Source organism: Malaclemys terrapin, chromosome 11, assembly GCF_027887155.1.
Source record: "Malaclemys terrapin pileata isolate rMalTer1 chromosome 11, rMalTer1.hap1, whole genome shotgun sequence".
Lineage (NCBI taxonomy): Eukaryota > Metazoa > Chordata > Testudines > Emydidae > Malaclemys > Malaclemys terrapin.
Genome location: NC_071515.1, coordinates 48,000,824 through 48,145,002, shown reverse-complemented (window position 1 = coordinate 48,145,002; position 144,179 = coordinate 48,000,824). Strand labels below are relative to the sequence as shown.

Sequence of the window (144,179 nt, the reverse complement as noted above, 5' to 3'; positions counted from 1 at the left end):
AAAAATCAGGGGCGGGGAAGGTGGGGGGTTTGAGCCAACGTGCCCTCCCCATATCGCCTCTGGGCGGAAAAATTATGATAAAAATGGTAGAAGACGCAAATACGTTTGCTGTCCCTGGCTGCTAAAATGGCTAGTTATGGTTCTATATGAATCAATTCCATGGATCAAGTTTAGAGGTCAGTTACCCAATTGTATCTTTTGGCAGCCTAATAAGCTCCTATGTAACTGATAATTTTTATTGCTCCTGTAGTAACAGAAAAGAATTGGATACAGGGTTAGAACATGTAAAAGGGTTTCTCCTCAGGCCATTTGTCCTCAGACACTCTAAATGTTTCCTTGGAGCAAAGGTGCTCACAAGCCTTGTTAACATTGCCAGTTTTTTTCCAACTTTTCCACACAACTAATTCTGGATGGAATCAAAAATAATGTGTTTGTAGTAAAATAAATCTTGACAAGCTAGGATCTCCTCTTACAACATTTACATCTATGTATCATTGACCATTAGTGTATCTACACTAATATACTTTATAATTGATTGAAGAGTATCAACTTTTTCCCCCCCTAGCTCTCCCCACTGGCTATATAGAAAGTGGAGCTGATAGAAAATTTTCACAGAAATCAGATTTTGTTTTTGAAAAAAAAAAAAGTTTAAATGAAAATGCAATTTTCCATCCATAAACTGCTTCAATGGAAATTTTTCTCTTTTATTTGTTGTCAAAAAAAAAAAAAAAATGAATTCTAAAACCCAAAATGCTTTCAGTTTAAAATGCTGCCCTGGTGCCTCATAAGAGTCTGATCAAGTTGTCCAGCCTATAGAGGAGTATGGGAACTTGAGGTACCTGAAGTATTAACCCCCCCGTAGCGTAAAGCACCCTGGTGGCATTTCAGAATGGAAGTATTTTGGATTTTGATTTTTTTTTTCAACAAAAAATTTTCTGTAGAACTCCCCCCCCACCACCACCACATACACACACACAGTCCATCAGGTCAGTAATTGCACTCTACCAAATTTAATCCCACCTCAGGAAGAAAGCAATGACAAAATGAACATTTGATTTTTGTCAGTCATTAATCTATGTAGTATTATTTATAAATAGTAACATTTTCTCTATGCTTTTTTTATAGTTAGAATAACATGTTACAAATATCTTTGCACTGTCTAATAGTATTAACTACCTGTTTGTTACTGTTACAAGTGAAGGAGGACAGTAATAGCCACTGGAAGCATGTTCAAAACTTCGAGGGGTATTGTCGATTTTGTAACAAAATCCACCATGTCTCTCCCATCCCTTAAAAAAAAAAAAAAAAAAAAAAAAAGGGTTATTTATATATAATATATATATGCACAATTGGTTTGGTTGTTAAGCAAGTGATCCCTCTTTGTACTTTCTATGTAATCATCACTAATTATGTTATCATATATGCCCCTTTCCTTTTTGCTCTGGTGGGGTCCTTGTGACCATACCTGATTGACAGCCTGATGAGCCAGGCTTTCAGTAGCCCTGTTTCCTGCTATCATGTGATGAACTATTCCATTCATAAACCGGAGCTGGTTTTGATTTACTTTAAAATGAATACAAATACAATACAAGAAAGAAAAGGATTACTGGATACATATTGAAATATGACTTTGCTTTGTAAAAACAAGAAGCTAATATTAAGTTAAATACCAGTAATCATTTTTTTTTAAAAGAATATTGTATCTCAGAGAGGTAGGTAAGTAGATGTATCCCAATTTTACAGAATCAAAAACTGAGAGTTTAAATCCATTAAACATGAAAAATATGACTTGAAAAGTTTATTTCATGATCTCTGATTTGTAGCCTGTAGGTATAAGTATTTGCTAGGTAAGGCATAGGTATAAATTAAGGCAGTAACACAATGAACCTACAAGCCTCAAGGACTGTAAAATAATATCTTAGCTAAACTAATCAAGGTCTAAGTCCCAAAAATCCTAACCAGGAGTAACCCTAGACCATAAGATATCCCAATACAGAATGGTGTAATAAATAAGTAACACTGAACTGCAGACAGCCAACCACAAGATGCCAGATTATGCCAGCTTTAGATAATTTAAGTTAGGAACATCAGCAGATATCCAGCAACAAGAATGCCATGGTAACTAACTGATGTACAAATGAGCTTGAGGTAAAAGGCCCAGTAACCTAAAAGGGAGAAGGGCACCCCTACATTCCTCACCCTAGGGTGAGGAAATACAGATAAGGAAAAGGGGCTGAAATCCCTACTGAATATGCATTAGGAAAAGCGGACATCAGCGTAACACATTATAAAAGCTGTATCTTGGCCAGTGGCGGATTAGCCACTGGGCCAACAGGGCCTGTGCCCAGGGACCCTGGCCAACTGGTGGGCCCTGGAAAAATGGGTACCCCTGCACCCCGACCCACTCTGCCTGCCTGGCGCTCCTGCTGGGGAGTGGGGTCAGAGTGCTGGGGTTTGCTCCTGCCGGGGAGTGGGGTTGGGGCATGGGTGGCTTATAGGGTGACCAGATGAGAGGAAGAAAATAATCGGGAAACCAGGGAGGAAAAAAAAAAAAAAAAAAAAGATTTTAATCGAGACATCTGGTCACCCTAGCGGCTTGACACACTCCACCTGCCCAACCAGCACTCCTACCAGGGAGCAGGGAAAGCCCCCACACCCCAACTCTGCTCCCTCACCCAGCAGAAGCGCTGGGCAGGTGGGGAAAGCCCCTGTGCCCAACCCTGCTCCCCGGCAGGAGCACCGGGGGAGGAGGGGACTGCAGATGGAAGGGGTGGGGGTTGGGGGCCACTTGCTCTGGCCCAGGGCCCCACAAAACCATAATCCACCTCTGATCCTGGCCTGCATACCTTGGGAGATGCCATGATGATGACCAATGGTGGGGATGGTGAGGATAATGACTAACGCTTAGGGATTTTCTGCAGGGAGTGGTGAGAGTATATAGATGCTCATATGTGGGATGTTTTGACCATTTTATATTATTTGTCTGCTGAGTTGGAGTGCTTGTGATTTTGCTAACTGTATTAATAAAAATATTAAAAAGACAGAACACCTTTCCGAAATGTAACTAACTGTCTCCTTCGGGCACACGGGATTCCTTGTAATAGCCTTAATATTTCTGGATCTGATCAGGAGGCAGAACCTTGCCAAACCACAGAATGCTAACTGGGAATTAATACATAATGAATAGATCAGGCAACATATTGAATACAGGGTAATGAGTTTACTTACTGAATCTTGGGGGTACACGCCAGGACATTTAGATATGTCATTTTGGGATGAAGTGTTTAATTGTGCTTGTTAGTTTTTAATTGTGATAACTCACTACTGATGTAGAATATCAAAAGTGTAAGAAACATTACATGTTGATTCAACTTAGCTAGTATTTGTGACCGTCTGTATCCCTATGTTTACCCATTTTATAAAAGTTTATGGTATTTTTGGTATAAAGTATCCTTGTGAGGAATCATTTGAAAACTCAGAATTTGCTGATCATTACTGTCATGTTAAGATGTGTGTGGCAACATTGTATGTAAAGTTATAATATTCTATTGTATGATATTACTAAGACATGTTCCAAGTCTGGAGAGCAGTCACAGTTTCCCAGAGACAAAAGGCTAGCCAGTGCCTCAGACAGGTGTCAACAAAATCAAATGGACCATCACCTGGTTAAGTGGCCATTCTTTGGCAGGAAAGAGGATGTGGGCAAAAAATTACATCTAGACAAAGAAACAACTGGGGGTTCCTGTCCACACATCCTTTCTGTCTCCTGAACCTTAGCTGGAGATGATTCTCAATGAAAGGAAAGAACTATAAGAAGGGAGAGCAGACACCCTAAATGATCTCTCCCCTTCTCTCTACCCCTAGCATCGACAACACTTAAAGAACAAAGGAAGCAGCACTGGACTGGGGGAGGGATCCTGACTGAAAGAAATTCAGCCAGTAAGATTGCTGAAACATTGGGTCAGAGAGATCTTTGCTTTGAATTGACTTAGTTTATTAAATTGGGCATTAGCTGTGTTTTACTTTTATTTTCTTGTAATCAATTTAGACTTTTATTCATTATGTGTAGTCTCTTAAAATCTTTCTGTAGTTAATAAAATTGTTTTATTGTTCTAAACCACTGTGTTTGGACTGAAGTGTTTGGGAAACTACACTTGGGATAACGGGATTTGTGCATCTCATTTTCTATTAATGATGAGCTTTGTATGAGCTTGTATTGTCCAGAAGGGGATGGGCAGTACAAGACATATTTCTGGGAGAAAGTCTGGGACTGGGACTGCAGGTGTTGCGCTGCAGTGTAATTCAAGGGTGGCTGGCTATAGCACTCATACAATATAACGGGGGTAACTTACATGCTGGAAGCTGTGTGAGAGCAGACCAAGAGTGGTAGCTGTCACAGAGAAACAGTGTAAAAGGCACCTCAGGTTGGGGAATTGAGGGAACTCCGCTATTCATCAATCCAGATTGTACCCTGTCACAGTATTATATGTTACAGCTGTATGATTTTTGTTTTGAACTGAAAATTAAATGTTTACTTAATACTAAAAGTGGTCTCACTGCTGACCTTTGATAAGGCAAATCATCCTTCTTGTTATTTACTTCGTATTATTTTCCTGCTCTGTTTTCAAACCCAGTAATACTTTTAATTTTCTTCAATCATTTTTAAAATGCCAATAGCACAGGATAAAATAAATGAAGCACATTATAGCTTACACAGGTCTAATTTTTTTCACCCAAGAGGTTCACATTGGGGAAGAGTTGACAGAGCTTTTGTAAAGGGAAGTCATGCCCCACCAATCTATTAAAATGCTTTGAGGGTCTCAACAAGCACATGGACAAGGATGATCCAGTCGATATAGTGTAGTTGGACTTTCAGAAAGCTTTTGACACGGTCTCACACCAAAGGCTTTTAATCAAAGTAAGCAGTCATGGGATAAGAAGGAAGGTCCTGTCAGGGATTAGTAACTGGGTAAAAGATATAGAACAAGGGTAAGAATAAAGGGTCAGCTTTCACAAATGGAGAGAGGTAAATAGCAGGGTCCCCTAAGGATCTGGACTGGGACCTGTGCAGTTCAACATATTCATAAAAGATCTGGAAAAGGGGATAAACAGTGAAGTGGCAAAGTGTGCAGACAGTAAAATATTACTCAAGATTGCTAAGTCCAAACCTGACTGTAAAGAGTTACAAAGGGATCTCACAAAACTGGGTGATTAAGCAACCAAATTTCATAAATAACCAACCCTCCACACAAATGGACTTTACTAAAATAAGACAGGAGATCTACATTACACACTTCACCTCTCTACATAGGAAAAAGGACCGTAAGCTGTCTAAAATCCTACCTGCCACATGGGGCCACAACAGGCCCCTAACTCACCCAGCAATATCGTCAATTTATCCAGCTACACACTCAACCCAGCAGAAGAGTCTGTCCTATCTCGGGGACTCTCTTTTTGCCCCAGCACCCCCACGAACATGATACAGTTCTGCGGTGATCTGGAAGCCTACTTTCGCTGCCTCCGACTCAAAGAATACTTTCAAGAGAACACTGAACAGCGCACTGATACACAGATACCCTCCCACCAACAACACAGGCAGAAGAACTCCACATGGACTCCTCCTGAGGGTCGAAATGACAGTCTGGACCTATACATAGAAGGCTTCCGCCGACGTGCACAGGCAGAAATAGTGGAAAAACAACATCGCTTGCCTCATAACCTAAGTCGTGCAGAACGCAATGCCATCCACAGCCTCAGAAACCACCCTGACATTATCATTAATGAGGCTGATAAAGGAGGTGCTGTTGTCATCATGAACAGGTCTGACTACCAGAAGGAGGCTGCCAGACAACTCTCCAATACCAAATTCTACAGGCCATTCTCCTCAGATCCCACTGAGGAATACACTAAGAAACTGCACCATCTACTCAGGACACTCCCTACACTAACACAGGAACAAATCAACATACCCTTAGAGCCCCGACCGGGGTTATTCTATCTACTACCTAAGATCCACAAACCTGGAAATCCTGGACGCCCCATCATCTCGGGCATTGGCACTCTCACTGAAGGACTGTCTGGATATGGGGACTCCCTACTCAGACCCTACGCCACCAGCACTCCCAACTATCTCCATGACACCACAGATTTCCTGAGAAAACTACAATGCATTGGTGACCTCCCAGAAAACACCATCCTAGCCACCATGGATGTAGAGGCTCTCTACACAAACATCCCACACACAGATGGAATACAAGCTGTCAGGAACAGTATCTGATGATGACACAGCACAACTTATTGCTGAGCTCTGTGACTTTATCCTCACGCACAATTATTTCAAATTTGGTGACAATATATACCTCCAGACCAGTGGCACCGCTATGGGCACCCGCATGGCTCCACAATATGCCAACATTTTTATGGCTGACCTGGAACAACACTTCCTCAGCTCTCGTCCACTCATGCCCCTTCTCTACCTACGCTATATTGATGACATCTTCATCATCTGGACCCATGGGAAGGAGACCCTGGAAGAATTCCACCATGATTTCAACAGCTTCCACCCCACCATCAACCTCAGCTTGGACCAATCTACACGGGAGGTCCACTTCCTAGACACCACGGTACAAATAAGCGATGGCCACATTAACACCACCCTATACCGAAAACCCACCGACCGCTACGCCTATCTTCATGCCTCCAGCTTCCACCCCGGTCACACCACACGATCCATCGTCTACAGCCAAGCACTGAGGTACAATCGCATCTGCGTCAACCCCTCAGACAGAGACCAATACCTACAAGATCTTCACCAAGCATTCTCAAAACTACGATACCCACACAAGGAAATAAAGAAACAAATCAACAGAGCCAGACATGTACCCAGAAGCCTCCTGCTACAAGACAGGCCCAAAAAAAGAAACAAACAGAACTCTACTGGCCATCACCTACAGTCCTCAGCTTAAACCTCTCCAGCGCATCATCAGTGATCTACAACCCATCCTGGACAATGATCCCTCACTTTCACAGACCTTGGGAGGCAGGCCAGTCCTCGCCCACAGACAACCTGCCAACCTTAAGCATATTCTCACCAGCAACCACGCACCGCACCATAACAACTCTAACTCAGGAACCAACCCATGCAACAAACCTGCCCACATATCTACACCAGCAACACCATCACAGGACCTAACCAGATCAGCTACAACATCACCGGCTCATTCACCTGCACGTCCACCAATGTTATATATGCCATCGTGTGCCAGCAATGCCCCTCTGCTATGTACGTTGGCCAAACTGGACAGTCACTACGCAAGAGGATAAATGGACACAAGTCAGATATCAGGAATGGCAATATACAAAAACCTGTAGGAGAACACTTCAACCTCCCTGGCCACACAATAGCAGATGTAAAGGTAGCCATTTTACAGAAAAAAAACTTCAGGACCAGACTCCAAAGAGAAACTGCTGAGCTCCAGTTCATTTGCAAATTTGACACCATCAGATCAGGATTAAACAAAGACTGTGAATGGCTATCCAACTACAGAAGTAGTTTCTCCTCCCTTGGTGTTCACACCTCAACTGCTAGCAGAGCACCTCACCCTCCCTGATTGAGCTAACCTCATTATCTCCATACTGATTTATACCTGCCTTTGAAGATTTCCATTACTTGCATCTGAAGAAGTGAGGTTCTTACCCATGAAAGCTTATGCTCCCAATACTTCTGTTAGTCTTAAAGGTGCCACAGGACCCTCTGTTGCTTTTTACAAATGGCAGTAGAAATTCAATGTTGACAAGTGCAAAGTAGTGAACATTGGGAAACAATCCCAGTTATACATACAAAATGATTGGGTCTAAATTAGCGGTTACCATTCAAGAAAGATCTTGGAGTCATTGTGGACAGTTTTCTGAAAACATCCACTGAGTGTTCAATGGCAGTCAAAAAAGCTAACAAATTGTTAGGAACCATTAGGAAAGGGATAGATAAAAAGACAGAAAATATCACAATGACACTGCATATATCCTTTGTACACCAGAACTTGAATACTGCATGCAGTTCTGGTTTCTCCATCTCAAAAAAAGATTTATTAGAACCGGAAAAAGTACAGAGAAGGGAAACAAAAATGATTAGAGGTATGGAATTGCTTCCATATGAGGCACATTTTTGTAGTGTTTTGCAGATTTCCTTACAGAATGAGGACTGAAGTTCAGATATAGAGTGAACGTTTTGTGAGAAGTATTCACCCACAGATGAACACTCCTTGGAGCTTAAGTTCATAACTTTGTTGTAATAAGCCATGAATTTTAGTGTCTAGCAATCTATAACCCACTAACAATCCCCTGCACCGGCTTCCAGGTTAACAGGCCACTTCACCTTGAACAGTCCCCTGAAATATGTGTTAATTACTTTTGCTCAATAATGTGTTCCATCTTGTATTTAGCTGTGACACTCTGAGTACATTTCCCCAGACCTGAAGAGCTCTGTGTAAGCTGGAAAGCTTGTCTAGCTCACCAACAGAAATTGGTCCAATAAAAGATATTATCTCACCCACCTTGTCTCTCTATTTCATTTTTGTTCATCAATTGTACTTGGCATTCCATCCCTTAAATGCACCTCCTTCTTTCCTATCTTATTTTCTGCAGGCATGGTAACATAATAGTATCAGTATTGGGAGATGGGCCTTTTTTACCACAAGTGACAAGCAGTAAATAAGAGAAATGCCTGTTTTAGTGCTATGCTATGGTAGCTTTGAACATGTCAATTAAATTATTGAGGAGCATAACTGCCCACGGATATAGGTGTATGCAGTGTTGTTGTAGCTGTGGTAGTCCCAGGATATTAGAGAGATAAGGTGGGTGAAATAATATCTTTTATTGGACCAACTTCTCAAATGCTTGTCTCTCTCACCAACAGAAGTTGGTCCAATAAAATATATTACCTCACTCACCTTGTCTCTCACTTCTCTCTCTATCATCAAGTAACTGACAGCTCCAGAACTCCTACCAGAAACTGGTTTAAGGAAAGTTCTTAAAATCATTGTTTTTGGACAAATTGCCATAGAGAAGCTGACCTTTGTTACAAGACATTTTCTCCCTGTTAACAGATAATAGGTTAAACAAATAGTTGAATTAGTAAATAAATAAAAGTTTAAAAAGAGCCAAATAGTTCATGGTGAGTTGAGAGAAGAGGAAAAATAGTGATTTCTGCAATTATTGGCTAAAGATACAGTGCAAAAATCAGAATCATCAGCTGATCAGATGCACAAGAGATTTTTAAATGCTAATCAGTCTGAGGATCAAGTAATAAAATCAACAGAAGATAAAAACCTCAGTAAAATAGATAAGACTAGAAAGCTTCATAAAGACAAACAAACATGCCGGGGGTAAGAATCCTTGAGAGAAAAATAAGAGGCATAATGAATTAAAAATCAGATGTTAGACGAGCCACCAGAATTCACCTATAGTTAGTTAATGTACATCAACAATGACAAAGAAAAGGAAGAATAAGTAAACCTGGAAGAGCCCATAGAATGAAACAAAGAATAAAGTTAATTTTCTTACTAGTAACAGGCAGAATTTTCTATGACTTGATGGCAGCTATGCTAATACAGAAAACTACAGTTTGGGGATGCAACATCTATTTAACCAACACACATAGAATAGATGGAAAAAGAAAATTAATTAACAAGATAAAGAGTCCAAAATAAAAATTTAAACGTACTGACTACTTTTGATCAAATGCACACAACTGCTTCTATCAAGTTAAAAATTAACAGACCCATAGAAATCAAGGAACTATACCAGGCTTGAGCATGTTTTACAGGATGAAAAACAACAGAGAGCGAATAAGAGGCAACTCCCACAGTACATTCCACTATTTATGACCTATGAGTCAGACATGAGTTCTGATCCTGGGAGGTGCTTCGTTGCCTTTTGCAATGGTTGAATGCCTTAAAATCACACTAAGTTGAGAGTGCTCAGCATCTCTCATTCACTGCTTGGTCTAATGAAACTGGCTCTGTTCAACCCAATGAGGGGCAAAGGAGAGAGGGAACAAAATTAAGAATATCTTTCTGAAGAAAAATGTGAGCGTGATGGGGTATATAAACTCAACACTGGGCTAGAAGGAGCAGTTCTAGGCCTACGTAGCCCCACCCTATTGCACCTGCAGAACCTGCTCCAGCTGGAGGAGGAGTTTAAAATAGAGCTGGACAGCTCAGAAGGGTAAGGAGAAGAGATAGGATAGAATAGGAGATAGACTGGTAGGGGAGCCCAGGCTCTCAAGTCTGCTGTGAGGTGGTATAAACCCCTCCCTCCTTGAGATAAGGGGATTAAAGACATTGTAAGCCCTGAAGTAACGATGTGAGGCCTTTGGGGGCCCTCAGTTGGGCTGGAAACTCCTTTTTGGGGGGTGGGGGTGGGGTCTTTGGACTTCTATACCTTGTTGCACTCTATCCCAGAAAGGGATGATTTCATGTGTGACCTGGCTAGAGGGTTGAGTTACAGTCTGTAATCCTGGACAACCAGGTCAGATCAGGACCCCAGGCCAATTCACTTGTGTATTAGTACAGCTCAAAGTAATGTGTAAGCGTGTATTGAGATGTTTAAATGTCATGAAATCTAGTGGAATGTTATGTATTATTTTCACTTATTTGTTCCTATTATAATATAATAGCAAACATTTACTTTGTGTATACCCCTGTAACTAAATAATCCAAAGAAATCTTGTGAAATACTAATGAAGGACTTTAACAGAAAATGCTAATTTCAAAGCAAGTGGCCATTAAGTGATAGTTGGCGGTTAGAGGCTATGTGCATTCCTCACTCAAAGGAAAAGTCCATTTGGGTAGCGATATTGTCAGCTTGTTTTCTTTGTGAAGATACTATAAATATGGATTAAAAGAAAGACCTATCTCTGGACTGTTTGGATTCTAACAGGGCAGAATAACTAAATGAGAAGATGGAGATACCAGAGTTATTCCTGATAGCCCTCAGAGACCTTTAGGAAACTGGCAGATGACAATATCTTGCTACCATTTGGAATTATAGACTATGATTCTCTGGTACATATATTTTACCTGCTTTAACCTCCCAACAACTCTCATTGTTTTTCTTAGCTAATAAACCTTTAGTTAATTTACTACAGAATTGGCTGCCAGCATTGTCTTTGGTGTAAGATCTGGAGTACCAATTATTGTGGGTAAGTGACTGGTCTCTTGGGAGAAACCTGATGTGGTGTGATTTTAGGTTTAAGTGAACTTTTAATCACAAAGTCCAGTTTGTCTCAGTGGCACGACAGGCTGGAGAGTCTAAGGGGATGGTCTGTGACTCCACGGTAAGACTGGTATAGTGATCTAGGAGTTCACATTTGTTACTGGCTTGGTGAAATCTAATTATAGAACACACTACCAGTTTGGGGTGTCTGCCATGTTGTCTGACAGTCTGCCCTGAGGTAGGCACTCACAGTCGTGAGCCACTCCAGACAGTGTGACAGTATCTACTCAAAGAGAGATTGCCAACATGCTGGAGCGACCACTGGAAGGCAATACTAGAGATAGGGGAGAGTTGCAACCCAGGGACCTAACCACCTGCCAGTACCACTCGTAATCAACAGCCCCGTCACAGCGAGGAATTTTTTTTTTTAATAGAATCTCTGTTTGTGTGAAATATTCAAATAGAAAGAAAAAGAGTGTAGTGATGGGGGGGTGGGAGGGGTCAAAGAAATTATAAATGTGTACAACCTGCAGGTAGATGGAAAGACCTAAATACAACAAAACTCTTGATATTTGAATGTTACTCCAAGGTCTTAATTCACAAGTACACTATTGAATGATAATCAAAGGTCATACTACTTCTAATTACTAATAAGAACCACCCTTACCTAAAGATGATGGATGCAGTCACAAGGTCAAATTCCGCATTCTTTTCCCAAGCAAACTCCCATTCACTTCTGTCTACTTTAATCTAACCTAAATATTTATATCGGCCCCATGACCAGGTATTTGAATGCTTTACTAATTTGTTAAAGCATACACATGAAATTTGCTGTCTCTCTTCTTCCCCCACTAGCATGGAGAGAAAAGTTGCCCACTCTTGATTTTGACGAGGTCTTTCTTGTGCTTGCAGCTTTATAAATTATACAAAAATGACATGTTCTTACTAAAGTGCAAGAATCTTAACAGCCTGTGCCCAAGAGCTGAGATGAAGGAGTAGGGTCTTTGAAAGAAAAAAGACATCTATAACAATTCTGTCAGTTCAATGACTTTAAATAATTAACTGCTGGTAACTGTATCATCATAATACCATTTTCTACTTTTAAAACACAAGAAGGAAACAAGATTCAATGAACTCAGAACCTGTACCGTGATCAGATTTTTAAACTTCATCTTTAATAGTACTCATAACACAACACACCTTAGAATGACAAAACACCTGAGAATAATATAGTAGATCTATTTACTTGATATACCTCAAAATAGAGATTGGCTCAAGTGAAATGCCCTTATGCAAGCACCCTAACTTTGGCGAATTTTCTATTTGGCTCCAGATGTGGATACAAATATCACAGGAAGTCTCTATCTCCATAATGATAGGAACAGAAATCTAAATTCTTAGAAGACCTGAATTTGGGGGAAAATTGGATCTAGGTCCTAACTTTTTAGCTTGGTCCCTTCTCCAATTTAAATTGAATCTGTCATGTTTCTTGACCTCTGCACATAGCTTTGTTATTCAAATATCAAAAGGGAATGCAAAAAATAAAAAAAAATGGGGGGGGGGGAGGAAGCCATTACATTGTGCAGCAATACTGCTTCACAACCAAAGAAAGGACAAATATTTCTATTGAAAAAGCTTTTATAAAACTTCTCTATAAAGTTTTGAGCAATTTTCAAGGACACCAAAACCCATCAATCCCAGAATGTTTCTTTATAGTGTGTCTGTTGAACAAACTGGTAGCAAAAACAAAGACGTTTTACTACTGGACCACATAGTTTAAAAAGCTTGAATTCCTATTATTTTCTCCCTTTTAGATAGCTTCATGCCTTTCCATTTGTTTTACAAAAGTGAAAGGAAAGTCAGATTGAGTGTAAAAGTTCATTCTCCATATAAAAAAAAATGATTGTTTTTCACCCTTGACATTCCACTTGAAACTATGAAAACCATGTGGGAGGTGGGGCATCATGTAACAGTCATTATTTGCACAGATGGTCTGCAAGAGTATTTTGACTTTTGATCTAGAAAGAAACAGGAACTTGGGTCATAACTTCAGACAAGGCAGTGATCCATAAAAGGAGCACTTCAAATCTTACATTAATCTTTGGTTTATACATTTTTCAAGCCAACAATAGGAATGAGATTTTTCCTAGGAAAACTCAAGTATATTTTTAATGTGAAAAAGCAAACATATTAGTTATATATAAATGCATAAAGGTTTCCGATCACATTTTATGAAGTAAAAAAAGCACTATGCAAACTCACCCCTGGACAGTCTGATTCCTCCTTGGACGTGTCATTTTCAAGCTGTCCTGCTATTTTACAAATGTAAAAATATTTATCCTCACAATTTTTAACTTGCCAGTGTCCTGCCTAATAAAAAAAAACAAATAAAAAACCAAATCAAACGCGCACACGATTAAGTAGTTTCTTTTCCTATTTAACAGACCCTTTTGGACAAGAGGATAAACAGACAAATTCTCCTCGCTTGATTCCTGTGTTTAGTCTTCCCATTGACTTCTGCAAAAACCTTCAATACTATTTGTGTGAGTAAGGCAAGAAGAATTTGTCTCTTTGAATATTAAAATGAAACGCCCTTTAACTGACTGAAGCCAATGAAAACTGCTGTTGCTAGCCCTCTCAGAATCATGTCTTAGATGTTTCTTAGCTACCACTGGGCCTGACACTATTAATCCTTTTTCGCGTTCATAGTCTTTACTCAAGCAAGTAAAGGTTTGTCGGACTGGGCCCCTAGGCATTTTTAAACTATTTTAGGGTTACCATACGTCCGGATTTTCCCGGACATGTCCGGCTTTTTGGTGCTCAAATCCCCGTCGGGGGGAAATTGCCAAAAAAACGAACATGTCCGGGAAAACACCAGCATCCCTGCCCCAGTCCCCTGCTTACCTGAGTGGCTCCGGCAGGCTGCGAGCTGCAGGCAGATTGCTCGCTGCGGTGGTGGCTGCTGCTGCTTCCCCCAGACACCTCAGCTCTGTGTAGCTGAAGAGTGGAGCTGCCCAAGCGCTACCGGCTTCATGGTTTGCCAGGCAGCCCCCAGACCTCCAGACCCTGCACCCCGGGCCGGGCGCTTCCCCAGCGCAGCCGGAGCCCAGGAAGGGAAGTGCCTGGCTGGGGGCGAAGGGTCTGGGGGCTGCCCAGCAAACCGTGAAGCCGGTAGCGCTCGGGAAGCCCTTTTTGCATGGCTGGGAGGGAGGAGGAGGGGAAATGTGGGGCGCTCAGGGGAAGGGCAGAGTTGGGGCGGGGACTTTGGGGAAGGGGCAGGGCCAGGGCCCCGTGGAGTGTCCTCTTTTTAAAAACCTTTAATATGGTAATCCTAAACTATTTGACATGCAGAAAATGAATGCTTTAAAAATTAAATTTTGTGCCTTGGTCTCTGCTACGCTGCACTTTCTATAGTCATTTACACCTGTGCAGAATGCTCATGTGTATCTAAATTATAATTTAATTAATTATCTTCAGCTCCAAGACATTCGGCCTGATCTTCCAGTTCTCAGTTACTAAGAGTAATCCTTGGTTTCTGTGGGACTACTCCTATGAGTAAGGATTAATCACATGAGGAAGGGTTTTGCAGGACTGGGCCAATTATTAGGGACTAGATAGAATTTCTGATAATTGTGCAGAATAGTGTATTCTTTGGCAAAAAACATACTTTACTATAAAACCTGAAAATGGTATCACATGGCATTAAGGAAAGAGTTTATTAGTGGGTTTGAGCATTACTGAATTATCCTTTGGCCAGATAAAACATTGGTGAATGTTTTTAGACATCCTTGTTTGGCTAGTAGGAACTGTAATTTACTTTTTTTTTTTTTTTAAATGTATGCATATTGCTCCCAGTCTCAAAACCTCTGGCAGATTTGGAGCTCAATCCTGCTGCCACTAAAAACAATGGCAAAACTTCCAATGATTTAGAATGGACAGTATATGCTGCTCCTTGTATATTTTTACAAGATGTTCCATAAACTGCTATAAATGCTGAGAACTGAGAGCAACATGAAACCGGCATACTTTATCAAAAAAATTCATTTGGAGCTTTCAAGTTAATAACCTAAATACAATAAATTAAGATGCACTTTATATGGATTTTAAATTATTTTCTCTTCACTGAAATAAAACTACCCGCCCACTGATTTTTGTCTTCTTTCATTTGGCAAGCATTGCATTATTCCATTTCTTATTGAGGATGAGGCCCAATGGTTATGATTCATTCTCTGTTTTGTTTGTGCATCAGCACAGTCCTAAGACTGATTTTTAAGGCTATATCATACTTTTCAAGACTCAGAGTCATTAAGCATCAACAGGCAATGTTGTAATGTGGTTAGGGATGGAAAAATACATGCATATTAAAAAGCCCGACACTGATCATGACCAAAATTGATTAACCTAACTTTATTTTTAAAGGAAAGGAGGAAAGAAAACTTACAGATCCTTGTGCTGAAACACAAAGTTGACTTGTTCTCTGAAAGATATTAGGCTCTTGTTTGTGCCAGTTAGTGAAGGTTACTGAGGAGCCATCAGACCATTGAAAAATAACTGGGGTTTTATTACTGTTCAAGCCAATCCATGTTTCGGTTACATTTTCTGTAAAAGAGATTTTAAATTTTGATGAAGCAGAAATAAATGCCAATTATTTCCATAGGATTAACAGCACCTTTTTAAAAAAATGCAGAATTTCAGTCAATTTCACTTTTTTTTTTTTTTTTTTTTTTTTTTTTTTTTTTTTACACAGAGATATGTTTCTACTTTACTTTATAAAAAACGGCATCAAAAGTAAACCAATGTATGTGATCTGTAAATGCCCCGGGGGAAAAAAAATTGGGAGCATATGCATGCAAAGGGGAGAAAAAATGGTATAGAAGAGGACGTTGACTATGGAGTAGTATCCTTTTTAGGGCTATCAAGAAATTAAAAAAATTAATTGTGTGATTAAAAAAATTAATCACGATTAATTGCACAATAATAGAATAGCATTTATTTAAATATTTTTGGATATATTCTACATTTTCAAATATATTGATTTCAATTACAATGCTCACTTGTACAATGCTCACTTTATATTTATTTTTTATTACAAATATTTGCGCTATAAAAAAAGAAATAGTATTTTTCAATTCACCTAATACAAGTACTGTAGTGCAATCTCTTTATCATGAAAGTTGAACTTACAAATGTAAATGTAAACAAACTTGTTTCTCTTAGCGATTGGCTGAACAAGAAGTAGGACTGAGTAGACTTGTAGGCTCTAAAGTTTTACATTGTTTTGTTTTTGAGTGCAGTTATGTAACAAAAAAACCCTACATTTGTAAGTTGCACTTTCATGATAAAGAGATTGCACTATAGTACTTGTATTAGGTGAATTGAAAAATACTATTTCTCTTGTTTTTTACAGTGCAACTATTTGTAATAAAAATATAAAGTGAGCACTGTACACTTTGTATTCTGTATTGTAATTGAAATCAATATATTTGAAAATTTAGAAAAACATCCAAAAATATTGAAGAAATTTCAATTGGTATTCTATTGTTTAACAGTGCGACTAATTGCAATTAATGTTTTTAATCGTGATTAATTTTTTTGAGTTAATTGCGATTAATCGACAGCCTGAATCCTTTTCCACCCAGCCTCTGTGGCTGGGAACTAATGGGAGCTCTACTCTACATGGGTGGGGAGACATGACTTCTTGGAAGAGCCACTGTAGATTCCCTACTCAGGGCAACTTAAGTTGCAAAGAAAAAGGTATCATAAACATTGCTGCTTTGAGCAGTAGTAGTTCTTGCTCCATAGCTTTTGCACAGGGATTATTATTGAATTAAATAAAAGCCCATGCTGTCATACAGGTGTAATTTGTAAAGTGTAAAAAAAAATATGAAAAAATTCCTGAGAACTTAACAATTGGGCAGCAACAGACCATGAATTCCAGTTATGATTGAACCTGGTGATACTGTAAACCCAATGAGCACTCAGCCAGTCTGAAACGATGGAAACAGCTACAAGCATGACTCAGACATTCTAGGCTTCAGAGTGACAATCCTGGAATTTTACTATATAGATGCTTGGGAGCAGTTTGCAGGGGCCCAGCCAATAATAAAATGAAAAGGATAAGAATCAGACTGCAAAGGGCTTATTCAGGGCTTGCTCAGAAGCTAGAATATGCCAAGATCCATGGTAAGAGACACTTGACCATTAGACTCTGATGCTAGTCCCACCTCCTAGAGGGAACAGTGTTTTCTGGAGCCTTACAAAAGGGTGTTGAATTGCATGGGCTACTGCTCTTCTTCTTCCTAGAGCAGGGGTGGGCAAACTATGGCCCAGGGGCCACATCTGGCCCTCCAGACATTTTAATCTGGTCCTCAAGCTCCCATCAGGAATCAGGGTCCAGGACTTGCCCTGCTCTGGTGCTCCAGCCAGGGAGCGGGGTCAGAGGCTTGCCCCACTCTGTGCAGCTCCCAGAAGCAGTGGCATGTCCCTTCTCCCTCTGCAGCTCCCATTGGCCAGGAACCGTGGCCAATGGGAGCTGCAGGGGCAGCACTGGCAGACAGGGCAGCACGCAGAGCCACCTGGCTGTTCCTCCATGTAGGAGCCGGAGTGTGGACATGCTGCTGCTTCTGGAAGCTACTTGAGGTAAACGCCGCCTGGAGCCTGCACCCCTGACCCCCTTCTGTGACCCAACCCTCTGCCCCAGTCCTGATCCCACTCCCACCCTCTGAATCCTTCGGTCCCAGCCTGGAACACCCTCCCTCCTGCACCCTGAACTTCTCATTTCTGGCCCCACCCCAGAGCCTTCACCCCCTCCCACACCCCAATCCCAAATTTTGTGAGCATTCATGGCCCGCCATATAATTTCCATTCCCAAATGTGGCCCTTGGGCCAAAAACTTTGCCCACCCCTGTCCTAGAAGGAGCAGGCATCATAAATTCGGATTCTATCGTATATCTGTACAAGACAAATAATATGCCTGAGTCATGTGGAAACCCATCATTAAAAGAACTTAATGAATCAAAAAGAATTCAGTGATTAAAAGTAACACAGTTTAAACTAACTCTCCAGCACTCACCATCTTCAAGAAGGTTAATAAATAACTCCACATCTGCCAAGGAAGTTATACTAATGAGATTGCTATTATCAGTCTTGCAAGAGAGTAAAGCCTCATTCCAGCTCTTTTCCTCTTTATGAAGTTTGTAGCAGTTGCAGTTGTAGGGATACCAGCCAGTGTTACAGCGGGTAGGATGATACTTCCATATATCTTAGTTAAACAATAAAAGATAAAAATATATTACACAAAATTAATTTCAGGCTATGCTCTATTGTTTTCTTAATACAGTCATAGCATTTTTTTTTAAATTTACAAAAGTAGAAATATAAAACCATCCAAAACTACTAGGTAAAGAACGAACATTTCCATATACGAACATGCAGTATCAAGTATCAAAATACAAATGCTAAATATAGATGATACTTTATTGTAAAAAAAAAAAAAAAAAACACCAAATGAAATATTACCATTGAGAGACTTACCAAATGTTTCATATTCTGTACTATTTCCATATTTTTTGCATACATAAGGCAATCCAGATTCACATTTATAACTTTGCCAGTCATACTGCTCCTTTGAATTAAACACCACACAGTGATTTTCTCCAAGTGCGCTATTGGTGAGACCTACAACCAATTAAAAAAAAAAAAAAAACACATAAAATTAACCATAATTTACTTTTGAATTGCAAAACAGGCTTATAATCTTCTACAGGTGTTATCATATTGATACACAAACCAAAAGCTCTCAGTAAAGTAAAACAAGTTTTATTGCTCAGCACTGGGTAATGCAAAGGAACTGATTGAATTCACAGGAATTGGATGGTTGAACATCACAATCTATACTTGTTGGTACGTGTTTGCTCACTGAGTGCTATGCCATGAAATACCTTAAAAGTTCCAGTGTCCATTTTCTGTGGAAATGAATAGCCTTGAAATATGGGACAAGGGATGTCATAGGGCTTATCATAGTAAGGTGAGACTAATCAGTTAAAATTCCCAATAGAATACATCTTTAAAATACCTTTAAAAAGTCTGATCAATGAAACCCTGATCTATGTCCCTGGAATTTTGAATAGCCCTCCAAACGAAAACACAAAAAAAGGCCAATACTCTTATAAATTTCAGTTATAGAGAACATACAATTACAATGCAATAATATAGTGCAAGAGGAACATCAAGTACTTGATCTCCAGTTCACAAATGCCAATGGTGCTCCATCAGACCACTGCCAGCCAGAAGATTCATCCAGTCTATTTAGCCCTGTCCATAGCAGAATTTCTTTAGTGCTTAACTTCTCTGAAATATAAAAAATAACCAAAACATGTTGAACATTTCAGATGCAGATATACTGTTCTGATCTCTCATGATGATAACAAAGCAAAGCTTAAAACAAGTCTCCAGAAGGCTTAGGAATGCTATTGGCATTTAATCTTTGCTCTTGAAAACGTTCTATTCCATTACTAATAAGTATTATACTGAAAGACAACTAACTCAGCCAGTCACAGTGCAGGGATAACATATGTCTGCAACAACATGATCTTTTCACCTTCCATCCTGTTTCAGGTTTTCTTGCTCATTATGAATGAAATATGATTTTAAGGTCAATTATAGTAAACAAAATTGTCAGACACTTAAATGAACATAATTTGTTGGAGAAGAGTCAACATGTTTTTTGTAAAGGGAAATCATGCCTCACCAATCTACTAGAATTCTTTGAGGGGGTCAACAAGCATGTGGACAAGGGGGATCCAGTGGATATAGTGTACTTAGATTTTCAGAAAGCCTTTGACAAGGTCCCTCACCAACGGCTGTTAAGCAAAGTAAGCGATCATGGGATAAAAGGGAAGGGTCTCTCACGGATTGGTAACTGGTTAAAAATTAGGAAACAGAGGGTAGGAATAAATGGTCAATTTTCAAAATGGAGAGAGGTAAAGAGTGGTGTCCCCCACGAGTCTGTACTGGGACGAGTCCTATTCAACATATTCATATATGATCTGGAAAAAGGTTAAACAGCAGACTACTCAAGATAGTTAAGTCCCAGGCAGACTGCGAAGAGCTACAAAAGGATCTCTCAAAACTAGGTGACTGGGAAACAAAATGGCAGATGAAATTCAATGTTGATAAATGCAAAGTAATGCACATTGGAAAACATAATCCCAACTATATATATATAAAATGATGGGGTCTAAATTAGCTGTTACTACTCAAGAAAGAGATATTGGAGTCATTGTGGATAGTTCTCTGAAATTATCCACTCAATGTGCAGCAGTAATCAAAAAAGCGAACAGAATGTTGGGCATCATTAGGAAAGGGATAGATAATAAGACAGAAAATATCATATTGCCTCTATATAAATCCATAATGCCCACATCTTGAATACTGTGCGCAGATGGGGTCATCCCATCTCAAAAAAGATATATTGGAATTGGAAAAGGTTCAGAAAGGGGCAACAAAAATGACTAGGTGTATGGAACGGCCTCAGTATGAGGAGAGATTAATAAAACTGGGATTTTTCAGCTTGGAAGAGAGAGGACTTGGGGCGATATGACTGAAGTCTATAAAATCATGACTGGTGTGGAGAAAGTAAATAAGGAAGTGTTATTTACTCTTCATAACACAAGAACTAGGGGTCACCAAATGAAATTAAGAAGCAGCAGGTTTAAAACAAAAGGAAGTATTTCTTCACACAACACACAGTCAACCTGTGGAACTCTTTGCCAGAAGATGTTGTGAAGGCAAAGGCTATAACAGGGTTCAAAAAATAACTAGATAAATTAATGGAGGATAGGTCCATCAATGGCTATTAGCCAGGATGGGCAGGGATGGTGTCCCTAGCCTCTGTTTGCCAGAAGCTGGGAAATGAGCGACAGGGAATGGAAAACTTGATGATTATCTGTTCTGTTCATTCCCTCTGGGGCACCTGGCATTGGCCACTGTCTGAAGACAGTATACTGGGCTAGATGGACCTTTGGTCTGACACAGTATGGCCATTCTTATGTATAAAAATATTTAGTGCCTTCACCTGCAAACTGTAGACATTTCAAATCCTAGTGTAATAGGAATTTCAGAGTTTCCTGTTAGCCACATCCTATAATTGAAAGTGAGAATTGTTGGGATTCCCTCCAAGACCTCTTTCCACATGGCTTCCCAAGAACTCAGTTTGACTCCAGACTTTGTCACTCAGGTATCTTCATTTGGCATACAGCAATGCTACACTGAGTTGATCAGGCTCAAACGCAGTGGGAATAGATGAAGGGTTCAGAATAGCTCTAAAATTGTACAGAAACTCTCCCTTTATATACATATCTCATTGCATTTACTATACATTGCATCACATGTTTTTGGATTGGATTGGTTACTTTGAGCTGTCCATGCATTGTCCATCCTGACCTCCTCTTTACCACCTCTTTACATTCCTTCCTTATCTTGTTTGCAGTAGATGGTTCCCTGGTTGTCCTCCCTCTGATCCTGGCTGGCCCAGACATTCTATCTTTTTAGCCTAATGATCGGTTTACCTCCAAAGTCTATCTTCAAGAAATGGGGACTCCTTCAATGTGTTAATCACTCATGTCAGGCCAGGCCTCAGCTACATTCTCTGCTTCTGTTTTATATTAGCATTAATTTCATCTGCATCATATTCCTGTCGTTCTGTGCTCTCTGTTTTAAGTTTATTATCCAGCAACACATGCCTAAGACCGCAGTAGTTGTAATTATTTGAACCACCATCAATATTAGACTTAAAGTAGGAAGCAGGGGATGCAAGTTCATCTCTTCTGGTACAGCCCACCATGGTGGTTCCACTGACTGAACAATAGCATCCCAATGATAACAATATAATTACTCAGCTATTAGTTGGGCAATGGACACAAACTACTCCATTTTCCTTTGTATCAAATCAGTGATGTTAACGGACAAGGAATGTACGGGTGCAAAGAGATTGGTCACCAGTGATTCCCATTTGGTGTTGTCTGTCATGACCTCTGTCACATTCTCCTTCATCTTCACACTTGGCCATAGGGCATGGGTCCCAATCTGAGTCAGAGAGGTGAGGTTCAGACAAAATCCATCCAGCGTCCTGTCATGGTTTTGTCGCCACTGAAAAGTTGTGGTATCCCAGAGCACATACTGTGTCCCCAAGCCGTACCACCTCCTTCATTCTCTCTCTTTAATGACTAGTTGGGCCCAACCTCCCTTGCTTGTGGGAGGTTCATTCAGGCTGAGCACTCACAGAACCAGCTGTGCTTGATTTGTTTACAGCAGGCTGTGTTTATTTCATCTACTCATGTTGCCATCTTCACATTGGGATAATGTTGTTTATAGGTCCCATTCTCTATTGTACTGTTAATATATACCATACATACTGTTAACATATACCAATCTTTTAGGATTCCTGGCCTGTCCATCTAGGAATAGCAATCACAATTGTCACAGCTGAATTATTAATTTCATGTGGTGCCCAAGATCCAGGACCTTTTAGCCTCGCAAATTGCAAATTTTCCTTCCCGATATTCTTAAATCCCGTACCCATTAGTGTGGTTCAGATAAGTGGGCTGTTTAACATTCACCCCATTTTATTTCTTCTATTCCCTCCATTAGATGCATACCAAATTTGGTACCATATGCGGCACGCAATATTTAATGAATCAATCACAGTATTCACAGATATATTAATCCATTTTAAAGTTTGTGCAACGGAGTGCATATTACGAATAGTTAATACCTCCCGCTGCAAGGTTAAAGTACTAATCCCTCCTCCCTTTTTAATGCTCAACCTAAACTATCAGTTAGCAAGTTAATCTTAAGGTTCAATTCCTTGATATCAGCATAATTCCATAGAGAGACCCACAACTCCAGTGCTACACATATGGTGCCACTGTGTCTCTTTTGGCTGTATGATTTTTGTGTCCTTCTTGGAATATGCCTCCCACTGGATCCTCCCATAATCAAATGTGTGCCCTGATATTATTGGTAAACTATTTTTTTTTACATGGGGATGGGCAGGTTCCAGTCAACCTGTGTTTTGTACAGTCTAAAATATACCTACTACCACTGTTTTATGAGCGAGGTATATAAAAATACCATTTTCTAGCTATGGAGCGGTGATTGGATAAAATAGAGGGGGGGAGTTGAGCCCTGTGGAGGGAGAACAGTGTTGATATGCACAGGAGTCTGTGGGACCATGGGCTCACTGTTTCAAACCACCCTCCACCAAACCAGTGAAAAAGAATTGATGATAATGTCAACTATCCATCTGGGTCCAATGTCAGTACAATTAGCGTATATAAGCACACCCATAGTTCTGAAATTCTAGTGCATGCCATAGTTCCCTAAGTCCATATCAACCACCTGGACTTCATTAGCCATCTTGACGTTCCGGACCCACAAGACCTGGAGTCAGAGTCCCGACAGCTGCAGGTTTTTGTCAGTCAGAATTCGTATGCTCCGTAGGTAGCCAGATAGCAGGCCCCCTGACACCCACACATGGCAAGGTAAATCACCTCTCGTCACTATGATCTTAAGCACGGTGCCAGAGGGGTTTACCACAAGCCCAGATGAACATTCATCTTCTGAGGCACGTCAACATCTTTGGCTTTCTGCTTGGATAGGAGTGATCTGAACAGCTGTAAAAATTCACCACAGATCTAATGCCACACCAAGCCACAAGAGTGTGCCCAATGTTGGAAGCCACTACCACTGCATGGATGCAGATCTGCAAGACAAAACGGGAAGAAACCATTTCTAGATTCTCTCTTTTACTAAACTTTGTGAATTTTGAGCTGGCTTGCATGAACTCAACTCTGCCCTTTACTTCCCAGGTCTACCAACTATACAGAGGGTCCAAGCTGATCCAATATCACACATGGACCATACCTCTTTGCCTTTGGGAAAGTGTAGTAGGAAGCTAGATTGTGGATCATGAATTTAGATCCTACTTGATGTTCAGTTAGATCTCCTTTTGCATCGAACCATGCCTTTGCCTTCTGTACTTCTGCCTCATCGGTTACCACCATGCTTTTTTAGACCTGTAAAATTTGCATCTGCCAGTCCTGTACCCAGGCTTCTGATAGTGCTACTGTAGCCAGATGGGCTGGAACTGGGTTAATCCCATCCTCCCACAGTGTCATTTGTCTTCCCATCAAGACCTTGTAGGGGCAAAAGCCTGTGGATCTGCACTCCCTATCTCTGATATGCATTAGTACCAGTGGTAACATTTCAGCCCAATTGCTGCCTGTAGCATTAACCCTTTCCTGAGTTCAGATTTTATGGTTCTGTTCATTCACTCAACCTGTCCTGGCGCTGCTGCATGACATGGGAATGTGGAACTTCCGACTGATGTCTAGCACAGTGCACACTTCTTTGACAACAGACCCCACAAAGCTGCTCCCATTGACTAAGACAATCACCTTAGACACCCTTGTCTGCAGGACAAATTTTCACCAGTTGTTTTGCTGTAGTTAGGGCAGTCATATTCTTGGTGGGGAAGGCCTCAATCTAATCAGAAACAGCACCAACAACCACTAGCACATATTTATTACCTCTTGGGCTTAAGGGTAATTCCCCAGTATAGTCCATTTGAATTCTTTCCCATGGACCTCTGGGTGCCTGTCTCATAAGAGCTCACCTATGATTTCTGTTAGCTGGTTGTGTCTGGCACAGATTAGGCAGGCATCAAGATGCTCCTTAGGTCCCTTTCCCATTTGGGCCACAACCCCCATCTTTGCCAACCTACTTCTGGCCTCTGCCAGTTTGGGGTGGCCACCCACACTGGACCCACGCACCCATAATAGCAGATCTTTTCACATATCCTGTGGTACCACCTATACCAAACCATTTTCTGATTTTACATCTAAGAGTCCCTGCTCTACTACTAAATCCTGACCTGCAACCTTCACTTCCTTGCAGCATGCTTGCTCCCAAAGTGATCCTAGCTCCAAATCCTGTTTCTGAATGTTTTGTAGCCACACCGCTATAGCTTGTGTTTGTTGCTGGCCTCGAGTGAGCACTGCTACCGGGGTTGCTTCCAAAGCGGTCTCCTATGGCCAAGGTGACCCAGTAACTGCTGCATCCTTGGATGCTAGGTTGGCTGCCTGATTCCCTTTCACCAATGACCTTTTTTTCCTGTGCACCTCAATTTTAACCAAAATCAGCCAGCATTTGCCACATACTACTGAATTTGATCTCTCATCCATCAGTAGCCCAGTACTTCTTCTGAGCCCACCAGGCTAACATTCATACAGCTCCCATGAACACCCAATCTGAGTCCAGAACTATGGTAAGTTTAGAGAGATCCCTTTTCTTCCATCGACACACTGATAACTGCTGCCACTTCTGCATACTGAGCCGATTTACTGCCATTTATATTGTAAAGTGTTTATAATTATTCCATCCCTCAGTTTTACTGCTGCCAGACCTCCTTTCCTCTGTCCTTATGCAGATAGATGGCAGTATGTACATCAAACCTCCTCTTCCTCTTGAACTCTGCCAGCATAAAGTTATTTAAAAAGATTGGATACCCAGTGCTAGAGGGGCTGACCTCACACTCATGTAGCATCCCTCCTATGCAAATTCCTGCAATCCATTCCTTTGGTTCCATAAGCTGGACAGCCTCCACATTTTCTCCTTGCAAAGCCAGAGTCCGTTTCTGAATTCTTTCATTGCTCACTTGCCCAGCTGATACATTTCCTCCTAGAACTACCTTAAAGGGAGTATGCTGGGTGACTATAAACATGTTTTGGCTTCCCACCAAGCTTTTGTGCTTGATAATAGCCCAGTATGCTGCCAACATGATTTTCTCACACCAGTTATACTTTAGTTCCACACACCGCAGCAGTCGGGAGGCAAATGCCACCGGCTGATCCTGATCTCCATATTTCTGCATGAACACAACTCCTATACTGTTTGGAGTTAGACTTTTTAATGCACCCAGAGTTACTCTCAGCTGGACTAGTCAGTACCAGAGCGCCCCCAAAAACCTATTTGGCTCAGCCACTGTTTCAGTGTGCTCTTCCTGCCAATCCCAATAAGGTGCCATTACCAATTCATACAATGGACTTGCTGGGGAGAAAATTCCCTGCAAAATCCTGTTATTCCAAGAAAAGATTGTAGAGCCTGTTTGTTTGTGGAGATGGGCAGTTTGGAGATTAACTCTGCTCTCTGGTGGTCTATGTTTCGCCCTTCCTCATCTACTGACACTCCCAAGAAAGTCACCTCTTTCCTTGCCAGCTGTACTATTTCCACTATTCACTTTTAATCCGGACCACTGCAGACACAGCAAAGCCTCAAACAAATCCTGTTTATGTTCCTCTTCCGTAGGGGATTGAATCAGTATTTCATCAATGTACTGGATGGGTCTGTCTGGCTGAGGGAAGTCCCAGAGTCCATGCTCACAGGAAGCAGTGTAAATGGTGGGGGAATCTTTGTACCCCTGGGGCAGTACAGTACATGCATATTATGTGCCCTCCCCCCTGTAAAAGCCATCCTGTACTGACACTCTGGGAGTAGGGGGAGGGACCAGAACCCCTTACTAATGTTCAGCACAAAAAACCACTTCATTCTATGAGAGATTTTTGCAGTCATCTCAGGATAAGCTGTCACTAAAGCAGCCACAGATTTTGCCCTATAGTTTACGCTCCTATAGTTTACGGTCAACCTCCATCCCCCTCCTGGCTTCTGCGCTGGCCAGGCTGTGGAATTACATACCGAGGACATTGGCTTTATCACACCTTGCTCTAACAATGCCTCCACTATCTCCTGAATTGGACTGAAGGACTCCTTAGGTACTGGATATTGACTCTGGGGTGGTGGACTTGGCCCATACCTCTGAAAAGGTCTCCATTAGTTGGGGTACCCAAGCAGGTGTGTCCTGTTCATATCATAGAGCAATTTCTTATGCATTGGGCATGACACCTCCTTCCACATTCCCCCAAAGCACCATATTAGTCAAATCCACCACTAATTTCATTTCCACTAACACCCGAATCCCTAGAATTTCTTCTTGTGAATTTACTACTGTGTCACAATCTCCATGTTCCTATTATAATTGGTTCCTTTTCCCTAATCTGAACTGGACAAGTTACTCCAGTAACTTCCTGAATCTCCCTTCCTCTGTCCCTTTTGGCAAGTGCCCTGTCATGGTTATTGCTACCCCACTGTCTAGTAACATGTCCTCTTCCACTCCCACTATAGTGATGTTTACCATGGGGCATGCCAGCCATCCTGTAAAAGGGGTGCTACGAGAGACAGCTGGGGTGCAAGGGTCTGGCAGCCCTATTGGGAGCTCACTGGGTGAGGCTGCTCACCAGACTGGCTACCTTGCAGAGCTTTCAATCTCTTCACTTCCTCCTCCAGTTCCTCCTCCTCATTCTTAAGCTGTCAGAATGGCACCCAGGGTCTTCTGTGTTCCTGATCTACTTGTCCCTTTTCCCAGAGTCCCTTGCCCCTAGGGCTGGATTTCACTTGGAAAATCTTGGCTTCTGCCACCAACGCTGTGGATGTAGCCCCCACGGTGCTCTCCTCTGGACAACAGACTGTCCAACTTAGAAGGATTAAGGTCAAATTGTAAAACACAATCCTTGCATTCCGGTGACAGCACAACTAGCAACATTTCAATGTGTGTTCTCTCTCCTGTAGCTAGTAAACTATGCATATTAGGCTTCCGTAGATTCAACCACTGAAGGAGGCAATCTGCTAGTTCACTCAGACCCTCCTTCGGGAAGAACTTCATATTAAACACCTCTGCTTGAGCTGATCTTAAATTGTAAAGCACCCATGCCAACTGTGCCCCTAAAACTGAATCCTCCAGGGTATGCGCTATGACCCGTGTCCACAAACTTCCCAAAGATTTCTGCAATACCTTCTCCCAATCCTGCATAGTTAAGTGGTTCATATTTTTCAAGGCCATTCCTTTACAAAACCACTGAGTATACCTATTCCAATCATCCCTCTACTGCACAAGCACGTCCCATAGGTACACTGCAAATTGGGAAAACCCTGCTGGGTCCCATCTCCCATCATGCTGGCACTGTCACAACTAGTCCTGTAAATTTGCTACTTGTTCCATGAGCTGGTCTTGTTCCTCCTTAATGCCTCACAGCTTTCATTCTTCTCCAAACATGTCTTGTTGGATTGTATTGCATGTACCTTGTATATTTCTTTCTGTTCCTCCAGCCATTTCTTTCCTTTTCCAATTTGTGGACTTGAATCTTTAAGTCCTTCAGTTGTTTATCCAAGGCTCGGATTCCCAATATTAAGCCTTGTAACAAAGTCTTTTGCTTGTCTGTTTTACATTTCTTATCCAGCACTAGGTGTTGGAGTTCCTTTTCCACCCAGTTCCAGTCTCCCCCAAACACATCTCTGGGGAGTCCATAGGGGCCTCTTTTGGATACAACCCACCCCTCCAGTGCCCTGGCAACTTCTTCAAATTTAAACCCTTCTAATGCCATTGCAAACCTTGACACATACAATAAACTATACATTACCTGCTCCAGACGAATGGATCCAGGTCGAGGCATGACACCACTATGTTGGGATTCCCTCTGAGACTTCTTTCCATTTGGCTTCCCAAGAATTCTGTTCAACTCCAGACTGTGTCCCTCAGGTATCTTTACTTGGCATACAGCAACACTACGCTGAATTGATCAGATTCAAATGCAGTGGGCATGGATGCAGGGTACATAACAGCTCCAAAGTTACACAGAAAGCCTCTCCCTTTATATACATTACATATCTCATGGCATTTACTATACAGTGCATCACACGTTTTTGGATTGGCTTGGTTACTTTGCAAGAAGCAATTGCTGTGCAGTGTATCCTGTCCATGTGCGACCTCCTCTTTACCACCTCTCTACATTCCTACCTTATCTTGTTCATCATTATTTTGCTTGTAGTAAATGGTCCTTCCTCTTATCTTGGCTGGTCCAGACATTCTGTCTTTTTAGCCTAATGATCTGTTTACCTCAAAGTCTATCTTCAAGAAATGGGGCCTCTTTCCATGTGTTAATGACTCATGTCAGGCCAAGCCTCAGCTACAACAGGAAAAAACTGATATTTGTAGAGAAGGGAAGTATCAGGATTCAGAGCAGTCTTTAGAACACAAAAACTAGAAGCCCGATTCTGCAACCCTTTACCTATACTTATATTCTTTAGTCAAACTAGAAATCCCATTGACTTCAAGGGTTTCAGGATCAGGCTCTAAGGGAAGATCACAAACAAAGGCTTATTTAAGAGACACTTTCCACAAGCAGGAAAACAAATATATCAAAGACAAAGAAGTGTTTTCTGTTTATGAAGAGAGAGTGTCATTCCCCCATACCCGATATTTACTTAAAACCTGCAAAACCTTCTGGTCAACCCAATACAGTTAGTACAGGTACCGCAGAATAAATAGAGTTTGACACAGGGAAGAAGGTAGTTATAGCTTTCAATTAAAAGGCTCTCACATTGTATTTGTGAAATTCTCCAGGGAAAATGAACACCTATAACTTCCTGTAATGGGGGCACTCATCTCTTGAGTGCTGGGTGTGAAACTGCAGTCCTTTTCTCACTGCAGGCACCCCCCGCAGTCTGCCAACCAACCTTGGCAGGTCTTCAGCAGCTTGTTCCTCCGGCCAAGTCAAATGTAAATGAAGCCTTTCTGCAGTACCAAAGTGTACATTAACTAATAGTCTATTTGCTCTCGCTAGGGTCTTGAGCCCCAGCTCTGGGCCCATTAAATTCGGCCCTTTGTTCTAGCTCCAAAACAAGGCCTATCCCTTTCTTGGGAATTACACCACTTTACCTGTGGCTCTTAGGGGAACCTAGGCTCACCTAGGCTCACCCACTACTCCAGGTTCTAACCCAAGAATCCTATAAACAGCAGCTATGTACTACTTACTCCAATCTATGGCTGCTATTTTCCTGGGTCTCTTCCTAGTACTGGACTCCTTTTATCTCCAGCCCTATTTCAGGGCCAGCATCCTCTGGTTCTCTCTCTCTTCTTCACTCCATTGGTCCCAACTAGGAACTGACGTGTTAAAGACACTGCAGTGTATTTTTTTCTAAGTCTGCTGGTCTCCGATTAGTTGCTTCTGTGAGGTTTCTCTAGGCAGGCCTGGAAGACCCACCTTTGCTGTTCCTTTCCTGTTACTTCACTGCTTCCTGGGGTGGCATGTAGTAGGACTGTGGGGTCTCCCTTAGTGAGCTGCAGAGGCCAGATACACCCCATCACATACCTTCCCCTGCAGAAGAGAGTTGGGGTGGTGGTTCTGTCTGAGGGTAACATTCCCTCTTGTCCAGACTTTGCCCTGCTTCCTCAGGGTCTTCTCTCCCAGACCTCTCTGCCTGGAAAACATGTTCAATTTAGGCTCCTTGGGAGTTCCCCTGCTCTGGAGTCAACATACATCAAAAGATGGGTTTGACCAAAGTGACCCTTTAACTATGTTCTCTAGCCAGGGGACACTTTTTGTTTAGCTATTACAAGGAAGTCAGCCAGGTTCTTGGCAATACCCTTATCTTCCTCAGAGAAACATGAAGTGGCGAAAGCCTGGAGTTCCCCCATTATAGGTATCCCATACAGTGCACATAGTCCTCAACAGTCCATGGCATGCTGTAATTTATGATGTGCCGAGCGTTCAGCTAGTTGAAGCCCTTTTTCATCTCTAGAGTGGTTAACAGCATTGAGATTTCACTAGAAAGAAACTTTTCTGCTGTGGCCTCCTGAGCTGGAGAGGAATCTCCCTGGGTGCACCTGCATGTACAACCTTCAGAGATAAGGCTCTCGCAAGCTACATTTAGATCACTTTCAGAGTTTCCAAAAAACGGGGATTGCACTGTTTTGCTCACTGCTTGCAGTATCTGGCTTAGCAACACCTGCTTTTGTTCTTTCTGTACTAATGCTATTTTATGGATGAAATTCAGTATATCGGGATCACTTTTATCTTCCTTTTTCCTCTGGCTATAGCTCTTCTTTTTAGCAAAGGTCCAGTTGTGGCTTTGGCTTGCAGCTTCATTGTGATCTCATATCATTAGCTCTATAGCAGGGCAGCTCCTAATTACAACTGGCTCATGTCCCTCCTTGTAGTGGTTGCACCCTGCACGATTCCAACTCTTTTCAAAGGATGGGCTACCTCAGCCTTCAGGCTTTCTCACTCTTTATCTTTAACCTGCTAGACTTCAACCCTGACTGGACCTAAAGCAAATTATGGAGCTAAGTCAGCAACTTCTGCAGCAAACACTGCTGTTCCCCAGTCTCTTTTTCAATTATGAGATGGGTCCTGTTCCCACTGCACTGCTTGGGCTAAGATCTGGTCCCTTGAGGAGCGCATCTCTTTGAGTTCCTACATGGCCTTGACCTTTTAGACCTGTAGGACGTTGAGTTGAGCCATGACTTCCTGTTTGACCCCATCACCTGCAGTGACCCTATCTTCTACTTTTCTCCACTTCAGTAGGGGTTGGGTAGCTGTAAAGGCTACTGCCATTATTGGAGCCTCTACAGTCAACAGAGGCTTGGTACTGGCAGCTGTTGATACTAAGTCCTTCACTGGGCGGTGAATCCATATCCTCACACCATTTTCCTGGCTGCTCAAATCCTTACCCCGCTCCTTGTGGGGATGTAAGCTTCCTGGTCAGCTATCACCCTGCTTTCCACTTCAAGTCCATACTTGTGTTTTTAATCACACCTCTCTGCCTTCTCCTGGACCATCATCCTCTGTCCTCTCAATTCCTCAAATTTGTTTCAGAAAGTGGTTGCTGGCTCAGATGGATTCTCGTAGCTGAGCGCTGAAGTCATCCCATTGTCCTATGAGCATCTCCTTCTTGCTCCGTTGTTGCTGCAACTTACAGCACTAAATTCTGATCTTGCAGACTCATCTGATGTGCTTCCAAGATCTGTATCTGGTCCCAGAGGGCTTGTAGAACTACCTTGTGTTGGTAGCTGGTCCTACATCTTGGAGATATTCTGCAAAACTCTCTGTAAATCCTGATGTAACTTCATGTTACAAAGTTTGCACAGATGTCAGCACCTTTGCTCTACCAGATCACCTCAATCTTGGCTCCGCTGTCAATGTAAAGAGTTTTCTTCTCCATCTGTTGTTGCCTGCAACTCTTTTGATTCTCCTTTAACTCCTCCGTGAGCTTGTCTAGCTGTTCTTGGAGCTAGGTCGTCTTAATCTGCTTCACTGCCTGCAGACTTTGCAGTTGCTCTTTTAGCAGCCTCTTTAATCACTTAGTCACTTCTGAAGCTTGTTTGCTCTCTTCTATTCCAGCTGCAGCAGTTGCTTCAAATTCTTTTGCATGGTACTGTATTGTCCATCCACAGTGTCTTGGCTGGTTGATGGCTTCTGTCAACTAGTTCCCTGTTCCCCTTAGCTGTCTGGTGGCCATCAGCCTGGCGGCCATCAGCCTGGCATTTCTTGGACTCTGAATCCCATAGCTGTTTTAGCAGCACTACCTTCACCTCTAAAGCAGCGAGGGAAGATCTGATTTAGACACCATCATACCTCTTCTCAGCCTAGACTGTATAATTGTTGTCCTAAACGGATCATCCCAAGTTGTGCTATGGCTTTGACTGTCTTCAATTCAAACTATCCCAATCTCAGAGCTCTGTTTTCCTTCTAAAATAGGGGTTCCCTGGTCCTGTGTATTGGCCACCACCATGATTGGTCCCTCCCGGTAAGGATGTGTTGGGCCTTTGTAACCTTTTTCAGGTGTCCTGTTAAACGACTGGAGTATTTTAAACATCTGTCTACACACCCTTAACTGTTGGCTTCTTGAGCACTACCCTATGCTTTCTGCTGAGGAAGACCCTGTTAAGAATACAAGACATACTGGGTCAGACAAAGATCCATTTAGCCCAGCATCCTGTCTTCCGACCAGTGGCCAATGACAGATGCTTCAGAGGTAATGAACAGATCAGGTAATATCAAGTGATCCATCTCCTGTCACCCATTCCCAGCTTCTGGCAAACCAAGGCTAGGGACACTTCAGAGCATGGGATTGTATCCCTGACCATGTTGGCTAACAGCCATTGATGGATCTATCCTCCATGAACTTATCTAATTCTTTTTTTAAACCAGTTATGCTTCTGGCATTCACAACATCCCCTGGCAATGTGTTCCACAGGCTGACCTTGCATTGTGTGAAGAAGTACCCGAAGAAGAACCCGAACTGTATGCAGTATTCACTATGCGGGCATACAATGGATTACTATAGTGGCATTATGGTATTTTCGGTCTTATTATTTATCCCTTTCCCAATGGCTCATAACATTGTTAGCTTTTTGATTGCCACTGCACATCGAGCAGATGTTTTCGGAGAATTATTCACGATCACACCAAGATTTTTCTTGAGCGGTGACATAATTTAGACCCCATCCTTTGTGTGTACAATTGGGATTACATTTTCCAGTGTGCATTACTTTGCATTTATCAACATTGAATTTAATCTGCCAATGTGTTGCCCCTTACCCAGTTTTGGGAGATCCCTTTGTAATTCTTCACAGTCAGCTTTGGACTTAACTATCTCAAGTAATCTTGTACTGTCTGAAAAATTTGCCACCTCCTCTATTTATCCTTTTCCAGATCATTTATGAATATGTTGAACTGCACAGGTCACAGTACAGATCCTTGGGGGATCCCACTATTTACCTCCCTCCTCTGTGAAAACTGACCATTAATTCATACCCATGTTTCCTATCCTTTACCCAGTTACTGATCCATGAGGGGACCTTCCCTCTTATCTTATGACTGCTTACTTTGCTTAAGAGCCTTTGGTGTAGGACTTTATAAAAGGTTTTCTGAAAGTCCAAGCACGCTATCTCAACTGGATCACCGTTGTACACATAGTTGTTGAACCCCTCAAAGAATTCTAATAGCTTGGTGAGCCGTGATTTCCCGTCACAAAAACCATGCTGACTCTTTCCCAACAAACCATGTTCATCTATGTGTCTGATAATTCTATTCTTTAATATAGTTTCAACCAACTTATTTCCCTGGTACTGAAGTTAGGTTTACTGGCCTGAAATTACCAGGATCGCCTCTGGAACCTTCTAAAAACATTGGTGTCAAATTAGCTATCTTCCAGTCATCTGGTACAGAAGCTGATTTTAAGTGATAGGTTACATACCACACTTCGTAGTTCTGCAATTTCATATTTGAGTTCTTTCAGAACTCTTGGGGGAACTCCATCTGGTTCTCATGACTTATTACACTTTAATTTATGAATTTGTTTCAAAACCTCCTCTATTGACAGCTCAACGTGGGACAGTTCTTCGAATTTGTCATCTAAACAGAATGGTGCAAGTGTGGGAATCTCCCTCATGTCTTCTGCAGTGAAGACCATCTGCAGATCTGGGATATCAGACATCTCATACTTGATGCAGTTAAATGCTTACCCCTGTCTCTTCATCCTACCTTGATGGGATAGGGATTTGAATCCCACTTCTGGCACAAAGTTGTAACCAGGGCATTCACTGCCTGATCACCTCCTAGTAGCTAGGTGTGGTTATGAAGTCCTTTTCTCACCTCTGGCACCCCCTGAAGGCTGCAGTTGACTTTGGCAGGTCTTCAGGGGCTTGGCCCTCCAGCCAGGTCACAAAGTCCAAAGAAGCCCTTTCTGGGGTATTAAAGAATCCAATAACAAACAGTCTATTTGCCCTCGCTAGCTATAGATTCAGCCCTTTGTTTGGGGTCCAAAACAAGGCCAGTCCGCTACTTGGGGTTTACACCACTTTACCTGTGGCTGTTAGGGGAACCTGGGCTCACCCACTATTCTGGGTTCCAACTCAGGGACCCAATGAACAGAAGCCATGTACTACTTACTCCAATCTGTCACTGCCATTTCCCTGGGCCTCTTCCTACTGGGCCCCTTTTATCTTCAACCTTATCTCAGGCCCAGTTCCCTCAGGTTCTTCTCTACCTCCAGGCAAGAGAGGAGCACCCTTTTTCACTCCTCTGGTCTCAGCCAGGAACTGACCTGCTAAGGTCCTGCAGCTTCTTTTAGTTAAGGCTACTGGGCTCTGATTCGCTGCTTCCATGAGGTTTCTCTATGTAGTCCTGGAGGACCCACCTTTACTGTTCCTTTCCTGTCACTTCACTGCTTCCTGGGTTGGGATGTATAGGACTTCAGAGCTACCCGTATGGAGCTGCAAAGGCCAGATACACCTCAGCACACTTCCAAAAAGGCTTCATTTTCAAGAATGGAATAATAAGCCTTATGGTAAACCATTTGGAAGGGGAAAAAAATAATAAAATAACTACATCCTGGAGTAACATATACATAAACCTTGGACTTTGTTTGTTAAGCCCATAGCTTACTTGCACTCAGATTTAAAATTTTTTATTACTGGAACAAATGGTGTGGAAAGGTCCTGAAAACAGAAGTGGGTAAGAAAAGAGGTGTATATGCTAGATATTGGTGGCTATGTTGCAGCATCTCTTTGCAAATCTATGGAAATCCTTCTGCATGAATACACTGGTTGGGGCTCCACAGATCTAAGTAATGAATAGCCACCTCTATACAGCCTGCTCCTCAGGCAACCTGGCTGAAATATCCCCAAACTGTAAAGTTTTGATCTAGACTTGGGTCTGAACTTCTCCATAGTCTGGGGATGTTTGGGTCCAGCTTTTGGTTGGGGCCCATTTCTACTAAAGAGCAGTATTTGACACATGGGATGAAATCCTGGCCCTTCTGAAATGAATAGAACTGCCCAGCTAAACAAGCAAAATATATTTAAGTAAGTTTTAACATAACTACACATCTACTCACCACTTATATACTTCTGTTCTGCCATGTCTGTGATACTCAGCAAATCTCCTCCTTGTGTCTGACAGGCAACACGTGCCTCATTCCAAGAAAGAATAGAAAAAAGATTGAACTGGTAGCAAATTTGGGTGTCAGGGTTCTTCTCCCAAAAAATATCACTACCAGGCTCTGTGTGAAAATCAGTTAAAAACAACATGATGCCATAAAACAATTACAGAGAACACTATAATATAACAATCTAGTTAATGTTGAACACAACGTGGAAATGCTATTGAAGCATGAGTTTGAACTCATTTTCAATGTTTAGTGTGAAAAGCACACAAGGAAATAGGATGCTATGTGAATTTTAAAAGTTTAAAAATTTTCACCAATGTAAATGAACTGTTCGGCTTTTCACAAAGTTAGTATTAGGGGGAAGGTCCTCACCTGGTGTAAATTGTCATAGCTTCACTGCAGTCAGAGCTATGACAATTTGCACCAGCTCCTAGAAGCTTAATGGTGAAACTAACTCACAGTGAATTTTGTAGGAACAGGGCGAACCCCGATCCCCACAGCCGGAGGGGAAAGACAGTTACATTTCCCCTTACCCAGTGTCCAAGAGGACACTCTGTTAAGGGATGAACACATTATGAATAATTAATGAAGGCAAGGCTGGTAGTACTGCTTATTAAGATTTCCTGACATTTCTCCATTGTAAAACCCTGTTTTTAGTTGCTTATAACTTTGCTGAACTCTAACCATTTGGGCTGCAATTTTCCACCTTGCTTGTCTGTCTCCGGCAGAATTTTTTTGGTGGAAATTTGCCCAAAATAGCTCCGCTGTTTCCGAGAACATAGGTAGGGGGAAATATGTTGATCTACCAATGTTAAGAAATTCTGGAGACCTTTTCCTTCAAAACGCTATAGTGTCCCCATGCTTTGGAGTGGGGACTTGAAATTTGGCAGTGTGTGGTCTTGGGTGTCATGATGTGTCTTTTGCTATCTGTGATGTGTCTTTTGCTATCTGCTCCACACTATCAAAAAGGGGGTTAAAAGCAGCCCTAGGAAGGCTGTGCCGGAGGCAGCCAATTAGAAAAGGTCTGAGGGGAGCAGCCAATCATGGCCCGGCAGGCTCATATAAGAAGGGCTGCAGGGCAGAGCAGGAGGAGTCACTCCCTGGAGCTTGAGGAGGGAGGTAGACTGGCTGCCTTGCAGGCTGAGGGCAGCAAGCACCCTGGACATAGCAGTGCTGGAGGCTGAGGCCCTGAGGCTAGGGCAAAGAGGGTGCTGGGGCCATGGGGAAGTGGCCCAGGGAGCTCCACAGAGGAGTTGGAGGGGATGCAGTAATTGGCTGCTATCTATAGGGTCCTTGGGCCGGGACCCAGAGTAGTGGGTGGGCCTGGGTCCCTCCCACCCTGCTCCTCACCACTGGGGAAAATGGCTAAACAGTAGACTGCACTTGCCATGGAAGGAAGTGGCTGGACAGTGGATTGTAGCTCCCCCGGAAGGTGGGAGAACCAAGTGCCAAATACTGAGCCTGTTAAAGGCAGTGTGGGACCAAAAGCAGCTTAAAAAGGTGTGCTGTAGTCAAAAACAGTAGAGGCCCTGTACTGAATGAATCATCATCCACCTGCATGCTGTGGAGAAAGTCTCCATAGATCATCTGGATGGGTGGTCTGGTAAAAGGGCAAGGGTCCAGTCAGTGGACATCCCTTATATTCATATTTTGCTCTAGGGATCTGGGTCTCAGAGATAAGCATAAAGAATTATAGTAATGGCTATAATTTTTTGAAGAAACATCCATACTAACAGAATGGCAATGATCTTGCAATTCATAAAACAACCTGCTCTCCTTGAACTAGTGTATGACATCAGACAAACTTTTATTTACAAAACAGAGAAGAAAGGCAGTACATACCAGCATTTGGGCAAAAGCCCCATTTTTCATCTTGTTCATACTGACTTGTTGTGGCACACCAGTAAAATTCCCTGCTCTCTCTGGTGCATTCGTAGTACCATTTGTTCTTATATTTAAATGGAAAAATACAAGGGAGACCAAGAGAATTTCCCAGCAGGGTATATGTTTCTACAATAAATAAAATAAAAGGAAATGGAAAAATCTGTATCAGTCAAATACTAGTTTCTTTTCTACTTTTTTTTTTTTAAAACTTGATATCATAGCAATGCTGTTATTAAGACTACAGCAGCATACCCTACATCAGCAGAAGTTTATTTTTTAAAAATTCCAGTCAACCTAAGATTTTCAGGCAATTTTTCAAAACTGTGACCCTGATTTACTACTATAAAAATGTATATGCAAAAAGTAATTATGCATACAAAATCTGCATTTGCGACTAATTGCACATAGAAACGTCCATGCAATTTGCCTGATCTGCATGCACAAGTCCTTTTAGATACATTTTCAAGAGCAGGGCTTTGAACATCATATCCTTCTTTGTATATATTCAGTGCCAAACAAACCCCAAGAATTTTATGGTTTTCTACTGTTCTTGAATTTTCCCTGTTTATTCCTCTCTTCTATAGTTCCTTGACGCTAGAATTTTAATAAGTGTATTTTACCAAAGGGAAAAAAAATATTTTACAGTGTGAATGGTAACAATCTGACTTTGGGGAAGAGTAACCAATGCTATTTGAATTCACTATATCTTTGGTTAATGCCTTTATAAAACAAACAATCTAGATTTTTTCCTACCATATTTTCATTAACAGAATATGGAAAAAATTAAGTACATCTGAAAGCTGCAAAGAAGCTTTACCTCACTAAATAATTTATTAACTTCATAGTATTGCCCTTCAGCATAAGGGCATTTTTAAAGCACCATAATTGTTTTTAGCATGGAACTAATATTTGTGAAAAGTGCTGGACTGATAGCCTGGAGATCAAAGTCCTCTGTCTATAGCTCATGCACAGCATACAGAGTTTTAGTTTCTCAGAGCTGATGGCAGTCCATCTCAGTAAGGGTGGGAGAGTAGTTTATTCACTGTGAATCTCGTTCAAAGCCCAACGTTGTTAATGGACAGTGTGAGACACATGGGAGATAGCTGTATTATTTTTATGAATATTATACATATCTCATTCTATTTGATTACTATCATGCTATCAGTCCCGAGTGATTTTTTGCACATCAGCACAAACCCAAAATCAATGGCTGTAAGTAGCCAATCACTGGTATTTAAATGATATAGATGTCAATACCACTGAAGATTTATCCTCATCATGCTCTGATCAGCAGGCTGGCTTAGCAACCCCCAGAGGGTGGGGGAATACAAGTGGGGGAAAATGAAGCAAAGGATTTGGGATGGATTAAAGCCTCAGCCCTGAACCTCAGAGGGACACAGAAGGAGGTAGTGATTGCTGAGAAGACACTGATCCTCCTCTCCCAGATGTTGGAGTACAGGGATGAGTCAGGCCTACCTAAATCTTGAGATAAATGCTAAGCTTAAGTAAGACAATGTTTGTTTAGGCCTTTTTGTTGTTTTATATCTTTTCTCTCTGATTGCTATGTTTCTATAGGTGAATAAATACTATTTTGTTTTAATGAAGCTGTTCTAACTCACTACATTTTTATGCTGCTTACAGCTCCCAACAGGACGTCTATCTCAGGGGCCAAACCTAGTTGGATCTGCTGAGCAAACATGGTTGGCAAAGTGGGATGCTGTAATCTGGAGAATCAGCCTAACAGTGGGGTGAATTGCAGGAGAGAAGTGCAGGTGCTGGCCCTGTCACTTGAAAGAGGTCCTCATGGAGAGACTGAGTGAGGGGGTCAAATGTACAGCTCATGCTGGAAATGTGACAGTGAAACAGTTTTATCTCTGTATCTTCATTTCTTTTTTATGAATGTTAACATATTTGGATGCTTGTATTGTCTGTAAATATGGAAACCTATACTCTTTAGTTTATATGCAACACCCACCACTTAGCCAAAACACCAGATCAAAATACCCCTAAACTTTAAGTGTTTGAAATCTGAGCCTCGATCCTGAAATTTGCTCTTGGTCCCTTTCTCTATAATAGGATAAACCAAAGTACCGATCTCCATACCCCAGTGTTTCAGGTGTTCAAAATCCAGACCTTGAGGTTGCCAGTCCTCATATTGCTATACTGTATTGTGACCTCTGGTCAATTTTGTATCTTACAGACAGGAGCCTATACCTTCACTAACTCACTCTCATTGCACTGGGGAGGTGAGGCCACTACTGCTGAGCTTGGTGGGGGCAATGGGGTGGCTCCACTATTCTATTCAGGGGTCTGCCCTACTCAGAACAAAGAGGCACCTGGAAACTGCAGACAGCTGCTAGTGCTTCCACATGCTCAGAAATGTTCCTGTGCTGCCTGCAGTTCCCACTTTGATAGCTGTGCTATCGAGGAGTGAAACTACAGGCTCATGGGTGAACAGCGATTGCCACTTCCCTGGGAGGACAGCTGATGGAGCCTGAAAGGTAGGAGGAATAGGGTCTACGGCTGGTTGGAGGAGGGCACTGGAATCTGCAGGGGTGATGAAGGCTGCTGGAGCCTTCAGGGATTGGGGAAGGGAACATGTGGCAGCTTGCTTGGGCTACAAAAAAGGAGATTCTGGAGCCTGCCAGGGAGCAACGGGGTGCGACTGGAATTACCAAGAAGAGGGCAGACTGCAATTTACACAGGGAAAGGAAAGAAACTGGGGAAGGGAGTGCTGAGTGCTTAGGAAAGGTGAACAGGGGGTCAGAGGAGAGAATGCTGGCCCAGGGGTTAAGAGGGAAATATGGAGTCCATGTCAGGGGGAAGTTAGAGAAATTCCCTCCTGATATTTGTGCACACATATTGTGTGTTTGAGCTTGACTTTTTCCTCTTGAAACATAATACATGCACTGAAATGGAGGGCGAGGGAGGGAATGATGGGATCTGTGAAGACTTTGAAAGTCAACACCAGACTCTAAGTACATCATGCTTTTTTAAAAATCAAATCTGATGATTATTTGTAGTTTGCCTGAGGATTTTTAAAATCACAGGGCTTGTAATATTGGGATCCTGATCCAACTTGTGATGCTTTATAATACTGTAAAAAAACCAAACGTACACACACTCTAATTTTAAGACTCAGCATGATCAGGTCAGGAATGATAATGAAATTGATAAGTTATGTCTCATCTTGCTTCAGAGAAACTGTACAAAATTCTAATGGCAATGTGGATGGAGACAGTTTTATTTTTACCTTGAAATGGACGTTCACAAAGATCTTCATCATAGGACATGTACTGCTTCCACTCGTGATTAGTGATTCTTTTTGCCACAACGTGTTTGCCATTTTCAGCTGCTAGTTTGTATTGTGATGCACCAACCAACAGCTTTCCCTTACAGTTCCACCATAATGAATGCTGAGCAGAATCACATTCTAACAGGCTTAATGGTTGCTCTTCATTACTGATGTTCAGTCCTAGACAAGTGCTTCTGCCTATGTTGAAAAGATGACGTTTCGATACCCATTTCCACAACATATATTTGGAAAGTTGATTGCAGTCTTCAAGAACAAGTCTAAATGCATCTGCTTTAATGCACAGGTTGAGATGTTCACTTTGGATGATAAACATCCCTTTGTCTGGGGAAAAAAGAAGTTTCAGTTCATGATACTTTTTTGCAGATTATTATACGTTATGCAGGACCAGGGCCTTAGTTTTGACCATTTGAATTAAAACATGCTTAGCTTTTACAAAGAACTTTGAAATTATCTTTCAAATTACATGTAAAATATTAAAAACAAACAGGTACTCCAAAGACAAGAAGACTGTTCCAAGTTGGTGGTGGCATAAAAAAAAATGCATTAAGCTCTCAGCAATCCTTCAGAGCCCAATGCAAATAATTCCACCCTTTTATTTAAGGCTAGTACTTCTGAACTCACTCTTTCTTGTTTTTAAGTATTCGGCATTGTGACACCTATTTTATGTTATATAAAATGTTAACTACATAGGCCGAGACTTTCAAGAGCAATCAGTAATTTTTATTCTCGGTTGAGACATGCTCAGCACTTTCTACAAATCAGGCCTGTTCAATATAGCTCAAGCTGGCCACCCAAATAATGAGGCACCTAAAATCATTAGTCACAAAATCTTGGCCATAGAGAATTCATAGAATCATGGAAATGTAGAGCTAGAAGGGACTCCAAGAGGTCATCTAGTCCATCCCCCCTGCGCTGAGGCAGGACCAAGTAAACCTACACCAGGGGTAGGCAACCTATGGCACGCGCGCCAAAGGCGGCATGTGAGCTGATTTTCACACTGCCCGGGTCCTGGCCACCAGTCCGGGGGGCTCTGCATTTTAATTTTAAATGAAGCTTCTTAAACATTTTAAAAACCTTATTTAATTTACATACAACAATAGTTTATTTATATATTACAGACTTATAGAAAGAGATCTTCTAAAAACGTTAAAATGTATTACTGGCAAGCGAAACCTTAAATTAGAGTGAATAAATGAAGACTTGGCACACCATTTCTGAACGGTTGCTGACCCCTGACCTACACCATCTCTGATAGGTGTTTGTACAACCTGTTCTTAAAAACCTCTAATGATGGGGATTCCACAACCTCCCTTGGAAGCCTATTCAACTATAACCATAGTTAAGCTCTGGAAAGATTTTCCTAAAATCTAACCTAAATCTCCTCTGTTGTAGATTAAGCCCGTTATTTCTTGTGTTCCCATCTGCGTACATGGACAACAAAGAACATTTATAGGTTCTGCAAGTTTGCAAGCGTCAATGAGAAGAGTCCAATCATAGGACTGGAAGAAACCTTGAGAGGTCTCATGGCAGGACTAAGTATTATCTAGAGTCTAGAACATCCTTGACAGAAGTTTGTCTAACCTACTCTTAAAATTCTCCAGTGATGGATATTCCACAACCTCCCTAGGGCAATTTATTTCAGTGCTTAACCACCCTGACAGGAAGTTTTTCCTAATGTCCAACTTAAACTGCCCTTGTTGCAATTTAAGCTCATTGCTTTTTGTCCTGTCCTCAAAGGTTAAGGAGAACAATTTTTCTCCCTCATCCTTGTAACAGAATGATGTCTGCTTGTTTTGCAACAGAGTTACACTGTTAACTCCCAGATCTCTTTCTGCAGTACTCCTTCCTAGGCAGTCATTTCCCATTTTGTAAGTGTGCAACTGATTGTTCTGTCCTAAGTGAAGTACTTTTCATTTGTCCTTATTGAATTTCATCCTATTTACTCCAGACCATTTCTGCAGTTTGTCATGTTCATTTTGAATTTTAATCCTATCCTCCAAAGAACTTGCATCCCCTCCCAGCTTCGTATCATCTGCAAACTTTATAAGTGTACTCTCTATGCCATTATCTAAATCATTGATAAAGATATTGAACAGAACCGGACCCAGAACTGATCCCTGTGGGACACCACTTGATATGCCCTTCAAACATAAATGTCAACCGCTTTAGAATTGCTGGCTTTTCTCTATCCAGTATAGGGAGATGGACAAGCCTAGTATAGGAAAAACATACTGTGAATAAAACAATATGCTTAGGTCATCATTCTATGCAAAAAAAAAAAAAAAAAAAAGTCCGATTGCAAGGGGTAAAAGGCCAACAGCTGTCAGCACTCTCAGTTCCTGTTTACTATGTTCAACACTGCAAGAGGGCACCTTCACTTCCCACAAAAGGCAGTGGGAAACTTCTCATGCTGGTAATGAGAGTGTTTTACTCCCCTCAGCAGCAGCAGATGGGAGAGTAGTAGGGAGTTGCTCGGAATAGGGAGAACTTCACTGTCCTCTGACAAGACATTGGGAAGGAGAGCAATGGTGAAAACCTGATGGGATGCCTACAGTCTGTTCTACCAGGATAAAAGGCAGCCATTGAGGTGGGAGAGGGGATCTTTGTTTTCCTCCCACCAAGGGTCCGTCTTCACTGCAGAATTAACCAGGGCTCTTACTTGGGAGTGGTCTCTAACCCCCTTCCTGTCCATACACAAAACTTTTATCAGTGTGATGGTACTTTCAACCCAGACTAACTGGCCTATCCTGGAGGTGTAGCCAGAATGTGAGGCTTTCACTCAGGCTGGTAACACACTCACTCTGCAGTGAGGACCCAGGCTAGATCACTTAGTTCTCTACTCCCTTCCCACAATTCCCCTATGTGCCCAGAAAGCCAGAGGAGTTCTCCCACAATTCACTGGGAAAGAATCATACAGCAACTCAGTTTACTGCGGCACAGAGAACCATGGGATTTGCCCCCCAAAGTCCTAATGCCGCACACCAGTCAGGCTCTGTAGTGTGGCTGCTCACATCTCAGGTAGGTTCACTCTGGTGTGAACACCCGAACACTTAGCTCTGCAGTAAAGCCATGTCTAAAGACAGAGAAGAGAGGCCGGGAGGCTATCAGAAGGGTAAATAGAGATGTGCATTCCCCTCCCCAAAAGCAGAGGAAAGAAGAGCAGATCTTCAGCCCTCTGCCTTCTGGCAGGTAGGTGAACCTAGCATGGAGGAATCCTTATGCTTCTCACCAAACATATAATTGCTGGGGTGGGGAAAGGAACATCTTCACTCCCCTCCCTAAAGTTCAGTACAGAGCCCTGAGGAGAGTGGGCTTCCCTCAGGAGAATGGGGACAGCACCACTATCCTTCCCTAGGACAGAGTATAGAGGACATGGGGGAAGCTGGCACGGTGGCAGTGGGGATGGTGAAACTTTTCTCCAGAACAGGAAGGAAGAAGCAGAGAGGACTCACCAGAAGAGGAGAGGGATCTGGTTTGAAAAACGGAGAGCATTTCCTAGTGTAACCTGGTGATTATGTTCACTTCCCAAACAAAAGCCAGAGTCCCATGCTGCTGCCAAAGAGCTGCACATGTAAACATGCTGTCAGTGTGAACACATCCCCCAAACAGGCTGAGTGCAGTCTGTGTAACTGCAGGACAGAACAGGAGGAAAACAAAAAGGAAAAGGAAAACTGCAGGACAGAACAGGAGGAGGAAAAGGAAAAACCAACAACATTAAGCCCAGGGCTGTTCAAAGCAGCTGCCTTTCGCACTAGTTGCTCAACATGGGTGGCTCATTGCTTCACTTACTCAAAAAGTAGGGCACTTGGTCTTGACTCAAAGCTGCATCGTCTTCAGCCAAACTGCAGCAAACTAGCAGCATGGAACAAACCAGGAGTTGGATCTGCACACACAGCATTTCTGCAGAGTAACAGCTCCTGGCAAACACTTTCCTATGGACTCAGTCGATGCAAGAATACCACACTTTTCAGGGAGAGGGCGATCCTGGATATGCAGCTGTTTCCCGGACCACCACAGCCACTCTGACTCCTCCTGGATTGATGAGGGGGGAGGGACATGCAAACCCCCACCTCCACTAACAGCAACTGCTTTCTGAACAAGGGGGAGGGACATGTCCCGCCAGCCCTTGCCTAAGGAAGGGAAATGCAGGAACCCCACCCTGTTAATTTGTTTCTGCCTAGAGGAGGGACATGCAGCACCGACTCCCTCCAATCCCTGCTTGGGGAAGTGACATGTAACTTCCCAATCTCACCCACTCTGCCCTGCAGCCCGAGGGAGGAAATGGCAGGGACCTTCTGCACCCTCCACGTCACTGCCACATGCAGCCTGAGGGAGGGGAAGTGAAATACACCACACTTCTTTCCTGGCCCCAGAAAATCCCAAGTGAGGTACAGGCAGCTCCCCTGCTCATCCCACCCCTCCCGCTGGTCTGAGGAAGCAGAAGTGCCATGCAGTTTCCCCCAAAGCAGCTGTATCTTCATTCCCCCAGCCCCACCCCAGCTTCAGAGCAAACTTCTTGGAACTTGAGTGACGTTCTGGGGGACTCTCTCTGGGAAGCTGATAGGGAAAGAGGTCTCTGTTTAAGGAAAGAGGGACATGCTAAACAGAAGGGGGAGAACCGTTAGCTGGTATAAAGTTAACAGCTGGTACAAATACACTTCTAATCTTAATGGTATCAATACATTTCTAATTAAGAGGTCAGGACAATGTTTTTAATGCTAGAAAGCAAATTCAGAGTAGAGAGATTAGTATGAAATGGTGTGTGGAGCACTATACAAGACTGAATCTGTGACTGATTGGGGGTTAGCCAGCAGTGGGCTCAGATTGACTAGAGCAAAGTCTGACATGGGCTCCCTGGCTGGTGAATGGCTCAAGTGACACAATTAAGACATGCCAAATTAGAAGACATGGATTTACTTGAAATCTGAAAATCACAGACTCTGTTCCCTATGCCCCTGCCCTGTACCCAATTGCAAGTATCCTGAAAAAGAGCAGGAAAATTACAGGACACTAGGCAGAAACAGGCGATGCAGCAATTCCTGGCAGTGTCCAGTCACATGTACTGACTGGACACTAAAAATCCCGTTACTGCAGGCAGCTCAGGGGAGAGTGGCAGCCTGTCGCCCGGCCCTGAAGTGGCAGTTACCATGGCAGCCTATGTGAACCAGCTTGGGCTGCCCCTTTGAGGAGCATGGTTTGCAGGGCTGCAGTGGAGGACAGAGTGCGGGGGGAGGAGGGGCATGGCAAGGGGGTAAGGAGCTCCCAGCAGGCATGGAATGTTCCCTGGGACAGGAGGAACACAAACTGCTCCACCAGCCAGTGTTTCCCCAGCCCACACTCTCAGGCAGCTCCAGGGCCCGCGCGGGTGGGGATGGGGGTTGCTGGGCAGCAATGCACAGGGAGGCAGGAGGGCTGCATCCTAGTTCGCAAGCCGGGTGGCCTGGTTGCTCCCATGGTTGCAGTGCTCTTCTGACCTGCACTCCCAGGCAGCCTGCTGAAGCTGGGGTTTGCAAGTCCCTTGGGGCTGCTCACGCTGGAGTTGAGGGGGAGAGCAGTGAGCGATGAGGCCTGGGGGATGGTGTGGGGCTGGTTTTCAGACATTAGAAAGTTGGCCACCCTAGTTACCAATTTAGACATTTAATTTTCCAACCCTTTCCAAAATTCAAACACCCCCTCTAATTTCAATTTCTGGGGAAAGTACTGGGACAGAACACAGATGGGTGGAATTAATATGAAGGTACAGTTTTAATCTGGGTAGACTCTTCCCTCCCTGGCTCTGCTACTCCTGAGAAGAGATAACAAAAGTCCATGTTTGTGTTCAGAGCATAGCTGAAACCCCTGCTTGATTTCCAGCTATTGTTGTGGTGACTTGTCATCTTGTTTCTTTTTCTCTTTCTTCCCCCTTTTATCATATCCCCTGCTTCCCCCACCCCCATCTCCCCCCAAAAAAGATACAAGGGAGGAAAACAGAGTCCTTGGGTTTGAGGGAGTTGAGTGAAGGTCTATCGGGGAGAATGGGGAACCAGGAGGTCAGGGCAGGCTACTAGGTCTGAGGCTACTAGGAGTCAGTAAGTGGCTGTCATTCTCCCTGCACAGAAAGGCAAACAAATGGCTGGCAGATGAGGCACTGCATCATATTTTGCATCAAAAAACACAGCAGCAGTAGTCAAAAGAAAGGGGCTGAATTACAGAACTAGCTGGGGCAAATCACGTTCTCTGGATGGTTTGGCAAGTTGCAGTGCTCTAAGAACTGTAATGCTTCCTTCACAAAGGCTGAAATTTTCAGACAGGCTCAGACTCCGCAGCTGGGATCAGTAAGATTTCGGTATGTTGGGTGATGAGTAATTTCTTAGAATCTAGCCATTAATGAGATCCCTAAATGGGAGCCAAGCTCTTTTGGAAAAATCTAGCCCCAACTCTGGGTGCTAAGCATTTGAAAATCTGGCCCTGAGTTCTTTTGAAAATCTGGCCGATAATGACCCTTTGGTCCAGATAACATTTGATGACCTTGTTGCCTGAAATCTGCCCAGCAATGCCTTGCTTTTCCTATGGGACCTTCTGGGTCACACCGAGGGATTGCACTGCTCACATAGCTGTACATTCAAAAATAAAACTATCCAGCAAACCATAAAGTTCTGAGTGGAGAGAGTATCACCTGACTGTTTAAAGCCCAGCTCCTTTTTTCTGTGTATTTTAATGTAAACAGAGTTGGTATCATAGATTTCAAATATTAAAACAAATGTTTTATAAAATAAAATTAGCAATTTATTAATTCTAAGTGACTTTACTTCCTCCATCCCCATTCTTCACATTTTCCTCCCTAACTAGATGCTTCTTCAGTCTCTTTTAGGCCCATATTAGGAGAGTTTTGCCAATTTAACTATACATCTTCCTCCAAGAGATTTTCTTCACTGTTTTGGGCTCACTTATTTCCCTCTGTTCCACATCCCTCTTTTCTAAACATGCCTCTCAATTTCCCAGTCCACCATCTTCTTTCCCTGTCCCTTCACACATTAGTTGCCTCCACATATACTAGTGACACCCTGTAACCATGTTGCCAGGGTGGCAAATCCCAGTGGTTCTTCAGGGCACAACTCACCCCGCTGCAGCTCTCCTCTAGTATGTCTATTCTCAGAGGTCCAGTATAGTGGTGTTTTGGCCCTCAGGCCAGAGTACCCTTTGGTCCTACTCCTTTCAGGGCACTGAGGCTCAAAGGTAATCTGGAACAAAACAAAAACAGGGCTATCCAGAGATCTTCTGTAGGACCTCACCCTTCCATTCTTGGCTGGTCTCTCAACCTATCTGTACTCCTGCCAAGTCCCCCTCAGGGGTGTCTGGTTGTTCCTGCTACGAGAGCTGATCCAGTTGGCAAGCGAGCTCCATTTCAGGGCTGAAACCAGGCTTCTCTCCCACCTACAAAGGCAGAGCTCTGGACTCCTTCTTGGTCAGGCCCAAACTGGGCTAGCTGTTCTCTCCACATCCGCCAATGGCTGTGGGTGTAGCGGGACAGGGCCATCTGGGTCCACAGGCTTTCCCTAACCTTTTCATTGCCAATAGAGAGCCCGTCAGCCTCCTTAATCCTCTCATTGCCAGTGTGAGGCCTCTCTGTCCCATCACACCCCATTATTTCCCCACATACTAGTCTGTATACACTCCTGGTACTGCTTCATACACCAACTCCCCCCACTATGGCCTCCACACACAGTCACTAACCTCACACCTCACTAGAGCCCATCCACAAACACTAGCCACTCTCTTGCCAGTGCTAGGGTTGCCAACTTTCTAACTGCACAAAACCAAACACCCTAGCCCCGCCCCTTCCCCAAGGCCCCACTACCTGCTCACTACATTTCCCCCTCCTTCGGTGGCTCGCTCTCCCCCACCTCACTCACTTTCACTGGGCTGGGGGAGGAGGTTGGGGTTCTAACTGGGGATGCAGGCTCCAGGGTGGGGCCAGAAAGGAGGGGTTCAGGGTATGGGAGGGGGCTCCGGGCTGATGCAGGGAGTTGGGGTGCAAGAGGGGTGAGGGTGTCACGGAGTGTGTGTGTGGGGGGGGGCACAAGGCCCTGCACCCCTGGCTTCCTGCGATTTAGCCAGCCAGTAAAGCAGGTGGTTTATTTAGACGACAGGAACACAGTCCAAGACAGGTCTTGCAGGCACAGACAACAGGATCCCCCCAGTTAGGTCCATCTTGGGGTCCCAGGGCACCACAGCCCCCTTGGGAGGTCAGAGCCCTGTCTGCCTCCCAGCCATTCCATCAGCCAGCTCCTGAAACTCTCCCTTCAGCGACCCCTCTCACAGCCTTTGTTCAGTTTCCCTGGGCAAAGGTGTCACCTGGCCTCTAACCCCTTCCTGGGTTCTCATGTTACATGCTCAGGTATCTTCCCTCAAGGACAGTCTCCCATCCCCCAATGCAGACCGTCCTAGCCAACCTCCCCTGCCTTCCCAGCCAACACTCCCCACTCAGCATTCAAAGACCACATTAAGAACAGTCCCAGTTCGTCACAGAGGGCTCCGGCTGCAGGCTCTGGGGTGGGGCCAGGAATGAGGGGTTTGCGATGCAGGAGGGGGCTCTGAGTTTGTGGGGGGCTCAGGGCTGAGGCAGGGGGTTGGGGCATGGGGTTACCTCAGGCGGCTCCTGGTCAGCGGTACAGCAGGGCTAAGGCAGGCTCCCTGCCTGTCCTGGCACCGCGCTGTGCCCCGGAAGCAGCCAGCACCAGGTCTGGCTCCTAGGTGTGTGTGTGGGGGGGCAGGAGGCTCTGTGCACCGCTCTCACCTGCAGGCACCGCCCACCAGCTCCCATTGGCCGTGGTTCCCAGCCAATGGGAGTGCGGAGCCAGTGCTCAGGGCAGGGGCAGCGCACAGAGCCCCGTGGCCCCCCTCCCTGCCTAGGAGCCAGACATGCTGCTGCTGGCTGCTTCTGGGGCGCAGTGCAGAGGCAGGACAGGTAGGGACTAGCCTGCCTTAGCCCTGCAGCACCGCCAACCAGACTTTTAACGGCCTGGTCGGCGGTGCTGATCAGAGCCGACAGGGTCCCTTTTCGACCAGGCGTTCCGGTCGAAAACCGGACACCAGGCAACCCTAGCCAGTGCCCTATAGGTGTACAAGCTTCCCTCCCTTCACAAAGTAGCCCACCACCTTCACTAGAGACCCTCCACACACACACACTGGCCATCCTCTTGCTAGGGCCCCCACACTCTCACACATTAGCAGCTGTCCATATTCCCATGGCCCAGTGGAGAATAGAAATGTCACATGTTTAGCTGAACTGTAATTGAGATGGCAACTAAGCAGCCTCTATTTTGCTGTTCTATTTAATGAGCTGATTTGTAAATAATTTGCATTAAACATTACACATGTTGCTTCACAGAACTTGGCAGCTATGCATTAGTTCCTCCAGGGAGGGCCCCACTGTCACATACTCTAGCAATAGTGCCAAGAACAAACAGGCCCCCAAAATCATGAGATCTTTTGAAAAATATAAATTTTTTTTAAATTTGACTTAATAGTTTTTGATCATTTAGGTTCTACTTTTCAAGCATTTATCTACATCAAAGAGGGCTAGAAAAATTACCTTTTTAAAAATGAAAACACTTCCAGCATAAAAATGGCATTCAACTCTGACACCTCCTTCTGCCACTAATGCCCCTCCCAAAAGAAAAAGCCCCCAAACCTACTGCAAGCAGAGTTTTTACCCAAAGAAGGGAGAAATGCCAGAGTGTCCATGAAGTCTAGTATAGCTTTGGTATTAAGAAAACACATCAACTATTGCAAGACTTGCATCACAAGGTTCACTCACCACTAGGGGAGCCTCTTCCTGGCTCTGCTCCAGTCCAACGCCCCCTTCTATGGATCATTCATGCTCTCTCTTCATGACTTGGCCCTCCTGTCAGGTCACCATACCCCTCCCCTTTCGGGATACCAAAGTCCCTCTGGATGACTGTCCTAGGCAGTCTTTGCTCCATTGCCTGGTCTGTGCCACTTCCCTAGCAGCTCGTAGAGGAACCCAGGCCCACCAATAACTCTGGGTTCCAGGCCAGGGACCCTGCAACCAGCAGCCAAGGTCTGCACAGTCCCAAACCTTGCTACTGTTTCCTTGAGCTGCTCCTACTTCATCTCTATGAGGCTTTTTGCCTCTATCAGGCTCTTTCTCTACCTTCCTCTGGGTATGCGCTTCCCTCAGGGCCAGGGCCCCAGCACTTTGATTCTCCCCTGCTTTCCTCCTTTCCCTCTCTACAGCTAGGGAGTGACTGTAGGGCTCCACACTGCAGACCCCTTTCTGCTGCCAACTCCCTGACTTTATCATAGATCTGCCTGTCCCTTCTCAGCTGGGCTCTATTCCCAATCAGGGGCCTCTCTAGTGTGACCTATCAAGTTAATTGGCCCCCCTTCTCAGCCTCATTAACCTTTGCAGGGCTTGTGTGGAGGTGAACACCCCAACTTGCAATAAAATTGTGAGAGTTAGCAACAGTGCACTGGTCTCCCCACACACTATCGCACCCCTCACTAGATCCCCTGTACACACACACACCATCACCTAATTCATCTTCCGCCCTTCAGGCCTCACCCACACATACACTAGCTTCCCTTCACTAGCTCCCTTTGCACAGTAACCCTCCCATCTACATAACCCTACATCCCACCACATATTAATAATATCTCACCTCCTTGGGCCCTACTCACATGTAAACTTGCCTCCCTTCATTAGGTCCTTTTCCTCACACATGGTTGGTTTCAGGGTCTGCCTACCAGCTACTTCACCCTGTACATACACACAGCTGGTTTGTGTCTCCCCTATTCCCAGCAGGGCCAGCTCCAGGCACCAGCGAACAAAGCAGGTGCTTGGGGCAGCCAATGGAAAGGGGCGGCACGTCCGGGTCTTCGGCGACAATTCGGCGACGGGTCCCTCAGTCCCTCTTGGAGTGAAGGACCCGCCGCCGAATTGCCGCAGAAGAATGAAGCGGTGCGGTCGAGCTGCTGCTGAAGTGCCACCGATCGCGGCTTTATTTATCTATTTATTTATTTTTTCGCCGCTTGGGGCGGCAAAAAAGCTGGAGCCGGCCCTGAAAGCTGGACTCATACACACATTAGCACCTCTCCTCTTATAAACACAGTTGTAAACTGTGGGAGTCTCCTTCCTCCCCTACTTGCAGCCTACCCTCCTCCCAGGACTGGGGCCTGCAGTGTGTTGACTGAAAGGAGGGAAACAGAAACAGGCAGCTGTGTACAGACGCCCCAGCATGCCATCAGCATCTCTGCCGGGGGAGAGGAAGAAGCACAGAAGCAGCTGCAGCTCCTCCTCCCCTGCTGCCACATCCCATGAGAAAAGAAAGGCTGCACTGCGCAGAGGGGCTATAGCGAGGGATACTTTGTATTGTTTTCACCTGTCCTGCTCTAGCCGAGGATTTGGGAGCAGCAATAGAGGGAAATAAAGTTTGTGGGGATCTGTCTCTTCACCCTCCCCATAAAATCATGCATTTTCTTTTAGTTACAATGACTGTAGTTGGAACAGAATGGCAACAACAAAGTACCAATAAAAATGAATCAAGTTGACACAGTAAGAAGAAGCCTTACGTACAAGCTAGATACTTATAGTGCAACTTCATTTCTAGCATTAGACCCAAGCAACTTTCAGCTGAACCTGCTTCCAGCTCACCAGTGTCTTTTAACTGTAAGGCCTCGTCTACACTATTGATATTTTGCAAAAATTTCTCATCTTTGTTAACCACTAGTGCTAACAAAGTTGAGAGCCCTAGTGTAGATAGCTGACCAGCTGCTACCAGCATTTTAAGCACTAGGTCATGTAACCCTGCTCAACATGTAACTGATATAGGCCAAGATCCAACAAAGAATTTAACCATGTACTTAACTTTAAACATGTAAATAAGACCATTAAAGTCGTGGGACAACTGATTTGTTTAAGTTATTTGCTAGATTGGAGTCATGGTGCTTAAAATTCAGGTAGCTTCTGGTTAGCTATATACAGTAGGGATCTCAATGTTGCTAACACCAGTGGGGTGGAACCAGTGTTAGTAAACTGTTAGAAACTGGCAAAGTGTCTCTAGAGAAGATATGACTTAAAAGAGGCTAGTATTGCTTGGGGACACACGGAATCATAGAATATCAGGGTTGGAAGGGACCTCAGGAGGTCATCTAGTTCAACCCCCTGCTCAAAGCAGGACCAATCCCCAAATAAATCATCCCAGCCAGAGATTTGTCAAGCCTGACCTTAAAAACCTCTAAGGAAGGAGATTCCACCACCTCTCTAGGTAACCCATTCCAATGCTTCACCACTCTCCTATTGAAAAAGTTTTCCCTAATATCCAAACTAAACTTCCCTCACTGCAACTTGAGACCATTACTCCTTGTTCTGTCATCTGATACCACTGAGAACAGTCTACATCCATCCTCTTTGGTACCCCCTTTCAGGTAGTTGAAAGCAGCTATCAAATCTCCCCTCATTCTTCTCTTCTGCAGACTAAACAATCCCAGTTCCCTCAGCCTCTCCTCATAAGTCATGTGCTCCAAACCCCTAATCATTTTTGTTGCCCTCCACTGGACTCTTTCCAATTTTTCCACATCCTTCCTTTAGTGTGGGGCCCAAAACTGGACACAGTACTCCAGATGAGGCCTCACCAATGCAGAATAGAGGGGAATGATCACGTCCCTCGATCTGCTGGCAATACCACTACATATACAGCCCAAAATGCTGTTAGCCTTCTTGGCAACAAGGACACACTGTTGATTCATATCCAGTTTCTCGTCCACTGTAACCCCTAGGTCCTTTTCTGCAGAACGGCTGCCTAGCCATTCGGTCCCTAGTCTGTAGTAGTGCATGGGATTCTTCTGTCCTAAGTGCAGGACTCTGCACTTGTCCCTGTTGAACCTCATCAGATTTCTTTTGGCCCGATCCTCTAATTTATCTCTACCCTCCAGCGTATCTACCACTCCTCCCAGTTTAGTGTCATCTGCAAACTTGCTGAGGGTGCAGTCCACGCCATCCTCCAGATCATTAATGAAGATATTGAACAAAATTGGCCCCAGGACCGACCCTTGAGGCGCTCCGCTTGATACCAGCTGCTAACTAGACATGGAGCCATTGATCACTACCCATTGAGCCCGATGATTTAGCCAGCTTTCTATCCACCTTATAGTCCATTTATCCAGCCCATACTTTAACTTGCTGGCAAGAATTCTGTGGGAGACCGTATCAAAAGCTTTGCTAAAGTCAAGGAATAACACGTCCACTGCTTTCCCCTCATCCACCGAGCCAGTTTTCTCGTCATAGAAGGCAATTAGGTTAGTCAGGCATGACTTGCCCTTGGTGAATCCATGCTGACTGTTCCTGATCACTTTCCTCTCCTCTAAGTGCTTCAGAATTGATTCCTTGAGGACCTGCTCCATGATTTTTCCAGGGATTGAGGTGAGGCTGACTGGCCTGTAGTTCCCCGGATCCTCCTTCTTCCCTTTTTAAAAGATGGGCACTACATTAGCCTTTTTCCAGTCATCTGGGACCTCCACCGATCGCCATGAGTTTTCAAAGATAATGGCCAATGGCTCTGCAATCACATCTGCCAACTCCTTTAGCACCCTTGGATGCAGTGCATCCGGCCCCATGGACTTGTGGTCATCCAGCTTTTCTAAATAGTTCTGAACCACTTCTTTCTCCACAGAGGGCTGGTCACCTCCTCCCCATGCTGTGCTGTCCAGTGCAGCAGTCTGGGAGCTGACCTTGTTCGTGAAAAAAGGGGCAAAAAAAGGATTGAGTACATTAGCTTTTTCCACATCCTCTGTCACTAGGTTGCCTCCCTCATTCAATAAGGGGCCCACACTTTCCTTTACTTTCTTCTTGTTGCTAACATACCTGAAGAAACCCTTCTTGTTACTCTTAACATCTCTTGCTAGCTGCAACTCCAAGTGTGATTTGGCCTTCCTGATTTCACTCAGCAATATTTTTATTCTCCTCCCTGGTCATTTGTCCAATCTTCCACTTCTTGTAAGTTTCTTTCTTGTGTTTAAGATCAGCAAGGATTTCACTGTTAAGCCAAGTTGGTTGCCTGCCATATTTACTATTCTTTCTACACATCAGGATGGTTTGTTCCTGCAACCTCAATAAGGTTACCAATTATCAATACCATTGCATTTACTCATGTACTAACACATAATTATGACTTTTTTAGAATCAAAAATAGTATTTACTTAATGTGCAGCTGCAAAAAATATTTAACATTTGCAAAAATTATCACATAATTGCATGCAAAAAGTTGAGTAAAAATAATGTTGTTTTGAGTTCTAAGAATGAAGGAAATGATCTGTACCCCACAAAAATAAACATTACCACAATTACATTACAAATTACAGAAGCTCGGCTTTAGTTATGTGGTTCTCGCTATATATACACATGGAGAGAGAGAGAGAGAGAGAGAGAGAGAGAAATAGATTTAATTTCTCCAAATAGCTTTGTCACATTTAAAAAAGAAGCAAAATAGGTTTGACACAGGATAATGGAATTTTGATTTCAGTTCATGTGGCAAAAAGAAAGACACAAAGCTATTTTTGAATAAAGCTGGTCAAATAATGAAAAGAAAAACTTTCAAATAATTTACATGAAAGATATTTTTTAATTTGCTGAATTTTTATTGTATAATTATATTATGATTTATTATTAGACCACCTCTTAGGATTTATATTGTTTGATTAGTTTCAGAGTAACAGCCGTGTTAGTCTGTATCCGCAAAAAGAAGAACAGGAGTACTTGTGGCACCTTAGAGACTAACAAATTTATTAGAGCATAAGCTTTCGTGGACTACAGCCCACTTCTTCGGATGCATATAGAATGGAACATATAATGAGGAGATATATATACACACATACAGAGAGCATAAACAGGTGGGAGTTGTCTTACCAACTCTGAGAGGCCAATTAATTAAGAGAAAAAAAAAAAAGAGAGAAAAAAAAAAAACAAAACTTTTGAAGTGATAATCAAGCTAGCCGAGTACAGACAGTGTGATAAGAAGTGTGAGAGTACTTACAAGGGGAGATAGTCAACGTTTGTAATGGCTCAGCCATTCCCAGTCCTTATTCAAACCGGAGTTGATTGTGTCTAGTTTGCATATCAATTCTAGCTCTGCAGTCTCTCTTTGGAGTCTGTTTTTGAAGTTTTTCTGTTGTAATATAGCCACCCGCAGGTCTGTCACTGAATGACCAGACAGGTTAAAGTGTTCTCCCACTGGTTTTTGAGTATTTTGATTCCTGATGTCAGATTTGTGTCCATTAATTCTTTTGCGTAGAGACTGTCCGGTTTGGCCAATGTACATGGCAGAGGGGCATTGCTGGGACATGATGGCATAGATCACATTGGTAGATGTGCAGGTGAACGAGCCCCTGATGGTATGGCTGATATGTACTTTGGCCAAACCGGACATTCAGTGACAGACCTGCGGGTGGCTATATTACAACAAGAAGAACAGGAGTACTTGTGGCACCTTAGAGACTAACAAATTTATTAGAGCATAAGCTTTCGTGGACTACAGCCCACTTCTTCGGATGCATATAGCATCCGAAGAAGTGGGCTGTAGTCCACGAAAGCTTATGCTCTAATAAATTTGTTAGTCTCTAAGGTGCCACAAGTACTCCTGTTCTTCTTTTTGCGGATACAGACTAACACGGCTGTTACTCTGAAACTTATATTACAACAGAAAAACTTCAAAAACAGACTCCAAAGAGAGACTGCAGAGCTAGAATTGATATGCAAACTAGACACAATCAACTCCGGTTTGAATAAGGACTGGGAATGGCTGAGCCATTACAAACGTTGACTATCTCCCCTTGTAAGTACTCTCACACTTCTTATCACACTGTCTGTACTCGGCTAGCTTGATTATCACTTCAAAAGTTTTTTTTTTTTTTTTTTTTTCTCTTAATTAATTGGCCTCTCAGAGTTGGTAAGACAACTCCCACCTGTTTATGCTCTCTGTATGTGTGTATATATATCTCCTCATTATATGTTCCATTCTATATGCATCCGAAGAAGTGGGCTGTAGTCCACGAAAGCTTATGCTCTAATAAATTTGTTAGTCTCTAAGGTGCCACAAGTACTCCTGTTCTTCTTATTGTTTGATTACAACATTACACCTGTACCTCCCTAGACCCAGATGTGTATATCTGAAATGTGTTATGACTTATTTGCAAAAGATATTGTTATGGGCATTATTTTTTCTAGAAGAGATCAATTTGATTTGGATAATGCTGTTCCTCATTTGGTAAATGTTCTGCAGAAAGATGACAGAATGAGAAACCTCAGTCAAATAAAACATACTTAACTGTAGCCCCAGATGTGGGAACTAAATATTAGTTGACCATTAATCATAAGTTTTGATCTACAATTCACTTCCATAGCAAAATCTACACATTGAGATAAGTTTTAGTTAAGAAAATAACTGGTAAAAGTTGCAAAATTCTGAGTCCCCATGAAGCTCAGCCAAAAAACAGAAGTTTTAGCTCAAGGATCTTCCAGATGGAATAATTTTGCCTTACATGTCTTATTTTGCATTCAGTAGAACTAAATACAAACATATACTGTGTTCTCTTTGATATTTTCTTTTGGTGTAAATCCAATATATATTTTCCAAAGGGAAAAGATTATGGTCCCATATGTGATGTAATTACATGAATTTATACAAAGTAAGAAGTCGTCATTGGAAAAACTTCCATTGACTTCAATAAGAGAAGGATCAGTCTTCATGTTTGGATAATTCAAATTCTTTTTGTCATTGCTCATAACACAGTCTCTGGCCTCAGGTAATTGTTGGCAGCACAGAACCACTTTTGATACCATTTTTTCCCCTGAGTCCTACATTTTGAATCATGGATATTTACATTATTCAAACATTGAAAGGATGTGGAAACATTCAATTTTTCTGTGGATGAACATTTGTAGAGACATAATAGAGATTTCATTTGATTCACAAAATACAATCATCTGCTACCATTGATCACGGCAGCGTGGAGGAGATCAGCACTTCTCAACGTACTAGGTGACTTTGTTATGAAGGAAGCTGGATGTGTTCCTGAGAATAGCATCAGTTGACTGAGCAACTAGTATAAGGCCAAGAATGTCATCAAACATAAACACACAGGCAATAAAAAGAAACACATTTATTGTAAATAATAGGCCAGATGCTCTGAACATAGTACACTAAACTTAGCCAAAATCTTTGATATCAATGAGAATTATTTATCGGCACTAAAGCCATTAGATCAGTAAATCCAGACATGTAGAATTGCAAATCTTTGGTCCTTGGGATGGAGAGGAGGCTAGACAAGCTCTCCTCAAGTACTTTGTACAGGCACCTTTGTGTATTTTCTGCTTCCAGCTTTTTTCCTTCTTGGGGCTTGTCTACATAGGGATCTGGCCTACATTACAAAGTTTTGCCACCATAACTATTTTGGATAGGAGTGTGAAAAAATTACGCCCCAACCAACATAGCTAGGATGGCAAAAACCCTTAGTGTTGGCACAATTATACTAGCAAAAGTGTCCTTCTGTTAGCATAATTTATATAATACAGGGGTGTGGTTTAACTATGCTGGCAGAAGAATTCCTTTCGCTTCAATACAAGCAGTGTCTCCACTAGGGGGCTTTGCTAGAGGAGCTGTACTTGTATAGGTACGCTAAGAAGAGTTTGTCATGTAGACCAGGCCTCAGGACTTCATCTGAATCAACTCATGGCGTGAATTTAAAGTGCATAAATTAAAGTGCATTAAATCCCTGCATGGATACTCAGCTTCAGAAGTGGCCTTTAAGGAGGATTAAGCTACAGTGAACTAAGGCCATTTTACTTCTGAATCAGAGCATCCAAGAGGGGTTTAATGCTATTTAATGTATGTGCATTTACTTCACAACTTCCACTGATTTGTCTTAACTTTCCTGAGTATTCTCATGTAGACAAGCCCTCAATGTCAGTCTTCCAACTGCTTCTTGTAGAGGTGGGCAAATTATTCATAGTGAAAAATATATTCCGGGGGGGAAAAACACTCCATCTGTACAAATGTATAATCAAGCTCAATATAGCTGGAGTTGGGGAGGCTAGGAAGTGGAATCCAACCCCACAACCCACGGGCAGTGAATGGAGCTGCTGTGTGGTCTCCTTGAGGCTGCTATTCCAGCTGGCCTGGAACAGTAACCACAATCCCTGCAGGTCAACTGTGATACATATTGGGGCCACTGGATCTGTGGCACTTCTCCAGTTACAGCCTTCTGTGCTGGCCGGTGTGGCCTTGGTGCAGAGACCCTCTGTACAGCCCAGAGTGGGTGCTCAAGCACCTTTGCACAGACACTATGTAATGCCAATAGACCCCATTTTTGTGGCTGGCAGGATCAAACCTGGGACCTCTGAAGCTAAATGTGTAAGTCTCTACTGCATGAGCTAAAAACCACATGGCTCTTAGCCAAGCCTGTAGCAGACTCATCAATCTCTAGGTGGTCTAGGTGCCACTAGAGGGGGACAGAGCACCACACTCAGCCGGCCTGGGTTACAACTGCATGGATTCAAAGATTTTAAGGACAGAAGGGATCATTAGCTCATCTAGTCTGACCGTGCTATATAGGGTGACCAGACGTTCCAATAAAATCGGGACCGTCCTGATATTCAGTTGTTTGTTCTGTGTCCCAATGGATGTATGGTCGGGACGCCCTTTGTCCCGACATTCTGGCTCGGGTTTTATTTTTTGCTTCGGTGGCGCTCCGGACCTGCCCCCCCATGAGTCCCGATATTTTGTTCATGTAATCTGGTCACCCTACTGTTGTATAACATGGAAATAAAACCATCATAATAGTCACTTCTGACCTTAAAACCCATGAACCTATATGCTCTAAGAGTCTATGTAATGGGTGGCTGTACCTGAACACCGAGGTAGCACAGTATAGACAGACCTGTGGGGGAGAGTTTAACAAACAAAGGAAATAAAAGGGCATATAGAGGAGTCTGTATAGAAGTTAGAGAAGAAAACACTGTTGCTAAATGGTACAGAAAATAGAGAAAATAAGTATAGCATGAAAGTCCTTAAATACTGCTATTTTTATTAAAAGGCTTTCTCCCACTTAATTCCAAATGTTCCTTGACTGCCTCTCTATCTTTTCAGATGCCTTTATTTTATTTTTTCCTAGGAATTTAATGGTTATACTATGTTCACTTGACCTGGCAATGGTTGGATGGGCCTCCTACAGCTTGAAATAGAATCTCTTGGGGTTCATTATATAGAAATTTTGATCCTGACACTGAAGTCATTTGGGCCAAGTCTTGAAGTCAGTGAGAGTTTTAGTAGGAGCAAGATCGGACCTACACATGTAACTTTGATCTAATGGAGATCAGCACGAAGGCATCATTTTCCTTAAGATGAGCTATTATGTAAAGCCCAACTATCTTTAACATTTCAATTAGTATGTGCCATTTCTCTCTGCATTTAGCCCTCAGGTTTATTTAACTCCTTAGTTTGCCCAAATTTGGAAGCTGTTATTAAGAAAACTATTGCTGAGAAAAGTTACTTTGCAGACAAGTAGCTTGTAGAAAAAATATCAAGCCACACTCCTTTTCTATCTGAAAATGACATTTCTTGCCATAGTTTTTAAATTACCTAGTTTTATTTAGAAATACAAACTTGAATTCATCCATTGTATAAATAATTCTCCGAAAAGTTAAAGGTTGCAGAGAAAATCAATTCCTGGTTCATATTTGCTCTCCTGAATTCTTATTGATAAAAGTTCAGATTGGGACAAAATTTAAAAGAAAAAGTTCTCAACTTCCTAGAATCTCTGGTAAGTTCATGCCTTTTTATCATGCTAGACATGTGTCATTTTTGTCCTTTTCTTGATAATCTCTCAATCTTTACCAATATGAACCACAATGAATAAGAGAGAAGAAAAGTTTCAAAGTATGGACCTTTCTGGGAATCAAGAAAATAAAGATTTATAGAGAATTGGTGTAGGTAGAATCCGCTATAAATTATGCACCATAGATACATGCTATAGAATCAAATCAATTTCAACTTTCACATCCCACTGTGAAATATGAGAGGACATTTTTCTCATTTTGCACTGGGGAAATATGATAAACTGGCAATATAGTTCTATCAAGGATATAGAGCAATGCTTTCTTCCTCACAGCAGGATATTAACAAACAAGACAACAATATATATGAATTTTCATTAGAACAGAAAAAGGAGAAGTACCCTACAGATAAAATAGAAAATATGAACTTTGCCCTAGAGCTTCAAAGAGAAGTAAAACAGTTCTTATAATGGAAGACCCTTAGCTGTAAGCATGTTGTGCACTTTAGGAATCACTCTATATAACCCTCTCATACATAATCACATCATATTTTGGAAAAACAGGTTGAGCATAAAGCTTATTCATTTACCTAAGAGCCTCTTGAAAAGTAAATAGATCACAAACAGGAGACCATCTAGTCATATTACACTTCATAAAGAAAGCAACATCATAAACTATAGGGCACAACAGAGCAAACAAAGATGTTAAATAAAAACAATGAATTTCAGCAGCACAAATTATGGAAGCATGAGGGAGTTGCTAGGAATAATCGAATGACATGAAGCAACAGATAAGGACAGGCTGACACATAAAAGATTTAGAGAAAAAAGAATTTACTGTAAATACACTTGAACCAACAAATAAACAAAAAAAAAAAAAAAAAAAAGGATACAATTTTGCAGTCTTTGCTCAAGATTAAATAATTCCCTCCTTACGGAAGGAGAATTCAGTGGGAGTTACTCATTCCCTGCAGAAGAATGGAGGAACAAATGGGTTCCTTCTGGTTTTACTCATGTAGCTTGTGTGTGATCATTCCACTCGGACAATGTTCCCCTTCCACCTACTGTAAAACAAGCTAGGAAGTTCAGGTTTAAAAGGCTTGACCGGCATACAGGAAGTGTGGCTTTGTACTCAGAACTCAGGGCAAACATGCAGAGCTGTGCAGCATTAAGGAAAAAAATTCACCTAGGACTCCACTTTTTGGATCACATTGTGTGGCTGATTCCAAACAGTCCAACAGGAGGTCTCTCATCACAGAGGATGTTTCTATGTAAGATAAGGATTGGTGTTATCTTATGAGATAAATCTCTATGGGTTTTGAGGAGGAGGATGCTTTGTAGAACAGCTACTCCTCCCAGTTTCATCCACCCACCCTGTCCCACCTTTCCCTCTGAAACCAGGGAACTGTAAGTCTGTGAGGGACTTTAGGGAGAGGCAGACAGTGCTGTTTCTGCACATCTCCTCCCAGTCTGTGGATACTTGCAGATACTTCAGCTCCTTGAATCTTGGACTCTAGTTAGGATGACCAGATGTCCTGATTTTATAGGGACAGTCCCGATTTTTGGGTCTTTTTCTTATATAGACTCCTATTACCCCCCACCCTGTCCCGATTTTCACATTTGTTGTCTAGTCACCCTATCTCTAGTCCTATCTCAATTCTCATTGGTGTCAATGTGAGATTTGCCTCTAGGAACATATGATGAATATCACAGATTTTTAGCAGGTAAAACTCATAGCCCAACTCCTGGAACTAGCTTACAGTCCGAGTAGCCTGGCTGTACACTGGGTATTTCCTCAGGGTGTTGGAGGGCAGGAATCCTCTCACTCGAAGCAAGAGAGCCCACCACAACTGCAACTACAACGTCAAGACTACAGCAACCCAGACTGCCATTGGTCTTCCTTACCATCCTCCCTGCTATAGGGGAAAATGGTTGACTGGAACTATATACTTGTGCATCCCTTGGCCCTCTCCTGATTTATTCTGCATGCTGGGAGTCAGTGAGATATAGTGGAATACAGCTCGATAGCCTGTAGGAAGTGTGGACCCTCTGTATCTCCAAATCCTGCCCTCCTTTTCTCCTCTGAGAGAACTGGTCTGACTTAGGTGAGTCAGAGCACCCCATAGCCAGAGAGGAAGATGCAGGATTTGGCCCTCTGCATTACTATATACAATGCACAAAGAGTACTGCCCTGACATTCGACTCCTGGATTCATTACCTGTTTTCTGTATTATGTTGTTTTCTGAAATTGAAAAAGCCATACACAGGAAATGCAATCTAGACACACAGTACATATATACATTTTTGTAAATCAAAATGAAAATTATCCATGCAAGACAAATTACTTAAATTACATTTTTAATGTATGTCAGATACACAAATACAAAAAAAAATGTTATGAACATTCTTTTATTTACTTAGTTTAACTCTTCAGTGAACAGAAGTACATCTATTAATAATGTTTTGCCCTTTTTCCAGGTCCAGCCTTAGGTCAAAACATCATCCATGTCAACAGCAAAAAAAAAAAGACTTTTCCATCCTCTCCGCCGCCCCCCTCCTCCCCCACCACACTCAGAGTTTGAAAAAGGAAAAAAGGGTTGTAAAAGTTTGCTAAAAGTATCTACAAGATAACAAATATTACCATCCAACTAAAAGGATAAACCCCACTCCTGGAGTTGGGGAAAATGCCACTGGTCTCTGATCAACATCTTATAATATGCTGTATGACCTCTGGGAAGCTTGCAGCACATATTTTAATTAAAAATAGCTTTCAGCATGATCTGTATTTGAGAGGTCTCCTATAGAATGTAAGCTCTTCAGGGCAGCGACTTTCGTATAGTGACTTGCACAATGGGGCCCATTCTTGGTTGATCTCTAGGCACTATTGTAATAAACATGATTAATTATAACAGTAAATAATCCATGAAACTGGCTATTTTCTCTGTTCTGATGAATTCTCACTATAAAAAGTAGTTGATTGATTTTCATTCTGGCAAAAAGTGCTCGACCGAGAGCCCTGATGCACAGAAATGGTACAGCACAAGCAGCCTTCTTCACCACACTGCCTTGCCAATGTGCCTCTGGCCTGCCAGGGCTCCCTGCCAGGGGATGAATGAGTTCTGTAGTTCAATCTGTGCATTAGGAGACACTGAATAGTGTTCAGAGGGTAACAACATTCAAACACTACAGAGCTGTTCTATATATAAACTGGTGACCTAAAGATGAAAGGCTCTTCTTGCTATTACTGATCCATTGAGTCAGCCATTCTGAAATACAACTTAAAAGGTGTTTAATAAAATAATAGGCATTTGGTTACTTTAGAGATACCAAATGGAAGATGCTTTTTAATCTTTTAAAAATGATTCCCATTTGATACTTTTACTTTAAAACCAAACACAGAAGTAATATCTATTTTACCTTTACATTCTTTCCATAGTCCAAATTCTGCTATCCTTACTTGTGCAATAATCCTACTGAAGTCAGTGGGTAAATCCTGGCCCCATTGAAGTCAATGGCAAAACTCCCATTAACTTCAATGGAGCCATGATTTTGCTCAATGGGACTATTCATGTGGTTAAGGAAGCAGGATTTCATGCTATATGTAACTTTCACTGACTTCAGTATGAGTTAAGTGAATGGAAGGACTGCAGATCTGGGCCCTCTGCATACGCGTAGCTTCCACTATGAGTTGTGAAAGAATAGTGAAAAGTACAGATGCCTAATTAACTTATTCCAGTTCCAGTGATTAGATTTACAGTAAGCCTTTCACACTGCAATTATGGGGAAAGATGGGGAAAGAGTTGAGATTTTAACAAATAAAATAAAATATATGTGCTGTAAGTTCAGAGCAATATATACATCATTCTGATGTGTTGGAATTTAGTCTGAAGTCTGGTTACTGAGGTAGAACAACTTGAACTGATTTCAAGCTGTTTAAAAGATATTCTGCAATTCAAATAGAGAGAGGTGACAACCGCAGAGCAATGGACATCTGTTTTTATGTCTCTCCAGACATTAAGGGCTCATCCATCCTTACCAATTGACTTCAGTAGACTTTGGATCAGGCCCAGAAAAACAGGTATGATTCAGTGCTACGTGCTAAATCAATTCACACCACATCCTGTATTTGCAATGTACGGACATAAAAGCTTGAAGTTGCACATGCTGTTGGAATAAATATTTATTTCAAAATGGCCACCTACAAGGATTTTTAGATCAAAATTTTGGTTTAATGAAGAGAAATATATAGTTTTTGGTAGTCTGGCAATAGGTTAACATGTTGTTTTTTAAAAAATATTTTCAGATGGCATATGTATCTGTCGTAAAAATAGTCTGCACTCTGAATCTTTTTACCATGGATTCCAGAAGGTTAAAACATTTCCAAAGAAACTAATATCTAGGTCAATACAGTATTTTTTTCTCTCTCAAAAAAAAAAAAAATTCTTGATAGTGTCATTAACATGTTATCACATCAGCTGTTTTTTTTCAGTACTGTGCATGCCATCAGCATTTTTGACTAAGGGTCTATGGCAAGTAGTTAGCAACTCTAGTTAAAAACTGAGTTTTTAAGGTCACTGCCATGAATAGCAAGTGGAATTAGTAATTACTAACTGCTTATTTTGAAAATCTGCCAAAAAGGGCCAAATATATTTTCTTTACTAGAATAAATGGACTGGCAGGTTAGAATACGCTGCTGCTATGGACACCTAAAAATCTCATCATTTGTGTGTGTGGTATCCACAAAACAATGCTATTATAGGTATGATAATTACAAATGTGCCTCATGTATGAAATTCTCTTCAATGCAAAGGGCTTGCACAATAGCCTATGCAGCTCCTAGGCATGTCTTGAAACCTAATTAGGATTAAGTGGTGTATAGGCCTTGTGTGGGATCTCTGCACAGGAGGTAGATTTTTCAGAACCCTCAGGGTCCTCTTCAGGTTTAAAGCTGCTCTATTGAGTTTTCTGAACTATGACAAACATTTATTTTTTGTACAAGAACCTCTCCACTAGAACTCAGAGGAAAGAGGAGGAAGTGATCTGGCTGTGTTTAAACAGGATTCACTTTTGGCAGTGCCTTAGAATCGGTCCTTAAAGAAAGGGGTAGAACACCAAAGGGAGAAGAGTCAGGGGCAGGGAAGGAGACAGGCAAAGGAAGAGGGAAAGGCAAAGAGGTTGAGGAGATATTTATGTAAGCTTTGGATCCCTGTAAGCTAGACTATACATTCAGGTGTTTCTGATTAAATCACTATCCAGGCCCATAGTTTGGCATCAGGACCCCCTAGCCCTGCTCGCATTAGTCTTGTCATCCATAAATTCCTATCTTTTATTTTATGTAAGCCAACAGCGTAGACTGATTGTGTATGGGAATGCACCATATGTGTGGCATTGTAGTGTGACCAACGTAAAGTAAAATTCACCATAAATAGCAAATATAAGGTAGACTCACCAAATGTGCTTATTGATGGTGAATTTTTATTCTATTTGTGGAGCAAATTCCACAGAACTCTTCAGTGCTTTTTTCTTTAAGACTAATTTGTGGGTCTGACTGTTAAATGTGTTTCTCTGTAATGTTCCTGTTAACTGCTGTATGACTAAAAATTATCTACAGTACCTTCAATACACACAAAATATATTTGCTCTAGCTGAATTATATCACTAAGATGTGCTAACAAACATCCATGTAATCAGTTATAAAGAAATAAAAACGAAATAGTGCTTTTATATTTCTTGTCAGTAAAACTAATTTTTCAGTGTCTGAAGTGCTAATAGAAATCTGCAGTAATGTCCACTTTTTGCTTTTCTTGGTGCTTGTAAGTTACATTTTTAAATGTAGTTGTTGAGCCTCGGTACAGGGGATTTGTTCCCTAAAAAGAAAAAAAGAAAAAATGCTAGTAAGTTAAATATAATTTTTCTTAAATCTGCCATTTGACCATTGACTCATTTTCACATGTGTGTAGATGCAGCCCATTAACTTTAATGCTACCTTTTCAGCTTTAGAGCAGTGTGGGTCACCATCATGTAAATGATTCCTGACCTGATTCAGTCTGGTAATACAAACCACACACAAACTCAGTAGTATCTTTTATTCCTTATATGTGGAAGTAATGTGCTTATTGCTGCATTACAGAATATAGCACAGTAAATTTGTCATGTGCAGATCCACTGAAGATCATAATATGGCATAATTACGATCAGTCTACACAGAGTATAACAAATCAGTCCAGAACTAGGAAAAATGTAACAACAAACAAACCTGTCTCCCAGGTTAAAAAAACAAATCTAGTCAAACAGTATGTTGTCAAAGATGTAGTTAACCATGTCTCTTTACATTATTTTCATGCAGAGCATCATGACAGGATCATTCTAGAAGGAAAAGACTATAAAAAGTGTTTTCTATAAAGGGTCATTTAAATTGTTTATGCTGCCACCATTCCCCTACTTGATCTCTGCAGGCTACTCAGATGAAAGGGTTGTTCCCCTGGTCCCTTGATAGCAGATGTAACAGAGTGGCAGATCAGTCTAAAACTTCCCAGTTGTAATCACATATAACTATGAATAATCAATCAAATGATAGATTTATTATTTCTGGCACTCAGAACTATGGGCCAAGTAAAAAAAGCAATAGATGTGTTTTAAAATGATAGTAAGAGCACCATGTACACTTATTATAGAATGAAACACTTTATATACAGAAGTCATGCATCAATACCCCTTCAGGCAAGTGTGCTTTGCCGGCCTGCACCTGTGGAATAAGATCCCTTCCAGTGGTATCAGCGGTTTTGTGCTATCTGAAACTACAGATATCCTTATCCTTGCCTTGAGGATTACAAAGCTTTCCAAGTTCTTAACACACAGTTATTTACCACCCACAATGAGCTAGAGCACTCCTTCTCCCCTTGAGGCCAGTCCCTCACTGAACCACCTTCCTTACGTAGGCACCTAAAAGTTGCCTTCAGATGGCATTTCTGCTTTCAGCATTGACACTGAAATGTCACTCCTCAATGTTCCCCATCACATTGCCGAATCCTTCAAGCAGAGTGTGTCTAATTACACAGATGGTATAATTATATTTTGCAGTACAGTTTCCTGAATTATTTTGGGGGGATTTTTAGGCAAATTCTCTCCATTTCCCCTACTTTCCCCTCATTCTTACAATCTTCGGGTGAATCCCCCATGCCCACCCCAGACCCACAGAAACTGGCTGGTTGCAGCTTTCTCAGCAGCTTGTCAATGTTATTATGACTTGAACTCTGGTCAGATGCAGCTACTTGGAGGCGAGGTGTCCTGACTCTCAGACTGTTTCTCTCTGTGGTCTCTAGCAAGTGCCTTAACTACCTCAGTTGTCTGTGAGCAAAATGGCACTAATAATACTTTCCTACCTGAGGATTAGTTAGATGATGATGGAGAAGTGCCTTGAAAATGAAAAGTGCTAGATAAGTATTATTCGGTAATGCATATCCGTTCCGGCTTTAATTAATTACCAACCCATGTAAATTCTCAACATGTTATTTTCTGTTTTAGATTTTTTTAAAAAGAATCACAAAGTTTACACCTTAATTTCAATTATGTGCTAATCCTAGATAAAATGTTCTGTAGTCACTTTGGGAGGAGAGGGGGATGATTCACCATTAAACTGCTCAGTTAATTATAAAGATAGTACTCATTTGTCAAGCCTGGTTTTTTTCTATAAAAACACAAATTTGTGCCAATTAGTGTATGCTATGTATATTAACATGAATTTGTTCATCGCTTCTTTTAATCGTGTTTAAACAAAGCTGTAGCAACTCACTAGTCTGCAGTTGATATTGCATGTCTTTTCAGGTCTGCTGGTTAACCCATTTTTACTGCTATCAACACAGTGAAATGTCACGTACACCTCTACCCCGATATAACGCTGTCTTCGAGAGCCAAAAACTCTTACCGCGTTATAGGTGAAACTGCATTATATCAAACTTGCTTTGATTCGCCGGAGTGCGCATCCCTGCCCCCCCCGGAGCACTGCTTTACCGTGTTATATCCGAATTCGTGTTATATCGGGTCACGTTATATCAGGGTAGAGGTGTAACAGTTTCCTGTTTGAATAAAAATGTTCTCTCAAAATGCTGCTTTTATTCTTTTATATGCAAGTAGTACTAATGAGGCAGTTAAAGTGTTTGTTGTATAGCAACATTGACATTACCATTATTTGGTCATGCAGAGAACTAAGGGGGAGTAGAGCTGTACAGAGTGTGGCTTTGGCTACAGAGCGAGATCAGAGAATGATCAATCAGGACTCTCCACTGTAAGCAAGTAGTGTGTGTGGGGGAAGATAGGGGATGGATGGGGCAGGGAGTGGGAACCTTGGGTCCACCATGCTACTCACCAGTCAGAATAGCTGGATGAGTTCACAGGGTGGGGGAGCAAACTGCACTCCAAAACAGGGGTGAAGTAACTTACTCCCCATCAGAGCAAGGGGAGAACTGGAGTGGAATTGTAATTCTGAGACATAATTCTTTGCCTGACCTTATCTTGGAAGGGCACAGTTGCACACCGTCCCTTGCTCTGGGCTGAGCTTAATGGCTCAATCTAGCTCAAAGTGCTTTCCAAACTATGCTGTGAGCTGCTGAGTGCCTTCAGTCTTCACAGTCAATGGAAGTTGAGGAAGCTCAACTCCTCACAAGATCAGGCTCTCTGATTTTGCTTACCCATGTAGTACAGGCATTTCTGGGGTGAAATGCATCAGCTATTTAAGAGATGAGCCTAAATCTTGGAACCAAGTTCACAGCTTACAACTAGCTCCATAACATAAGAACAGCCATACTGGGTCAGACCAATGGTCCATCTAGCCCAACGTCCTGTCTTCTGATAGTGGCCAATGTAAGGTGCTTCAGAGGGAAAGAACAGAACAGGTAATCATCAAGTGATCCAGCCCTTGTCGCCCATTCCAAGTTCTGGCAAATATGCCCAACATAAACATCCCTGAACATGTGGACAGTTCAGATCCAGAACCTTGACATTTGGGAGTTTGGTTTTGCCTGTTATAGAACTTTAAGGGTACACAGTAACTCCACCAAATAGTGTAAGACAGGAGTGAGGAATACAATATCTGAGAGTACAGGAAGAATTTAGATAAGCAGAATGTAACTGGAATTTGGGCAGCTCACTTCACCCCAACTCTTGTAGAAGGTTCCCTGGGATTTTTAATATAACAATATGTCAACTCCAAAGCTATGCACTCCTTTCAGAACAAAACTTGAAGCAATGCAGAAAACCTCTGTGGTTCCAGGCTTTGGATGAAAATGAGGCTTCTTTATCTTTTACACAAACTTTTAGCCGAGGTTCAGGATCCTGAGCCTGAGATGCATGTAAACCTCAGAATGCTCAGATGGCCTCCCACTTCCCCAAGAGGTCTCCTCCCACCACAGGCCTGTGACCTTTCATTTATCTGTTGTCAATCTTCTTGGGGCATGGCAGTGGCTTCCCCATCTCCTACTATGGGCAGCTGACAGGCCTTGGAAATACCTTCTCTCCCATTTTCAGCAAGAGTGGTGGAAGACATATACTGTCAGAATTTTATTCAGCTCTACTGTAGTCAGACACTTCAGACTGTACCACGTGGTTAATTAGGGAAACCCCAGGGATTTTCAGGGCTAACACTAGGTATGTTAATGCTGGTTTCCAGTGCCCTTTGTCTGGCCTCACTGATTTTCCCTTCAGAAGATTCTTTATTTTCCCTCCTGATGGCTCTTCTATTCCTTCACCTCTCTCTTACCAGCCTTGGCTAACCAAAGGCATTGGGGAAACATTCTTGGAGTTAAATTATACCTATTTTTCTTTCTCAGATGCTGGAGAATATGTAGTGACTAGTCCTGCTGAAGTGTGTCAATCATGATGCTACTTTGCTTAGTGTAGCTTTGCCTTAGTCAATGAATCAGTATTTAATACATCATAATACATTAAAATCCCTTCCACTCTTCTCTAGAAAAGCTTATGAACATATGGTTCCCAGCCTTTTTCATTTAAAGACTATTGCAAAAGAGCAAAAGTTCCAGGCAGAAGGAACAGGGAAAAAGGAACATGTGATATTTATGGGAACAGGATTGTGCCTCTAATCTTAATCAAACTATTTACTAATAGATGCATATAAAATTATTCATTAGATGCCCAGCTGTTCGTTAAAAAACCAACATCTCAGTGCACCATATTTGTGTGTGGAAGAAATAAAATGAAGAATATTGAAATCCATCTATTTTTCATTCATTCCTAAAAACCCATTACAATTTTAATTTATAGCATGCTATATAGTGAAAATCTACTGACACAAAAGCATGGTTTGGGAAATCTGTCCAATTCCTTTATTACTTGAGAGCCATTGAGCCAAATCATAGAGACTTGTATAAAATTAATGCAAGTACATACCGTTTGCCATTTGGCCTTTGATCTTTCTGCTTCAAACTTGGCAACCTCTTTTCGGTCTTGAAAAGAAACTAGCAATTTCCATATACAAAGTAGAAAAATGCCAATCAGAAGGATAGCAAGAGAAACACCCAACATTATCATTGGAATGTTTGGAGGTTGTGGGCAATCTGTAGAAACAAAGCAAGCTATGAGTGTTATTTACAAGTATAATTGAAAACAGCTGAGAAGAACCTGCTGGTTTTCCTTGCTGAGTGTTGCATGTGCCTTTTCTTTCAAGTTCATGTACCTTTCCAGACCCTGAATACGAATCCAAGAATTCAAAGTGAAGCTCAGCTGAAATCGTTTTATCTGAAGCCACCATTTAGCTCGGGTTTCCATGAAATTCAAAACAGGCTTACGAAAAGGTTTGAGAAACTGGCCCAGAAGGATTATACTGCAAGGGTAAAAAGTATTCACTACAGAAGTTTCTCATAGCTCTAATACAAAATTTACTAGATACGGATTCTCTGGAGTTAAATTTGGAACACCAAAAATAAAAATCCAAAAGTGATTTTTCCAAAGGAAATGAGAAAAGTGGTTGGCTTAGTGGTAGCATGAAGTCTCACAATAATCTCACTTCTTGGATTTACAGCACTCAGGCATATTGCAGAGGGAAAGATGCTGACTAGATCGTCGGCAGTTTAGTGGATGACTACTAACACAGTGAAACAGCATTGGTGAAATGGAGAAGCTAGGGGGAAATGGCATCTAAAAAATAAAGAAAAGCAAGAAAACCCAAGATTCCCCTTGAAATGCCTCAGATGTGGGACTGGGATTTGACTCAAATAAATAAGATTAGAGTTGCTCGGAAAAAGTTACAACTGAACCATTTTCCATCAGAGAATGCAGCTGTCGAAAATAGAAATGCTGGGAAATCATGTCAATTTTGCAGAAAGTTCATTTAGGAGAAAAAACAAGGGAAAACATTCAGACAATGTTGAAATGTCTCATTTTCAAGATGAAATATTTCAATTTTTAATTTTGAATCTTTTTGTTTGGAATTTTTAAAATTCAGCATGATTTCTTTATATTACAATATGTAATGTAACATTTTTTAAAAGTGATAATATCAATGAAACATTTTGATTTTGTCTAAACAAAATGTTCTGATTGATCCAAAATGATTATTTTTCTGGAATTTTCTTTCATGGAGAATTTTGAAATGTTCAGGTTTTGGGCTGATTCAGAGTGAAGCCAAATTTTGAAATATCAAAATTCTGTGCGAAACGGAATTTAAATTCTTCACACAGGTCTAAATGAGATATAGAAAATCTTCCGCTGTTTTCCAATGTCTGTTGCCATAATGTAAATAGTATTGCTAACCTAGCTCCCACTAGAATCCATTGACTTCAGTGGGGCAGGACCAGACCCCTAGAAACTACACTGAAGGTGCTTTGTCTTGGGCTCCATTGATTTGAATATACTCATAAAAATACAGACATGGTCTTGCGCACGTGAATCCAGTCAGTTCTGAGTTCTGAACAGATGTCACTTTCAGCCCTATCTGAAATGGTCATGTCCTTTCCATTCAGTGACCAAACCTCATGAGTAAAGATGGAGTGAAGGTAAGTTGAAGTATTGGATAAGGAGATACTGCATCAAATCAGATGCCCAATTTTCAAACAAAAGCACCTAAGTAAGACTCGGAATAACACACTTGATTGCTCAGTTTGGCACTTCAGTGCATAAATGTTCATTATACACATCTGGATGCTAATTACGAGGGTCCAGGTGTGGGATTTGTAAAGTTTGTTAGGGTACCTGTGTTTAAAAACAGGAACTAACATCTTTGAACCAGACAGAAGTATTCTAGACACCTCAGTTTTGGAAATATTTCACTTTCATTTCCATGATGAATGTAAGTTGTTACCATGCTAGAAGTTGAATACTACTTTTTAAATGGTTTAATTTTTTTTTCTTTTTGGTTCTATAAAGGCTAGCTAGCAATTCTAGGTCGAATATGGGCATTTTAGAATAGAAAATCAGTATTATTCTGGGATAGATTTTTTTTCTAAGTTTCAGAGTAACAGCCGTGTTAGTCTGTATCCGCAAAAAGAAGAACAGGAGTACTTGTGGCACCTTAGAGACTAACAAATTTATTAGAGCATAAGCTTTCGTGGACTACAGCCCACTTCTTCGGATGCATATAGAATGGAACATATAATGAGGAGATATATATACACACATACAGAGAGCATAAACAGGTGGGAGTTGTCTTACCAACTCTGAGAGGCCAATTAATTAAGAGAAAAAAAACTTTTGAAGTGATAATCAAGCTAGCCAAGTACAGACAGTGTGATAAGAAGTGTGAGAGTACTTACAAGGGGAGATAGAGTCTAGAATTTTTCTAGAATTCAACATAATAATAGGTTTGTAAAGCCCAGAGGGCATGTTCTTTTTGTCAGCTCTCAAATAAAGGATCATTTTAATATTAACCAGTATTACTCATAAAAGTCAATGAAGGTTACTATTTTATGAAATTTGCTGCTGAACCATGGCCTGGTGACATTTAGAATTTGTTTCAGTGTGGCATAATTTACACAGATTTTATTTTGCATGACTATTTTGATTGATGTCATTATGCAACTCATTTTGAGAGGTCTAGTTTGAACACTGGATGAAGGCATTAGCTGTTCATGCAGACTGAACTTCAGATCCATAAGTGAAAATGAGCTTTTGAGCGTTCATGGTGTTCTCATCTTAGTTCACATTTGCATACATCACAAAACCATAGCATAATTGTTCCTCTACTTGAGACAGGCCGGGAAGCGGAACAGCAGATTAGAATTTAGGTTTATTGTCAGAATTGTGTGGGGAATGCTGCAAACCATTTTCATGCAGTATGCCTGCGGTAAGCTATTTCTATCAATCCTGATCTTTAAAGAAACACAGTAAATATATTTAATAAAGTGACTATCATACAGCTATGAAAATATTTTATGATCTTGAATCTGGGGAGTGCAGTTTACATGTGTATACCTTCCATCCTTATTGTAAAGCTTTGCTTCAACATTCTTTGGTATAAAGCTACTGTATATAATAGCACACTAGTATTATTAAACAATAATATTCTTACAGGAATAGCTGATTATTTCCAGTGCAATCACTTTAATTCCTGACACAGATACTGCAGAAACACTGCACACAGAATTAATAAAGATGATGAGTGGCTGGAGAAATTTTCCAAACCTCAAGTTATACTGCCAGAAGGAAAGCAAGCATGTGCAGTGATTTCCTTAATGATGTAACTAACTTTTAGAAGTGAGACACTGGGTGTGTCTAGGGTTGGCATGCATCTGCTTTTTGACTGGAATGCCCGTTCGAAATGGGACCCTGGCAGCCCTGGTCAGCACCACTGACTGGGCTGTTATATATCCGGTTGGCGGCACAGTGGGGGCCCAGGGCTAAGGCAGGCTCCCTGGCTGCCCTAGCTCCACGCAGCTCCCGGAAGCAGCCACCAGATCCTTGCGTTCCCTGGTGCATGGGTGGCCAGGGAGGCTCCGCATGCTGCCCCTGCCCCAAGTGCTGGCTCTGCAGCTCCCAGCTGACTGGGAACTGTGACCAATGGGAGCTGCAGGGGCAGTGCCTGTGGGTGTGAGGGCAGCACAAAGTGCCTCCCTAGCCACCCATGTGCCTAGGGGTCTCAGGGACCTGATGGCTGCTTCCTGGGAGCTGCAGTAAGCACTGCCGGGACCCCATACCCCAACCCCTTGCCCGGAGTCCCCTCACACACCTGCACCCGCAGCCGGAGTCTGCACCCCCCCCCCATACTCCAAACACCTGCCCCAGCCTGGAGCTCTCTCCTGTACCCTGAACCCCACATTTCTGGCCCTACCCCCAGCCCAGAGCCCATACCCCCCACACCTCAATCCCCTACCCCAGCCTGAAGCCCTCTCCTGCACCCCAAACCCATAATTCCTGCCCCCACCCCAGAGCCTGCACTCCCAGCCGGAGCCCTCACCCCCCCCTCCTGCACCTCAACCTCCTGCCCCAGCCTGGTGAAAGTGAGAGAGGGTGGGAGAGAGTGAGCGACAGAGGGGGGTGGGGCCTCTGAGGAGGGGCGGGGCCTCAGGGAAGGTATAGGGAAGGGGTGTTCGGTTTTGTACCATTAGAAAGTTGGCAACCCTAGGTGTGTCCAAAAATTTATTTGACTGCCTGGAAATGTGCTACCTAGTAACTGAGAAGAGGAGTGTGTTCTCTCATGTCCCACATGATTAGGATCTTTAAATGAAAGATAAGCAAAGACAAATAACACCACAAATAAATAAATAAATAAATAAATATTTTTAAATGAAAGGACATACCTTAGTAAAAATGACTGTTGAATATCTAGGGTAACTTTGTGAAAATCATTCAAAACTTGGTAATAGTGCTGTGTTAAATGTAATTACAGTATGTGGACTGGGCATGATTTTAAAAAATATTTGCACATAATATAAAATAGTATTTACTTCATCAAGCCTAGTGTAACTATTATGGATTCTTGTTAATCTATGAACATTTTTTGTATCTATATGAATAAGATTTTACAGGTAATTTGTCATGTAATGTGATGGTATTTGCTATCATCATCATTTTCATAATGTTTAGTACTCCCATAGTGCTTTTGAAAAACTAACTAATTAATCCTCACATCATTTGTATAGAATGAAATGTTATACAAACTCTACAGATGAGGAAACTGAAACAGAGATAGAGTGAGTTGCCTCAAGGCCACAGAGGGAGTCAGAGCTGGATTTAGATCAGCAATGTCTCGTTCCTAGCCTTGTGCTCAGTCCACTAGTCCATACTGCCTGTATTGCAAGAACGGTCATATCTCATTTCACCATCACATGAAAGAAATATTTTAGGAGGTGCTTTTTTTTGATTAGGTAGAGAAAACTATTAACACAAGAAAATACAGTACTGTACATAACATCTCAGTTTGCTAATCTTCCAATATGTATGGCTTGATTCTCCCATCTGTACTTTTAATTCACAATGTGCATATATTAAAAAGGTGATATTAACAACTCACCTTTCTGCTTTATGCTATGAATGATTGTCCTTCCCTGTTCATCTGTAGCCATTAGAAATGTAGTAACACATTCATTTTCCCCTTGTAAAGAGCAGGGAATAGATTTATCCTTTGCGAAATCTGTGGAAAAAGAAGCCACCCAGTAGGTCAAATGCAATTTAACATGTAATAAAAACAGAGACTATGGATTAATGTGTGTCATGGCCTCTTCAACATACAGTAAAGTCAGGAAGAGAAGGAAATATCCTAAGACTGTCCACTATATTTAACAACTTTTTCTTCCACTCTAAATGGCTTTTTGTTTTTGTTTTAGATTTTCCACTTATGTTTCAGAAGAGTACGTCCAGGTGTTGTCAATCTGCACTGACCATCAAGTGCACCTATCAATCTGCTGCAGTGTGAATTTCAATGAATTGCAAATACTTCTAAGACACTTTCCACCAGTTGTCTAGGGAATATAATAGCCCTGATTCTAGTACAAAGTAAACAATATGTTCTCTTTGGCTTAGAGCTACTGGTAGTATGTCTAGATTACATTTCAGAAGTAGATAGTCACATATCAAACAGATACTGATACCTTTAAAAGGACTACCATTTATTCCTTCCACAATGCTGTTCCTAAAGAATATTGTGGCATGTATTGTAACAATAATAAAATATAAATTAATAACAGAAGTAGTTGTGGGATCATTGTAATGTGATTCAGCGGAAGGCAGATACAAAAGTAATCCATTATGACAATCTGACCAGTTTTACTTGCCCCTCACTTAATGTATTTGTGCAGAAAAACTTAATCCAGTATTTTTTTCAAACCTTTCCGAAGTAGGGAACCTTTCATGTTGGGTTCATTCAAGAGGTCGGGGGGGGGGGGAATGAATAGTTGTGGCAGACAGTAAAGAAGAAGCAAAATGATTGGAATCTGAGACTGTATATCCAATTCCAGAAGTGCCACAATTCCAATTCTAACATTATATAAAATCTTTATGTTAAGAAAATATCCTTCATTTTTAGCAATGCCTGCTAACACCTCTGTAGCTGAACATCTGTTGTTGCTTCTGTTATAAATTATGGTTTCAAGACATTTATACAATAACTCAGCTCTAAAAATTAGCTTTTCCTTTTAATGGATTTTTAAAGAAGCCTGTCGGTTTTTGTTATTTTTAGATAGATGTGAGAAAACTAGAAGTTTGTCAAATGGATTTTTAAAAATGAAATGTTATTGGCTTTTAAGGCTCTATTCACCACTCCTTCAGACAAAACTCTATGGAAGTTTGGCTGAGTAAGAAGTGCCAAATAGCCCAACCTAAACCTTTCAAACATCCAAATCACAAAAAAGGAAACAAACAAAGAAATAATTTGGCTACAATAATGGAATTTTCAAGGAAGCTATTGTACATACACAATGTCAACTTTTATTTACTATGTATCACATACTTTCATATAATTTGACCTTTATTTATATCATACATAGGGATGCAATGTGGCCATGTAGTCAAGTGATTATAAGAGAATCTCAGTTTTCATTAAAAAAAAAAGTAAGTTTCTAGTTGTCAGTACAGTAGAGAAAAGCTTGAAAAGTGTGACCCAAGTGCATTCAAAAGGCTCAAGAACCAGAAGGCAAATAAAAGGAACCCCAAATTTATTACTTTTTTAAAATGCCATGACTTAAACTAATCTCAGGATTTTTCAGGGCTTGATGCCAGATTTTTGACAACACTGCTTTAATTTCTTAAATTTAATTTACACTGAATATATTCATTCCTCCTCCAAGGTGTCCCACTGTTTTAGTATATGAGATCATTAACACTAGGCATTATCTAGGTTTTTTAAAAATTCATACTCAAAATACAGCCCTCTATAGTGCACACTGAGTTTTATTAATAAGACAACACAAGAAATATATTTAGAAGACAAATGTAATTTGCACTAATTAGGGTATCTGTGGCCATGATTCACTACATTACTCCAGTTTTATACCAGCATAATACCATTGATTTCGGCAGAGTTTGAAATCAATGGAGTTACACCAGTATAAAACTGCAACGACACAGTGGTGAACTGGGGCCTGAGAACACACAAAACTCAGTTAAACCTGAATGGGTTCCTGGACATGCTAGTGGATGCAAAAAGAATTTTAGATTGCAGCATTTATCAGGTCATCTGGAAAATTTCTTGTTTGTCTTTTAAAAAAGTTATCCCTACCACTCCCCATCTCAAAAAAGAAACAAGAATTTAAACAAAACAACAGTAAGGAGCTGATTTTAAAAACACATTTATCTGAAAAATAAGGATAAAAAATGTACACACCAGTTCAGGGTGCTGGAACTAGGGACGCTGGGGGTGTGGCAGCACCCCCTGGCTTGAAGTGGTTTCCATCATATACAGGTCTTACAGTTTTGTTCAATGGGTTTCAGCACCCCCATTATGAAAACTGTTCCTACTGCACCAGTTTGATTCCTTCTGAAGTGTTTCAGCTTTGTACTGGGTCAGATAGCATGCAAGGCTTATCCTAGGCAGCAGGACTGCAGGATTAGTGCCTGAGGTTTACGTTGCACTGAGATGGGAAGCTGACAGCTTTAAAGGGGTGCCTCCACTTAAATGTTCTTAATTATGCCAAAGTGGAACAAAATCACTTTTGTCAAATATATCTGCCGCTTATGCTCCTTTTAGTTCTTTCCTAATCATATTGTCCTGGGCTTTTAGAATTGCTTTATTGTGACTCATACAAACAGTAAGGGAACATGTATAGACCTGATAGGATGTGTGTGCAGAGCAGAGCTGGGGGAGGAGTATGGGAACACACTGAACCCTAGCTGTGCACGTGCCTCAGGGATGCAGCTCAAAGCAAGTGCCTGGCCCTCTCCCCAATCTGCAGCTCATTTCCCTGATCCTCTCCTCTGCTGGCTCTATAAGCTGGTTGAGTATGTTCCTCCTAACCCTGCTCCCTGGCTTGTAGCTCCATACCTAGCTACATGGAGGGACAGATGCCTCCTTGACCTTTCTTCAGTTTCCATCTCTGGCTCCTGTAGTTCATATAGATTTTTTCAGCTATCTCAGCATTTTTAGAAATTTTCAATTTTTAATACTTAACATTAATTTGACAATTTCTCTTCATCCATGAAAAACAGTAACATAAAGTAGCACCTAAAAAACTCAGAAACTTCAAAAAGAACAGGAGTACTTGTGGCACCTTAGAGACTAACAAATTTATTAGAGCATAAGCTTTCGTGGACTACAGCCCACTTCTTCGGATGCATATGAGAGGGACCAGACATCAATCCAGGTTCTCCACATCTTTCTAAACAAGTCTCTCCTATTTCAAACTTGTAAGTAAATAGCCAGGCAAGGCGTGTTAGTTTTCCTTTGTTTTCTCAACTTGTAAATGTACCTTTTACTACTTAAACTTCAGCATCTCCACAGTTGTTGTGTTATATCGACACCCTCTTGGAGTATAAGGACAAGAACATTCAAGTGAGCTTCCTGCACAGCACTTATAAATGTGATGTTAGCACTTAAAAAGTGGGAAGTGAAACTGACTTTGCACAGTGCACTGCCAAGTGCACAAAGTAGGCAATCTGAAGAAACAGAAAAAAACATGTATGTGTTTTTATTTGTATTTTGGGTGTTTGTGTTTAACTGTTTCTCAATTGTAATCAGCTCAGGTTTTACGTGTAACAATTATTAGTAAAGGAATCTTTCAGACAAAAATCTATTTAGAAATTTTTAATATTCTATATAAAATATTTTTCAAAAATATTCAGATTTCACAATGAAGCACTCAAAAATCAGGAAACACCCAAGTTGAGGTTGCAACCTTGCCCAGAAGCAGGACTCCTAAAATGCAACAGAACAGGGCTCCCTTTGTGACTCTTACAAAATGGGCAACCCTTCTTAACTTCTTTGCCGCTTACAAGGTCTATGGGAAAGGAGTGAAGGGATCCTCTAAACTTCTTGCCTCAATCCATATGCAGCTACTTTGGCCATGCATAGTGCAGTCTTCCTTAGCTGCACTCTTTGGACTTGACCAAACTCCTACTGAAGTGAATGGGAGCTTTTATATTGACTTTAATGGGATTTGGATTGGACTTTTCAGAGACTAACAAACACCCCTCGCACAGATACATACACACTATATACAATTTCAAAGGGTTAGAACTTGTTAAGTTAAAGCCAACGAGTATTATTATTTATCACAGTAGCACCTAGATGCCTCAGTCAGGACTGAGGCCCCATCGTGCGAACCACTGTACAAACATAGATTAAAAGATGGTCCCTGCCTCAAAGTCAAAATATAGGATGAAATGCAACAAATATATATAACTAACAATGAACAAGAAGCCGGGGGAGGAAGAACAAGGGTAACAGTGACAAATTTATGCAGTTACATAGGGCAAGTAATGCACAACTTGATTAATTCTCATTGCATTGCAGTTCAATGAGAGGGAGGGATAGCTCACTGGTTTGAGCATTGCTAAACCCAGAGTTGTGAGTTCAATCCTTGAGGGGGCCATTTAGGGACCTGGGGTAAAAATCTGTTTTGGGATTGGTCCTGCTTTGAGCAGGGGGTTGGACTAGATGACCTCCTGAGGTCCCTTCCAACCCTGATATTCTATGATTCTATCGTTTTTGGAACCTCTGATTATTTTTTCTTTTAAGTATTCATTTTCTCCAGACCACTTAAAGTCACTTCTCATTGAGGGCTATTTCCATGCCCAAATCAATCATTCCACCCACCACTCTCAACCATTTTGGATTAAGTGTAGAGCTGTTCAAATAAAGTTTGCAATAATTATTTTATTTGTGGAGTTAGAATGGAAACTATCATGCAGTTTTTACTACAGCAGTTGTTACTACTGTTATGAACAAAATCAAAGTCTACAGTTGCTGAAGATTATGGTCAGGGAAGGGTAGAATTTGAAAGAGGCTCAAGTGCAAAATTAGGACAAAGCAGTGTCAACCCAGATTCTCTCTCTCTAAACACACAAGGATATAGACAATGCAATGGGCTAGTCCCAGTTTTCAGTAGTATTGTGGATACCTTAAATAGAATGCTCTATGTGTCCTTGGCTACAAAGATCTGCCATTCAATGATAGCTTTTTGAAAATTTGTACTAAGAATACCAAATGATACCAAAAACTGTATGGAAGGTACTCAGATACCAAATATCCATGCTACCCACAGTCTTCTAAATAACTATCCAAACAAACCTGTTCATTCAATTTATTATTTTTATGTATATGTTTCTGAGAATTTTTGCCATAAATATACACTACTTATTGTACTTTTACCATAAACTATTTGGATTTATGGATTAGTATCATCCAAAGAAATGTATCTATCATTTGAACAATGAATAATTGCTTTTATGAACTTATTTACAGTTTATAGAATTCCGTATGTTCATGAATACATACCACATATATTAATCATTGTAACTTATTGTTAAGTTCTGGAATACAATGTTGCCACCACTGCCCCCAAAGATAAATTCTTACAAATTTTTGCACGTTGTATTTGATAGCTGTAATAGAAACCACAAAATACAACTGTGCTGAAGCTCATCTCAGAAAGGATGCAAATGTCACTGGATTGCTGCTATTTGTGATCCTGTGGATAAATTCCCAGCGGTTTAGTGCAAACAATCTCAAGATATGCATACAACATTCTGCATTGTTGCCCTAATTATTGTATTTGCCTGATCTAGAGGTGAAGTCATATCTGTGATATGTTTACAGCATAGTGATTGTGCTGCCTTGTCTCAGAATTACAATATGTCAAGGTATTAGCTGGCACTGGAAGTAATTACAGATTGTCTGCATAACTATATGCAGGCCCCTCCCTTTTTTTCTTTTTAGAAAAAGCAACGATATTCCTTAGTGGTCTTGTTTAAAGTTTTATTTCTTTGTCTATCAGGGTAATATTTTATTCAATTTCTGTCCTGGAAGTTCTCATGAACTTCAAAGGGGTCACTGCATGTGCATCTGAGGGCAGAAATCACAATGAAACTTATGGGTTGGGTATAATTTTACACCCAGATGCTTTTGTCAAGATACTGCTTTCATTGGGAGTTTGTATTAGTGCACGTAAGACTAAAATTCAGCCATAGGTGGATTATAGTTTTCAAAAGTTGGTTAGAAAACTGTGTATAGTGGTGAGTTAATTAACCTGAAGGGATAAATAGTTCTGACTGCTATTAATAAGAATGTTTTTCAGTGCAGTACTGTATATGGAGATAGATAGTGATTGGGTCAAATAACTGGTATAATTTTTTAAGCCAAACCCATGGGAAAAAATGATGTATGTACTGCAGTAATTTTCAGATATTGTATATACTTTTATGTAAAACTAATGAAAAATAAAGCTATTAATAAGGCAGACAGCAAAAGGCAGTTAAATAAAAGATGTACAAACCTTCTGCAGTGTTGACAGTTGCATCAACTAATCTACATTTTTCATTGCATTCTGCCTCTGACTGGACATCAGAAGCCAAATGACATTCTATGCAGCTCCTGTGAAAAATAATTCAAAAGCTCATCAATCTCTGTCTGTTACAAAGCACAAATATAAAGGAGAATACATATGCTGTCTACTTTTTAAAAAGAAGCCAACAAAAGGTCTTGTGCTATAGATACAGTAGTTCTCAGAAATGTGATATGTATTGCCTCCAAAAAACCCTGAATAAAGGTACTGTAGTTAAGTACTCTTTTGCCCTCTTTCTCTCTAAGCTCTTGTTAGTTACCAGACAGAACTCCAGGCAACATTATTCATGTATGTCTGATAAAGAAATGTGGTTACTCATACATAGCATTCATTTTTAAAGATAAAGGTTCTGAATTAAGCCTACACTAAATACTTGTCAGAAGAATGTCTACCAAATGGACTAATATTTGATATTGACTTCAATGTCAGGAGGCTGAGAATCTAATATAAAACTCCCTATGTTTAAAATCTCTTAAATATTGTGTTATATTTACCAAGTAACTAAAAACATACTCAGGTATCTTAACAGATGTCTCTCAAATATGATTCACTTGTCTCAGGAGCTACTAACACAGATGCTAATTAAGCTGATGCAAGTTATTGGCAAAATAACTTCAAAAGATCTTATTTACTTTATTTACTTGTACAATTACTGGAATATTTAAAAACAAACTCAGGGTCTGATCCAACTCCCACTGAAGTCAATAGAAGTCTCCCAGTGATTCAATGGGAGTTGGAGCTGGTCTAGAGTCTGCTAGTGGAATAAAGAAAATACATAAAGAAAATTCACGTAGGAAAATTGTTGCAAAGTATATTGGAACAATTCTAGGTTTAAAGCATTGACTAAATTCAGAGGCTGAGACTCTGAGAACAACAACTCTGTAGGACTGACTGTTTAAAAAGAAACTGGCCATCACAGTTGTTGCATTGAATTACATCCCTCTATGAGAATAATGCTGAGGGTACTGTGATTGTTTTCATGAGATGGGGGTGACCTTATCACTCACAAGTGAAGCAGTGAATAGAATACATGAGTGGGTAATGGGATAGTCCCTATCAAATGTAGATACATTCAGTGTTGTTGGTGTTTTTGTCATATTTGCCATGTTTCTCAAACTACTGCCCTCACTTTCTCAGCTACCTAACCATGTCTCTCAGTCCCCTCTGACCTGGTCTCTTAACTTAGCCATGTCTTCCAATCTTCTCTCTCTTGGCTTTTTTCAGCTGTCATGGCAGTGACAAAGAAAGAGGAGAGATGGAAAAGGTCTGACAAATAGATGATGTGGAATATATTTTTAATATGCTAACTCAATGCCCACCAGATAACTAAATATCTCCTATTAGTCTGCTGAATTAGTCAGAGTATAAACAGATCAATAATATTTACTGCATAATGTACTTATACTCAAGGGCTATGTTCACTCAAAATATTATGCACTTAGCCTATCCATGTGAGTCTTGAGCAAACTGTATTGGCCTTCTGGGACCTGATCCACTAGTTGTAGAGAGCCATGGTAGTATAAGTTACACATCATGGAATGGGTTCCTTTCTCATTTACAATGTTATGTTGAGAATATGGCAATGGAATTCCAAAGAGGTAAAGACAGTGTGGGAGAAGAAGCAGGCCTCAGGTATAAATCAATATAAGTAGCAGAGTAGTGATACTTTAACGTAATTTGCACTGATTCAGCACTCCGTGAACGTGCAAATGTACTTCGCACCAATTTGGTATTCTATGGAAAGCAATTCAAGCACCTTGCCTAATTGGGCAGTTGTGCCTACTTATATCAAGTAGGCACTACTGCAGATAAATTCAAGGCTGAATTTATCTTCGGACGATTTGGCGATAGTGCAGGCATACGAATGTGTGTTTAGAGGATCTGCTTTTCTTACCCTCTTTTTAAATGCTTTTACTGGTATACCCGTGCATGCAAGCTCCACTTCTTTTACATATCTCAATGAAGGTGAAATCAGTGCCTCTTTGCCACTTATGATCAGTCTCAGATCAGCTTATACCTGATTCATAACTTACACCACTGCTTTTATCTCCACTGAACTCACCCAGACACTCCTATGACAGCGGCATCTTCTTAATCCACACTCCATTTAGCTGAATTTGGTATTTGAGTTGCTATATATGTGTAAATCTTGTGTAGCTTCTGAGAGCAGAACTTGGCCTTCTGAATCCGTAGACATAAATAATGTAACAGTCATGTGGCAAACTTTATTATATGGTCCTTCCCTGTCTGTTTTTCTTTCTGTGACATTGGTTATGCTGCTGTGTTGTTGTTCTGTTCCATGAACAGATGTCAGTATTGCTCAGCTGAATTCATTGTAGGACTTTTCCCTGAAGCTCATTTTGAGATCTAGCGGATCAATGCTGAGAAATGTTTGGTTTCTGCATTATGATTAGATCGCACAGAAGAAGCAGAGAGGCCCTTAGGTTCTAGGACCCACACCCAGGAAAAATGGGGTGGGAACCCCAGAGCTATTACTATAATACACACATCTGAATGAAGCAGAAAATACAAACATGGTAAAAACAATACCTTACCGTTTGGAACTACAAGGATCACCACATGTAGGGCATCTTTCACATGTGCTACCAGAGGCCCCGGGATTTGTGCAAACACATGTTCCACAAATGCATTCACCTCTTCCACTGCACAGTATTCCATCCTCAGAAACACAGGAGTTAGTGTCAGTTGTGCAGTTACAATATTCACCAGTCCATCCGCTGTGGCATACACATTCACCACAGTCACAATCACCATTACCTAGAAAAGTAATGGTTATCTTGCCAGGTTAGTGTTTTCATTTAAAACTGACAGAAGAAGTCATTATAAGCATTCTATTTCAGAATGCACATTTTCATTACTACCAGCACCTCTCATATTTAAAAAAAACCCACCCTTTTCAATATATAGTTAAACATAAAGGGCCTGATTCGCATCTCACTTAAACTAGTGCAACTCTATTCACTTTAATGGAGTCACTCCTGATATATATGGGCAGGGCCGGCTCTGGCTTTTTTGCCGCCCCCGCCCCAACCCGCCCAGCGCGGCAGGGGAGGGCACCGAGCCCGGCCGCAAGCCGCTCTCCCTGACCGGCCAGAGCGCCGGGAGGAGGGCAGCGAGCCCGCCACAGCTCCGCTCTCCCCGGCGGCCAGAGCGCCGGGGGGAGGGCAGCGAGCTGGCCAGGGCTCCGCTCTCCCCGGCGGCCAGAGTGCCGGAGGGAGGGCGGAGAGCCTGCCGTGGCTCCGCTCTCCCCGGCGGCAGAGTGCCGGAGGGAGGGTGGAGAGCCCGCCGCGGCTCTGCTCTCCCCAGCGGCCAGAGCGCCGGGAGGAGGGCGGAGAGCCCGCCGCGGCTCCGCTCTCCCCAGTGGCCAGAGCACCAGGGGGAGGGCGGAGTGGCGGCCAGAGCGCCGGGGGGAGGGCAGAGAGCCCAGCCGGGGCTCCGCTCTCCCCGGCAGCCAGAGTGCCGGGGGGAGGCCGGAGAGCCCAGCCGGGGCTCCGCTCTCCCCGACGGCCGGAGCCAGAGCACCGCGCCGCCCCCCTCCAGGTGCCGCCCCAAGCACACGCTTGGTGGGCTGGTGCCTGGAGCCGGCCCTGTATATGGGTGGGAGATAAGACTCGATCCTCATGGGCCAAATTGTCTTTTCATTGACACTGGGATAACTCCAGCCTACCTGATTCACTACTGTGCTACTCCAGAGAGATGCCAGTTTAACTCTATTCCCATTGTTTTTAATGGACTTGCTCTGGATTTACAACACTGTAGCAGACAGAATGCAGTCCAGAAGAAGAAAATAAATATAAAGGGCCTGATTCTTACTTCACTGACACTGGTATAAATCAAGAACAATTACACTTATATCATTGGCATTATTGGTATAAAACCAGTGTGAGCTCTGAATCAGGCTCAAAGTGATTAAATACAGGAGGGCATACTTGGATAATTATAAAACAGAGAAATGGTACAGTTTTGGGGACAGATCTGGAAATGACAAAATGAGAGACACACACCCTGGAGTTGCGAATAGCCTGGTGGTTAAGGCACTCATCTGGGATGTGGAAGACACAGGAACTTGTCCTAACTACTGGGGTACAGTCCCTCATTCTCTCTGGTCCAATTAATATTTAATTATTTATTTGTAGAAAATGGAAGAGCTCCAACAGGAAAGATTGAGACACTGCTGCTATAGCATCGCAATTAGGGCGCTCACCTAGCATGTAGGAGACCCACAAACTGGGACTCCCACATGCCAGGTGAGTGCCATAACCATGGGGCTATGGGATATTCTGGGGTGGGAAGGGATCTCTCTCTCTCTCTCATTTTTTTGCAGAAATTTTTGAAAGGTTCTGGTTTCATGCCAACGTGGAATGAAAACAAATGTCAAAACCTTGAAATTAGTTCACATCTGGGAATACACCTATAATGAAGGTTACATGTACATAAAAGGTTATAATATAGATCTTAAAAATAGTTTAAGGGGGACATACCTCCACATTGCAATCCTTTAAATCTCACGCAAGAAAAATTGTCACATTCACAGTATGGCCCATAAATATTTCCATACACTGAGAAATGGCAAATACACTGCCCGCAGTAACAGTCGCCTCTCCCGCTACAGGAGCTCTGCTCTGGAGACCTTTTACAGGAATTTGTGCTCAGAGAGTTTTCATTACATTCACAATAAGGACCCATGTAGCCAGGGTTGCAGGCACACACACCACACTCAAAAGAGCCCTTTCCTTTGCTGCATTTGGAACTGTTCATCTCAGCCTCCTTCTGACAGTTACAGCTGCATTCCAGCTGAATATCAATTTCCAGGGCATCACTCAGGCCCACAGGCTTTATTACAATCTGCCTCCACCTTTTCTCACAGGTAGGTAGGCTTACTGTCATGTTGAAAGAGACCTGGGAAAGAAAATATATTAACCATTCGTGGCTGCAGCATACAAAATGCAAAGAATACTCTGGACATATAATGCACAGCCAAGAACAAGAATTTATTAGGTATTGCCTAATAACTCTCAATTTGTTTGGAAGAGATTTATTAAATAAAGGAAGCAAGATTTCTGCCTTCGTGTTCTAAAAAAATCTCTCTCAGTTTTACAGGAATGAATGTCATTTGAGAATCTGTTATCTACTTACTGTCTCTCCCACTTTTATATGGGAACATTTCCTCTGGTGCGGAAAAATGGTACCATTGTTACAGATTGCCGTGAAAGAGAGATTGAGTCCTTCTGTGTCTCCTAACACCTCCAGCTCCACTTCAGATCGTAGCTCCTTAAAGAAAAGGAACACGATGGATGGAATGGTTGCTAATGCCCCACATCTTTGTGACGTATATTGGAAAAACTCAACCTTATCTATGCAGTAAAGAATTCCGAATTTTGATACTTTATTTACATACTTCTTTCTTACAAGAAAAATGGAAAATGAATGAAGTATTGGCTTTTAGGCTAATGTCAACAGCCGTATCAGCAGAATATCTGATACCAGAGCGACCATATCCTGCACTTGTAGGGTAATGTACTTAATGCTCTAATAATAAGTCTTCTTTCATTTCTAAGTACTCTGCTCCCTTCTGTAGGTTTTAATTTAGCCATGGCCTTACTGAGGAATTTATATGATCACTTTGCTAACACTGTAGCTTTCCTTGTTTAGCATGTAACCTTACAGTCTTTGCTCAGGCATGACACCCATTGACTTCAGTTTTGTCTGAGAATGGCCAGAGAAAAGACTCCAGGATTTGGCCCTATCTTTCCAGGACCCGAGCCAGCCCTAATCTTCTGGCTCTGGCTCACTCTATTGTGTAAATCTAAGTCTCTTCTTCTTCCTGTTTTCTTCTGTTCCCCAGATGGAAACTCTTTCAGTTTATGAGCTTTCACTTGGATTTCAAAACGGGTTCAGTAATGCCAGAAATCATGCTATTATTGCTTCAGGAAGAGAGACTCTTCATGTTGCTGCCTGCGCTCCCTCACACTCTGCTTTCTGGGTTTCAGTCTTAAATGTTTTTGTATTACAATTTTGACAATATACTGAGACTTGATCTAAAGCTCACTGAAGATTGCGGCAAGATGGACTCCTATGGACTTTAATGGGCTTTCTAATTCAATCAATAGTGTGCATCAGGCTAAACCTCAGATACATAATCCATTTGATGGGAAATTTTGATAAGTGCTTAAGGGATTTAGGAGCACAAGTCCCACTGACTTCCAATGGGATTTGTGTTCCTAAGTACTTTAGATGCTTTTGAAAATGTCCACTTTCTCTTAATTTCCCTGGAGACTCTAAGGTGAGTCATCCTAATGAATGGGACCACTCACTTGAGTAAAGGTTTGCAGGACTAGGTGCAATGGGCATTAGCTGAAACTTCAAGTGGAATATGTATAAACTTGCATAACTGTCTCATTTGTATAAGCTTTGGATTCTCTACATTTGTTTATCTACCTCATTTTAATTGTGTCTTTCCATCTGAAAAACCTCACTGAAGTATTATTTTAATAAGATAAATGATAGCAGCCCATTTGTTAAGCAAGATTTTTAATATATTCATTTAGCTCCAAATCCACTCTATAGTACACAGCTTGAGCAACAAGGCTGTGCAGTGAGGATCAAGTTGGGGAGCTGGATGGGATGCAATCTCTCCCTCCTTGCTGCTACTCCAGCCACAGGCTGAAGTAGCCTCTGTGCTGCCTGCATCTCCCTCTGAAGCAGGAAGATGGGCACCTCCTCTGGCTCTGCTGTTCCCCAGCCTTCTCTGTTTGGAAGTACAAAGGAACCTCCTTAGAGAGCTCTAATTCAGCTGGCAGGGTCTGTGCAATCCGTGTGTGGCATCCCCAAATCCTGCCTACTCTCCAGGAAGTGGAACTATACAGTTTCTGCTGCCACCAAGGTCTTGTATGCCCATATAGGGAGGGGACAGAGATTTACCCCTTAGTGAAAGTGACATTATTGCCAACTCCAAGCATTCAAAAATTATGAGTCCAGCCCCAGAAAATCATGAGATTTGCTTAAAAATCATGAGATTCAAAATAATAAATATTGTGTTCTTTTGATTTGCCATCTGGTGTGGGGATGTTTAGGGTCACATGGTCAAGCTTTTCTCTGCAGCCATGAAGGCAAGAAAATTCCTTAAAAAAAAACAAAAACAAACAACCCCCCCCCCCCCAAAAAAAAAAAAGCAGAGATTCTCACACAATAACTGATTCCAGCAGCTGGGGGTCTAACAAAAGCATCAACTACCATGAGAATGATGCTAAAATAAGGAGACTTTATAAGATGTACCACACAATAGTCTGGTTTTCAACTCCTCACTCCATCAGCTGGATTGGAGGTCCAGGGCTGGAATTGAGGTGCAGCACTGCAAAACTATTTAAAAGTGAAATTGTAATTGTAAGTACAAATTAAATGCTGCTGTGCATAATCCCATCATCCTTTTGGTCAGATGGATGGGATAGATCTTTATCACCACGTCTCCATTTTCTATTTGTGAAATGTTTTTTTAAATTAAAAATATGTATCACCTTCAGCCGAAAATGAATGAAAATCCAGGGTCAAACTTCATCCTGTTTTCACCTCCATGACTTCAAGGGAAGACTCAAATCTAGTGGGTTATATGGGCATAACTGGGAGCAGAATCTGGCTCCCAAGTACAGTGAGCATTAAAACATTCCTGCAGAAGCACTTTTAACTCAAAGATTTCCTGAATGAAACAGGCATCAGCGGTGTTACAAACTTGAGCCTTTGCCAGCAGCTCCCTCTGATCTGTTTAAAATATTATTCCTTCAATCTTTATTACCCTGTAAGCCAAAAGGGACCTGGCTGCTGGAGAGAACGGAATTCTTTGTATTTTTAAGAATGCTGGAATAACTTGGGAATCAACAGGCTTGATTTCAGATATAATGCAACTTGAATGAGTGCTTTGAAGATACAAAGCTAATACAGAATTTACCCTTTGTCAAAGCAGGTCGCGACATGCTTACTGGAGACTATGAATCACACTGGGGGTGGGGGGAGGGGGACGCGGGGAAAGATGAGAACATTTTACAACAAATATTTTGACAGCTCATAGTTTCCTATTTGCTTACTCCCACTGAAGATTTTAGAGGCCAATACATCTGTGAGTGATATTAATAATAACTTGAGTTTCTATAGTGTATGTCATATAAAGAACATAAAGCATTTTAGAAACATTCACAGATTTAACCTAACACCATCCTTCTGAGGTAGGTAATTATTATTATTCCTAGTTTACAGATGGAGAAACTGAGGCAGAGAGGGACAATGCAAGGTGACACAGGAGTGTGGCAGAGCTGGAACTAGAACCTAGAATTCCTAAGTCCCAATCATGTGATTTTTTAACAAGTCCACCTTTATTCCCACCACAATTTCAGCTTTTCTACACTCTAACCAAATATAAGGAAATGGTGTTTCATTCATTTTTATTTAAAATATTCTGCAAAATAAATCTTCAAAGCACTCAAGGAGGTGGGAAGGAGGATTTTCTTAGTGTTTGTGTTAACTTGCTTTTTGTGCTTAAAAGAGTTTCAAACACGAATTAATGGAATAATTAACCTTTAGCATTAATACAATGGGCACGAATAAATTCTGAAAGTCTCTCAGACAGGGGGCCTTGATTCATATGTGGCAACACAGGTATCTACATGAGGCTCTAATTGGCACTCCTCTCACTCTCTGCCCTGATCAGAGGAACCCTGTACTTTTCAAACTAGCCAAACTATTTGTGGAGTGCTGAGCAATGTGTGGGAGCAGCCAGGATCCATTTTCCAGCTTCACCTCTCTTGCAGATAGTAAGTAAAAGTGGCTTTTCATCCATTAAAGGTGGAGTAACAGTAGCTATGTCCTAAAATTCCATCCTCAATTAACCCTAACAGAAGGCATTTACCGTTAGTCCTATGTTAAACTCCAGAGATGGAATCCTGGCTCCACTGGAAGTTTTACTATTGAGCTCAATGGGGCCAAGATTTCACCCCAGGTCTATTACAATAGTAGTCCCTTGATTGATTGATTTTAAAGTGCATTGTCATATTTATTTTTTAACTTTATAGAAAATCTGTTGGTGTTTATTAGAAACCCATAGTATAAAAAGCTATTACAATCAATTATAAAAGATTTCACAATTTATGTTATTTTTTTCTTTGTCCTGTAAATCAAAATAATTTGGTTGAACATATTAGAGATATGATATAAATAAAGGATGTGAGAATAAAAAAGCATGGGAAATGATAATTACAAAGAGGGTTTTTTCAAAATGTAGTAATTGCTAGAGTACATGCTTGTAATAAAGAAAAGTGAAGTAAAGAAAAAAAAAAAACCCAGGGACTAGCACCCTCAATATATTACTGTAAATGTACCCAGAGAGATTCCCCTGACTTCCAAGAGCAAGGCAGCCAGGATCTATTTTATAAACAAAGCTCTGAAAGGCAGCACCAGCTTTATGTCCCTATTTGTATTTCCCCACATAATCTTAAACACATTCAAATCTTTTTTTCCTGCCTATATTCTATCCTTTAAAAATATTAGAACAACCTCACAGCAGCACCACCACCTAGCTAAAGCAGAGAATAGCATTCTTAGTGCATTGCTTTCCAATATTACTGCAAAACAGTGTGATGTATATGCTCAAACAACATTTGAACTTGCATGTTCTTTTTTTCAGGCCCGATGGAAAGTTTCTATAATGCTGGGCATCTGTGCACAACTGATGCACTTATTGTAAACAATGAAGAAACAATACCAAAGGCATTTGTTTTCACCAAATCACAATTTAATATCTGAGAATAGCAGACATGCAGAGAAGTATGTTATAAACATACCTTATATGCACCAATGATCAATTGGAGAATATTTCCAGAATCTTTCTGAAGTTGTCCAACAGTAGCTCCAGGAATAAGTTTGGCATAATTCTGGAAAGAGCAAGTATAAAATATAGACTTAAGCTGTTAACAATAATTTGAAAGCATAAATTGGTAATAGGTGGTATGGTCCATCTTACTGGCAACATACCCCACCCCCCAAGCCCATAACTACCAATCTAAAGAATTATGAGTAGGATTTTCCAAAGCACCTAAGTGACTTCAGAGCGAGCACAAGTCCTTTAGAAAGTCAATGGAGGAGCACAAGTCACTTAGGAGTTTTTGAAAATCTCACCTATAGTGTTCTCCAATTAAAGTGAAAATATACTCTCAACACTTCTATTTGTTTTTAATAAAAATAATCAGAGCCTGATTCTGCTATTCTTAACTCTATTGTAATGTTGTTCCCAGGGGCCCTATATGCATTTGTTTAAGAAACTACTTTTCTGAGGCAGGAACATGTTAACTAGCATATAGTGTACTGTGCACAAGGGCTCAGCGATGAAGGGGCCATAAGGCCTCAATAAGCATGAGACTGGTGAGCCTGAAACATAGGCTCTGAACTATTTGCTGCTGTTTTATGACTGGAATAGAAATACCACATGTTAATCATTGGTTAGTTATAATTCAGGAAGGATTGCCTGACTATTGCCATCGGGGCGGCTCTATGTTTTTTGCTAGGGTTACCATTCGTCCGGATTTACCCGGACATGTCCTCCTTTTTGTGCTAAAAATAGTGTCCGGGGGGAATTTGTAAATCACTCACAATGTCCGGGATTTCCCCCCTTCCCCGGCAGAGCAGAGCGAGCGGCTGGGAGGGCTGCAGGAAAGTCCCGGGCTGGATTCCGGAGCAGCTGTAGAGGAGCCGGATCCGCCCTGCATTCTGAGCAAGTGTCTCAGCACAAAGTGCAGCCCTCCCCTTTTGCAACTGGGAGCGGTTTCTGCCATGCAGCGTAGCAAAACAGGAGCGAGAGCACTTTGTGCTGATACAAGGGCAGCTCTCCCCTGCAGCCCGGTCCGGGCCAGGGACCGGGTTTTGTTGTGCTGGGGAGCGCAGCCACGTGTCCGGCTCGCACAGAGCCCAACACCCTGTTCTGAGCAGCAGGGTAAGGGGGCCAGGGGGCAGGAGAAGGGGCAGGGAGGTTCTGGAGGGGGCAGTCAAGAAACGGGGGGGGGACTTTTTGGGGAGAGTGGAAAAAGTTTTGGGCAGTCAGGGTACAGGTAGGGGGTAGGGTCCTGGAGGGGGCAGTTAGGGGACAAGGAACAGGGAGGCTTAGGTAGGGGGTGGGGTTCTGTAGGGCAGTTAGGAGCAGGGGTCCCAGGAGGGGGCAGTCAGGGGACAAGGAGCGGGGGGGTGGGGGGCTGGGAGTTCTGGGGGGGAGCTGTCAGGGGGCAGGAGTGGGGAGAAGGATCGGAGCAGTCAGGGGACAGGGAGCAGAGGGGTTTAGATGGGTTGGGAGTTCTGGGGGGGGCTGTCAGGGGGCAGGAGTGCGGAGAGGGATCGGAGCAGTCAGGGGACAGGGAGCAGAGGGGTTTAGATGGGTTGGGAGTTCTGGGGGGGGCTGTCAGGGGGTGGGGAGTGGTTGGATGGGGCGTGGGAGTCCCAGGGGTCTGTCTGGGGGTGGGGGTGTGGATAAGGGTTGGGGCAGTCAGGGGACAAGAGGCAGGGAGGCTTAGATAGGGAGTGGAGTCCTGGGGGGCAGTTAGGGGCAGGGGTCCCAGGAGGGGGCAGTCAGGGGACAAGGAATGGGGGGAGGGTTGGGGATTCTGGGGGGGGGCAGGAAGTGGGAGGGGCAGGGGCGGGGCTAGGGCGGGGCTCCTCCCGTCCTCTTTTTTGCTTGCTGAAATATGGTAACCCTATTTTTGCAGCCCCAAGCACAGTAGTCAGGCGGCCTTCGGCGGCATGCCTGCGGGCGGTCTGCGGTCATGTGGCTTCGGTGGCGTTTCTGCGAGTGATCTGCCAGTCCTGCGGCTTCAGCGTACCCGCCACCGAATTGCCCCTGAAACTGCGGGACCGACGGACTTCCCGCAGGCAGGCCGCCTGACTGCTGCCCTCACAGTGACCCCCCATGGCTTGCCGCCCCATGCATGTGCTTCCTGTGCTGGTGCCTGGAGCCATCCCGATTGCCATGATTATATGCTAGTTTTGTGTTAACAAAATTGTGGTCATTTAATGTCCAGTCTCACCTTTGTGCTGTCATTGTAGCATGACACTCAGCAGCTAGTTGTTAGAACTAGTAGCTAATATTAATCTCATCTGGTGGTTACTACAGTGCATTTAGGGCTTGAACCAATGCCTATTGAAGTCAATGGGACTCCTTAGAGATAATGAGATGGGCAGTTAAAAGAGAAAATTGGTAACGTGATAAACTCTGCTGAAGAAAGCTGCTGTTATAATGCTGATTTTTTAAACATTAAAAACATTTTAAAAAAAATCAATGAAGATGGACAATTTGATTCCCTTAAATCCCTCTTATACTTTGCACTTCCATCAGTATTATGCTTACTTTAAATATTATGTATGAAATACCTACCATTCATTACATTACTAAAGTGCTATTTTAAATCAGCAGGATTAAACACATTTTATGTTACAACAGGCGATTTGGCATGCCCGACTCCTGTGAATTATAGCACTCCGTCTTTGAAAGATCGTTCTTAGCATTTTGTAAACATGGCCGTTTTGCAGGCTGATTATAAATGAGAGTTGGAGAGTTTGGAATCTAAAATATCACTGCCTTTTATCTGGGGCATGCAAAACAAACAGCAGGAACATAGTGGGCTTAGGGCCATATTCTACCTTTCCTCTTTGCACAAGAATGCCATGGATAACAATGTGAGTTCCATGGAAGGCACAGGTGCAGACTATGGATTGATTTTAAGAAAGTTTCCATCTTTGAGCATATGTTTTAATGTTTTTCCATATAAAGTTTCTGAGCCGATTTGCCAGTGTGGTGTGATTGCTTTGGATCGCATGGTTAATATTGTTAACCAGTTACGGCAGGTTGTTTTTTTAGTGCTAGTGTGACACAAATAGACCTTCTATCTTTTTAGCATGCGTTTACTAAATAGTTGATTTATTTTATTTACAGATATATTTGCAAAATTCTGCTCTCCATTCTTAGTGGAGTTAATTTGAAATTGCTCCACTGAGGTCAGTGGAGTTGCAGATGATCTGCACCAGTGTAAATGAGAACAGAACTTGTGACATGATCAGGGTGGAAGAGTATTATGCCAAATTTAGAAGAACCACGTGACATTTTTTTAACAGATCTTAAGCCTAGAGAGCTTCTAGTGCCATTTGGCTATGTTGAAATGAGAGTTTTGAGCAGCTCATGTTTAAACTATATTCTCTTTGTCTAGAAGCAAAAGAAGAATTGCTTCAAAAGAAGAATATTTTTGTTTGCATGGCACAGGATTCCATTTAGTTAGAAATACATTTTTGTTGTTTTTTCCTCAGCTTTAATTAGAATGATTTTTAACATAATTTTCCTTGAAAATAAATTTCAGTTAAGGAAAAACTGTTTTGCAAATCTCCAAAAAAATTCCAAGAAACCCAAAGCTTTAGACAAAATTAGCAGTTTCATTAAAACCTAAAACACCAGTGGATTCCCCTTCCCTAAATGTGGTACACATAGTCTGTCAAACTCTCACTGTCATCACAATACTCATAAAAATAATTTTCAAATCAATAGCTTTTAAAAAGAAATTATTTTCTTACTCTATTATAAACAGCTTTCAGCTAAGAATAATGATATATTATTTGGTCAGCCATATGTGAATATATTCCAGAGGAAGGTCTTTTTTGTTTGTTTTCCTGACCTTTTCTTTTTTATAAACTATTTTAAGCCGACATGCCTCATTTGTAAACAACTTCCTTCCCCCTCACGTGCCCATGCCCCTCGGTTTTTAGCTTTGGAGTAATCTTGGCAAATGATTAATTTAAAACCACTAGTTCAATGCTACTTTAAAAGCAACTGTGGTCATGTAATACATTGCTGTTTTAGTTTTGATTCTCCCATGCAACATGACAACTGCTATTTTAAAATTAGGGGAACAGTTTGGTGTTTGGTGACATAAAATACATGTATTTGTTGTCTGGGTATACCGCAAGAAGGACAGGAGACTTGTTATGGGTTTTAATCAGGCCGCAACTTTATTATATAGATGTCTGGGACTACCTGGCAGATAAAGTGTACAGTGCAGGCAAATCCATGCTTATTTAAATCAATTCTCTGGGGCTTTCACCAGCCCCCCTCCCCCTTTGTTTAATCCATACTTATTCAACTCAGTTTTCTAGGGCTTTCACCAGCCCCCCTTTGTTTCCATCCAGGTCCCCCAGCCGACCCATGGCTTGGACCTTACCATCCACCAGCCTCGTGAGAGGGTTTAGGAGGGCTATGAGAACGGAGGGGTTGGCTCCCTGCCGTGCCAATCATAGGAGTCCCCGAACCCCTTCCCCGTTCTGTCCCTTTATCCAGGATCTCCTTTTAAGTCCTTTACCAGGCCATTTATCTGGTCACTGACTGCCTCCTTATGGAGTACCTGCATTGAACATCCACCCAATATTACAAAATAAGTTGCGACTTATGGCCTACCATCTTTTCTATTGACCAGAAAAGGTCCATCCTCACACCTGCTGTGAGGAAGGCAAAAAAACCACACTCCACTGAAGCCAATTCTGGTGGTGCGGGAAAAATTCCTTCCCAGCCCTGCTTTAAAAGGGGCAACTAGCGTAATGCCCACAGCAAGTCCTAACCCAGCCTGCCAGTCGCTTCCACAAGGGGAGGGAGGGTGGGTGTTGGCAGGGCCGGCTTTAGGAAGTGCGGGGCCCAATTCGAACAGTTTCGACGGGGCCCCGACAGGGATGACTAAAAAAAAAAAACCACATAAAAAAACCACGCGGGGCTTGTACTAACCCGGCCGCGCTCCTAGTCTTTGGCGGCGGGTCCTTCACTCACTCCGGGTCTTCGACGGCACTGAAGGACCCGCCACCAAAGTGCCGCCAAAGACCCGGAGTGCCTCCAGGTGAGTAAAAATTAAAAAGGTGCCTCTAGCCAGGGAAGGGATTCTCTGTCACTTGCCCCCCACTCTGGGCGGCCCTGCCACTGGTCGCGGAGCCCTCTTAGGCGCGGGGCCCGATTCAGGGGAATTGGTGGAATTGGCCTAAAGCCGGCCCTGGGTGTTGGCTTCCTTGCTGCTTGGACACAGAGACTTGCCCCACCCAGGTTTTGTACCTTTATGCATATTCCTGGAGGGGGAGGGAGGTGAGTCACCGCTGCAAAGCACCTTTTGCAGCAGTTTCTGACCTTCCTCCCTTCCCCCTCCCACCCCAACCAACCACAAAGCAGAGCTGCCTTCTTTGGGTAAGCCCAGACAACTTTTGCCCCACCTTTAATAACAATATACACACCTATGTGGGAGGTAGGTCTGAGCCTACATTGGATCTGAAGGGGATTAGGAATATTAAATGAATACACGATTGACATATGCCAGGCTAAACTAAAGGGGGATTATAAATAGCTAGAAATATAATGGTACATTTGATTATTTGACTACTACATTTATTTTAGACTAATGCCATCTATCCAAACTATTTAAGGAGCTTCTGGATAAATTCTAGTATAGTGTTTGCCCTCCTTAGAAACTAAATTATCATCTGTCAAGATCAATTATATTTTTTGGTCCAATAAAATACAGTTTCAAGTTTCTGGGCCTGATCCTGCAAACTTAATGTCATTTAGGGAAAGCTCCATTAGGCTCAATTATAGTGGTTTCAACTGAAGTTTTGCCTGAGGAAGGCACCGTCTGTAAAGGTGCCACCAAAATGTTTAACTAAAGACATGAACCTTTGAGCATAGGGGTCCTTCACATACTAAAACTAGGTTACCAACCAAAGTCAAAAGTGCCCTGTTTCTTGGCAGCACTGATTGGCTGATACTATTTCCAGATGTGCCGAAAACTGATCTTTCACAGGCGGAGTTAAGATTTGTCATTACATAAAGTGGCCGAGAGCAGTGCACACAGGTAGCTTTGGTGTTATGGATGAGTACATCTGCATATACTGAGTGATGATTTGGGTTCAGCTGCATTTGCTATTGTATCTTATTAAATAATGAGCTCTTTGTTCAATGAGAAACCCTTAGCTCTGACTGTATAAGCACAATAGGCTTCCATTCCTTAGCCTACTCTTATTTCTGGAACAAAAGTCATCCATTTTCCTCAAAATAGTTTAGATTCCTTCTTTAGTTTCCTCCCCCCACACCCACTCCTTCCATATAACAATGGAATGCATACGTTTCCCAACACATACATGATCTCATGAAAAAAATCATGGTTAGTTTTTTGACTCTTGGATTTCAGTTCATCCTTTGTCAACAATAGATAATACATCACTTGTGCAAAAACTAAGAGGTTATGCATTTTAAAGTCTCATTGACTTCAATGGGACTTAAGCACTTGCTTAAAGTTAAGAATATGCTTAAGTGCTTTCCTGAATTGGAGCCAAAATGCATGCTTGCAGCTTGATCCTGCTCCCAGTGAAGTCAATGATAAAATTCCAGTGGACTTCAGTGGACCAGGATCAAGTCCTTAAGCAAGTCGCTGTCCTCCCTTGTCTCCTAGCACTCTGTCCTCTTTTTATTCCCCTAGTACCCTTCTAATTGCTCCTTCATCATATCCTTTGGAGGATCTTCCTTATTCCCCCTCCCCCACCCACCCTCCTGCACCAGGTTTCTGTGGGGATTTCACAGGGCTCTGTCCTTGGTCCCCTTATCTTCTCCTTCTATACCTCATCTCTGGGTAATCCCATCTGCAAACGCAAATTCAACTACCATCTCTATGCTGAGGACTCACAGATCTTTCTTTCTCTCTCTCCACTCCAGACTTGTCTCCTTCTGTCCAAACAAATCTTGGCTTGTCTCTCTGACAACCCCCTCCTGGACGTCTAGCCATCAGCTCAAGTTCAACATGGCTAAAACAGGGCTTTAAATGTTCACCTCAGTCCCTCTTGCTTGCATCCTTTCTTGGTCACTCTGGGTGACACTGCCATCCTGTCTGTCCTGGGTGTCATCTTTGATTCGGACGTCTCTCTAGGTCCTCACGTCCCAGCTATCTAAATCTTGCTATTCTTTCACTATAATACCTGTAAGGGTGTGTGTCTATGCTGCAATCACAGGGTGTGACTGCAGCTCACGTAGACACACCTATGCTAGCTTTAATCTAGCTAGCTTGGGTATTGGAGCGAATCTGCAGCAGCATGGGTTTCAGTGCAGACTTCTCAAGTCTGTCCGGAACCCTGACCCTGAGTGGCTAGCCCACACAGACACCTGCGTGGGATAGCTAGGTTAAAGCTAACTCAGGTATGCTGCCTGCTGAACTAGCCTCTGACTACACCCAGGGTTAAGGGGGAAAGTGAAAGCTAGTTTTGCTCCCATTGCTTTAGTGCACTAACCCCCTAAGGATTGCTCTGGTGCACCTGAGGAGTAAGCCCTAGGTTGTGGTTGCAGAAAAAGATATTTAAAGCAACAACAACAACAACAAAATTAAAATCAAAATACAAGTTTTTAAGGTGAGTCCAATCTCCATGCTCTGGGGAAATAGAGCACTCTGAGTTCAACAGATAAGGAACTAGTAGACGTCACTCAAATATAATCACACTGCAACATATAATTACATAATCAAAAGGTATAACTAGCTAAATATTTATGGCATCCACAGAACAGGTATTAAAATTCTATCACCTAAGGTTTGCTGACTGGGGGCCTGATCCTATGGCCAATACAATCTTTCCACTGACATTAATGGGTGCTGGATTAAGTCCTAACCTAAATTTGGAGCTATGCAGCTCCTCTTAATCTACTGTCTTATTGCACCGAAAAGATCCATCCCTCACTGACTGCATGAAGGTTTCCTTTGGAATTTTCCAGTGGTCACGGTCTGCGCTAGCCAACACCGTTCTGATCAAAGGTTTTATGTTTCAGTATCTCTGTGTCAGTTTTATACCAGTATCAATGTTATCAAGTGGCATACTTTGTTCACTGGGAACTCTATACTAAGATTTACAACTAACAAAAAAGGTGAGCCATTGTTAATCCATCTATTATTTTTTGTTCTCTACTTTCTTTGTCAGAAAAATAAAGTGGCACCATTTTCTGTCTTATATAGAATATAGCAATTCTTTTAAACATAGTCTATCTACTGCTTTCATCTTTTGCATGTGGCACTCTGTCACTTAACTGAGTATCTGCTGTTATTGTTCCTTGCGCACAGCCTCACTAACCTGCGGGTTAGATGGACAGTTAGTCAAAGCAAATACAAAATAATAATAATAAAAAAAAATCAGACTTTTAAGGCTGTCTTTCACAAACATCAAAGAGCATATCTAAAACTATGGGACAGTATTGTTACATTCCCCACCTGTGTCAGTCAAACTCAGAATATTAACCTAGAAGTCTGATTCGCTCATGCTTATGATTATAAAGAAAACGTAATATGACAATATAAATCAAGATTATAAGACTCCAAACACTGAATTCTGATCTAGGATTTATTTTTAGACACTACAGATTTCTTCACAACAGCCAGACTGGGCAAAAATATACATAATAAAGTAAGATGGATACTGGCAGTTCTCTTAATGGGGGCATTGTGCCTACCCACTGCACAACTCAGAGTGAAAGAGAAGAGAGGGAAAGGCCCCTTATGTGTTGGAAGAGCTCCCTGTAAAAATCCCCAAAGATATTACAACTTCCAACTCTCTCCTTAACCCACCTGCGCTGTGACTTCACTTCTACCCCAGTTCAGGGAGCATTGGCTGGAGGACATAGGGAAAAAGGCCAACAATAGCATGGCAGGGAAGCTGAAACCAGGGACTGCATGGATGGTTAGGTCTTCATGTGTAATCTGGGATAGGTGAGACTACAGCCGATCTTTTCTATAGATCCTCCAGATCCAGTGTTATAAGGCCATGGGTATAATTTTCAAGAGTGTTTTCAATGGAACATAGGCCCCTTAGCCATGCTGTCCCCTCTACAGCATGGGCGGTGGGTATAATAGGCCAGGGGAGGCTCAGCTTCCCCTAGCGTAGCCGCTGCTGCTGGACCCTGGTTGCAGGTTTGACAGGGGAAATTTTTGCTTTTTATTATGCCCCATGCAGGTTCCGGGGCAGCTGAGGAGGCGGTATGTGCTACTGGAGTCCAGAGAGATTACTGATGAACCCAGGAAGTTGAGTAAGACATACTGCCTCCTCAGTCACCCCGGAATCTGCATGCTGCATATCAAAAGCTCAGGTTCCTCTTCCAGAAGAGAAAAGAACTTTTGAATTTTCCCGGGGAGCAGCGTAGGGTCTGCAGTGGCTCTGGCTGACCTGGGGCTCCTCTGGGCAGGTTGGGGGGGGGGTGAAGGGCTCAGGGCTCTGGCTGGCCCAGGGCTCCTCTGGCATGAGAGGGAGGTGTAGGGGGCCTCGGGACTCCAGAAGGGGGGGCAGGCGGGAGAAGGGGTGAGCTGGGGACTAGCCTCCCTGAAGTGGGGCTCCATCTGCCGCCCATGCTCCACAATGACACAGACACCTCATAATGGAGGGGAAGGGGCTTATCAAGCACAGAATTGTCAGATTACTTTTCTGTGGTTTTACTGCAGACAGGAAACAGGCTTTTTTTCCTCTCCCATCTTCTACTTATTTTTACTCATCATTTTAAACAGGAACTTTAAGTGCTGTGGGCCGACTCCAGGGCTTCCTATCACCCCATACACTGGTTCTGCTGGTACTGGTCACTGTGAAATTCCCCAGCTATAGGAGTATATTCAGTATAGGGACAAACTGGGGGTACCTGGGGAAAATGTGCATGCTGACACAAGTTATGGCTGCTTTAGTTTCGCTGAGGGATGGAACCACCTCTGGCCAAACCCTGAATAGATGCACAACAGTGGTGCAAAGTATCTTTTCCCCTCCTTGCCCCAGTCCCATTTGCAATAAAATGTCTAATCTCCTCTCCACTCTCTCTGCTCCCATTGCCATGCAATGACTTTTTAAACAAAAGAGTCTTCATGTAACTGAGACTTGTATTCTTCACTTCAAACAATGCTAAGTATCTTTTCTCCCTTCAGTGCATACAGGCAGTTAGATGTCAGGGGGAGGGGAGAAGTTCTCCCTTCTATTTTGCCATTTTGTACTTTATATTTCCTGCTATCTTTCAACTTATCTCACTGAAAAGAAGTTTCAAACTGAAGAGCAGGAAGAAAACTCTCAGATCAGGTGAAAACACATTATCTGAGAGATGAATAAAAGTTCATGATGACATTTTGTTTCAAGGGGTATCCCTGTCTCACAGGAGAAAGAACAGGCTCAAGTATTAGTACCCAGCATCTTAAGATATAACTGTCTAACGCTAGTGATTATGCTGAACAGTTTAGATAAACTTCAGGGTTGAACATCCTTATCTACTATGACTTAAAAAGTAGGTATTCACAGTGTGATTCAACATAAAACCCAATTTACAATTACATAAAGAACCATAAAAGCAGTACATGACAAGGTGCTTTCAAAGTAACTGAGATGTTCTAGATGTTTAGATGTTCTAAATCAGGTATCTAATTTTCTAGCTATATGTTTAATTAAATATGCACCTTGCAGTGTTGAATCCTCAATGCTAGTCTTCTCAAGCGGTACTGTATAAATAGGGCCCTTCATTTTCAATTTTTATTTTATTTAATTTTTCTTGGGAATTTATCAGACAACAACCAACCAACCAACCAACAACAAAATCAGGTAAAAATCAGTGCAAACATCTATTAATAATTTTTCTGGGTAAATATCAGGGTTTATTTTGGTGGATGGAAAGACAGAGGAAAAAAGTATTCAGTAGATTAATGCTTTGAATTCCGTTCATCAATGTGGTTTGCTGCAGAACTAAAACAGAACTCAAAACACAATGCCACCTCAGTTTAAAAAAACAGTATATCTTTAATCCCCAGATAAAACTTTTCACTTGAATAAAAAGTTTACTGTTGTAGACTTAGAACTATTAGACTATGAATATTTACATTTAATAATTGGGCCACACCATTTGCAGTGCATACATTCAACATCATCCTTTTCTCCTATTTTTGTTTTTTTAAAACTTTTGAATAGTTCCTTGTGTTCTGAAACATATTCTGATACAGATTTTCATTTTCTTCCTATTTTAGTGTGTTAAATCTTTAAAGCATTATCTGCTAACAGCTTGAAATGTGGTGGCATGAGATTCATCAGTGTGTTCAGATGCACACACAATTCCGAGCTTGCATGCGTGCCTGTTTATTGTGTGTATCTTCTAGACCAGGGGTCGAGAACCTTTCAGAAGTGATGTGCCGAGTCTTCATTTATTCACTCTGATTTAAGGTTTTGCGTGTCACTAATACATTTTAATGTTTTTAGAAGGTCTCTTTCTATAAGGGTACATCTATACTTACCTCTGAGGTCAGCGGTAAGCAATCGATCTTCTGGGATCGATTTATTGCATCTTGTCTAGACGTGATAAATCGATCCCGGAAGTGCTCGCCGTCGACGCCGGTACTCCTGCTCCGCGAGAGGAGTACGCGGAGTCGACGGGGGAGCCTGCCTGCCGCGTGTGGACCCGCAGTAAGTACCTTGTAGTTCGAACTAAGGTACTTCGACTTCAGCTACGTTATTCACGTAGCTGAAGTTGCGTATCTTAGTTCGAACTGTGGGGATTAGTGTGGACCAGCCCTTAGTCTATAATATATAACTAAACTATTGTTGTATGTAAAGTAAATAAGGTTTTAAAAATGTTTAAGAAGCTTCATTTAAAATTAAGTTAAAATGCAGAGCCCCCCGGACCAGTGGCCAGGACCCGGGCAGTGTGAGTGCCACTGAAAATCAGCTCACATGCCGCTTTTGGCACACGTGCCATAGGTTGCCTACCCCTGTTCTAGACTAATACATAGCCTTACTTCAACAGGCAGCTTTGCATATACACGCAGACTAATATATTATCATAATACATATCTCATGCAATGTATTGTATTTTCTTGAAAAAAAGTTATTTTTTATATATTTGAATGATACAAAAGTAGGATGAAAATTGGAAATAAACTGAATAATACTTTTTGTAAAACCCGGGAAATTTTTGGTAAAAATCAGTTTAAACTGAAAAAGAAAGGGCTTATGTATAAACATTATCAAAAGGAACATTAAGGCAAAACACTGGAGAGTTACAAATTTTAGTTACCTCACCTCATATAAGTAAACTTGTTCCTTTGTTACAGCAAAAATTAGTAAAACGTTGTTTTGCACAAGCTTGTCTGTTAGTTGGCCAATTGTTGGATACTCCTGAAAACAAATATAGAGAGCCAAATCAATCTCTGTTTTACAAAAGGACCAAGGAGTTAAAAATAGTGATGAATAACATTGCATGTTATCTTTGATGAACATACATGCATAGCATGCTTAGTGGAATATAAACATGTAATTACACACTACATGTGTACAGAGTAAGTGTGTATGTGTACATAGAGCCTTTCCTTCTGGTGCTCACATTACCCTGAAGAGACTAAGTGATCCACCTGTATGTCATGCTTCGGTGCCTGGGGTCAGGAGGTTTTAGTCCACACTGGAACACAGGCCTTTGGAATCTTCTTTAAATCTCTTAATTCTTGAATTTAGACTTTAAGAAGGTGAGAAAACTCTTTGAGGCAAGGACACTACTTACCTTTGTGTTTGTACAGCACCTAGCACAATACGGCCCACATCCTAACAGGGGCCTCTAAATATCACCATAATAGAACTATTAAATAACAGTATTAGTCTGAGCTCTTAACTCTTGGTTTGAAATGTTTTTCTGACCTCAGCAGTGTCCTACACATTCCTGAACCACTCCTTAATTCACTTCCTTTAAGACAAGTGATGAAAGCATATTTTTGCTCCTCTCTCAGGAGAGGATGCCAATAGGTCCTGTTCCACATGTTACCCATGGTGGCAGTTATTGGGAGTAAGAGGCATCACTTTTTCTAATCATAACATGTTCTGAGATCACTTAGGTCAATATGCTGTGTTCTTAGTTTTGATTTTATGAAAATATGTGATTAAAATTAAAATGGATGACATAAAATAACTGGATTTCCCAACTCCTACTGCATATCACTAAACACTATCATTAATATTCCAATTCATCTTTCCTGTACTTTAAAATTCCCCAATGAAAGAATTGTACGAAGCACATTACCAAAACTGTTGACATGGAATATTCATTATTGTGGTCCAAGTGACAATGCCCATCATTTGGAATAACAATCCCTGCCAGTTTACTGTCCATCCCAAAATGGGAATCAGCATCACTCACAAACACCAGCAGATGTAGAGAGTCATTTCTCCACCCAATCTTTTCCTGTAATTAAAATGTAACGGTTTAGTACAGACTTTGATTATATTGATAGAAATAATACATGATGATGGGGTAGAAAACAGAAGAAGAGGTCTTTCAAAGAGATCTTTAAAAGGTAATGTCCTCTCTGCTTTAAGCAGACATCGAAAGACACCATGACAATTATTTAACAGAGTTCACCCCATTGCCTCTGACCAACATATCTCCTCTTCCCATTGTTGTGTTGAGTGAAGTGTGTATAGCTGCTTGTCATCTATATAAAATATTGTTAATCATTAAAATATTTAAAGAGAAAAAATTGAAGAAAATATTACGATTATGTGGTAATTTTATTGCTTTTCATTTCCCATAGACACTTGATTATTACATGATCAGTGCTTTTATTGGTGGAAACTACAAAACAATCGTTTTTCAATGTGTGTATTTAACTTGATTATATATACTTTTCTAATGAAAAAAAGATAATTTGAATATACCTTTACAGTCTGACCAAATACCCACTGAAATCAGTGGGGGTCCTTCCATTGATTTTAGTGGAGTCAGATCAGGGTCAGAGTCTACATTTTGAGAAAACAAGAGCTGCTTTTTAAAAAAAAAAATCCATAAAAATCTATTAATATTAAAATGTGGAGTAATAAATATTACACCTATAGGTTTCATTACCTTGCAAACAGCTGCCTGCATAATTGCATCAAATCCTCCCTCTGGAGTATCTATATTAGCTGAGATTTTCTGTTCTTTCACAATTTCATTGAATTTTTCAGCGTCATTTGTTAATGGCAAAACATGTTTGTATCCAAAGGTGGGTAAGCAATCAAGTGGAACACTTCTATAAAATAAATGATATATCTATGTCTATATCTTACAGCCAAAGCAGAGATAGAATGCACACACTGTCGTTTCTTTGTAACTCTATCTAGCTTAGTTTTCAGGTGAACATCTCTTCTGTGTAACTAGTTTTATTAATATCATTGCTGAAAGTAGTACTTTTCTAGTTCAGTGAAACAGACCAAGTGGAAAAACTTCAAGGTTAAAACATAACATGGCACTCAGTTAATTTTAATGAGAAACCGTGCATTTAGATACACTGTGGCTAAAGAGTGGTGTGTAACCTGCACTTCCCCAGGAATAGCCCTGGGAGGCATTGTACCCCAGTGATACCCCGCAGTGGCATACTCCTCCTATGCTCCTCTTATGCTCCTCTTGTAATCTGCTCCAGCCCTTTACAGGGCACAGTATACTCCCACCCTCACATCCAGATAGGCCCACTGGGTGCCTCCCCACTTGCTCTGAGGAGGAGAAGAGTATCAGGCATGCAGCCCCCACTCTCCCCAATCACCCCAGAGTTGTGATCTGGGCAGGACTCATGCAGCATGGGGCTCAGGGGACTGTTCCTGGTTCTTTAAAACAAATAAATAATAAGAACATTAATAAATATACTGCACTGTTGTTGTTTGGTATTTTTGAGTACCCAAAAGTATGGTGAGCCTTTCAGCTGTAACAGGAATAATCCAGGATTTAAATAATAATATATATTTCAAGCAAATTAAAGAGACATGTAACTTGAGTGTCAATGTGCTAATCAGTCAAACACACCTGTAACTAGCAGGAAAATCTAAACAGCAAGCAAAAAGGCAAACCTCTTCCCCCCCTAAATTCCCCCTCCCCCCAACAACCCAATGAGGTATAGAAAACGACCAGAGTATGAACCAAGAGCCAAGTCCCATTTGCTTTATTAGCTCAACTGCAAGTGAGTAAGGTGGAAAGGCTCCAGTGAGGGCAGTGAGCAGGATTTTGTCCCCAGTGTTCAATCTTATCTGTGTTCCTATATTAAATAATAACACACACATAGGTGCTTTCTTTGCCTACCTGCAAGGGTTGTTTATTTCTTCAGCTGTGGTTTTGATGAATGGTGAAACTGGTTTTTCAACAAAAGACCCAAAGCCCAGTCTAAAGTTGCTTGTTAGTTTTGACATTTCTTTGGAAAGAGTTGAGCCTAATTCCTTTATTGTATTCAGATCATCATCCATGGAAGCGGAAAGGTCCATGAGGTAATAGAGATCAACTGGATAATCTTCAGTCTGGCGAACTTTAATCTCTATTGTTTCTTCATTTCCTAGTAAAGCCATAGGGGAAATGAAGAAGAAATTAACACATTTAACTTTAGACAATGTTATGGGCAATATAGCAATGATGCTGTCTGTTTATTCTTAATGCTACCGTATGTGCCATTGGTGGAATTAACAGAAATGTATAAAATCATCAATAAAAATTCCAAATAGAAAATCTGAAAGGCCTTAAGTAGGTATTACGTGAATGGTACAGTAAAAGTTAAGTACTAACTTTAGGTTTAGGACTATTTGATTCCTGTAGATCTAGTGTGTTAGAAAAAACAAATGGCAGAGTGCAGCTTTAAAACCTTCAAATATGAATCTATAACAAAACAGAAGTTAGCACTTGTAGGAGAGAGTGCAAGTGTTAGTGGTCTGAGAATGTCACTGGGAGAGTGGATTACAAGTGCATCTGGGTTCTATTCCTGGTTCTAATACAAACATACTGTGTGTTATTCAAACCTCTCTGCGCCTCATTTTTCCCTAGAACAAATTCTGATCTATGTTATATTGGTGTAAATCCACAGTAACGCCATAGACCTCAGGAGATCTTGCAAATCACATTGATATCCTTAGATAAAAACACTATACGGCAGATTCTCTGCTGCACTCGAGATTTTCTCAGGGTAGCAATGAAGAGGCGAGACACTGGGGAGCTGGCTATGGTGGCAGTTTCCCAATTCTCTCCTCATCTCTGCCATGGCCTGAGTGCAGGTTAGAGAAGCCTCCAGAATAGGTGCTGCTGCCGTGCCCCCTGGCCTGAAGTGGATTCCATTTTATATAAGGTTTACAATTTGGTTCAATGGCTCTTAGCAAACCCACTATAAAAACTGTTCCAGCACCCCTGGCCTCAGACTCCTCTAACCAATAACAGCTGGCTACATCCCCTGGGATAGCTTGCCTACTGTGCTATGGCCACGGCCCCTTCATTTCCACCCTCAATACATGGCACAAGAGGAACGGTATAGGAACTAGCTCTTCCAGCTTTACACCCACGGGGGGAATTCCCAGCCCGATAGATGTGACACATTTCCATTCCCTTTGTGCTGCCCCGGGCCATGAAGAGAATAGAGCAGGGAGATTAATCTCCTTTTACATAAATACAAAGTACTTTGTGGGGAATTTAAATAGTGTACATTTTAGATCTATCCATCAGATTAACACATGATAAATATTCACTAGGTCTTATTTGATTACAAATAATGTTTAATTTTGAATTTGTTAATACATTTTATTTAAATACAGTAAATACATTCTGTTTTTTAGATCATTAACAATTTAGTCTGAGAAACCTGGAAAGATAGCATCAGCAGAAAAGAATCACAGTTATGAACTGAATAACTTACCTGGTCGCAGTCTAAAAGTTAACTTTTGAGGGGAAATCTGTGTGACATCAGAGTTATTCTTCTGGATTCCTATGCTAAGGGGGTTATTTTTGTGAATTTCTACTTTAGAAATGGGAAATTCAATAAAGTTCAACTGACATCCTTTTGACAAAAGATTTTCTGGAGTATCACACCTTCCGTGAATTCCAGATGAGTCTGTATAATTCTGAAACAATCAGCAGAAAGAATGGAAGAGCTAAATTTATTATTGAACAATGGAAAATATATTATTTTCTGACCATCGTACACCTGATGTTTAATTAACACCATATTTTCATGACCATGAATTTAGCCCAGAGATACACGTGGCACTTGTATTCACTTCCTTGAATTCAGCCCTGTGTGCTGTTTGGCCTTCTCCTGCACTTAGGACCTGATCAATCTAAAGCCCATTGAAGTCAACAGGAGACTTTCCACTGACTTCAATAGTTTTTGGATCAGGCCCCTGCATTCCTACTCAAGCAAAACTCTCACCAACTGGAATGGGAGTTTTATGATTATATATTATTCTTCCTCTTCAAAGCACTATACTCACATTAATTTTCACAACATTGTTGTAAGGTATTATCATCATTGCCATGTGAAAACTTTGACAGAGAGGCTAAGTGATTTGACCAAGGCCACAGAAAGACTCCATGTCAAAGATGGGATTAAAATTTGGAAATTCCTGGTTTCCAATCCTGTGCTCATACCACTGATCCATACTCTTTTCTTGTGCCTATATAAGGAATTTAAACTTTGGCCCTTAAACTGCAAATGTCCCCTGAATTTTGTCACTGAGAAACACTATGTTAAAGTTACATCAAAATTACTTTAAATCCACAAAAGCCCAGAAATTCAGAGTTAATGCTAAGACTCCGCTCTTTACTTCCCACTGGGAGTCAAATTCTGTTCATGGATATGTATGAGTCTCATTGATTTCAGTGGAAACATAGGATGGAAAAATTTGCCTTTCTGTACTTGGACCACTTCTGATATCTACTCAGACAAAACACCCATTGACTAAAGGATCAAATCCAGTGTATGTAAAAATCACCTATTATTATGAAACCCTTGGAAAGCAAAGCATACCGTCTGCAGTAGCTAACACTGAATTTTCTGGCTTCTCAAAACATGCATTATCAAGTAAACACATGGTTCAGGGCTAGTTAGAATGTGTATTTTTATCCAATAGACCAGGGGTCGGCAACCTTTCAGAAGTGGTGTGCCGACTCTTCATTTATTCACTCTAATTTAAGGTTTTGCGTGCCAGTAATACATTTTAATGTTTTAGAAGGTCTCTTTCTATAAGTCTATAATATATAACAAAACCATTGTTGTATGTAAAGTAAATAATGTTTTTAAAATGTGGCCAGGACCTGGGCAGTGTGAGTGCCACTGAAAATCAGCTCGCGTGACGCCTTCAGCACGCGTGCCAGAGGTTGCCTATCCCTGCAATAGGCTATGATGGCAACTTTTATTGAGTGTAGCCTGACACTAAAAGAAATATACAGATTTTAAATATACAGATTCTTTGCCTGCCCCACATCACATGAGTGCAGCAAATAAATCCATGCACAAACATTATATTTATTCCACTGCCATTTCCAATAAGTGCACATGATCTATACATGATCATCTATACATGATCTATACATCTATACATTCCAAACTCAAGAACTTAGTTGTTTTCTTTTTGTGTTTTATGAAAACACTCAATGGCAATTGGCCTAATTATGTACCTAATAGCATGGAAAATTTCATATTATGAAATCCTGCATTTTGAGTTGTACAGGAATATTTTTAAAAAAAGCATAGAAAAGCCACTTTTTTGGGGGGTGGGGGGAACTTTCCTAGTGTTATATCTTGCAAATTGCTAAATTGCTTTTAGTAAAAACTGGATTAAAAAAGAACGGTATGTCAGTTTCATCCAAGATGGTATTTTTACTGTTCAATTAAAACCCCCTAAGGAAAGCGTTTATAAATTATGTAAAGAGTCCCTTAAAAGAGAGCTGTAGAGGTATGAACAGTAAACCACCACAATAAAGTATTTTAACACACATTCTGTTTCTCTCTCATATCTGATCTATGTATTGTGTTTATATATTTATGACATGCTTTATCAGAGGAGGGCAGCTCCTCTGATAGGGAGAAACAACGGTGCTAAAAGCTGGGGATTTTTTTTGACCTTTGAAATGCTTAGCACTCTCTATTGCCACTGAAATCAATGGCTGTGAAGGGTGCTCAGCAGGACAGAAGTATCAAACACAATCCACTTGACTAAGACATTATTTTAAGAAATTTTGCAGTACATACCTATCTGATCAATAATTCAAAAACTATCTAGCAATTGACTTGCTTGCTGTTGGCTGAAACAGATTCACAAAACCGTGTGTTCGTCTATCTGTATTTATAAGAGCCGAGATTTCCAAAATCTAAAGTTAGGCTTCTAAAAGTCATATTTAGGCTCCTGCATAAGCAGCCATCTTTTCAAAAGTGCTGAGCACCTAATAGTTCACCTTCTGCTTTAAAAGGGAGAGGGACATGTGGCTCTCATTTGAACCCTGCTTATTTTATTTATTTATAGCCATGTCTATTGAGCCTGTTAGCGCAGTAGCCAACTGCTTCACAAACACTAACAAACTGAGGCTCAGAACACCTGCTGTGAGGCCAGGAGGTATTCCTATTCCTATTTTACACATTAAGAACTGAGCCACAGATAAGTTAAATGACTTGCCTGGGGTCACACAGGAAGTCAGTGACATATCTGGGAACCAAATCCACATCTGTTTCCCAGCCCCATACTTTAGCCATAAGACCTCCATATCTTGGGCGCTCTATCCAGTATCACGGGAGCTGTACAATCCTACCATATTTACTTCCAGAATGATGAGGGCAGCTCCTCCGATAGGGAGAAACAAAAGTGCTAAAAGCTAGGGATCTTTTTTTAAAGAAACAGAGAACAATAAAGCAGAATTTCCAGATGTACCACTTTTGATTTCCAGAGAAAATTACACAGGCAATTTTTCCCCTCTAAATTCCTCATGCATTACAAAAGCACTGGCTGACCCAATTAATTCAATAATTCCCTCACTCATAGCCACTGCAAACACTCAAATTGTATGGCTTTGAAATTTTAAGATCATTTACTTTACCTCTTGAGAACACCAAGCACACTGTGGTCCAGAAAACAAACAATCTTCACAAGTCACTGCACTCCCTGGAGAACAATTTCCTATATTTAAACCCAGGAAGGTAAGAAATTAATAATGGGTTTAATTATTCTTTTTATAAAATGTCCCATTTTGTTAAAAATATTGGAGATAAACAATAGTGACACATTAGGACATACTTAAGATTACTGATAAAATTCCATCATTAAAATATTTATATTAGTTTAGTATTTAACTTGATCAATAATTACACTATTACTGGTAATTAATAAAAATGTGAGCACCTGAAGGTCACTCATCTATGAACAATATGCATACTATTATTTGTTTTCTGAAATGCATTTCATAATTGTTAAATTTGTTTCATCATAACCAGAATTTTTAGCAAAATAGATCTGTCTACATTGTACACATTACAGTTGTTACATTCTGCTTTCCAATGTATTTGCTCTGGAAGTTAAAATTATGCCAGGTTCCATAAACACACTACCAGAATCACAGATGTAGTGTGAAATTTCATGATGGATCAAACTCTGATTTGTTTAATTAAAATGGCTCAAAAGCCTGTGTGTTTTGTGCAGGTAGTTCTATATTATGAACAGATGTACTCTAAATACATTTATTGGCTATGTAGTCATACTACACTCTGTCAAAACATTCATTAAGTGGAAAGGAATGACTGAACAGACAACATGGGAAGCTAGTTAATATAAAGTTGTTAAACAAAAAACAATGTAAAATATGCTTTTAAAGAAGCAGAGTTCACTAAATGTACGCCTTACCTTGTACATTGTTATTTCTTTGCAGAAATAGAAAGAACAGGAAAAGCAATACAATCCCCATTCGTTTTCAGTTCTGGCTGTGTGAATTAAAAGTATAAAAGAATAATTACCTTCAGGGTAAATGATTAATGTGGAATGTTGTAAAAGTCATAGATTCCTGAAGTGTGTATTCTAAGATGATACTTACACTGGTTTGAAGAGAAACTTCCAAAATGCCAGGACAGAACATTAATACAAAGAAAACAAAAGCTACCTGAATAGGTAAAGACGACAAGCTGTGCATAAAAGCAACTTCAACATGGTTATGGAACTTAACACTGCTCTTTATCTTACTTCCTTATTTTCCTTATAAGGAAAACAGGTACACAATTATAAGAAGGTGGGGGAATTCATTCAGGTACTGATTTTTTTTTCTTTTTTCGGTCAACACTCACAGTCTCCCTGGGTCCTAGAGAAATTTGTCCAGGAGATTTTTATCAAGTGTACAAGAACTCTAAAATACTGGTACTCCTTAGACTGTTTTCTGACTGAGTTCAATATACTGGCAAGTCATACAAATAGTGAGGTGAATATACCTGGAGAGATGTATAAATCCCATTTTTTCAGGTTTCATGTTGTGGAATGAACCTTCTAAAACCAGCTGTGAAAAGAAAACAAATCACCTGAACTTATTATAACACTATAATAGAAAGCCATTTTAGGAATACAAAATGTCTTTTGTTTTACTGTATAGAGTTTATATATGCTTTATTAGCATTATAAAGTGAAAAAGAAATAAATCAAACCTACATTATTGTGAAATGCAGTTACTATTGTACAGGTGTGGTCATCTGCATATTACTACCCCAATAGAGAGTGTTTCTTCTGTGATGGAATTCAAGGTAATTTCCCCTGCAGCTATTAAAACATTCAGGTAACTATGACTAGAAAGAGGTTTTCATTGCATTTCAAAGCATGTGGGGAACAAAAAAACTCACCCAACCTTCACAACAGTGAAACAACAGTAGTGAGTACAAGATGCAAGGAAAGACTGTATGGTTAGAGAAGGGGAATGGTGGCTTGAACACCAGGCTTCAATTCCCAACTCTGCCAGTGACTCACAGTATAGCCTTGGGAAAGTCACAATCTTTAAGATGTTGTGAGGTGGTTTTTAAGACACATTTAACTCCTTGGAGGAAAGGTTACTATTATTATGAAAGGAAATTTAAAAATAACAAAAACCCATGATTATATGTTGTTTTATTTCCCCCCACCTTTTATCCTTTTGTCCTTTTTAGCGTATAAGTTACGTCATTCCTCTTTGATCATTTCAGTATGTCTGAGCCAGTTCATTACACTAGGAGTTACAGGGACCCAAAGTTGTCCCTGACATTAGATCTCACAAGTCTTGGTGATTTATTTTAACTAAAATTTGCCCTTTCTATGCTTCACAAACTGATTCCAATTTCAGCTAATGTATTTGCTGTTCATAAGTATTCACCAAATAGTTTATGTGAACAAATATGCTATTGTTTTTGTCCCTTGGATGGACAATGTTTAAAATAAAACAGACTAAAAATTACAGCATATTTACAAACTAACTAAATAAAAATTCACATGCACTAGTCATACTGCCTTTGACCTTAAGAACATAAGAAAGGCCATACTAGGTCAGACCAAAGACCCAACCAGCCCAGTATCCTGTCTATCGACAGTGGCCAATGCCAGGTACCCCAGAGGGAGCGAACCTGACAGGTAATGATCAAGTGATCTCTCTCCTGCTATCCATCTCCATCCTTTGACAAACAGAGGCTCGGGACACCATTCCTTACTCATCCTGGCTAATAGCCATTAATGGACTTAACCTCCAAGAATGTATCTAGTTCTCTTTTAAACCCTGTTATAGTCCTAGCCTTCTCAACCTCCTCAGGCAAGGAGTTCCACAGGTTAACTGTGCACTGTGTGAAGAAGAGCTCCCTTTTATTTGTTTTAAACCTGCTACCCATTAATTTCATTTGGTGGTCCATAGTTCTTATACTATGGGAACAAGTAAATAACTTTTCCTTATTCACTTTCTCCACACCACTCATGATTTTATATATCTCTATCATATCCCCCCTTTGGGCTTGGCTACACTTGTGAGTTACAGTGCAATAAAGGAGCCCCAGGTGCACTAGTGCACTACCTGTCCACACTGGCAAGGCACCTAGAGCGCTCTGACTCTGTGACTACAGCACTGCTGTTACTCCACCTCGGCGAGTGAAATAACATTTGCTGCACCCCTGCTGGAGCGCCACGGCACCAGTGTGAACGAGGTGTTGCATTACTGCGCTCTGATTGACCGCCAGATACATCCCATAATCCACTTAAGTTAAGTGGCCACTCTTGTCATTGTTTTGAACTCGCTGTACAATTGCTGTAGGAATGCAGATATGCCCTTTCAAAGCTCCGTTTCTGACAGCTGGCTGCTTATCTGCTCTGGGACAAAGGAACCATTACTGAGGAATGCTGCTTCCTTTGAGTGAGTGAGAGAGAGGCAGGGGTGGGAGAGGGAGGTTTGCTGCTGTCTGAACTTGCAAGACAGCATGCTGACACACACTCAGCCCCCCCCAAAACCCACTCTCTCTCCCTCCACATACACACACTGCACTCCCTGTCACACTCCACCTCACCCCCCGCATTTGAAAAGCACATTGCAGCCACTTGCATGCTGGGATAACTATCACAATGCACTGCTCTCTGTGGTGTTGCAAGAGCTGCTAATGTGGCCACACCAGCGCGCTTCCAGCTGAGAGTGTAAACACTCGGCAGCGTTTTCCCTACTGCAGTAACTCCCAGCGCTCTACAACTGTAAGTGTAGCCATGCCCTTAGTCTCCTCTTTTCTAAACTGAAATCTCTAATCTTTAATCTCTCCTCATATGGGACCCGTTCCAAACCCCTAATCATTTTAGTTGTCCTTCTCTGAATCTTTTCTATTGCCAGTATATCTCTTTTGAGATGAGGAGACCCCATCTGTACGCAGTATTCAAGGTGTGGGCGTACCATGGATTTATATAAGGGCAATAAGATATTCTTCATCTTATTCTCTATCCCTTTTTTAATGATTCCGAACATCCTGCTTGCTTTTTTGACTGCCGCTGCACACTGCGTGGACGTCTTCAGAGATCTATCCATGAACTATCTCTTTCCTGATTAGTTGTAGATAAATTAGCCCCCATCATATTGTATGTATAGTTGGGGTTATTTTTTCCAATGTGCATTACTTTACATTTATCCACATTAAATTTCATTTGCCATTTTGCTGCCCAATCACTTAGTTTTGTGAGATCTTTTTGAAGTTCTTCACAGACTGCTTTGGTCTTAACTATCTTGAGCAGTTTAGTATCATCTTCAAACTTTGCCACCTCACTGCTTACCCCTTTCTCCAGATCATTTATGAATAAGTTGAATAGAGTTGGTCCTAGGACTGACCCTTGGGGAACACCACTTGTTACTCCTCTCCATTCTGAAAATTTACCATTTATTCCTACCCTTTGTTCCCTGTCTTTTAACCAGTTCTCAATCCATAAAAGGATCTTCCCTCTTATCCCATGACAATGTAATTTACATAAGAGCCTTTGGTGAGGGACCTTATTAAAGGCTATCTGGAAATCTAAGTACACTTAACATATCTTCTAAGGTTGGATCCTTCAAACATATATACATATCTTTTTAAGGATGAGCTGTCTACTTCCTGAAAACCATTATTTCCTTTTTTTCCTCCTCAAACACTGCACATCTTTCACGGATCATAATGACCCCATTTTTCTGTCTGTACCTGCAAACTCTCCCCTTAGACTAGATCTGCTGTTTCCAGGACCAATTCCTTCTCTCCCTGTTTACCCTTTCATCCATCTTCTTTTTTCATGGCCACTTTGAAGCATCAGCACTAAGAATACTATTATATTGATTTCTATCAGCTCTGGGCCCCTTGCATATTCCTATTAGGCCAAATTCTGCTCTCAGTTACACCAGTGCAACACAGTAGAATTTGGCTCATTATTTTAAAAGATGGGCAACACTAAAAATATAAGCTTTTTGTGATCATGGAACCTGGGACATTTCAAAAGATTCTGCCCTGTGAATAAGATTTCTGTGGTCTCAGAGTGTATGTGCAGTCTTTCTCTTATTCCTACCCTTTATAGTATATCAAAGATAGCACAAAAAGACATTATAGCTGCCCGCTGAAAAAAATCAAATCTGGTAGTGAAAAAGCTTTGAAAAGGTACAAAACCAGGGAAGATGCATCTTAGGCACATATGAAGCCAAACTAAAATATATCCTAAAGGAATGCAAAAAAAAAAAAAAAGGTATTTTCTTTCTATAGCTAATGTGTAGCTTTCCTGACAAGCAAGATCTTGTTTCATTCATTGAGCCAAATCCAAATGGAAGGGTGGTGGCCAGAAATAAAGATTGTGTAAATATTCTAAAACAGAACATGTTTGCATACAAAAGAATGCCTAATAGTTCATGCATCTTCATCTGAATAAACACTTTCCCTTTGAAAAAAGCCAAGCTCTGAAGCTAGTAAGTTAGGAATTGATGTATTGGATATGACAGTTACACTTTAGGAACCCAGTCCCGGACAAAACGTCTATGGGTTCTTTCCAAACTAGGCAAGCTCTGGAAGAGAGGGGATGCTGGCTCCACAGAAGACTGATCTACCCAGGAAAAAAGGTCAGTAGGACACACAGATGCCTGAAGGCAAGGAAAAACCCATGTCAATAACTGGGAATTGGAGAGCTACCCACTAAGAAGAAAAGTTCATACACATGAACTTTTTACTTCATAGGCTACATACCTTCTGATTCTTGGGACTGCTTACTACTCCCACCCCCATAAAACCATGTAGCATGTGGGATTTATTACAGCTGAAAAGTTACAGTAATTCCCTTGAATGGTCATTGTTGGGGATGGTCATTGTTGGGGAATTCAAGGGCTTGGTGTCTACAGGCAGAGATTGTTTTAAATCCACCCCTGTTGTTGGAGAATGGTGTGGCAAGTGGACACAGTGGGCCAGCTTCTCAGTTGCCCTGCAGCTTAGTCATTTACACCTCTGCAAAGTGGGTGTAAAATGCCTAATCAGAATGGTAATGATTTAGAACCCCTTGCACTCAGGGCTGGAGGGAGGTGACTTTACATTTGGGTCACGTGGCTAGTTCTTCCTTTCCCCAGCTGGCCTCCAGAACAGATTGCCAGCCAAGGAATTCCCAAGAAAAACCTCTTAAAAGATTTCCTACCTGACTATCACTCATTCCCAAGAATTTATTTGCTCAGTATGGTGATTGGGAGGGTGGAGTTGCAAACTCTGTGCCTGTCAGTAGTGCTTGGTCACTTAATAGAGATACTTCCCATCTAAATAAGATGTTACCTTTATATCTGCTGAGCCAAGAAGCTTGAGGCTTTCTGTAGGACAGCAGACAGAGAGACTCATTTTCTCTGGATTGGGTGACTGCCCAGAAAGCTATTCCTGTCAACTGGAAACACCTGGTTCCAAAGACCATCTATAACACAGATTCTTCAAAGGCTGCATATCGATTACCCAAATAAGGTTCCCTGAAAAAAGGTCTAAAACTTCAGAGCTTACACTAGCCCTTCTGAACTACTGCTGATTCAAGTAACCCCATGGAGATTTGAATACTTGTAAACATGGAATGGTCAGATGTAGATAAAACAACTACCCACAGCAGCAGTACTTTGATGTAGAAGACAGTGTCATGCGCCTGTCCGCTACAGCATCACGCCTGGCTGTATGGGGAGGTACAGTTGGCAGTAGTACCTCAATGCCTGCTGGAAGACGTAATGCCTCTGGCAATTTTATATAATAGGGAAACTCATATTACACAGCCAGGTGGGATTTTTAATTTTGTTAATTTTTGCGTGTATGGAACCCTCTTGGTATTTAATTATGTCACCAAATGGAGCACTTCACAAAATAAATAAAACTAGTCTGAACTCATATGCTTTAATGTCAGTTAATGTTGCTTGCTGCCTCTTGCTCCCTTTGTTCATTAGCACAGCTGGAGATGGATGATATCACTGCAACAGAAAATGTCCCAGATACAAAGAAACAGCTGTAAACATTCAGGGCTAGCTTGTCAGCCCTTACTTGGCTATACAAGGGAGTAAGGAGCAGTAATGCCCCACTGCTCAGACTGTGTCTGCAGGCACATTGAGCTGCTTGCCCAGTGCTCCCCACTGAGAGAAACAGACAAAATGGGAGGAGCTTTGGCACCACATCCCCTGTTCCTTAGTCACTGTAACTAGCCGATTACACAGAGGGAAGTCATTTCCTCCCCCACCCACCCTGAGCAAAGTGAAATGGAGGCCTGGAGGGTGTTGAAGAACTGTGACTCAGTGAGTTATGATTCATTCTCCAGTCTGCCCTGAACTCAGGTAGAGACATAATCTAGCTCTAAAACAGATCTGCACAGAAAGACAAAGAGCCAAAATGCTTACAAATGCTGAAATGAAAAGTAAACAGTTCACTAAGAGTAGTTTTTCAATTTATATGTACCTCAGCCAGAAGTCAGGACTTGGATGGCTTCAGTTCAGGGTGTGTGTTTGTGCGCGTGCGTGTTCTGAATTTGCTTTGCACGGGTGACCACTCCTAGAGATTTGTTTGATTTTCAGATTTGGACAAACTTTCACACTCAAAGCAAAAATAACCTGGTAAAGTTCTCCTGGACTCAGGTGGAAACACTGCAAAGCGACAAGGCTTCTGTCCTTGACTGCAAGCCAACTCAACACTGTTCAGAGCCAGGCAGCTGCAGGACTCCCGCCTGAGTTTGGGTTTTACCTTCTTGGTTACATTGTCAAAGTTTTCCCCACTTCCAGGGAGGTCACTTTACTGTATGGTACAGCTTAGTACCATTTTGGCTCCTTTTCGGGTCCATGGGGAAACCTCTGTGCCCGGCTACCTTTCAATATCTCACAGCTTCAAGTGCTGAGGGGCTTCCTTCTCCCTCAAACACATGGAGGACACAGAGGTCCTGCCTATGCCCCCACTCTTAAAGGGCCAGGAGCACTCCTGAAACACCTACTCCTTTGCTCCACAGCTAGTTCTGCATCCCCTCCTCTCTGACCCCAGAGCAACCCCCACTCCTTCCGGGGCTGAGGAAGCTCCCCTCCTGCCCTATGGAGAGGTGAGGGATTCCCAGCTGAGCCCCATCAGGGCAGCACCGAGAGGCATGAGGAAGCGCAGTGCTAAGGGGGGGAGGTGAGAGGACAGGGACCAGCGGCCATGTCTGGACAGGTGTGTCTGGGGTATAATGGGGGTTGGGCTTGTGGGGAGTGACAGGTTAGTTCATTTGGGGGGCTAGGCCCTATTCTGTTTAAACTTCCAGAAGCTGTCAGGAACTCCCCCAGCAAGCCCTATCCAGCCATCTTCAGCCAAGGAAGGTGCCATGATACGGGACCTGGAGCATGGAAAGGGGGCTTCTCATTTTGCCAGCCCTCTGCTATGTCAGATCCACATTTGTCATTGGATTTTCCCCTCTCTGCCTCTCCTTACCTCAGCTCTCAAGCACAATGTGAACCAGTTAATGTATAAAGTTCAGACAATCCTACTTCTAAAAAAAGGGAAAATGGATTTGCCCTGTGTGATTCTCTTTTGCCACCAGTCAGTTTCTCACCATGAACAGGTAACATTTAAAGACTCTAGTGGGAGCAATCCCTTTCACCAGTGCGCACTAAGGATTTCTCCCGAGGACTGTCCTCATAGTTCCTATTAAAACTATAAACATCTTGCTGAAGTTACATATATGGCAGGCTGATTCTTTGCTGAAATACAGCTTGAATGTGGCTAGCATAGGGAGAGTCACTGAAATTGGTAACTATATTCTGGTCAGTGCCAAATGGCTTAGCAGACCTGAGATAGTGGGTTCAAGCAACAAACAAAACACACGAGAATGGTAAGGTTCCGATATGTCATTTTGAATCTTGACCACATTGGCTCCATTTACAGTAACATGTTCAAACCCTTTAGACCTGTGAATGGATTCACTCACACCTATTATTTCAGGGAAAAGTCTCATACTTGGGTTTTCAAAAGCTCTTCACACAAAGTGCTGCCATCTTCTGGGGACTTTACTGCTCTGTGCCTGAGAAACAACGTTCTCTCTATAGTGGGACTTTATAGTGGGAGTTTATACGCAGTGCAGGTACTACATTACCTCTCTGCCTCTAGCAATGTTCAACCAAACTATATATTTAAGAACCTTACATAATATTGATTCAGCTTCTTTGCTGAATATTTCTCAGGCTATTAATGTTAATGTTTTTTCAAACTCATCCTGTAAAATCCTTACCTATCTATAATGGAATAAACAGAACATTCCTTCTATCATTTTTAGTATGTGCTCAGTGAGATATATGGCTCTAAAACTAAAGCAAACTGTTTCTAATGTCTTGATCAGTGAATTGTATTTTAAATACGTTGCCATTACTGTAACACAATACAGTCTCATGAAAATGGTAGAAAAGGAATTAAAAGGGACACTGTCAACTTATGTTTAACCTAAAATTTAAATGTTGTAAAACAACTTTTTATAAAAGATAAGACCATTGTTGCCATAATACTTAAATTTCAGTAAAAACTGTTGTCTTTAAATACACAAACATTTTCAAGCAGTGTTTGAAACTCACACTGCAGCACTAAAAACCTGAAATTGAAACTGTCTATAAACAAAAATGAAACTGGTTTAATTGATTTGAATTGTCCTTGTTGTGTTATACAAAGAAAATAGAGACAAAGAAATTTGATTTTAAAAATTGTCACTTTTAATAATTTAAAATGTTGTTACTAACAAAAGTAAAGAAATGTGGGATTTTTATTTAACAGTTTGTAATTTTTAAGTTACCAGTGTTCCTTTTTGGTCTGAAATTGGTGAGTATTTCATACTGCTGCTAACTGTGATAATGCAATGCGTGCTGTCATGTTGGTTATGTAGAAAATAGTGTTGGACAGAAATTTCTTAAATGTATGCAATTTGTTCAGAATGATTCATCACATAACATCCATGAATATAGTTCTTTCTGTTGCTCGTTGCAAGTATTTGAAGTTAGAAATTATGAACAGCATTATGAAAGTATGAACAGCATTGCTTAGACACCCAGCTCATAGGGGGTTCTTTCTGTTTTCTGATTAGATTAGCATCACTCTTAGGAGTTAGGTTTCTATTGCAAATATACACTAAAACTGCTTTACATGAATATTCTCTAGCATTCAGTGAACATTTATTGGTTTTGCAAACATTCCTGGCAATCTTGTTTACTAGAGTTTTCATGAACAGTGAACAAAAAAGGGTTTTGAATGCAATCAAAGACGATCTAAAAATTCAAACTACTATTCATAGCAAGCTTTCTGAAGAATTCACCCAGCTGTAATGGAAAGTCTGATTTATTGTAATCTTGTTATATTCTGATAGTGAATACTGTAACTGTTTGTGCCTGTTACATTCACTCTGTTGCCTTTGAAAAAATAAAGCCAGACCTTTGCCTCCTCTAACAATCACCCAAAAGGCAAATATTGCATGGAAAATAAGTTTTAACATGCATGTGCAAATGAATGATTTATGTATGTGACATAATTCTTCAATTTACATCTGTATCATGAACATGTAAATGTTTAAGGTATTGTGTTTTATACATCATTGTACACCTCTGCTTGCCCAGGGAGTGTCAGTGACTAAACATTAACAAATTCATGATAGAGTACCTCATTTACTTATTTTAAGATCATAATATGTAGAGACTGTGCAGTCATAAATCCATCCCCCTGCTAGGGCTGGTTTGATAACAGCATAGAGAATTTTTAAACTCCTATGCTGCAGCTGTCATGGAGATAAAAGAAGATTCGCTGTACCACCCTGTCTGTGTCTCAGAAGTTCTGCCCACTGGAATTTTTTTAAATCCTGGTTTCCTTTGCTTGGAAATAATCAGATTTTTCTCAGTGTATAGAATTTCCCATCTACTTGTGGGCAAGCTTGATCAAATTCAGGTTGAGTGGGCTGATGTTGTGATCATGAATCTGTTTCTGCCTGGGGTAAACCCAATGGGTTCTCTATCTTCTGGCATATTGGTGCTGCTTTGTGCTGCTCAGGTCATGCATGGTAGCCCTAAGGCAATTGTCAGTCAGGGAAATTCCACATGGCATTCAGCCATTGTACAGTCTCCTACCCCTTCACCTCCTTGCTAACCATGTGCCCTGGTGATCCCTGGTAATCCATTGCTACTGGAATGGCGCTCAGGAGCCTTTGTGGCCAGAGCAAATTAGAGTAGCCTTAAGACATGCACTGAAAGCCAGACTGGTACCTGAATTGCCTCAGTATTAGGGGAGTAAAAAGAAGGTTTAAAGGTGCCTTTTCACACACACGGATCCCTGCTGTGCTGATCACTCCTCACCAGGGATTCTAGGAACAATGTCTTCAACAAAATGAGAACAAAGGATGGACAAATCTTAATTATGAGGGTAGAAACTACCCTGCCCTAGACAAGATCCTTCATCCAGATAAGTAGCATCTCCCTCATTGTGTCTGGATGTAGACCTGAACAACTCACTCACATCTAGGTCCTTTTCTCGGACACTGGGAAAGTCGAGACTCTGCACCATCTGTGTCCAATGAAAAAGTAGATGCAGAAGTGACTGTTGGCTTTCAGAGCATGATGCGCAGCTATGTCTTCAGGCTTCTTCTTGAATCAGAGCTGAGTGCAAGACTGGCATTTTGTGAAAAAAATCAATACAGTTCTTCTCTTGCTGACATGGATCCTCAGAATAATGTTCTCCCCCCCCCCCCCCCCCCCCAAGTCAGGCCCTGGGATGCTTTATTTTATAAATCAATAGAAATCACATGACACTTTAAACTGATACCACACATGATCTTAGCTGAGAAGTGATTTTTACACTTTGAAGTCTTGATTGGCACACTTAGCTCAAATGTAGGTAGCAAGCAGTCCACAACTGCCTAGAGCAGGGGTGGGCAAACTACGGCCCGCGGGACCATCCTACCCGGCCCCTGAGCTCCTGGCCTTGGAGGCTCGCCCCCGGCCCCTACCCTGCTGTCCCCTCTCCCCCGCAGCCTCAGCTCACTTGCTCCGCCACCGGCGCAATGCTCTGGGCGGTGAGTTCCTGGGGCAGCGCAGCTGCAGAGCCCGGCCTGACCCGGTGCTCTGTGCTGCGTGGTGGTGGTGGCAGCGTGGCCCGGTGCTCCAGGCAGCACGGGCAGGGAGCAGCGGGGGTTGGATAGAGGGCAGGGGAGTTCGGGGTGGTGGTCAGGGGGCGGGGGTGTGGATAGGGGTTGGGGCGGTTGGGGGAGAAACAGGGGGTTGTATGGGGGCAGGGGATCTGGGGGGCAGTCAGGAAGGAGGGGGGGTTGAATGGGGTTGCAGGGGGCAGTCAGGGGTAGAGGTTCCGGGGGCAGTCAGGGGACAGGGAGAAGGGGTAGGAGTCCCAGGGGGGCCGTTAGGAATGAGAGGAGGGATTGGATGGGACGGGGATAGGGTCCGGGGGCAGTCAGGGGGACAGGGAGTGGGGGAGTGTGGATGGGGCAGGGGGTCACAGAGGGGCCATCAGGGAACAGGGCCAGGGGAGGTTGGATGGGGCAGGAGTCCGGGGGGGTGGGGGGCAGATAGGAGGTGGGGGCCGAGCAACGACCCCCTCCCCTGACTGGCCCTCCATACAATTTACGAAACCCGATGCAGCCCTCAGGCCAAAAAGTTTGCCCACCCCTGGCCTAGAGCCCTGCAGCTTTAAAAAACAAGAAAAGTAAGCTTACCTGTAGGCTCAATGCAATGGGTACTAGAGATGGCAATCAGTAAAATGTCTGGTCAGGATAAATTTTCTGGAGAAATAAGTCTAGTATTCCAAACAAACATTAATGATACTGGGGATCACAGAGAGAACTATCTTGGGAAAATCCAATGGTACTTTTCACAAGAGGAGAAGAGTTAGCCATAGTGTCCTCCCCAATTCGCCCTTTATTTTCATACTGTATTCTTCGTCACTTCCTGTCCTTATGCAGTTTTCCTACAATATATACTGTTAAACATCTGTTATGTCCCACCCAAGAGATGGCTGCAGTTCTATGGTTGTTGAAATGACTTCTGTTTATGTATATTATACATAGATTATACAAACTCATACACACTTTATATACATGTAGCTAGTGAATAGAATCCTTTTGGATAATGGAAATATTTAATGAAGATACTGACTTTATTTTTATAAGACATGGGACAACTTTAAAATTAAATAGTTCTCAAGTTTTATGAAGAAATATTTTTGAATGGAAGAAGAGCTATGGGAACAACTTGACTATACTTTTGAACTTAACTATTTGTCAAATGTCTCAACGCTCCTCCTGAAGGTATTTTAGTCAGTTACAGTTAATCATTACCTGAAACTATGTGAAAAATCTATCCAGAACCAGTGGACAGTACACTGTTGTTTTGCTAGACAGGGAAGAAAGGTAGACAGTTGAGTCATAGCTATTAGTTATTCATTACACTTAAATTTAGTCAACGACTATAGGATTTTCCAATGTTATTCCCACTTTTGATTTATAGTGTTACTGATCTCCTAGGATAAGCTCCTCTAAAAGAGGGCAGAATCCTACTTCTCCCATTTAGCCAGGCTAATTGCTTTGTGGTGGGAAGAACAGGGAGTCCAGAGGCCATGCACAAGGGGCTTCACAACCCCCGGCTTGCTGTGGATCATGTCTCTCTAAAGAAGCATCCAGGCAGAGTTCAAGGGTGGGTTAGGGAAATGGTGGAGCTATGGAGAAGAGTTCTGCCAACTGCACAGAATCACTAGCTAGGAGCCCTGCTGTAGCAGCAGCCATGGACTGGTTGTGAAGATGCGCTGCATCCTGGACACAGGTGATGGGCAGCGAAAGATTCCATTCTTCGAGCCATGTGAAGCCTGTTTACTTGGGTTTTGTGCCAGTCATATGAATTTCACCTAAGGTGAGAAATCTAAAGAAACATGTTGGAAGTACCCTCTATGCACAAGCCATGCTGGAGTAAAGGTGAGTGGTAAAGAATACAGATGAGCATTTACTAATTTCCCACTCTTGCAGAGTATGTAACTCATGAGCCACAATCATGGATGTGATTTCAATTAGGGTCCTTTAAGATACAGTATCAGCAATGGAGTGCGGTTGCTAATGATCTCTTATACCAGTTAAGTATTTATCATAATTGGATGAAATTTTTAAGCTTCATTTTTATTTCTTGTTTCTTAAAAATATTAAACAATTATCACGATTAAAGGATAATGTGAAAAAAGCAGATATACAATTTTATAACCTTCTATTCAAACTGCTGCGGCTTTTGAAATCCACCAAGATCTAACTTCCATAAAATGCCTGCATAAAGCAGCATTCCTGATATAATACTTGCTTTTCCCAGAGTTCCCTCACCACAAGTTTGCTCGCTCTGAATAATAAAACTTGTTTTCACCTCCAAGTACTGAACTGAGTTTATATCGTCACTTTCTACTACTTTTTGTATGATTTTCAGGGGATTTTTTGCTGGCTCTTCAGAAGACCCCATTCATTTTGTTTGCTTTTTTTTTTGGAATGAACTATAATAACCTGATTTTTGCCAGTGCTTTGAAAATTATCAGTAATGAACCTTCAGAGACTTCGCTTTTTACCTGCATTCTTCTTTCATCTGTTCGTAATCTTCATGGAGATTACTCAAAGGATGCATTTTTGCTTCATTAGTTGTTATGGTGATGTGCTTGAGGAAGATATTATAATTATTGTTTGCTTGAAAGAAGCACCTGTGCTTCAGGAAGTAGGTTTCACTAGAATCAGTTCAGGCTTAGGCACAGACACAGAATCACTAGCATTTGCTTGAGTGGCCCTTCTTGGCTTAAGAACTTTCTTAGTGCATTCTTGTGAGAAACCTTTACGTCTGCTCTTCTTTGGATTTTTATTTCCCCTATTAACATTCTGCTTAACAGCCCAGGCACCATCATGGGCTTGGTTCACTTCCACTGACATACTGAGAGGCAAACTATACTTTCCTGTGCAAACAGGGGTCACTGCTTGCAAGTAGGTATTCAGGCCTGGGGAGGACAGATGGTATTTTCACCTCCACACTTTTGAGGGTCTCACCAGGAGAGGATAGCTTTAATCTCCACTGGGCAGCCATAGGAACCATGTTTTCAGAAGTTGTTTGGGGACTGTACTGAATCAATGCATTTCCTGGTGCTTCAGTAGTATCTCATCTCTACTCCACACCTTTCGCTTCAATCCAGTTCAGATTGTGGTTTTTCTTTCTGACATCCTGATGTCTAGCTGTGACATGGATGTCTAGCTGTGAGCTCAAGCTCAACAAGGCTTAAACAGAGCTTTTAATGACCCCCCCCCCATTTGTTGCTCCCCACTACCTCATTCTTGACCTCTGTGGGTGACACCACCAGCCTGCTTGTCTCTTAGACCCATAACCTGAGTGTACTCTGACTCGTGCCTCTCTTTAGGTCCCCCCATCCAGACTATGCCTAAGTCTTGTTGATTGTTTCTGCATAATGTCTCTAAGATAAAGCCTTTCCCCTACCCATCCACACTGCTAAAAAACTCTCATCCTGGGCTGTCAGCATCTCACATCTCAATTACTGCCACACACGTGTGCCTGGCCTTGACAAATACAACATTGTCCTGCTCACATCCATTCAGAATACTGCTGCAAAATTCGTTCTCGTAGCTTTTCACTCTCACCATACTTTGCTCTGTTGGCTCCCCATTCTCTATCACATCAATTAAAAACTTCACATTCAAGGCCTTTCATGGCCTATCATAGGGTTACCATATTTTGTCCCTCCTAATGGAGGACACTCCCGGGGCCCCGCCCACGCCCCCAGCCCCGCCCCCGCCCCCTCCCAAAGTCTCCGCCCCCTCCCCTGCTTCCCGCGAACATTTAATTCGCGGGAAGCCTGAAGCAGGTAAGGGGAGGTGTGGGGGGGGGGAGGCGCGGCCCAGCCCAGCTCAGCCCAGGCTGGCTCCCCCGGCGGCTCCAGCCTGGGTCGGCTCGGGCCCTGGGGTGCCGGCCCCGGCCGACCACCCCCGGCGGCCCGGCGCACCCCCCGGCTCCCAGCCCCGCGGGCCCGGCCCCCGGCTCCCCGATCCTGGCCCGGCTCCCAGCCCCACCGGCCCGGCCCCCCGGCCCCCAGCCCCCCGACCCGCGGGCCCGGCCCGGCCCCCAGCCCCCCGACCCCGGCCCGGCCCCCAGCCCCCCGATCCCGTCCCGGCCCCCCGACCCGCGGGCCCGGCCCGGCTCCCCGCGGGCCCGGCCCCCCGACCCCGGCCCAGCTCCCCGCCCCGGGGGCCCGGCCCGGCTCCCCGACCCCGGCCCGGCTCCCCGACCCGCGGGCCCGGCTCCCGGCCCGGCACCATGCCCCCGGCCCCGCACAAAGAGGCCCCGGCCGAGCCTCCCGATTTTCCCGGACATGCCCGGCTTTTGGGGATTTCCCCCCGGACGGGGATTTGAGCCCCCAAAAGCCGGACATGTCCGGGAAAATCCGGACGTATGGTAACCCTACCTATCACCACCCTACCTACCATTTCTCACTCAATGTCAAGATGCTGACTTCCTCCTGTGCTTGTCCCCACTTTTCAAACAAGCACCTTTGTGCTTTCTCCCATGCTGCCCCTCAGGCATGGGAGGAGCCGCCAATACACATCTGCAAAGGGCTTCCTTGTTATCCTCTTTCAGATTTCTCCATAAAGCTCAGCTTTTTTGTGATGCTTTTCTGACATTACACCGTATCCCAGCAAACACATAGGAGTTATTGCAGGAGTCCTTTGATTCATGAGAGCTGCTTTAGTTGGAGCTGGAACAAACACGCAGGAAAATCCCAGCTACTGATTTGCATTTTCTTATTAGTTGTTTGTGATACTGAATTTAAGAGAAGAGTTTCAGATCCACCCAGACACTGTCCAAGCCACTCCAGTGGTTTGACAGACCCTCACTTCAGTGACACATACTTCTCTCAATGAACTTCTAAAAATGAAATCTTGATAATCACAGGACATTCATCTGATCAGAGATGCCCCAAATCCAGTCACTCTTACATTTTTTAAACAATCAATGGGCACTTTCTTGTACCCAGAACCTTGGTAGAGGGACACTCCATCAGTTTCCTTTCATTGCAAGTTTCAGTGAGCTGATGGAGTCTGCCAGGTTGATGAGCTGCACGTACATTGTAAAAGACACCATGAATCTGGCTGAGCATATTGAAGTGCTTCTTAGATTATCATGTTCCTTAATTTAAAATGTCGGTGTAGCTGATGAATCACTCATACTTATCACAATGTTTATTCTAAAAGGAGCAGTCATCCAGAAATAAATGTAACATGACATAAAAAGTCTGAATAACTAACGTGGACAAATAGCAATACTAAGCATTGCTTTTGTTTATCCTACAAAAAGAGGATTAGACAAATGAATCAGTGTCCATATGAGACAAATATCGTTTTACCTGGGCTGGTATACAAAGGGTGCAGACATTAGATCATGATTTAAATATGTAGACATATGCATTTCAATGATTATAAGGCCATTCTTATTTCAATCAAGATACCATCATGGCTTTTGGGGGATGGATGATTATTTTTCTATTGGGACAAAATTTGTTTGGTCCCTGAAGTTAGGCAACTATATCTATTGTTAGGCACCTTAATAAGAGGCCAGATTTTCAGACATGCTGAGCACGATATCTCCCAATCAAGTGCGTGGGACTTGCACCAGCTGAGGATGGTCTCTTAAGGACCATATACCAGTTACGGATATCTAAAGTGCTCAACTGAATGAGACAAGAGTCCTGTGGGGAAAAAATAGTACAAGGTCATGAAATTAATCCATATGCCCAAGGAAGCACAATTAAGATTGCACAGCCAACCTTATTCTGGCACTTTCTAACTGCTGAGTGCTTGGCTTTGCAACCATAATATTCTTTTAATGTAATTTATTTGTATAGAATTCCGACTCACACATGTGTGTATCTATTACCTACAAGGAATATAATAAGGTACCATAATAAAATAGCATCAAATATTTGTTTCACATCTGAATTTTGGCAACCAATACTTTTTATAGCTCATTTCGTTGACTTGCTTTGCCCATAAAGAACCCTGAAGGATTCAAGATTTTTTAGATCTAGCTTCAGATTACATCTTTCCTACCTAAAAAAAGAAGAACAGGAGTACTTGTGGCACCTTAGAGACTAACAAATTTATTAGAGCATAAGCTTTCGTGGACTACAGCCCACTTCTTCGGATGCATATAGAATGGAACATATATTGAGGAGATATATATACACACATACAGAGAGCATAAACAGTGGGAGTTGTCTTACCAACTCTGAGAGGCCAATTAATTAAGAGAAAAAAAACTTTTGAAGTGATAATCAAGCTAGCCCAGTACAGACAGTTTGATAATAAGTGTGAGAATACTTACAAGGGGAGATAGAGTCAATGTTTGTAATGGCTCAGCCATTCCCAGTCCTTATTCAAACCGGAGTTGATTGTGTCTAGTTTGCATATCAATTCTAGCTCAGCAGTCTCTCTTTGGAGTCTGTTTTTGAAGTTTTTGAAGCTTCCATCCAGGACACACCACACGATCCATTGTCTACAGCCAAGCTCTAAGATATAACCGCATTTGCTCCAATCCCTCAGATAGAGACAAGCACCTACAAGATCTCTATCAAGCATTCTTAAAACTACAATACCCACCTGCTGAAGTGAAAAAACAGATTGACAGAGCCAGACGAGTACCCAGAAGTCACCTCCTACAAGACAGGCCCAACAAAGAAAATAACAGAACACCACTAGCTGTCACCTTCAGCCCCCAACTAAAACCTCTCCAGCGCATCATCAGAGATCTACAACCTATCCTGAAAGATGATCCTTTACTCTCACAGATCTTGGGAGACAGACCTGTCCTCGCTTACAGACAACCCCCCAACCTAAAGCAAATACTCACCAGCAACCACACATCACTGAACAAAACCACTAACCCAGGAACCTATCCTTGTAACAAACCCCGATGCCAACTCTGTCCACATATCTATTCAAGTGACATCATCATAGGACCTAATCACATCAGCCATACCATCAGGGGCTCGTTCACCTGCACATCTACCAATGTGATATATGCCATCATGTCCCAGCAATGCCCCTCTGCCATGTACATTGGCCAAACCGGACAGTCTCTACGCAAAAGAATTAATGGACACAAATCTGACATCAGGAATCAAAATACTCAAAAACCAGTGGGAGAACACTTTAACCTGTCTGGTCATTCAGTGACAGACCTGCGGGTGGCTATATTACAACAGAAAAACTTCAAAAACAGACTCCAAAGAGAGACTGCTGAGCTAGAATTGATATGCAAACTAGACACAATCAACTCCGGTTTGAATAAGGACTGGGAATGGCTGAGCCATTACAAACATTGACTCTATCTCCCCTTGTAAGTATTCTCACACTTATTATCAAACTGTCTGTACTGGGCTAGCTTGATTATCACTTCAAAAGTTTTTTTTCTCTTAATTAATTGGCCTCTCAGAGTTGGTAAGACAACTCCCACCTGTTTATGCTCTCTATATGTGTGTATATATATCTCCTCAATATATGTTCCATTCTATATGCATCCGAAGAAGTGGGCTGTAGTCCACGAAAGCTTATGCTCTAATAAATTTGTTAGTCTCTATGGTGCCACAAGTACTCCTGTTCTTCTTTTTGCGGATACAGACTAACACGGCTGTTACTCTGAAACCTTTCCTACCTGTGGATGTCGGGAAAATGCACAAGCACCAGCTTCTAAATAGTGGAAACTTTTCAACTGGTTTGTTAAAAGGCCAAGGTAGGGATGTAAAAGGGTGTGTCAAAAATGTGCATATGACACCATAATTGAATATTGTTATATTGAATGACTGTTGGTTTGTTTCTGGGGTCTTTTTAAAGAGACATTTAACAAAGCAGGGGAGTGAAATGGACAGTGGATTTTTAAAGCGAGAAAATATAAAGACCCATTTTGGATCTGTGTGTTGCTGTGTAAGGAACAAAGATAAGGAATACAAAATAAGAACCTATATCCATAAGTTCATCTCTCATGAGAAGGGAATCTCTGTTCACTTACAAGAAGGAAGACCAAAATAATCCGACCGTATGCTTCATCAACACAAAGAAAAATTATACCATAATTATATTCAACTGGATTATCACAACCAATTTTCTTTTGCAGCGATGTGCATATTCAGTTTAGAGAAGAGCTATTTAATTGATTAAAGGTACAGATTGCTTTTAGCTATGATGGCAGAGGCATTTAGGCCAATTTTTAATGTTGCCAACTATCATGATTTTTGTCCAGAGTCCTGTGGTATTTGGTATTTTTCTTAGAGCCCCAGCTGATGGAATCAAGAGATTGCATGACAATCTCCGCTTTCATTAAAAATAACAGACACTCATAGCACCTCAGAATGCACAATACTTAAGCTACAGGTATTCCCTCTCACAGGAGGATTAAACTTAACACCAGTGTTGAGATCAGGAAGACATTTTCCACTGCCACATGTTTGCATTGCATATTTTTACCTTCCTCTGAACTGAGCAGGCATCATATGTTAGGGTCACATATGTTTGTCCCGTGTGATTGGTTTTCTTGCAGTTGAGAGGAGGGCATTCAGGTATCTTGGTCCTTTCTTTCTTCTATTTCAATGCTAATGCTAAAAAAATAAAATTCCAAAATAACTTTTCAGTATTGAATCCTGTGAGGTCAAATTAAACTTTGTACTAAACCGAATTGCTTAGTTCACTCCCAATGAATATCACATTGGAAAACAAAATAGGAGATGAACTGAATTCCTGTGTAGTCAGGCCAACTGACCTCTCCACCCTCTTTCTTTGAGGAGGGATCCATGAATGGTTTTCCAGGCTCCAGAAAATTAAACAAGTAAAGTACTCCGAAGGGATCTTGGGTAAAAGGACACTACTGGATGCTTCCTTTTCAGTAGTTCTATTTCTCTTATTTGGTGTGATCAGTGGAGCCTTCAATTGCAGTCCATGCTTAGATATCACAGTGCTGGAGTCTCATGGCTTTTCTACACAGAGCTGCAGCGTGCTCTACAGGGGTGGGCGCTATCTCGTGTGCATTAATGTAGTCCGTGTGAAACCATAGGTGCTGGAACTAGGGGTGCTGCCACACCCCCTGGCTTGAAGTGGTTTCCAGGATATGGAGTTTGCAGTTTGGTTCAGTAGCTCTCAGCACCCCCACTATACAAATTGTTCGAGCACCTCTGTGTGACACGGACAGGACTATATCAAGATGGGAACTATGTACCTTTTAATTTGTGCCAGCAGGATCTACACAGGGCAGATAAAGCACTCTATGGTTTAAACCCCTGTAGGGTGCACTGCAGCACTGTGTAGACAAGCCCTTAATATAAGTGATGCCCTCTGAGAAGTTTGAAAACAAAATTTCTAGCCCTGCAAATTTATTCTTATTAAAATCTCCATGTTTGTCAAGCTCTTTTTTCAAACTCTGTTGGAATGTACATTCTTAGCTATAGTTGGTAATGACCTTGTTGATTACATCTTGCCTATGTTCTAAGGGAACAGGCTCTTTAACTGTACATCAATAGATATTGAGCAAGTTCCAAGTTTTTAAGGCACAGTTTATTATGTGGTTTGCACAACTCTACTGTATTAATTCTCAGATTACGGGTATTTGAGACAGGGTAATTCTAAACACTTTAGCCCTTTCTCTGTTTACTAGATAGAGTTTGAAACACTACCAATAAGCTATTTTGTTAACCATGCTGGATAACTACAGTTGGCGAGACAGGCAATAAACCAGCATCTGCTTTTGTATTTTCTGTAAATCAGGCTGCAAATAATTAAACTTCAGATTTTTGGAATCTACCCAATTAATGGGAAAAAAGCCTGCTGCGTTCAGTGCCCTGGAAAGTTCTTTTACCATGAAGTCATAACTGATATTGTACTAGTTGAAGAGTATTCTGCTCATCTCCTTATAGATCTTTATAATTTAGACCCATCTATTAGCAGGATGAATTAATTTCTGCTGACGGTGGTCTGGGGTCCTAAAGAAATATTGTTCTTCTTGAGGCATTAAACATCTCCATCACAGGATACAGTCCTGAAAGCACCTATAGATTACTCACTCTAATGCTACTACCTTGAGTAGTCATATTAAAAATCAATGGATTACTCATGACAGTAAAACCTAGTAAAGATAGTAAACATTTGCAGGCTCTATACATTTCCATACTTCAGGCAATATTCTATAATTATTCATCCTTTTTCTCCGTCTTTGTCTATATTTATGTGTGTCTGTAGACCCAATCACTGCTATAAAAGTAAAAGATTTGACATAACTACACATGAAAATTCATCTGGACAAACCAATTGTGTATACAGGGGTCGGCAGCCTTTCAGAAGTGGTGTGCCGAGTCTTCATTTAGTCACTCTAATTTAGGGTTCCCCGTGCCACTAATACATTTTAACGTTTTTAGAAGGTCTCTTTCTATAAGTCTATAATATATAACTAAACTATTGTTGTATGTAAAGTAAATAAGGTTTTTAAAATGTTTAAGAAGCTTCATTTAAACTTAAATTAAAATGCAGAGCCCCCTGGACCGGTGGCCAGGACCCGGGCAGTGTGAGTGCCACTGAAAATCAGCTCGCGTGCTGCCTTCGGCATGCGTGCCATAGGGGTTGCCTACCCTTGGTGTATAGTCTGATACTTTCCATCAGCTCTTACCACAGTCCCCTTAAGACAGTAATGGGAAAAGCTCAAACAATTCAGGGCAGAAACCCCCCCCAAAAGAAAGACAGAGCAGAAAGGGAGACACCCGATAATAAGGTAGCACTGGGAGTAAGGAAACATACAGTAAAAGGAGTGAGACTTTTAGGAATTTGGTAGAAAACACAGCAAAGTGAATTCTCATCCTGTCCCAGCAGACTGGGATGTGCAGAAGTAGTTACTTGTTCTGCCGAGTACAAAAATATATAGTGGTGTTTCATTGTGAAAATAGTCATCTCACAGAAACATGATTTGACTCAATTTCTCAATCTTGGCCAGCGAGCCTGGAAGTGCTATAGAAGTACTTAGTTGAGGGGAAGGTGGGGCTTTTTATGACCCACAGCAACAACTCTGGCTGAAAACTCATATCAAGTACCTCCCAGCTACAAGAATCATAGCAGTGATGGGGGGTGCGGCGCACTTCAAGAGTGATGATGTTGTAAATGGCTATAAAAAGGAAAGTAGGGAAGTTAACAGAGAAGATAAACGTATTTCAGCACTTTGGTTACACCTGATGATTCAAGTGATCAAGTGTTAACAATGCACTGAACTCAGTGCCTTAAATTGTGGGGGTTATGGGAGAGCAAACTCACCAATGCACTTCAGCATTATGTCCAGATCTCTAAATACTAATTTTTTTTGTGCATGGTGTTTTTTTCACTTCAGAAGCATATCCTTACTTGTGTTTTCAGTACTTGGTTCCAGCCTGCTTGGGATCAATTAGCATAAGGCAGTGTGCATAGTATTCAGCATGGTTTATAACTATGATCTGTTTTAAAAAAAAAAAGAATGGCTATTAACAAAGGTAAGTTTCTGATAGATAAACATATTTTTGAGCCTGTGTAATGCTGTCTTCTCTTGGAGATAAATCCTGCAATTCTTCACTCTACACTCCAGTTGACTTCAGTGGGAGTTTAGCCTGAATAAAGACTGCAGGACTTGCCCTTTGTTTGAAGAGAAGATATATAGAAAGAAAAACAACCTAATATTTTATGAAATCTCAAGAAGAACCTGAGAAAACTGATGTCACACTGAGGTAAACTGGGCTTGTGTTGTGCTGCGGGCATTGGGCATTTAAGAAAATATTTAACTCGTGGCTTACACTTGTATTATGCAGATGAAATAGGTTAGAAACCATCTTGGAAAAGCTCTTCTGCAGGCGACATGGTCTGCAGTAGTCTGCCCTAAGCTTCATATCATCATTCAGGACCTTGTCAATTTCTGAGAAGGACTGAGCTTGATAGTTGCGGCAGATGTTGTCGGCATAGATAAACTTGCAGGAAAGTGTTGCTGGCAAGTTGTTGATGTACACATTGTACGGTATTGGTGAAAGAACTGAATCTTGAAGAAGACTGTTAATCTGACAGTTCCAGGAACTGCAATGGTCGCCTATGTGTATTCTGAACTGCCTATTTTGGAGGAAGAGCTCTACTACTTCACCCAAAGTGGGGCAACACGAGAGAATTTACACGGAAGGCCTCTCTGCAAACCATGTCATAAGCAGCAGTCCAGGAACATGGCTCCTGTCTTTGGTTTTCAACAAAATCTATTTTCTATAAAGGTTGTCAAGGCCAAGACTTGATCACAGGTGCTACGTACTTTCCTGAACCCTGCCTGCTCAACCTGCAAAACATTGTCCAACTCCGGAGCAATTCGTTGGAAGATCAAGCACTCAGACACCTTAAGACACCTTTAGACACACTGACAGCAAGCCATGTGGTGAGGGTCCTTGCCCAGCACGAGCAAGGCAATAATCTTAGCTTGACGCCAAGTACATGGCAGCTTCTTCTCATTAATGACTCATATATAGAAATTAGTGAGCCAGTGTGATGCCTTTGGTCCAAGGTGCTTAAGGAATTCTGGCAAGATGTTATCATACCCTGCCACTGTACCTGGTTTGATGGAGTTAAGGGCCTTATCTAGCTCATCGACTGTAATTAACTTTGGTTGACTCCTGCCTACATTCTAATGTTGAAGTTGACACCATTCATCGTGTACTTTGTGTTTAATCATTTCTCCAGCAGAACCTTTGCTTTGCTTGCAACCTCACTGGGTGGTTTTGCCTGGTGATCACTGAACAACACCCAGCCAATAGATCAGATTCCACCACTTCTGGCTGGAATAAGTGAAGTCAAGCTTCCCCATAAATTCCTTCCACCAAGCGGTGTCCAGAGACTCATCAGATGGTCTGCAATGTCTAGGTCACCAGATAATTCAAATTTCCGGAGCAAGGCGTGGTAATCGGCACTCAGGCAGAGCATTTAAATTGATTGACAATAGCCTCGTGGTATAGCTGAACATGCAGCTTTGTAAATGGCTCCTTGGAATCAGCGTAGGCTTCATTGACTGGGGTACAGTGTGATCGAATGGTAACCCCACTATCGGTTCAAGAGCATTGCAGAACTTTTCCCAATCTGCCTTACGAAAATTCCACCTGACACTTGATTGAATTTCAAATGGTGGGTAGCTGGAGCCCAATGTGAACATCAGCTAATTTGTTACTAATTTAAATTAGTTAATCTCTCAAGTGCAACTCTCCCTGTCCTTTCTTCATTGAAGTGTTTCTAGTCAACTTCACGACCAGGTACAATAAACATCTTTTTTAAAAAAAAAAACCCCAAAAACCCCAAACCAGATGATTTGATGGTAGGATGTGTATTAATGGTCCATCCTTCAAGATGCTGAATCCATCCTGAGAAGAGCAAAACAGCCTTGTGATGGGGCAGGGTCCTGCTCCTGTCTCTTTTCAAGCAACAAACCTCTCAGAGACCTTCTTCTGGTCAAACATCTCATGGTTTACGTCACAGTGTTCTCCCCACCACTTCTATAAACTCATGCAACTCTGTATATACAAGATCATAAAACCCTTAGCTCACTCAGCCAATGAGGAGGGACACAGAAGATATCTTCCCCCTGAGAGAGCTCTGGCAAGCCTGCAGATCTCTCTCTTCCCCTGAGTACTTCCTTTATGTACCTTTTCTACCGCTTGGGTAATGGGCTAATTAGCCTTGGGGCTCTTCTCAGCCAAAAACTCAATCCACACGTTAGGCACAGCTCTTCTTAATCAGGGGTAATTGAGAGCAACTACTTGTAGTGGCAGTGACCAGAGTGCTGCATCAGTTGCTGTTTCCCAGCACTCTGTCACAACCCTCATCACCTATTAATTTCTATTGGGCCTTAACTCAGACAGCTCAGGGATATAATAAGGTGTTGTGCTCTTAGACTTTTTGCACCTACTTTCTACTGAGTCTTACAAATGAGAAATTATGAACCCTTACTTGTAACTCTAATAGCTAAAACTCCCTCCTCTTTAAAGAAGCATTGAATACGTGACATCCCCCATCTACCCAATGAAGCGAGAGAGCTTCAAACATTGATATGGGAGGCTGCAGTGTAGCAGGAATGGCTGGACTAAGATTAAGAAAGGAATGGACATGAAGAGTTCATGCAGTTGTTAGCTCTAGGGAGCAATTAGTGTGGGGAACAGACTCCCTAGCAGCAGCTGAAGCTGCATTTAGAAATATTTGGAAGAATACAAAGAGTAATTGGGGCAGTGGACACTGAGGACCTGATCTTGTTTTCACTAGAGTTGATATTTTGCCACTGACTTCAGTGGAGTAGGACTGGGTCCTAAAGGGCTAAGATGAAATTCTGTCCTCAGATATGTAACATAGGCATACCTCCCTCTGAAGTACATTGGAGTTTGTACTGATCTAAATACGCTGTGTGGACTCAGTACTGTAAATTAGCATTTCATTTACAACAGTGAATCAAAAATCAATTTCCTTTTGAATCACAAGTTCTGCAGCCAAGTTCATTCCTGTGTAACTCCAATAACTTCCACTCCATTTGGCCCCTCATGTCTCAGGAGTAAAGAAGTATGGAACCCTCATTGGAAAAAAGTGTTAATTAAATACAAACACATGCACTTTAGTCCATAAAGCCATCACTGCTTTCTCTGAGTAAAATACCCCAAATCCTGTGTTCAGAACAAGCAGTTAATGGTGAAGCAAAGAGTCCTGAAAGAGACTTCACTCCCAGCTATGAGAACAGCATTAGTAAAACACAGTATCTAACAAATCACAAGGTGTTACCTAGTGTTACTGTGCACTACCCAACAGGACCAAATTCTGCCCTCAGCCATGACTGTACACCCCATTTGAAAATAATGAACCCGCATGGGTGTAGCTGAGAGTAGAATCAGCACCATATTGTGGCCCAAAAGCCTAACAGACTTGCATTTAAGAACTTCTCTAAAACCTGAGGGACGAGGTGGTGAGCAACCTCCTATAGTGCAATCCATTCCCTAAAATTAACCAAATGTAAAACCCTCAAGAAGCTACCTAGAACATCTTCTGGAGCAAAAGCCTTGCAATTTGTATTTATTCAAGATAACATTTATGGGTGTTTAAAGTTAGGCCTCTTCATCTGTATTTAGGACCCTAAGTCAAACTGACCCAAGGACTTTTAGTTGCTATTAATACCTAGCTCTTATAGACCTTTCCATCAGTAGTTCTCAAAGTGCTTTACAAAGGAGGTTAGTATCATTATCCCCATTTCAGGCATAAGAGGGGAAATGACTTGCCCAAGTGGCCAGCTGGCTGAGCCAGGATTAGAGCCCAGCTCTCCTGAGTCCTGCTCCAGTGGTCTGTCCATTAGAACCACACTGCTGTCTGTGCATTTTTATGTCATGGGCAATTTCTGCCACACACCCAGTCTGTGGAACCAATTTAATTATTATTACTTGTCTTACAGTAATGACTAGAGTCCTCAGTCAGAATCACAGCTGCATTGTACAAACACATAATAAGACAACCCCTGCCCCAAACAACTTGTAATCACCCAATTGGGGTGTGGGAGGTCAGGATTTGGGGATCACCCCTTGCTTGTTGCAGAGGACAGTTTAGTGGGGCCTTCAACAATTATGTTGAGAAAGAGGGGTTTGGAGAGTGGGGATGGGCTGAAAGAATGATGGAACCATCAACCATTCTCTCCTTCCACTGCTGAATAGGGGTAGAGTAGAGGGTTTACTGTGCTAGTGGAAATGGGGGAGTTTCATTTCTGCCTGTGGCCTTCATGGGCCTGTCCCAATGGGATTCCTTGAGCTGTGTGCTGAGGAGAGGGTTTACTGTTTCCGTGCATGTGTGCAATAACAGCTATGATGCCATGAATGATTATTAAAGATAGAACATACCAGTAAATGAGTGTAGCTTTATCTTTTCTGTTGTAAACCTGAGTGAAGTGTTCAATCGCTGGGTTAATACATAATTTTTACATATTTTTCATTAATAGGATCATTTGATCTGGATCAGTCAAAGCAAAGCTCTTATTTTCATGATGATTAATAGGTTAACAGTTGTAGAGTACATGGAATTTGTAAAGGATTACAAACCATGTATTGTGTGGGACTGGATTCTTGGCAGACTTCTCTGATTATTCTAATACATGTTTATAACCACATTTATATATTTTAGACCTTTTAATGCAGTAAAATGTTTGAAAATACCAAAATGTGCTTTAACCTACATTGAAGGACTAATCACCTTCACTATTTCATGTTTAATACAAAAGAAACAAAGACAGTGCTTAGGTCATAGCCACTCTTACAAAACATCTAAAACTGGTAAATGAAAAGAGTGAATATTCATAGCCAAAAGTGAAAGGAAATGCTAGCAGATCCTTAAATTTTAACTGCACAAGCTGCTACTCAATATCAAGAGAAACTAAAGGAGACATTCACTAATATATCTACTTTTCAGTATATTTCAGAATGAAACATGTCCTCTTTAGCAATCAGCATTAGTATCTCTTAAAAAACCCTGTTGTATGAACTATAATAAACCAAAATGTGATTACTTTTAAATACATTTATGAATTCATCATAGATGTGTATTTCCTCTATGCCCAGTTGTAACTTAAAATAACAAGAATATAGATCTAGAATTTGTGTAGCAAGTTTTTTAGCCATGCATTATAGTGAGATTTTTAGCCATGCATATACTACTTACCTTTCAGGGCAGGCCTTTAATTTCGGAAAGTGCTGAAAGGCATTACCGTACCCATTATCAAAAATCTTTTCTAGACATATCATTTATCTTTGTTGTGGTAATAAACAGATTCCCAGTGTTCTGGTATTAACAGTCCAGAAGTAACATATTAGCTTTAATTTTCCTTCCACAAGTTAAAATGATTATTTTGGGTAAAGCACATGGTTTTAGAAGACTATGAAGATACAGCCCTAGTAAAAGACAGAATGGCTGGTTGATTTACATGAAATACCAAGTGCTTGTGTGAGAAAAGGTTAAAATTAGATTGACGAGCAAATGTGTTACCAGACTGCTGGCTGACAAATGGCAAAGCTATGCCAATGTATTACTTATACTGGAGATGTACTAAAAGTAAGCAGGAGGATAAAAACTATGTGCTAGAATACATTCAAACTTAGCATAAACAAAGAATGCTGGGGTGGCCACAACAGAGGCATGCCAGGGATTTACATATTTTGTGGCAATAAAATACAGCGTGGGTACAATTTAACAATTAGATATGGAGATCCAGACGCCTGTTTTGTGAACAAGTCAAGAGGGGCTGCTTTGATGGTATACAAATTCATTTACAATGATATTCTTGTTGTATGACTATACATCAATTTTCTGATAAACTTCTTTCACTGACCATGGAGACTAAATGGTCCTACTTCCTAAGACACTCTTTCTCAGTTAGGAGAGACAATGCAAATAAGAATTAATCATATAACACAGTCGTTCCCATCTTGACCAAGGTCTGATCGCTACTTAGTGGCCAGTGAAGAGCAGTCTGGTCACATGGCACTGGCCCCTGTTTTCTCCCAGCTATTTCTACAGTGATACAGGTTTTAGCCAAATTATAACTATTTAGGACAAAAATTTCAAAAGTATCCGTTAATTGTACATGCCTCGCTTGAGACACCCGGGGCTTCATATTTGGAGATGCTGGGAACCGACAACTCACATTGACGTCAACTAGAGTTGTGGGTGCTCGGCCCATCTGAAAATCAGGTCCTAGATGAGTCAAGTTGGACACACAAATACTGAAGCACCAAAAACTTAGTAGACACTTTAAAAAATATTGGCCTTATTGACTTATCAGCTAAGTAGATAGGTAGTCTGATATGTGTGTGATGTTTCTACAAAATGTAGGTACAATATTTAAATAGAAACAAAATTATACATGTTTCAGGCTGCTACGTCATAATCACAACCTCACCATGCTGCTATACGTGTATTTTAAATAGCAACTGTTAAAAATTTTAGCTAGCATGCAGGACCCTTACTCATGATGAAATAATCTGTATGTCTACGGCAATACTCTATGGGCTCCAACATGTAACATGTTCCCTTTGAAGTTAATGGAAATTCTGCCATTGACTTCAATGAGATTAGAATTTGGCCATAGCTTGAACTTTACAACATTTAAGAATTGACTAAATGGGATTTTACACAATAGACTTCATGGACCATATCCTGCCCTCCAGTGGGTCCATTTTGTACAACTCTGGTATTGTGGAATTGCCCTGAAACTGGCTTACCAAGTCCTAAAACCAGTTTGCCCGGCTCCCCCTGAAGGACCTCCCCCTGTTCATGTCATATGGTCAACATAGGGGGCATGGCCCCGAGAGAGGGGTCAGCCATTCCTTTGCCCCAGCAGTCGGTTTGGTGCATCAGCCTATTGGAGCTGCTGGAAGCTGGTGGAAGGTAGAGCAATCTTCAGGCTTCTCAGACTTCTGGACGACTAGCCTAGTTCAAAGCAGCTCCAGAACTTGGGGACAGGAAATGTCGCTTAAAGTTACCTTTGTACCCACCTGCTCCTCAGCAACAGCTGTGGATCTGGCCCTGTATATTATGCTGAGCCTCTAATATGTCTGACTTATTTCTCCCTCATTACCGTGAAGTAACGGAAGAAGGAAAATAATTGAACATTCCCTTAATGCTACAAAAATAAACTGGTGTTGAGATTCCAGTGGTTTGCCAAGATATTGCAGATGTGTTGGTGTAAGCAGAATGTATGTGCTGCAATATCCAGAAACAATAAAGGGATGTTATTAAATATTGTGTGAAAAACATAACTTTCACCAAAACAGAAGTTTAAAATAATCAATGTGTCATTTTTACAACTGAAAATCTACCACTTTAATGAGACACTTTGAAGGGAGAGGCCCTGCTTCATAAATCAGGTGGCATGATTGAGATCCAATATGCTGCATAGTACAAAAAGCCTTTATCGTGCCTACATAGCAGTCAAATTAACTGTACTACAGATATTAGAGAACATATAGAAAGGACCACAAATAACTAGAGAAAGGCTGAACAAAATATCCAGGTCTGAACTGTGCTGCTAGCCATTATCTTTGCAACAAATAGTGATGATAATAAAAAATGCAGATCCTCCCCAAACATTTGGATCTGGATCTGTACAAAGAACAAATGCTGCTGCTGTTAAATCAGCAATTGCACGTGTACTTTCTGCCCACCCATGAGTAAGTCAGGCATGCAGTGAGTGCATGCTAAACCCCAAAAACCTGCTGGGTCCCATGAGCCAAGCATAATCTGAATAGCTCTTTTCATTGCAGTAGTAA

General features: G+C 41.7%; 2 protein-coding genes and 1 long non-coding RNA gene across 5 annotated transcripts in view; 1 reads left to right on the top strand and 2 right to left on the bottom strand.

The window, feature by feature from the left end:
• LOC128845737 (uncharacterized) overlaps positions 1-39,770 on the top strand; it is a 96,086-nt gene extending 56,316 nt beyond the window's left edge. The window contains exon 3 of the long non-coding RNA XR_008446716.1: positions 39,583-39,770. This is a non-coding gene — a long non-coding RNA (uncharacterized LOC128845737). The remainder of the gene's footprint in view (positions 1-39,582) is intronic.
• The window catches only part of PLA2R1 (phospholipase A2 receptor 1), an 80,104-nt gene extending 34,699 nt beyond the window's left edge, over positions 1-45,405 (bottom strand). The window contains exons 1-10 of the mRNA XM_054044679.1: positions 45,047-45,405; positions 41,195-41,578; positions 37,900-38,067; positions 36,007-36,171; positions 19,450-19,563; positions 18,748-18,891; positions 18,287-18,475; positions 15,656-15,813; positions 13,477-13,584; positions 1,177-1,289 (exon numbers count right to left, since the gene is read on the bottom strand). Of these exons, the coding sequence (XP_053900654.1) occupies positions 1,177-1,289; positions 13,477-13,584; positions 15,656-15,813; positions 18,287-18,475; positions 18,748-18,891; positions 19,450-19,563; positions 36,007-36,171; positions 37,900-38,067; positions 41,195-41,578; positions 45,047-45,155 (1,652 nt within the window). The 5' untranslated portion in view covers positions 45,156-45,405. The remainder of the gene's footprint in view (positions 1-1,176; positions 1,290-13,476; positions 13,585-15,655; positions 15,814-18,286; positions 18,476-18,747; positions 18,892-19,449; positions 19,564-36,006; positions 36,172-37,899; positions 38,068-41,194; positions 41,579-45,046) is intronic.
• A 16,561-nt stretch (positions 45,406-61,966) lies between these two features.
• ITGB6 (integrin subunit beta 6) lies at positions 61,967-141,798 on the bottom strand. Of its 3 annotated transcripts, XM_054044682.1 has the most exons (18): positions 141,574-141,798; positions 133,339-133,469; positions 114,297-114,361; positions 113,722-113,798; positions 112,922-113,001; positions 109,749-109,953; positions 108,161-108,407; positions 106,955-107,120; positions 106,133-106,294; positions 105,145-105,240; positions 92,871-92,960; positions 88,180-88,314; positions 87,525-87,942; positions 85,578-85,800; positions 82,954-83,051; positions 76,542-76,661; positions 71,486-71,652; positions 63,426-66,951 (listed from the first exon to the last, which is right to left on the bottom strand). In XM_054044682.1, exons 4-18 carry the CDS (start codon positions 113,780-113,782, stop codon positions 66,850-66,852), a joined length of 2,370 nt encoding a protein of 789 aa, XP_053900657.1. In that variant the 5' UTR covers positions 113,783-113,798; positions 114,297-114,361; positions 133,339-133,469; positions 141,574-141,798; the 3' UTR covers positions 63,426-66,849. The 3 variants fall into 3 exon arrangements, with proteins under 3 accessions (XP_053900658.1, XP_053900657.1, XP_053900656.1); XM_054044683.1 differs by lacking the exons at positions 63,426-66,951; positions 114,297-114,361; positions 133,339-133,469; positions 141,574-141,798 and adding exons at positions 61,967-62,351; positions 113,909-114,138; XM_054044681.1 differs by lacking the exons at positions 114,297-114,361; positions 133,339-133,469; positions 141,574-141,798 and adding an exon at positions 113,909-114,136.
• Between the last annotated feature and the right edge of the window lie 2,381 nt (positions 141,799-144,179).

Bases quoted from the DNA above. Each gene is read 5' to 3' on its own strand.
- ITGB6 (XM_054044682.1), bottom strand. From the start codon at position 113,782: ATGGGGATTGTATTGCTTTTCCTGTTCTTTCTATTTCTGCAAAGAAAT. The intron at 107,121-108,160 runs GTAGGCAAAGAA...TTTATTTTATAG, and splicing joins GAAATAAACAACCCTTGCAG to AAGTGTTCCACTTGATTGCT. The intron at 66,952-71,485 runs GTATGTACTTGC...TTTTCTTTTTAG, and splicing joins CAAAGGCCAAATGGCAAACG to GGAACAAATCCCCTGTACCG.